At 39.7% G+C, this 144179-nt stretch overlaps 3 protein-coding genes across 3 annotated transcripts; all 3 read right to left on the bottom strand.

Moving 5' to 3' along the window:
- Positions 1-11321: 11321 nt before the first annotated feature.
- Positions 11322-13379, bottom strand: LOC104596232 (gibberellin 20 oxidase 1-D-like). The gene is made up of 3 exons (XM_010257307.3): positions 12618-13379; positions 12172-12493; positions 11322-12058 (listed from the first exon to the last, which is right to left on the bottom strand). The coding sequence occupies exons 1-3, from the start codon at positions 13160-13162 to the stop codon at positions 11780-11782; spliced, it is 1146 nt and encodes a 381-aa protein (XP_010255609.1). The 5' UTR covers positions 13163-13379; the 3' UTR covers positions 11322-11779.
- A 19796-nt stretch (positions 13380-33175) lies between these two features.
- On the bottom strand, positions 33176-113285 carry LOC104596231 (phosphoglucomutase, chloroplastic-like). The gene is made up of 22 exons (XM_010257305.3): positions 112902-113285; positions 112709-112774; positions 112564-112608; positions 112334-112426; positions 112164-112216; positions 83428-83479; positions 83269-83337; positions 82674-82742; positions 67905-68027; positions 67760-67812; positions 62372-62450; positions 62221-62285; positions 62078-62145; positions 41309-41427; positions 41140-41214; positions 40836-40951; positions 34301-34442; positions 34027-34108; positions 33896-33942; positions 33683-33760; positions 33485-33590; positions 33176-33418 (listed from the first exon to the last, which is right to left on the bottom strand). The coding sequence occupies exons 1-22, from the start codon at positions 113133-113135 to the stop codon at positions 33351-33353; spliced, it is 1902 nt and encodes a 633-aa protein (XP_010255607.1). The 5' UTR covers positions 113136-113285; the 3' UTR covers positions 33176-33350.
- On the bottom strand, positions 109962-111066 carry LOC104596230 (uncharacterized). The gene is made up of 2 exons (XM_010257304.3): positions 110477-111066; positions 109962-110150 (listed from the first exon to the last, which is right to left on the bottom strand). The coding sequence occupies exons 1-2, from the start codon at positions 110814-110816 to the stop codon at positions 110113-110115; spliced, it is 378 nt and encodes a 125-aa protein (XP_010255606.1). The 5' UTR covers positions 110817-111066; the 3' UTR covers positions 109962-110112.
- Positions 113286-144179: the final 30894 nt, after the last annotated feature.

The raw sequence follows: 144179 nt of genomic DNA, 5'->3' as shown, positions 1-144179 counted from the left end.
CATTCTGATTTACGTGTGTTGATCATCAATGTCAAAACGAAATCTTTGTTGATTCGTATAAGAATGCAATCACTCGAACAGTCGAACTCTGAACCTTTTAGGGTTCATAATTTGAAACAAACTCTCAAACCCATTATCATTCAATATTTGCTTAGAGATGGATTAATAATCGATTTTATAAGCAATTATCATTCAATGTTTGCTTTAGAGTCTTCAAAGCATTTAGAAGCCTTAAAATGACTATCTCTGAAGCATTTTCAATGACTACGAAGGTGATGAAAGATAGTTTCGCCACTGCTGGTTTTGTTTTGAGTTGAGACTTGAGATCCCATCTATGAGGAATTAATCCACTATTCGAACTCTGTAATGATTCAACAAAATGGGGTCCACTAAGCCTGTGTGTGTTAAATAAGGATGACAAAATGGGCAACTTGGGTGATGATCGATCCGATAGCTTGGTTCTTCTGACACTACAACTTGCAATTTGTAGTATCGAGTGCTTTAATTCTGGAGACTGGTTCTATGGATTGTTGCGAGTTGGTAGCTAGGTGACAAGCCATCCACATGCCTACTTTGTGAAGATTGTTCAACTTCAACCATAAAAGTTGCAAAAACATCCAAAAGATCTGTTATCTGAAACATGTTGAGTTGAGACAAACCAATTTTTTAGAAATATCTGTTCTGCAAAACCACACCCCCCCCCCCCCCCCCCCCCCTCAGCCAAACCAGTTGCAGAAAAGAGATGCAACGTTATAATAATTTGAACTTTATAATAATTTAAAGAGATGCAACGTTAATTTATGTTTGTATCCAAACATCTGCCTTAGCTTGATCCTGCTGTAGTTGTAGCAGGAGGAAAAAAACAAAGGGAAATGCATGTTAGCAGCTCATGCAAAGATCAAACCTGCAGAGAGAGAGAGAGAGAGAGAGAGAGAGAGACATAAGATTGGTTTATGTACTAACTTTATATGGGGGAAGTAGGGCCAATTAATGGAGAGAGCACTCTAGCTCCTACTGATGCTTATAACCTATTGATTATTATATCAGCAATCTAGGCTTCTTGGCCTATCTTAGCTTCAGCTTTGGAGATAGTTCTGTGTTGATTAACAGTCTAATTAATTAGTAGTTAAAAAAATAGAGCTTATACCAAAAAAATGCTTAGGTTCTTTCTAAGATCATGAGAGACAAATGAACACATCTGAGCCTCTGCTATTGATTCAGAACCCATGCATGACATAACTTATTTTATAGGAATTTCTTCTTTAATAAGGAAAATTCTATATATCAGTGGGATCTACTCTTCCTGTTTATTAATAAATACCATCAAGCCTGAACTGAATATCATCCCAAGGCCATCTCTGCCCCCAATAGAAATGAAGAGTTTCACAAAGGTATGAATTGGCAGCAGAGGGTAGCTACTAGCTAGCTACCCATGTTAATGTAATTGCCAAAAGAAAAGACAAGCGCATGATAACATTTATACGTGGCCTTCCAAATATTGTTTAGTTATACTTTGCCACGTCAGCCCTTAGGATGTACATAATTAATTACATACCCATATATACATTTCAGATTTATCTATTTATCATTTAATTTATCTGTCATGGTTGTCATAATAGCAATAGTTTAATGAAATTAAAGAAGATCTGACACAACTCAGTTTGGTGGTGCTCTTTGTCGTAATCAGGCCCATTTGCGTAAAGCAAGAGTTAATCTTGTCGTTAGTTGTTAAAGAAGGCCACAAGTGATTAATCAATAATTGCAAAATAACTGATCTATGGTTAATGTTAATTATTTTTAAATACAAGTGGTGCAATTATTACTCTGTTAAGGGCTTGTTTGGGAAGACTAAACTGAAGATTCAGCTAAGCTGGTTTTGAAGTTGTGCTGTCTAAATAATCTTAAAGAGGAAGAAGCGGACAACCTGCAGTCAACTAATTATAGAACATCCATGTGGGATCCGCCTTAACAAATTAGTATTGGTTCGTTTATGTTTATTGAGTAAACGTTTATTGAGAGTGCCACATAAATGCCCCATCAGCAAATGCCTCATTAATTGCATTTATGTGTATCGAAGTTTATAAAAGAAAAATATGGTTTCTGTACGCCTCTCCCATTTCAGGAAGCTTCTTTATTTTAGAGCTTCCTGAAACAAGTAGATATTTATTGACATTTTACTGATGTGGTGCTTAATGGCCCTATGTATCATAAACGCCCTCATTAAATGTATTTCTCGATTTTACAATCATACAAATACAAAATATTTACTGAATAAACATAAACGGACTCAAACACCCTCTTAATCAGAAACCCCTACGTTTTGGCCCTCTCCCAAACGGCAACGGGCAGTAAGGCGACTACCCCATTAACTAACTAGTGTTTAGAAATGCACTATGCGCTAAATAATTTAAATGAAAGAATCAAGATTGAATTACAAGATGGTTAAATTAAGCAAAACACTGAGATTAGCTTTAATAATTAAATACCACTAGACTAGACTAGAGCAGTGGTTAACATTAATAGGATTAGGGACTTAATTAGGGCCATTAGTTAAATAATTAATTAATCAATTACAGTGTATAATGAAAATGAAAAGCATATATAGGGTTCGAAGTTTGAGCAATGAATGCTATTGTTTGTTGTTTCTTCTGTTTTATCCTGTTGTACGCAGTACATACATGCATAATAAATACCCGATTACACGATCTTTGTTTGCTACCTTGTTGTGTTCCATCTCCTCTTCATCTTGCATATTTCAATTGGTCACATCAGGGGCACGACTTCCACAAGTACCAAACAACCTTTGTCCTTTTCAACAACTGATAATCGAAACAAACAACGTTTGTAGGAGTGTGAGATGAACGTGGACGGGACAAGCTAGCCCCTTGACAGCCACAGCCACAGGGGGTGGGGGGACCAGGGCCCAGGGGAGAGGAACGGGTCCCACCATCACCCACTGACCCACCCTTTATCTGGTGATTGAAGTTGCAGCCTATCACTGCCTCCTCTTTCTGACATTTTTGATACGCACTTGATTTCCGAATATTTTATACCCCTCGAATCCGGAAGCCATGCACGACAATGGAGTTCCAGTAATTTCATTTTTTTTATATATAATATATTTTTTTTAAATTAATGAGTAATGTTTTTTATTGATTAATTGTACGATTATATCTTGATCAGGACACGTGGCACATCTAGAATGGTCGATCAAATCATGGAATGGGACCCACCATGAACCATTTTTTTTTTTGTCCTTGGCCCAATCACTAATAATTGATAATTCCACCCAAAATGCAAATTAAGTTTAATTAGCAGCCTGTGGTAGATTGATGTCTTTTTTTTTTTGACGCCACCAGCATGTGCTGAGGGTCTGAGCCTTTCTTTGGTTTTTGTTATCGTTTTGCTACTTCAATGCAGCTGGTTTGGGTGAGGCCGTGAGGCCTTGATTCTCTGTTGATCAATTTGTATTATCTCCTCTTACTCTTATTTGATTTGTGTTTCTTTTACCTCTTTGTTCTGTCTTCTTTTGTCTGTTTCACTATTTTGGTTTTTCTATGATTCTAATTTGTTTTTTGTTGTCGGTTTTAATCAGTATTTTATCCTTCACGATTATGTATTTTAATCAATCTTCCCTACTCTCTAGCGAACCGGTTTCAAAAAGAAAAAGAAAAGACTATGTTCCTTCCTCCATCATCAATTGGGTTTTCTCATTTTAAGATCTTTAAGCTTAAGTCGAGAAAGAACAAACTGATAGTGACTCGGTTAGTAAGTTCTCTGCTTAATTGTAGTAGAGACTTGGGATCAAATGCACCAGCGTTAGAAGGGGGGTGTTATGGCTTTGGGAGACAAGCTACACTTGTGTTGTGTAATTCATGACTTTTTATTAAAGCATTACACTTACCTTCATGCTTTTTATTTTCAATTACATAATTATATGACTAAATCTAACATATTAAGAAGAAAGAAAATAAGAGATTTTCCTTTAAAATTAAAGAATAAATGTTAGGAAAAAATATTAAAATTTCAAATAATTAAAATTAAAAGAGTCTAGATTAGATGCATTTGATGTCTATCTAACCAATAATAACAAACCCACATCAATCATCAAGTGTATATGCCCCGCAGCATTGAAATAGCATTGTAAAATGATGATTGTTGCATTCTTGTTTGGCTTTTAATTCAGCCTTGTATTTAGTTTCTATAAGCAGTGAAATCATGATTTTCAATTGTATACTTCTCTAATTTGTACACTCCCATTTGGAGTTTAGGTAAGATATATTCTTTTTAAGTTCTATAATGAAACATTATTACTATTCTTGTCCTTCATATCATTTTTATATTTTTGTTGCAACCAATCTTTCTGCAATCAATCAATACTTCATGTACTATCTCTGTTAGTTGATAAGCATTTCACAAGTCATTTGAACTGATCATATCAAAAGATGAGTGGTGAAGAACAGAGGATAGAATAAGAGAAAAAAAAAGGGAAAAATCAAGGGGTGCAACTTTGGGTTGATGGGTAGGTGGGGGAACGTTAGGTTAAGGGTCAATCCAGGTCAAACCCTACTCCGGCTCAAACTAGTCAAACCCAAGGTCTAGCTTAAATTTACCAAGCACAAGTTCAACTCGAGTTTAACCAAATAGAACTTGGGCAGGTTAGTTGTATCATGTTAGATATCAGGCATACTTTTTTTTTTAATTTATAAAATATCAACTAAAAGGGGCTTTATTGTGTGTATTGTCTATGTTCTTTTTAAACCACTTTTTCATCTGGGTCAGTGGTTCAATCATCCTGTTCAAATGGATGGCCTATTTTTATTTGAAAAAATTAAAAATTAAAATAAGGGTCAAAAACCGTTGTCCAGTTCAATGGGTCAATTATTTGACCGCCTAAGTCAGTGGGTCACTGACCAAGTCAATCATTCTTGGCCCAAGAGTGATTTTAGGGTGAAATAGAACCGATTGCCTGGACAGTTTCCAAGTCATCCAGTACGGTCCAGTTTTCAAAACCTTGATTTTCTAAAGGTTTGAAATCAATACTTTTTTATTATTTAAATCATAGTTAACAAAAGAAAAATAATATGAAAGGAAATTAGATACAATCGAGGTTTTCAAAACACAAATAACTACGAAAACTGAATTTTACTACAAACCACGAACTACAATAGAAAACATGTTCACAACTTTGATTGATTGATTAAAAGAGTGGCCTAGAAAAGAAAATTTGAGAGAATTCCTTTTCTTTTATTTCCTTTTATTTTGAGTCTTTCAATGGGATAGAACTTTTCTTCCTTGAAAACTAAAGTTATTTAAGAGATTTTATTTTTCTTATAACTATATTCGGTTTTTTGTTCTTGCAAACTTACATTAGGAGTTGCATGAAAACCATTATATGAAAGATTATTTAATATTAACACTCCTATATATGTAGACATTCTCATTAATAAATGAATTTTGCTAGAAAAAAGTTTATTAATTTCCTCTAAATTGGTTGGAATGTATATTATACTAATCTAATTAGTTTCATGAATACATGATGACAGATAGGGCTGTCAACGGATCAGGTTTGGGTTGGAATCAGCTAGAACTGGAACTGACCCCACATGAAATGTTGAGGATCAAGACCTGACAGGGTCTGTAATTTTTGGACCCAGAATCAAATCGATCGATTGTTAGGACAATTGGATAATGACCTAACAGACCCGATTATAATAAATAAAAAATAAGTATTTATGTTTATATGTATATTAAATATTCTATATATATTATATGTATAGTATATATAATTTATTTATTTAATATATTATAATATATATATATATATTTAATCGGATCGGGTCTAAATTGATTCGAGGCTAGGTGAAACTAATTCCGAACCGATAATAATGAAAACCCTATATTAGAACCTGGAACCAGTTAATAAGAAATAATAGATCACAAATAACATTTGGGTTGCATCAAATCATATATATATACAATATACAAACATACATACATTAAATTATCGGTACCTAAATTATTTCTTACTATTTCGATCCATGCCCTTTTTTTGTCTATCCTACCCCTTCCTACCCCTTCAACTAAAGTGGTTGGAGAAGAAATAAATGAAAGGATTTGAATAATTTTTCTTACGTAGTTCAATCCACCTTAAAATTTTTAGTCCCACTATATAAGATACGATGAATCTTAACCGTTGACTGATGTCAAATCCACGGATAAGATGCAATTTATAAAAGGCTGTAAGAATTTTGTAAGCAATCCCAATAAGCTGTCCACTGGCATTTCAAATTTCCATGTCTGACGAAGAGACGTTTTTCTTTCTAGCTCTATCACCATCGTTGTGAGTTGTGACTGATGAGACGTCATTAAAAACCGTAAGAAGGTCCAAGTATCTAACTAAGCAGGATATTAGTAGTGTCTCCACAATTTTCCTAGTGTTGGAGCTTTAGGCTCCAAGAAAAACTGTTCCTTATCACATCTGTCTGAATGGTGTAGATATAGGTCATATTGGAGAAAATCCGATTTGTTTTATCACATTAATTTTACAGTACTTATAGCCACACATCAAGAACATCTTCTGTACAAAGATATGCAGTTTTGTAATTTCATGGCCAACAAAGCATGCAAAGATTGCTCCAACACCCCACCAATATGATCTGACACTCACATATCACAAGATTGGGCCCATCATAAAAGTGGGACCTGCCATATATGAGATGTGCTGTCGGTCATATTGGTAGAGTGGAATGTTGGAACTCAGATTTAATCCTTGTAAAACCATACTCACACTGTATTCATAACCAATTTCAATGGTATATTGAAAGTATATATATTTATATGTTTTATTCATGGGAAGATATTCTCAATACACAATTGCAAATGACTTTGAGTATAATGTAAGCACCATTTTGCGAGGACTGAATCCAATCTCATTTTGTTAGCGAGAGATCCGGACGCACATGCATGGATGGGATCTAAAAGCATAATAAACGGTCACGTAACTTCCACATGGGACAAAACACAACGTTTTGGGGGGCATACAATCATGGGTTATGGTTAATCTATACTGTGATTGCCCAGCCGTTAAAAGTATGTAGATGGTGGTGAAGAGTCCGGATCTCCTGCCCACTAGAACTCTGTCCACGTCTACCCACATAACATCACAATCACACATGGAGAACATTTTATCCTCCTACATAATATTATACATGAGGAGATGTCCCCAATGCACAGGGATAGTGTGTTGTGGATAGGCGTAGGCAGAGTTCTTGTGGCAAAAAATCCAGAATTGGTGGTGAAACCCTATATGACAACCCAAGGATATTTCTTCTTTAATAATAAGGCTTCTTATATATAAGAATCAATAAATTAATAAAAATAGACTTTCTTGACATAAATTGTAAAGAGTAAGGGGGAAGGAAAAAGACTTTCTTGAGGCCAAATTGCCCGTAATTTAAAAATACCTTCGTTTTTGGTATAAACTATTATCGATATAAAAAATAAATTGATGGAGTTTAACACCGGTGGGTTTAAAATGAGTGAACCTTTAGAACTTTTTAAAGTGTGATAATCGATGTAAAACTCAGTGGAGTTTTACACCGATCCATATTTATATTAAAAACAAACACAGCCTAAAGCACTCTTTACACCATTTTGAGAAGAGAGTGGAACAATGTGAGGAACGAGAGAGGACAATTTGGTCCATAAAAATGAATTTTTTATCCCACATACTGCTTTTGCAATGTGTCTAGACCTGTCTGATTTTGTGTAAAGATCAAACTTTATCAACACAGGGACATAAATTTATCTCACAGATCTGACGCTTCAGATCATTCTGCGATTTTTTAATGGGCTATTTACAATAGACAGTAACCAAACCCCAACCCCGGGCCTAGAGGCCCTAGACCCCTCAACCCGGATGAAGGTAGGATTCGATCCCAGGTCTTAGCTACAAGTCTATAACCAGCTAAAAACTTACCAGCAGGATAGTTGGCGTGTTGTTATTATTGATTGGGTTCAAACACGCACAGTATTATAGTATGGTAATATAATAGGATGAATAGCACTCCATAACAAGCAAAACGTTGTTGCCTGGTATGGGTAATGGGCCCTGGTTTTTACCCACGATGGGTGCACAGGCCAATGGTACATGACTCTTTCCAATCCATGATGGCCCACGACCGACGCACTCGTGCACATATGACATTTGCATAATAGACTATGGGTGAATAAGAAAATCTTATAGGGGTGTTTGGTTGCATGCAGTTACGGATGTGAGAAGAGTTTGTGGGTAGAAGATCCAGAGTGTTATAAAACGGGTTGCTTTATTCATCCATCTGTCGCCCCAATAGTAGTGTCAATGGGCCAGATCTGGTCAGGGTCTAAGAAGACCTGGTCCCGATCTGATAACTGATTGTGTATGACCAGTATCAAACCAGACCCTAAACGATCTATATCCAGGACTATTTAATCTGACTGATAAGAATTTTAATTTACAGCTATACATTTTAGGCAGTTACAATTGGTTGTAATAATATGATAATATTACAAATGTATTATGAGAAAAATAGGTATTAAATTGGAGATATCTCTATTATATGCCAATATACATGTGCATAATTGCAAATTAAATTATATATAGTAGTTCTAAATAACTAAAACCAATGGGATTTAATTAATTTATACTATTACAAAGCAAATAATTATTTTGGTTTTAGTGTATATCATAAAAGCTAAATTTGATTATATAAGGCCATCTTAATTATATATTTATCTTTTACTTGCACAAGTGCACAGCACAATCCGTTGACATCCCCTAGGCGCGCCAAGGCCCTAAATTAGAAGTGCAGAAGATATATTGACAGGTTTTATTGGCTAATATTTTCTAAATCAGCTCACTAAGGGGGTGTTCAGCCATTTGTCAGCCAATATGAATGGTTTTTTGTTTTAAAATAAAAATAATTGCCACGTCAGCAACTGTTTTTGTTTTAAATAACAAAACCATTCACATCAAGTCATAAACCAATTTTCTATCCATAGTTTGGACTGAATTGGCTTTCTATTTTCTAAATCCCATCGACACAACTTGATGACTGAGGGTCTAGTCGAGACCCATCCTTAATTAGACCAAGTGATGGAACCGAGGGTGTTCCAAATCCTTGGATTACGCTGCTCCTCATACTCCCTGTGTGGCGTAAAATTCAAGAATACATGAGATGATCGAACCCTTAAGCTAAGTAGTCCACCTGGCAATGTATTGCTATATGGAGATTGGAGAACCACTGAATGTAGTAGTCTTGTTCTTAAAAATGTGAGAAAGAGAGAAAGAGAAAAGTGAACCAATAAGATGCGTTCCCACATGAAGCGGGCATTTGGAAGGGAGTGAGAGAGAGAGAAACAGGGAGGTTGTCATTGTCCGTTGTGGTGGCGGCTCGCACCTTACGGAGACTTGGTCTTGAATGCTTAAACACTATTTGGGACTGAGACCGGAACTGCTCCTCACATCTGACGCCCCATATGTGCCTCACATGCACATTCTATCATGCATTAGAAATATTTTCTGTACTCATTAATTATTATTATTCAGGGGAGATATTTCTAATGCAGGGTGAATATATGTGAGGTGCCCATTTGTGAAGTGCAGATCCCATCTCCTTGGGATTTGGGAGAGAATATATCGGATTTGCACCTCACACTAATTTCACAGGCACCTCTCACCATTTATTGGGAATATCTTCCGTATTTATGTATTATTATTTACGGGAAATGTTCTTGATGTATGATGGGATGTGCCTTTGCAACTTTGCAGGCTTGTAAGCAAGAAAGAGAGAAATGAATGAATGAATGTTGCCACAAAAGTCGGGACAGTATCTTACATATTCCTTCACCTTCTCTGTGATCACAACACTGCGGATCCATCCAAATTAAGTTCCATAATGCAATGAACCACGAATCCAAATAAGTACATTTCAAAGTAGAGATAGAAATTTTATATATATCCAAGCATCTATCCTTTCTAATTTATTAAACTCCCTAACACTCCCCACTTGCCCACTTTTAGTTTTAACTCACTTGTCTCTTACTCTTTTTCCCTCTTGGTAGGCCTTCTCAAGTTAGCCCATCCCATTCCGACTCCAACTCCAACTCTCCAAGTAAGGACTTTCGCAGGGGCACCTTGGTCAATATCCATCGGAACCCCACAAAGCTTCAGGGTTACTTATGTCAGCAAATCGAAGGAACCCTGACCTATTGACCCACCTCTATATATCTTTTTAGTCTTTTTCTTCTACGTATTTATGTACGTGGGTTATATATATATATATACCGGAGACTGTACTGCGAGTTTTTCTGGCATTTCCATTAATGTATGTTTTCATAAGGATCGTTAGATTTTACTTTCATTAGAAATTAAATTTAATGGGCTTTGATTGATCAATTATATGAAAAATACATCCGCACCCATGTCTTGAAACATAGTTTTTCTCTTATTAAAATCAATTTTCAACTTATTTCACATTGAAAAATTATAAAATTTGTTTTGAGTTTTTAAATAGGAGTTTATTTACACTCTTTAGAAACAAAAAAGAGAGTATGGATGCTTGTTATTGCGCAATGCACTCCCGTGTGGCGCTTTAGAAACACACTTTGCTCGCATATCACGAAGGGCGACTTTGACTTTTGGTGCGAGGCTAACCATTGATGTTTTCAAGGGTCACAATTGGTGTGATAAATAGGCACTATTCAAAATTAACAATTAATTACCTTTTTAACTTGTGATTGTTCAACGAGTCTTTTCTGAACCTGCACCTTCCAATGTTTCACAATTCTTCTGAAATTATTTAAAGAATTTGAATCAAGCAAATGTATACACAAATTTTTCGAAAATCACTATTGTCTCTCTGTTCAACTTGCTAGTGTCTCACTATAGGTTTTTTTGGAGAATCTTCAACTTTGTTGGTTGAAGACTCTCGCCCAAGACTCTGATATATCCTAGGAGCGGATTTACTTGTAACCCAATTTCAGAGACCCTAATTTCCCAATATTCACACCACACGCACGTGTTTTCTCATGGTTCAACGGTCCGCTCCGGTCGGGTCGAGGTTCCATATTTTAAAATGGGTGCATGCTTGCTCTTTGCCATGCATGCAGTTGTTATGTACTTCTGTCGTTGTAAATTAACTCGTCGTCATCATGCAACCACTGTCGAGAAGTTCCCAATGGACGACGTATATCATAGCTCAAAGTCAAAGTCAAAACTATAGGAACCGTTGAGAGAGAGAGAAACAGAGAGGGAGAGAGAGAGGGGGGTCCAACCAAAATACCAAAATCCAAATGGCTTGAAACAGTACTCCATCAACAGTCAACCACTTATTCCAAAAAAGGGTTCCATTTCCGTTTTCGTTTTCGTTTTACATGAAGTTCATTCCGTTATTTAATTCCTTCAACAATCAAGCAAAGTGCTCTGTTTTGTTTTACATGAAGTCCTCTAGCTAGCTGGCCATTTAATTTGTTGATGGTCTTTCCCATTTCAATGCTTTCTCGTAGAACTAAATAAAATTGAAAAATGAGCTGATGACCTTGTTTAAAATTTAATTTAATCGTTCTTTCTTGCTTAATTTTCTTCTGTTTTTCCCTCCCTTGCTTTCACCGGCAACTCCTAGCTCCCGCCCAGAGACTTGGCTTTCTGTTTGATTTTCTCTTGCCGCCGATCCTCCTAACAACAATTCCTGGTCCCCCGGCCCGGAAGGTCGGGACGATGAGAAGAGAAGAAGGTCGGCTATATTATATCTCTTCGTTTGTTTTCTTGTCGAAGCCAATTGGAGAAGGTGTCAAGGGTCTTCATGTCCGACCTGTAGTGTTTCTGAGTAAACTCGAGCAGCGACGACCATGTGAAATCTGGGTACATCCTTGGATGCTCCGAGTCTACCAGTCCTCTCGGCGGGCACACAACCTTGTCCACCTGTGGACACAGAAAGAAAGCAAGAGATTTCCTTGGTGTTTTGCTGTTCACGACTGCTCTGTGCAAGCAACTCTTATATTGTCCATTGGAAAGAGCCTGAAACGAAACAACAACAACCACCACCCGGCAACGCCATTAATTCAAAATCGCTCCTTGAGCACAGAGAAATATGAATCTATATCTAGGAAACTATCTGATATGATAATTACCATGAACGTATCTCCGATGTTGACGACGAAAGCTTCAGAATTGGGACTGATAGAGCGCCATTGGCCGTCGACGAACACTTGAAGGCCGCCGACCTGGTCCTGATGAAGGATGGTTAAAGAGGTTGGGTCACAGTGAGGCCCCGTTCCAAGTGTGAGAAGGGGTTTCTGGCACGGTGGGTAGTAGTTAAGTCTCATGATAGAATCATTTCCTTCAAAGAAATCCCTGTAATGGGTTGGGCCTACTCCGAGGCTCATCCCGAGGAGCTCCATGATCCTAACTGAGAGAGTGCTCATTGCTTCACAGTACTCTTGGTACGCCCTCCTATAACATAGACATACGATACGACAGCACAAGAAAACATTTAAAAAAAACAGTAAAAGTTAAGTTTTAAGAAATGAAGTAAAACAAGAGATTTTGAATCAAACAGATGATATTGGCTTCGTACCCGAAATCCCTGAAACCTTCACCCAGGACGTTCAGGAAATATTCTTCCACGGTAGTGTTTGATTGTACGTCAGCCATGTAGCTAAAGGAGAGGGTCTCTTTCCAGGGGAGTTTGGAAGAGAACCTGCCAGTGAAGCTACTAGCGTATCCACAGCTCTCACCGGGCTTCCTCTGAGCCCTCTGCTTCTGGTGGAGCGGCATACCAAAGAACAAATCCATATAGCGATGAGCGTCGGCGATGAGTCGTGCTTCCACTCCATGATTTACAACCACAAAGAATCCATGCTTCTTACAGGCCTCTCCGACCAGCCTCGACGCTTCCAAGGCTGCAACTGGATCCCCGGAAAGGACCTTGCCTAAGTTGATGAGCGGAACCCGGAGTTCTGGAGCCTCGGCACTGGGCTTCTCATCGTCCGGCCACACAAATTGTGTGGGTATGTTGGGTTGGTATTGAAGCACCGAGGCATCGAAAACCAGAGATTGTTGCTCGTCTTTTTTATCCTCTCGACCATCGAGAGATACGATTGCAGTGCAATCAACTGTCATTGCGTTTGGTGTGTTTCTATTATGAGATTTGAAACAGAACTCTGAAAACAATCTGGTAGAAGATTGATGATCTCACAGAGATAATAAGAGAGAAATAGAGACACACACGTAGACAGACAGAGAGAAAGAGCGAGTCTTTTGATTGGAAAGGAAGAAGAAGGGAAGAAGTAAGCGAGTCTTACTCTCCCTGGCTTCTCTCTGCTATTTGCCTATTGATTCTCTATGTATTCCATTCTACCACATATATATAATGCAAGTTAATCTATATGCTTATAATAAGGCCGAGTTTAAAGTATTCTCATTACTTCTTAATAATTTAAGGGCAATCAAAAGCCTTTTTTTTCTCCTCAATTTAATTTGTAGATAATATACAATAATCCTTGGACTGTTGGAGATGAAACTCTTTTAACTGCATCATCCCCTGAGCAACTTTGTTAGAGTTACAGCAGAGATGGGAGTGGGGTAATGGAATGTGTTTATGCTGCAGCAAATCCGGACTCAAATTTGTAACAGGAACAAACCTACCAGAACAAACAGCATGTGTCCCAGTGAAAAAGGATTCATGGAGTGGTAGGGGTTTAATCACCTTAATCTGTTTGGTAAAGATCAGATAGCTTACAGTATTTGCACCAAAGCCAAGAATTATGCTACTGCAATTGTGTTGTTCTACTTGGCCCTGAGTAGAATTAATGGACCGGACTTGCTTCATAACCTTGTTTAAATCACTGGGCAACGTGGGTTTGAAATTCAAATCCAGGTCCATATATAATAGCTCTCTCCTAAGCATGACATAGAATTGTTGAATATCAAGTGAGTGAAAGTTCAGTAGTAATTCTTCAGTTATTGTTCGGGTCATGGGCGCAATTGGGCCAGAACCGGCCAAGTTGGCGTATTGCCAACCCAAGTTGAAGTGGAAGGCCCACAGACTTTAACCAAAGTTTAAAGTTTTCCTCCCAGAAGGAGCCAAAATGGTGGAAATGATGGAGTTGAATAGGAACACACACAGACACATCCTCCTTGTGTAACAAAAGTATCTCTCTAGGTGGAATTTGGACTTTGGACGGTAATTGACAAAAGTTGTTACTTCCCTTTCTTGTTTGGTGAATCTCTCTCTTGCCAAAAGCTTCTCTTCCTTTTTTCTATTTCTATAAATGTTTTGCCCAAGGAAAAAGTGAATGATTTAACAAGGTCTAGGCCTCTAGTCTAGGCCATTTTCTTGGCACACTTAGTAGAAGTCTATAACATTGAGAATGGGGGCAACGTGGGCAGGGCATCTGAGATAGGCAGCTTTTGGGCCTTAATGGACTTAAGACTGAATCCAAAAACATATGTTTTGGAAAAAAATCAATCACTTGATATGAACTAGAATTTGGGCCTTTGCCCATGATGGGCTAAACCGATTTGTGCTTGGCTTTGTAGGCCCCTGCTGGGGTTGGATCTCTTTTCAAATGGTCCATGTACAGCTGCTCTGCTCTACTAGAACATGGCCTCTTATACGGTTAACAACTAACCATTAATAAATAATGCTTAGGCTCTGTTATTTGCAGTGTAAATCTGAACAAAATTTTGCATCAGGTTCAGTTTTGCATCCATTTGCTTGTAATGATGATTTGCACTCCTACCTGGTGCAAAATTTGTACGTTTTACTCATTTGCATTCACAAGCAGTGCATATTTTGCATCTTAAAAATAGATGCAAAATTTGCATCACCTTTCTCTTACCTCAATTCTCTCTCATATAAAGTGAGTGGACACCATAGCATCTTGTTTCCTACCTCACCCTCAAACAATTAACCCTCCTACCTCCATTCTCTTCCCTATAAATTGGGCACCAAGGTTCAAAGTATCACAACATATTAATGTGTATTATATGATATATATCAATTTTCAAGCTCAAAGATACATGCAATACTTTAGATTTAAGTGGTTTTAAAAGGTTTATATAGTAAATTATAATCTTACCATACCAATCTGCAAAATGTCAGAGGTAAAGAGTTAGAAACACTGATAGATCGATTAGATTACATGCTTGATACTCAAATTTTGAGTATCGATACTTTGAACCTTGGTGGGAACACTAGCTACATCCTTTTATTTTTTATTTTACTTCTTATAAACAAATAAGATAAAGTCAAATCTAAAGCAAAAGTAAACCAAAATGTACACTCGGCGTATTTACACTCCCATGCATTTACACCAATGCAATGAAATTTACACTACAAACAAACTGAGTTGTTAGGCTCCATTTGGGGAGAGTGCAAATACAAATATGTAGGGGCCATGAAAATGACAGCATTTGTTTCACTCTTCCCAAACGGAGGCTTAATGTCAGAAAAATAGGATGCAAAAGGTGATAGAATTAATAATACCAAGAATAGAGGTCATTATCTTCAAATCTCTTAATAAATAATAGTGAACTTCCATAGGCCCTAACGAACACAATTTTGTCCAAGTCAAGGCATCTTTACTTTGCCTACCAAAACAAGATATATATACTTACTACAACCATGCACTTGTTTTTTACTAGGAATGATGAATTAAATATATACTTAGTAACTGAATTTAAAAGATGGTTGAATAATTTTTAAGATATTTTTAGGTAATTCTAAGTACATCTAGGGGGCGTTATTTTCTGAGATTTCGAGAGGGGGGAAAGTTGGTCAATGGGATTTTGGTTCCCATTGACCAAGAACCCCATGTTCTTTTTTCAGATTTATGTGGGGGGACCAGGAAAAGTTTATTTTCCTACATATCATTTACCCGGGTAAGTGATACCCATCCCCTTTCCCACCTAGAGGGAAAATTGTCAACATTTGAATAGGACAAAAATGCCCCTTTTAATAATGGAATGTTATGGCTAAGTGGTCATTGCATTATTTACCTGCGAAATAAAAGAGCATGGGAAAATGCACTTACCCAGGTAAATATTTCCTAGCAAAAACTTACCCAAGTAGTTGTATTTACTCAAGTAAATAACTTACCGAAAAATGAACGAAACCTTAGGGTTTATCAAATGATGGCTTTTATCACGATGGAATGAACGTTTGAGAATTAGATATTTTATTGTAATTCTGCACTTGTTTTCTTCTAAAGACTGTTTTAGGATTTTTATGGTCTTAATGGAGATTCTCAAAAACATTTTTTGTAGGATCAAGCCATTTGCCTTTGAGTTATTGATGTAATAAAACTCAAAATTTCTATACACCTTGCTTATGAGTTCCAACTAACAAGATGATTTGTGCAATCCTGAGTTATGGTTTCTCCATTGCATTTTATCTCTTTCTGTTCACACACTATAATTTGTAAGTGGTTTAACTTTTGTTCTTAAGGCTGTGTTTGGTTGCAATGCAAATAGATTTACACTGATGCAAAACTATGGCAGTGCAAACGATTTGAGTGTAAATTCTGACCTATTTTTGTTTCAAATTTTAGCTTATTTTGTTTGATTGCAGTATAAAAAAAGACACAAAGCAAAATAAAGTAAAACCCAAAACAACATTAAACGAGAATTTGTATTTTTTTTCATTTACACTCCTATGCATTTGTACTAGTGCAAATAAAATTGCAGAGCAACCAAACACAGCCTAAGAAACTTGTTCTTTAGCCAAATTAAATATGACAAATGTAATTGATAAATTGTTAAGTTGAAGCAATTTGCTTCCCTTTAAAAACTAAGTTGAAGTAAACTTCATCTTTTCAAGAAGGATGATTTTTCTCTAAATGATGAATGATATTTAATTTGTATTGGGGGTTTCAATGTCAAATCCCTTCCGGAAATTCGAATTCACTCCGGATAGAGCACTCTCCACATCAACCCCACAGTATATTGCAGCTGCACATTGGGAACATCTCCTATACTTTTATGTTATCATTCATGGGGTTCAGGTGGAGAGTATATCCAAATTCCCCTTCCGGTATCATGAACTATTAAATGAAGATAATTCTTCATTCTGTGCTAAGCCATTAACATTAATCAAGTAAGATATAATACTACTAAATGAAGATAGCTAGCTGCTCCTATTTTCTGCTCTGCAACTCTGTAAGAGATTCAACTTATAGACACACACACAACTTAGTGAATATATATATATATATATATATATATATATATATATATATATATATATATATATATATACTGTAACATGTCTATGCAATTATATAAGATTAGTTGTACTTTTATGCATGGTACGAAGAATTTCAATGTATAGACAAAGATGTTTCAAGAGCTACATTCTATGGTTCTAATATTTGAGGCCATTTTTTGGGAAAAAAAAAAGAAAAGGAAAATGAAGGAAAAGAAAAAGCTTATGCAACTTGCTCCACACAGCCACCATTGCTTTAGTTTGAGGTCAGTACCAGGAGTCCTGCTTCACAGCTTCAATCCATCAAAAGTTCATAACAGGACTAATGTTCCTTCAATGAGAGTTTATGAGAAAAAGTACCTACAGACAAAAAAGAGCCAAAGGAGATCAAAAGAAAATATGCTTTGCAGCTTTATTGCATTGGTGGTGTAAGAAAGTTTTACACCCAGGAGCACAAGGACTACGATACAAATTTGCATTTAGGTTTGCATCAATTCGGTGGGACCCCTTAAACCATGGGTGATTATATTATCAATCATACCACACCATGACGCCGGTTTGTAGTATTAGGTTTTCGCCATCCCCTCTGCTCCAGACCAGACATGTGTGATCTTCGATTCGGTGTTAGTTGATCATCATCATCTTCTTTCTTTCTTTTTCGTTTACATTCTAAAGTCCAAGGGATCCTTAGCAAGGAAAACTCACAGAGACAAAAATCCCAATGCCACTAGTGATCAAGATGAGATCGATCAACTTGACAACTGTACAATTGGTAAACAATTGCATTGACGGGTCCCAACAAGGCAACAAATATTTGGATCCGACAACTGTCAAAGAAGCACAGCCTCAAGGAATTATTCACTTCTTTAACGTAGCTTGGATTTGCCAATCCCTTAATATAGCTATGATATTCTGTGTTTAGTGATGCAGCATTGTTTTCCCCCCTTCCGTTTTAATAGATCATAGTCCAAATTCTGCAGTTTTAATATTTTATTTTGAACCACCCAAACAAAGGAATTCTTATGCCGACAAACCATATATAGATGGTGGGCCCAAAGTTGAGCGATATGGACCGGCACAGGTGGGCCCGGTGACCTTCAAAAGTTTTGGGCCTTTTGGCTGTATCTGTCCATGGATTCGGTTGGCCATCTACAGAATTTTACAGGCCGGTTGAAATCCGAAGATGAAAATATGAGCTTGTCGTTTTGTTTGGAGGCAATTTATTTTGAGTCTTTTGCATTCCATGAACTAGAAAAAGCATTTAGGTCCTGTTTGGTTTATAGGAATAAGGGTCTGAAATCAGAATCAGAATGGTCAATTTCAATTCCAACTGTCTGGTTGGGTAGAATTGGAATCCAATTCTCATTTCTGTTGGAATAATATTCCTCTATTTGAGGGAATGGCTTTTGGGAATGAAATCCCATTCCTACTGATTCTAATTTCTATTTTCATTCTTGTCTGAATCATACAGACTATTCCGATTCTAATTCTAAAAGATTCTGATTTTAATTCCAACAGCAAACCAAACGGACCCTTGGATTCTAATTTTATGTGGGTTGAATATATTACTGAAAATTTAGTGATCATCAGGCGTTGGACCTTGTCCATATCTGATATCTGAGGAGGTAAATTCATTTATGGCAGCCCTGCCCCATATTTTCTTGCCCGTCTTGCCCCAAGTTGGGATCTGATTCGATGAGTGATGCCCATCAACCCACCCATCTCACTTATGGTTTTGAGTTTTTTACTATTTCTACTTGAGGTAAGGAGGAATTCTGGGCTGGATTAGCTTTGGGCCTAGACCAATCCTTTTTCTGCCCATGTACTAAGGAGGAAGTATGAGATGGAGATGATTGTGAATGGGACCCTTGATTATATTGGGGCTATCATGGGAGAAGTATTTTGATAGTGCTAATTATATAAGAGAGAGAGAGATGTGTATACATAAAAGTAGTCAACAATCTAACAAATGATGGCTCTGGGTCTTGTCTGATAGAGAAATGAAATGGACTTCTTTCTTTTAGATCTCCATTAATGATCACTCAAACTCAAAGTAGAGCATGAGAAAGAAATTGTGGTCCTAATTAACCTGCAATGGGAAAAGGAATTAGGCTCTTGGATATGACTCGACCGAACCCCACCTCATGATCACATAGTGCGTGTGCCTTGGTGTGGTCAGTGGTGTTAACCTGGTCTAGTTCCCCACTTTCCACAGCTTGGTCCAGTTTCCTCAGATGGATTCAATTCCTTAAAAACTTCTTTTTCTTTATCTTTAATTTGGAGCTTATTAACTGCAAATCGATCAGTTTGACAGTGGTAAGTCTGATTATCTTGCGTGCCCAAAGTTGGGACCCCTGAAAGATAAGACAACCCCAACCATTCATGTGCCAATGGTCTGTTGTTATTTGTTAGTTTGAGTACTGGCCATGCCAGGCCAACTTTCTCTACAACAATCCAAACAACTAACATTTCATTCTTTATTTGTTTGCAGTAGTACAAATCTGAATTACATACAACTTTGCACTCAATTCAGATTTACGTTCGTTTGTGATTATGATCTGCACTTTTTATCTCACTCACATCCTCATCTTCTTGACATTGATGCAAAATTTGCACCACCTTCCACCTATCTTAATGGATAATATAAAATGGTTACCATATCATTTTACTTCTCATATCACACTTATGGAATGAACATTTAAAAACCTTCTTCCTATATTCGCACTCTCATATAAATTGTAGACCACATCATCTATTTTCCATTTTACTCCCAAGGCAAAATAGATCAAAATTTACACTCAGCCCATTTGCACAATTGCACTCCCATATATACATATAGATTCACACCAGTATATACAAAAGTAAACAAAGCGTTTAAGTTGTTTGATTATATAAGAGACAAGAAATAAATCGGTTGTTGTGTCAAGAAAGGTTTTCCGTTGAAAAAGGTTTTCCGTTGGTTGTGTCAAGAAAGAAAACTAGGTGCTACGTACCACATAATAGTCCAAAAGGCAAAAGTTATATATATGTATATACATTGTTTGGTAATAGCTACTTTAGTTTGATGTTTGAAGCATGTCGCTTGATAGGTCCAATTTGTCAACTGGCTAGTCCATAACCTCGTTGAGCTCGGCTGGACCTACACCGGACAACTTGGTTCCGTCACCACTCAAGAGCCGACCCATCCTAGCAGGCCTAAATTTTGTTCAGCTAGGCCATTATGTTGGAGTTGAACTCATCATCATCCTCAGTTTGCATATATCTTCCAGGTGAACTCCTACCAGCTTATAAACCTAGATGTATTGCCCAGGCGGCTATAAGCCCTTTAAAGCACCAGAAAACAAAACCCTAGAGGCCCTAGACCCGAATGGGCTGGAGACAAAATCATGCATAGGGGGTTTATCTCTAATGAACATGCCAAGGTTTCATGCACATGGGGTCTATATATGAGATTCACACAACTTATGCGTACGAAACTTTGGTATGCTCACTCATGATAGGTTGCCCAGCCTACTGTGTATGATTTTGTCTCCAGCCAATCTGAACGGTTTGACTATAATGTCTCAATTCAATGTATACACCAAAATGCATGTTTGGATTTGTTGATTTGTGCTTTAAAGAGTTAGTAACATGATGATGATCTCAAGATGTATATAAAAGTATAATTTTAGAATGTTATTTGTCGCCATTATAGGATAGTAGCAATTGTGTATATTTGATAGATACAAACTGAGAAAGAATTTTAGGCCCCGGTCACTCTTCAGTAAGTTATTTATCTAGGTAAATGCACTTACCCAGCTATCTAGGTAAATGCACTTACCAAGAAAGGCTTATCAAGGTAAGTGCATTTTATCCATGTTCTTTTATTTCCCAAGTAAAGAAGGCAATGACCATTTTAGCCATAAAAATTCATTATTAAAAGGGGCATTTTTGTCGCACTCAAGTATTACCAACTTTCCTCCCAGGTGGGAAAGTTATTTATCCACCTAGGGTGGGATGAGTATTATTTACTTAGGTAAGTGATACACAGGAAAATAAACTTTTTCTAGACCCCACATAAATCTGAAAAAAGAACATAAAATTCTTGGTCAATGAGATCTAACTCTCCCTCCTTTTAAAATGGAGAAAAAGGATGCCCCTTGCTATACATAAATTGCTCCTCTTCACTTATTCATATAATGGAGAGGTACTTGCATAGTCATGCGCGAATCCAACTAAAATGATGATTGTCATAATATTTGGTGATTATTAGAAGATTTAGATATGGTTGTTGACTGATTGGGTCGACTATACCCGATAAACTCTTAACCATTTGGTAATTAAAACAATAGAAATGAAAAAAAAAAAGATTATTATTTACTTATACTACATCTAAGGTTTACCTAATAACTTTTCCCCCCCTTGACCACGGAATCAATGAGTTAGTAAAGGAAACAAGGTAATTAGGACAAATATGTATTTTACTAAATTGTCCTTGACAATGAAATACTAATTTTGTCTACAAAATGCACATATTAAAATTGATAAAATCATTCTCATTTATAAACATTAAATACAATTTTATTATCTCAATTTTTTATTTTATTTTATATGAACCTATTTAACCTTTTACTCCCACTTCAATGTTATAGTTAATTTAAAAGAAAAAATGTCCCTTTAGGAATCATAAATGAGGGTATTTTTTTCCATATAAGCAGATTTTGTCATTAAAACTGATAAGGAGAAATATAATAATTAACTGATAACATATTAGCACATTTTGATAAAAGAGTTGTGGAGCAAAAATATTCTTCATGGAATCCCATTCCCATACAAACTCTATTTGTTTGCAGTGCAAACCAAAACTGGACACAGATTTTTTACCCGATTCACATTTGCATCCATTTGTTTGTGAATTGTGATTATGATTTACACTTTTAATTTTTATCCCATACTCATAATTGGTAATGCAAATTTTGCATTCGAAATACAATTTTTATCCCACTTCAGAATGGGTATCACATCATTCTTATACTTCCACTTCACTCTTCCCAAATGAACAACCTTATTTCTCCACTACTAAATCTTTTGAATACAGTTTATCATTTAAGTTCAGTTTGGAAGGAGTACAAATACAAATATAAATATGTAGAGTGTGAAATCTTGTATTTTATATTATTTTCTATGTATTTGTAACACTCCTACTAAATTGAACCTTAGAGAATTCATCTGTTTGGAAAGATTTTCCGCTGGTTGTCTCAAAAAATCTAGGTGCTACCATATATATAATAGTCCAAAAGCTACTTCTTTTTGGCAATATAGCTAGATTGTTTCAAGCATGCATGTGGCTCAGTTGGTCCAATTTGTCAATTGTCTAGTCCATAATCTCGTTGAGCTCAGCTGGACCTACATTAATTGGACACCTTGGTTTCGCCACCACTCAAGAGCTGGCCAACCTAGGCGTAAATTTTGTTCAGGTAGGCCATTATTTTGGAGTTTAGTTCATCATTATCAGTTGTTTAGATTTATTCTATGTACGGGTGTTAATTAATGCATCAATTTTGGGTTGGACCCGTTCAAATCAAAATTACTTTAGACGGATTGGAGAGATCTATAGGATATATTGAATTAGATTAGTCTAGACTTAATGATCCAAAATATTTATTAGATTGGATTGGAGTTGGTTCATCTGTAATGATTAATAAATTTATATTGGATTGAGTCGAATTGAACCAATATCTGTCTATTGATAGAAGATAAAAATACAGGTATCAATAGATTAAGTTTGAATTAGAATCAACTTAAATCAAAACCAATTTGAACAGACTAATTGGACAGTCCAAACATTAAATTGGACTGGTCCATAATATCCATCGGACTGGATTGGATATCTGATCCAATTTATAATAGATTCATATTGAACTGGATCGAATTGGACTAAATCCGGTCCAATTAACACGTCTACTTGCTGAACTCCACCAACTTATTTGCCTCCATTATTGAGGTGGATAACTATGCAAAGGGTAAACGAGAGATCACAACGTAGAACTAGATGTCTGGTAACCAATGATGTGACCATGAATCGTGACCATTAGGCCTTTAAACGCATAGGAAAAGAAAAAGAAAGAAAACAGAAACAAAAAAAAAAAACGGGAGCAATTTAACAGGATTCATGTGGCCGACCCTGTATAGTTGGAGTAAGGCTTGGGATGATGACGATGACGATGACCCTCGTTACACATCAATGTATAGACCCAAACACTTGGCTGATTTGTTAAAGTGAGAAGGCAGATGATTTGATGCAACATCAATATCAACAATAAATGAGAAAGAAAAAATAAAAAGCTTTGAATTGTCTAAAAATATATTCTTATATGGATGTTATTTGCCTCCACGCAATAAATTAAATTCTTCCATAGAAATTTTGGACCAAACGTATTGTAGCAATTAATTTTAACTCTAAGAGAGACAAATTGAGAAAAAAATTGGGAAATGTTCCGGATCTACCTCTGACGAGATTTTTCAAAAATCACTAATTTCTCATAAATCAGAGAAATTGCTTGTTTGGTACCATCGTTGCCATGTCAGCCAATTTCTCATAAATTGGATATAAGTTTATTTGGTAGTGATTGTCTTTGTGTTTATGGAAACTATCTCCTCTATGATATCCATGTCAAATGTCACATAAGGTTTTAAAAACCAATCTGGAATAGGAACCGCTCCTGGCCACCAGTTTTCGGGATAGTTCGTTCCAACTAAAAAATTAAAAAATATTATTAAAATAAAAAAACCAAAAATCATGGAACGGGTTAATGGTTCGACCGCCTGAGTTAGCGGGTCACTAGTTAAATCAACAATTTTTGGTCAAGGACCGGGTTGAGGGTGAAATGGAATCGGTTGCTTGGATGGTTTCCAGGCCGAATAGTCCAACCGTCTGGATCAATGGCGGTTCGAAACCATGCCATCCAAAAATAATCTAAATCAGCTTAAAATGAGAAATCATCATTTCCTCTTTAAAACTCAATTTTAATAATTGATTTCTGATTGATTTGCTCATTTCTCGGAAATTGACCAACCAAATTAACAATAAAAATAATCAGCAATTTTGAAATCACTTATGTGGATCTGATGTGGCAATGATTTCTGAGATATCAGCATCGATCCCAAACATGCGTCTACATCTGCGCCCCACAACGTCCCACAGCACATCCTTGTCATGTATTAGGAACATCTCCTGGTGATAGTATCAGAACCAATGATGTCATCATTGAGAGATGTTTCCAATACATGGCGGAGATGTGCTGTGGGACATTGTGGGATGCCCCTTATGGGGCCCAAATCTGAACTCCCCAAACACCACCTTGATGTACACCAATTTCCTATATTTATAGATATAAGATACTAGAGAATTACTTGAAGTATTAGAAGTGATGTAGGTATCGATCCATCACTATCTGATCAGTTCTTAACCAAGGATCAAAATATGATATACACTAATAATACTCTTAACATTTTTTTATTTTTCTAACAACCTGAGAAGGATGCCTTCCACTATCCCAAACTTTCAGAAAACCCCAAATTACTATATATTTTGGCGTATCCATGAGTCTTGACTCATGAGCACAGATACAGATAGGGGGCATATCGTATCACTATTTTGATAATTAAACAATAAAAGAAAAAAGAAAAGGGCAGATTATTTATATCTCACCCAGGTTTCCTTCAAATACTTATACCACCTCTCAGGTTTACCTAATAACCCCCTTTTCACCATGAAATTTCAAGGAAATTTGTTAAAGAAATAACAAAATTAAGATAGAAATAGATATTTTATCAAAATGTACTTAAAAATGAAATATTAGTTTTGTCTCCAAAATATAAACACCAAATTCGGTTTTACCATCTCATTTTTTAATTTAATTTTATTCTATCCTAAAGCATTTTTTTTCAACCTTTTATTCATAAAATATACACAAAGGTGCTAAAAATAGATAAAATGGATTTAAAAAAAATAAAATAAATGTCACGTGAGCACAGCTGCACATTTTGTCACTAAAACTGACAAAAAGTAAATAGATAAACGCAAAGGGTGGTCTTAATAATCAAAACTTCAGGAGAGTCCCCAAGGTTCAAAATATTAATACATCCCAATACGCCAGAAGGGGTGTAACTCTGAACTTTGTGTTTATTTTTAGTTTTTTCCCCAAAATTTTAGAGGGGGGCATTTTAATTTTATGTTATTTAATTGTTAAAAAATATTATCTTAAAATGCCTTAAAATAGATTATTAATTAGCAAATGATAAGATTTGATATACCTGCAGATACGGGGCATATCCTATCAAAATTTATATAAGTAGTTTATGTCAAAGAAAATCATGTAAAAAACTGAGAGAATTTTTGCTAATATGTATATTTTTTTTGTAAAATAAAACCTAGCTAATATGTATATTGATCAACTAAAAATCCATAAAACCTAGCTACATTTTTAGGTAAAAATCTCTAAACAGATTCAATCTGGATAACAAAGACAGGTTTTGTTGGTAGGTAGAATGAAAATGGAACTGGGTTTTATAATTAGGAAATCCAGATTACAATTAAACACCAACTCTAGTTATTGGCAGTATTCTCATATGATAAGAAGCGCGATCATCTCACATCTTTTCAGAATTATGCCTTTTTCAGGTGGGATGGGATGCGTCCCATTTATGATTTATCAAAAAAGTGAGGATGCATTCAAATCAACTACTAAAAGCAAAAAAAGAAAAAAGCTTTTCAGTCACAAAGGGATAATAATAGATGATTGTGACTTGCAAAAGGCAATAAGATGACAATACGTTATTCTCTGCACTTCAAATTAAGAGGCAATTAATCAATTAATCACTTTACTTGTTAGTAATAATAATAAAAAAATAAAAAAAAAAACTGAGTCCATCTGATATCGTGTACATAAAAAGTAGAGCACACAAGTAAGTTAATGCATGCATGCTACCTTATCTCTTGACATTGATAGACCCAATAAGTTTGGATGTCATCCGTCAAAAATTTAGAAAAGTTGTCACAGAGAGAAGTAGTATGTATTTTGTGGTTGTCTGATAGGTGACCAACTTTTAAGCAGGAAGACGTTATTGGCTGGAAAATAAGGTATTTTCTTCTTTTTCTTTGCAATAATCGAGCAGCATATATAGGTTTGTTTTTTGCAACTCCAATATGTGTTAATACATAAAAATTGCATATCAGTCAATATGCACCAATTGGACCTTGGCCTTAAACCACTCGTAAAGCATTTGGTATCTGATACTCACAAGCATGGTTTCCTTATAATCGTTAATTTTGTTTGATGAACCATTGAACAAGGTGGTTAATCATTCGAACTGTTCGAATGATTTTGACTATTTTTTTTTATTTTTTTTTGTTAGAACGGGCTGAACATTTTGTTCGAATGGTCGGACCGTCTGATCTGGCAATCAGACCCCTGACCGGTTCGGTCACTGGGTCGGTTTTAAAAATTATGCTCACAAATTGTTCTTATAGTGTATTGAGAACGTCTTCCCGTAAATGATAAAGGAGATATTTTCAATGTATAGTTATAATGTTTTGTGGGTAAAAATGTGGAAACAGCTCGTGGGTAACAGATCCGAGCCCCGGCTTCATTTAAAATATCTGAAATTAGAGTATTATTTATCCTTTTGAGAGCCTAAATCACCCCCAGCCCACAGATTTTTACCCATTAAATCTAACTTTGTCCATAAGGTAAGAAGCTTCCCTATACATAAAAAGAAGATGGGTTATGAACAAGGAGTAATAGCTGCAGCCCAAACGTGGTGCCTGGGAGTCTGGTGGGGGTTGGTCTTTTCTAACTTTATGAGACAATGGGGGGCAATGGTAATCTCGGTTGATCTCGTTTTTGTGTTGATTGGTTGGATGGAAGTCGTCTCAGTTGTGTTTTCTGTGAGAAAGAAAAGAGCATGAGCAAAAATTATTAGATAGATAGTAACATCACAGCCCATTCTTTCTGTTTTGGGAGGATTGTATCTGTATGGTAGTGGTAGCTCCAAAACGACAAGAACAATATGACTCAAGTTCATATATCTTAGGCCGATTGGTGCTGTTCAGTGATGTCAGTTTGGTGAAGAGTAGGGACTCACCAAATGCCAGTGGGGAATATGCTTTTGGCAATTCTTTCATCAAGTAGGGATCATCATCCTGTGGTTTGTCATCCGACCTCTAGTTCTGCCACTATTTCTAATTTTCTACTTGGAGGGAGTATGGATGTTTTAATTCTTCAACTACACATTCGTTTGATGTTAATTAAGGCCGTATTTGGGATGATTTCGAAGAATTAATTCTGATGAATTTTGTGATTCTAAGAATCATTATTAAACTTTTATATACTGTGCTCTCTATATTATTCCTTCACCTCTTTACATGGGGCATTTTTCAGCTGGATCAGGGGTTCATCGCTTCAACCATCCAGTTCATTTGAATTAAAAAAAAAAAAAACCCTGAAGAAACACAAGGTCCTGCATCATCTTTAGAAGCTGTTTTACATAAATATACGCTTAAGAACTCGTTGCCAGTTCCCAATTCTGATGGTCTCTGACTGTCTGTCTCGTTCAATCTCTCTAAAAAAGTATTTTGAGTTGCTTAAGAAACAGAGCTAAGAGAAAACTGAAAACCTTATCTACCTTGCATCAGCAGTTTAGGCTATATTTGATGAAAATTCTACTCTAAAGAAATCGCTATTTGAACTGAGTTTTGATCCAAAAGGATTCGTTTTTGAAGCTAAAGAATCAATTCCTAGAATGATTTGAGTAGACAGTTATATCCTGCCGTGATCCAATTTCTTTTTCATAGATTAACCAAACACAACTTGAGTTGGGCTTGGGCCCGAATTAGGCCGAGCTAAGCTTAGTTGAACTTGGATGAGTTGGTCAGATTCGTAAGAATTTATATAGTCATCTTTTATTGGGCTTTATAGCCTTATTTAAGAGTAGTATGCACATTTATAAATGTACAAATACATACTTTGTACACATACATATTGTGTGTATAATTAGAAAAAAATATATTTTATATAAGGGTTTGACTATGATGCCGGAAAGACATTATTTCGGAAAAACTTACAACCAATCAACCCGCATCATAAAAGTACTAACCAATCACATAAGTTTTAATCAAAATTCACAGGGGGTTGTGATTGGTCAAAACCTCTCTGGTATCATATCTTTCAGGCATCATAGATTTTTCCTTTACATAAATATAATAAATACATGCATGTATGTTTTGTTTAGATGGGCTCGGCTTGGGTTGTGCTGGGTGTAGTGTTTTCAAAACCAGACCAGACCAGACAGGTCAGACTGGAAAAACCAGGACCACTTCTGTTTCACCCCCAAAACCGCTTTTTGGCCAAAAACTGTTGATTTGTTTAGAAAATCGCTGACTTGGAAGATCAAACCATCAAATTGTTTTGGTTTTTGGCTGTTTTTGTTTTTATTTTTTATTTTTTATTTTTTGTCAGAACAGGCTCTCCATTCGCACTGGATGATTAAACTGCTTGATCCGAGAACTGGTCCCCAACCCAAGTTTAAATCAGGCCCGAATATTCCAGTTCAAGCCCAGCCCATAACCTGAAAGCTCAGGACCAATCTATGAAAAAACATGAATTGGATTAAGTCAAGCTCGGGTTAGGCCAACCCAAGTTGCAACCCCACCTAAGAATCTAACACTTGAAAAAATATTTTGAAAGGTAACCGCATACAAATATGAATTACAAAGGCCCCCCTGTACTATGGGGTCTGTGACAAAGACCCCCTGTACTTTGTTTTGCAACAAAGACCCCCCTGTACTATGACCATGAGACAAAGACCCCCCTTGACCGTTAAGTCAGATAACAGAATGCATTAAATTACCAAAATACCTCACTAAATTTTTTCTATTTTCTTTTTTTGCCTTTTTTCTCTTAAAACTTATTTAACCTATTGTCTTGCCTTTCTTCTCTTCTTTTCCCTTCCCTCACCATCCTCTCTTTGGCCACGTGGAGAACTAAAGGATGTATACGACCCTTCAGTTCAACACCTCATAACTCGGAAAACTACGCCTCCTCTATCTCTTATTCTCTCTCCTCAGAAAAACAGAGGAAGACACGGAAAGAGTGAATGACTGCGCCTCCTCTATGAGGTTGGTGTTGGTCTGTAAGGGTAATTAATGTTTTGTCAATTTTGCATTCGTGAGTTGTGATTTTAGTATGCAAATAGCTAAAAATAAATAAAAAAATATGGTACATGGTACCAAACCAACCATTAATTCTATAAGCATTTAGAAGTGAAACAGATGCAAAGATGGTTTTAAGCACCTCTGATTCGTTTCTAGTTTGAGCTTGTTAACCAGATATTTCATCAACAATCGAACTGTCATTCTCCGATCTCTGTAGAAGACAAGATTAATTTACGGGGGAAGGGATGAATGTTGTTGATTAGACGATAAGCTCTAAACTCATTCATATGGAAGAAAGGATTTAATAATGGTTTAACTTGTTGTGTGCTGTTGCTAACACTACTGCCGCCACCGCTGCCGCTGGGTGGTAATAGATCGAGCTCCACCAATCTGACGATTGGAGTGGTTGGTTCCATCTGATTATACTTAAACTCGGTTTTTCCTGTCCCATAATCACCGATTCTTAGCTGAAGCCAACCTTCGTCCTTCTGATCTTGTTGGAAATCCTTGGAGCTGGAACCGGCTTCGTTGAGGCTACTGGTTTTGGAGTCGTCTTCGGCCATTTGACCGACCACCATTTGAAGTAAGGACAGGTAATATCGGAAGGTTAAGGAAGATGAACAGTGTTTTTCCCTCTAATTGTTATAAGGATAGTATGGGGATTAAAAGATATTGTAATAGTCTTTTTGGACGAAAGAGGGTCTTTGTCGCAACACAAAGTATAAGGGGTCTTTGTCACAGACCCCATAGTACGGGGGGGTCTTTATAATTTACCCAAATTAAAATTTACAATGAGGAAAACACGAATAAAATGGCAAGGTGCAGGATGTTCAAACTAGGATTGAACAACTAACCTATCGAGAGCTTCTCCCAGTTGATGGATAGTTGAGGTCATCATTGGAGTCAAAAAATCCAACAACCATTTTTTAGGTGTATTGAGGGTGGTGGTGTGGGAGGGGAGGGGTTTAAGTAAAGGTTCATGCCCCTCCAAGGGTTGTATCAGGTCAGCCACCGGTTTAGAGTGTAGCTGGGCCTTAAACCCCTCTGAACCGGTTTTAAAAAAATAAATAAATAAAACTAAAAAAAGTGTAACGACACAGGCCGACGAGGGCATATCAGCCCATGTCGATATATGAATTGGACGCAATTATTTTCAATTCAAATGATTTGTTCATATATTATACGGACTTGACGACGTGATGATATGTAAAGGCCAAAAACCATGTTGGTCCCAGTTATCTATGGTCTTGGGAGGGTAAACAACACCTAATTAAGATGTGAATCTGACAATTATTTTCAATTTGGATGATTTGTTTATATATTACAATGGGCCGAAATGTGGATTTGACCCTATCTCATATGCTCCATATCTACATTCATAGATAATATGTAAAGGTCAATAACCAAAATGTGGGGTCTTGGGAGGGGTGGAATATATATGACCTTAACCTTTGGCCTTTCTTTGCACAAGTGGTTTCTCTCTAGGGGTGGTCATGAGTCAAGTTTTTCATAAGTTATTTGAGTTCAATTTGCGAAAAACTAGATTCAGCTTGATCTAAACCAATCTTCAAGTTCAATAAAGCTTGGCTTGTGAGGCTTGCGAGCCAAATCAACCCTTTACATATATATATATATTTATATATATATATATAATATTTTTGTTTTATATATATAATAATAATAACTAGTTTTTGTAATTCTTATTTTTTATATGTATAATTTTTATTTTTATAAAACATTGTCTCATAGTCAAGCTCGAGCCTCATATTTTATTGGCGAGCCGATCTCGCCTTGCTTGATATTCGGCTCAGCTCAAATCCACCCCTACTCTCAGACTTCATTCTCATGCTTGCTAGCCTGAGATTTTACCATTCATTATACCAAGTAATTGTTCTTATACATGCCTACATGGATAATTATGTAAAATTTATAATAATAAATGCATTTTATATTTATAAATCAGATTCTGATATGATCCAAGATCCCAAGATCTGTTCAAATGCAAATGAAATTTGGAATTAGGTTTTTACATAAAGCAAAGTCTATGATGCGCAAAAAAAAAAAAATCTAATGATAATACACCTTGTGAAAAATAAATCAATAAAAAAGTAAATAGACCATGTGACATTTAATGTAACTGGTTGAAATTTTAATTTAAAATGCAGCAAATATTCAAAATGCACCATAGTTAGATTCAATAGATAATATGATCATATTGAGATACAGATGAATCCCATCTAAATCCGACCCGATTACAGCATCTCTTATTACTTCCTATACAAATTTTATCAACTTAAAAAATAATTACAAGCATAGAGAACATGGGGAAAGATACAACCAGGGCTGTAAATCGGAGAGGGGCGTATCTGAATCTGGTCTAAAAAGAGTTGCAGGCTGATTTGTGTTGCTTCCAAGAGATGAACAAACTTGTATCAGCAGGTAAGATAAAATCTCACAGGTTCGAAGAGCTGTCTGAGATGGTGCAATCGAGCAGAGATATCCTTTTTTGCCGTGATCACATGGTCTACATAGGGTGTCAATGGAATGGTTTTGAATTGGACCCCATCCAAACTAAATCAATTTGGACGGATTGGACAGACCAACAAGACATTGAATTAGACCAGCTGGACAGTTCAACAAGACATTGAATTAGACCTGTCCAGACTTCATGATTCAAAGTATTTATTGAATTGGATTGGACCTGGTCCATCCGTAATGAATTTAAATTGGACTGGGTTGAATTGAGCCAATATCTGGTCCATGGATAGAAGATAGGAATATAGGTGTCAATGGACCAGGTTTGGTTTAAAATTAATTTAAATTAAAACAAATTTGAATAAATCGTATGGTCCAGACATTGAATTGGACTGTCCAAAATGGTTTTATATATTCATTGGATTGGATTAGACCTGGTCCATTTGTAATGGACTGGATCGGATTGGACCAAATTCAGTCCAATTGACACCATCTAAAAGAGGGCCTACATTGAGCCCCCTATCCAAGGAGAAATTAATTTCACCCCCATAAATCATCCAAATCAAAATTTCACCTAGATCATCAATACAATTAAAATACCACTTTCTCCTCTTCCAGATTCATTATCCAGATGCACTGGTGAAGGCTACACCTCATTAGATAAGACCTAAAAGTTGACCAGTATAACAAAATATAGAAAAGGATTTACATGATACCAGAAAATGTTATAGCCAACCAAAAGAGGTGACCTCAGGTGGTGTTCATCAAAATTCACGGGGTGATTTGATTGGTCAAAGCTCTGCCAGTATCATAGATTTTTCCTATAGAAAATAAGATCTACCTTATCTGGAAGTATTTTAATTTGTTCTTTCTATCATTTAGAGTTTCTCCATCTTCTCACCAAAGAGAGTTGTATATGGACCATTTCTGGGAGACAGAACTACCATATTTTCAATAAAGCATGGTTTTCAAAACCGGACTGGACCGGATGGTCAGACCGGAAAAACCGGGAACCAGTCACCTGACCGGTTCCGTTTTCCCCAAAAACCAGATTTCCCCCAAAACCATTGATTTTGGTCAGTGAACCGCTGAACCAGGCGGTTAACCATTTAAACCGTTCAAAGGATTTTGACCATTTTTTATTTTTCTGTCAAAACGGGCTGAGCGTTTGGTTCAGATGGTCAGACCGTTCGACCCGGTAACCAGACCCCTGACCGGTTCGGTCACTGAATCGGTTTTAAAAACCTTGCAATAAAGTACATTTTTAGGTTTTCTTTCCCCTTTTTCATATAGCTTACTTTCAAGCAAAGCCAGATGTGCTGCATCAAAATGGAACAAAAGAATATACCAAGAAAGCTAGATAAAAATAAAATGCCCGACTTTAACATAAGCATTAGTGACACGAATTACATGAGGTAACAGTGGCAGGCAATGCTTTATGTGATAACTGTAGGCTTCTCCCTTCCAGTGAACTCCTTCAGCTTCGAAATCGACAATGCCAGATCTGGATAATCACCAAACAATTAATGGAAAATCACACATAAGATCATAGAAATGACAAGTAACCAACCTATCAGTGGTTTCAGTGCTGTTTGAGCATCCATGTTGTGCTTTGATACATCTGGCTCAAACTGTTCAACATAAATTCGAACAGTTGCACCTGCAGAACCAGTTCCCTGCACAGAGAAAACATATTACCATTTCTGCCCTTTCAAGTACTCTGGCAGAACAATCAAATTACATAATCAAAGACAAAACTGGCACGTACCGATAAACGAAATATGATCCTTGATCCATCTGTAAAAACAAACCGAATGCCTTGCTTGGTTACTATACTTCCATCCACCTGAAAAGAAAAATGCAAATGTTATATAATTAACCTGTCCACGGCATGGGTACATACAAGATTCAACAATTCCTCTCCTTGCATATAATAAAATATGAGTGAAAGTGACGACTGTTGCCTAGTTGTTGAACTTACAGGATCTGTATACTCAAAGTCATCCGCAAATTGAAGGATGTAGCTTCCTATCACAAAGGAAAATGACTAAATTCATTTAATATCTTAAAGATGACAAGGTCCAAAGGATCTTTGTATGGATTTGGACTTACCATACTTTTCACCTGCCTTACTCCTAGATACCAAATCTCTAAGATACTCTATCATCTTATTGGCCCCTTCAGATTCACATTCCTGAATAGTAAGTTAGGACCAGATACAAAAATTTATTAGAATCTTACTTTTCTTCCCAATAATAAGGTAGGAAGACGACAGTCAATTTATTCAGGTACAAGTTTCTGCAAACCACTAACACAAACTGGTGCAGCATATGGCAAGAGTTCTACAACTATATATATGTCAGAATATGTTGGTAGTAATCTTCACCTCATAGTCATATCTAGAAAAGAAGTTCCTTCCATAAGTTGCCCAATGCTCCTTAACAATATCAGAAACAGAAACCAGTTTCTCTCCAACTTTCTTGTCCTTATTACGGTATGCAAGGATTGAAAGCCAAGCTAATATAGCCCTGCAAATTGGAAAAAGGGAAGAAAAATCCATGCATACAAAATCAGCCTAATGTTAACTTTGAATCTTCTCAGTTGTATATGTACAGAGCATGCACACAAGCATACATAAATACATACATCTATATACACATGCATACATAAATACATGCATGTGTGTGTGTGTGTGAATAGTTCTATCAGTTCTGGAAATAACATTTCCTTAATATTTGTGTAAAATTGTAATGGGTGAAAAACACCTTCTTCAAAAAGTCTATGTCAATCTCAGCATGTTTTGGTGGCTCAATGGTAAGATAAAGATGGGGTAGATGGATTGGAGGCGTTCAAGTTTATGGGAAATCTAAAACATGTAAAGTCCACCTAGAAATTTTAGAACAAGACCACCTTTGGGATCATTGGGTAAATGAAACTTCAAATGCTTGAACAAATCAAAGAGATAGATGGAATTGAGGATAACAGAAATTTGGTTCAAGAGGAAATGGTTAGAATGAAAAGGTTGAAGGGGGGAGCTTGAGGAGCCATCTAGAAAGGAAGAAATTTCTTCGGGGGCAGAAATTAAGGTACAAATAGATTAAAGAAAGGGATGGAAAATTGCAATTCTAAGTACTTTCACTCATTGGACAATGGGAGGAAGGAAAATGAAATTGAGGAAGTGACTGGAGCAGGCCCAACTCGAGCCCAACCCGACCCAAACCCAGCCCAAATTTTTGCATGGGTTGGGCCTGGCCCAGAAAACTTGGATGGGCTTGGGCTGAGACTTTGGGTAGCACAAGCCCAACCTGAGCCTGACCCAACCCATACCCAGGTTCAACTCAACCCAAGCCTACCCAAATACATGCATACGTGCATTTTACTTATATAAAAATATTTATTTTCTTTTTTTATGCTAAAGTATTTTCTAATTATATATATACACACACACACACATGTATAAAATATGCATATGTACATTTGTAAATGAATTATGTACATATTTTAAACCATTTCTACTCCTAAATTGGGCATAAAGCCCAATAAAAGATGGCTATATAAAATGTATTCATAAATTCTTTCAAACTCGACCAACCCTGACCAAGCGCCCAAGTTGTATTGGGTTATGCTTGGGTAGGGAACTATGGACCACAGGGTGGAACCTGTAGTTCTCACTGAACTACATGGCTAAGATACCCACATGGTTGAAAGGTAGGACCAGGCAATCTAAAAGAACTCCCACAGGATAGAGACCTTCCAACACTTGGTTGATATAGTGATATACTAAGGAATTGGCAGCAGCTGGCCTCTTTTACTGCTATGAGAATAGTGAAGGCACCATTGTGGTGCCCACCACAAGACAGCTGGATCAAAAAGAACTATGATGGATATAGCTTGGGAAATCCTGGTCTATCTGGAGTAGGGAGAATATTTAGAAACTCAAAGGGGAATGAACATATTGGCAATTCACAGTATACACTGGCATCGTGGGGATTGGGGACTCTACAATGGCTAAAATTTTGGCTCTGTTACAGGGACTTTGGTTGGCAAAATGAGTGAACTTTAAAAATATCCTAATAGATGGAGATTCAAAAGTGGTTACAATTGGATGAAGAATGATTTAGAGGGAGCATGGAAATAAGAAAGCTGGATGCTGAAGTGACAAGTCTATATATATGACACCCCCTTCCCTGTCAGCTGACAACATGGTTATTAGTTTTTCCAAGTTAGGGGCAGATCGAAATGAATTTGCAATTTGGAGACCACGATTAAGGACTTTGTAATTTGTCACTGTAGGAAGGCTAGCCAAGGCCTAGTTCTCTTAGTAGGTGCAATTTATGATGTATAATTGACTGATACTACCATTAATAAATGAACTTTAACAGTTACCAATCAAAAAAAAGGGAAAAAACCTATTCATAGGTTATACAGAAAGCCTATATGGCTATACATAGCACAACAATTTTGTATCTTCAATCCCTTATTTTGAAGTGGTCATTAGCGGGTGCTTTACCGAGCAAAGGCTTCCTGTTATGGGCCCGCGCGTAGGATCTCGTCACGGGGCGGTCCACGGGGAAAACTCCTAGCCTTCCCTTGCCCTTCCCTTTGCGTGCTGACCCTATTGTGGCGAACTAGGGGGTGATTTGTCCAAGAGATCACCCTAACTCTCCTAAGCTCTTCTCTTGATCGAAAATTCAATACCTTTTCATTAATTCGTGGCTCCTTAAATAGAAGATTACAGAAGGAAATTCCTAATTAAACTCAAACTCCAACTTGAAATCAAACTCCTAATTACCTACTCCTAATGGTAACACAACTCCTATTTAAGATAAGATAAGATAAGACAAGATAAGATAAGATGGAGTAGCTGGTGGCGAGTTGGCGAGAAGAGATAAGTGTGGACCCACCTTGATGAGCTGTCGTGTGGGTCCCACTCTACTGCTGCTGCCGGGTGGCGTGCGCGCCTCGCAGTGCTGCTGCCGTGTGGCGCGTGCCGCTGTCGTGCAGTGCGTGCTATGCGCTGTCGGGCGGTGCGTTCTGCGTGCTGCCAGGCGATACGTGCTGTTGTGCGGCGCTACCGAACGGTGCGTGCTGCTGCGCGGCCTGCTGTGCGTTCCGCTGCCTGTGACTGCGCCGCAATGTGCCGTCAGGCAGTGTGTCCATAACATCACACCCCTCCTAGATAACGAGCTTGTCCTCAAGCTCGAGAGCTGGGTAGGCACTGTGAAGGTCGGTCCAGGGAATCTAGGTGGCCTCCGCTAAGGGTAGTCCTTCCCATTCTACGAGAACCTCGAAGGTACTCTGATTGATGTGTGACCGGACAAGAGCTCAAGGGTGGAGGATGGGTCTGCCATCCTTTAGAGGGGGTAGAGAAGGCACGTGCTCAAGGGGAGTCCCTGTAAAAGGCTTCAGTAGGGACACATGGAAGACGTCATGGATTCTGCTATGCTCTAGTAGCTCGAGTTGGTAGGCAACCTTCCCGACCTGCCGGAGAACCTTGAAGGGCCCGTAAAATCTGGGGGCCAGCTTGGGGGGGCCTCACCGCTTGAGGGAGAGCTGGCGGTACGGTTGGAGCTTCAACCAAACGAACTGACCTGGCTCGAAGGTGACTTCGCGGCGGTGCTGATCGTAGGTTTGCTTCTTACGCGCCTGCACCTGCTGCAAGTGTAGGGAGACTTCGGCCAGGAGGGCGTCGCGGTCTTGGAGACTGCGATCTACTTCTTCCAACCGTGTGGAACCTGGTTCGTAAGATAAGAGACGGGGAGGGTCTCGGCCATGATGGCCACATGATCGGACAGGGGGAAGGCCCTTGGGTTCTGAGAACACGTATGGAAAATCGGACAGAAGTTTCTCCATCTCGGCATTAATGGTCGCCATGGAGAGTATGTACTTGTGGTCTTTTTGCTCTCATCTTGGTCCCTTTCCAGGTGACTTGTTTTCCATGTAGGTTAAACGTCATGGTCAAGGCACTGAAGTCCCATAGGATAGGGCCGAGGGTGATGAGCCACTTGATTCCTAATACTATATCAAACTCGTCTAGGGGCAATACAAACAGGTCAGCGAGGAATGGTTCAGAATCCACCTGTATTTGGATGTTTCGGATAGATCCTTGGGCTGGGAACTCTCTCCCCATTTGCTACGGCTACCTGAAGCCGTGGTCTGTCTTCCACCGGTAGTTTCAGTTGGAGTGCCGCTTGCTTGCTGATGAAATTATGTGTGCTCCCTGAGTCCACCAGAACCCGTACCTGTTTTCCTGCTACTTGGGCCTGCAGCTGCATGGCTTGAGAGTTTTGAATTCCGGTGATGGCGTGAAGGGAGGAGATCTTGGGTTCTAGAGTTGTCTGCTCCTCTTCTGCCTCCAATTCGTCTACCAGGAGGCAGAACAACCGCTTGCAGCGGTGGCCGGCAGAGTACAATTCGTCACAATTGAAGCATTGGCCCTTGGCTCGGCGTTCTGCCATCTCCGCTTTGGATAGGCGTCTGATGGGAGGTGCCGTCGTGCTGCTCCCTATGCTGGTTGTAGATCGGGGAGGGTTACTGGTGAAAGGCCGTGGTTCCCTGTTGGCTGCCAGGGAAGGTCCTCCTCCAGCAGGCTTCGGGTTTGTCCAAGCCGTTGCTGGGCGTCCCATGCTGGACGGCCCTCTGCTAATCTGCAGTTTGCGCTCGAAGGCGCGGGCTAAATTCATTGTTGTGACCAGGTTAGGCGGGCTCTGCATCTCTACGTCAACTCGCAGAGGTTCGGATAGGCCAGCTGTGAACATATCCACCTGCTGGTCTGGGCGTACTAAAGAGGCTCTGGCGAGAAGGGTCTGAAATTGCCGCTGATATTCTGCTACGGTCCCTGTCTGCTTGAGGTTAATGAGTTCCCCCAAGGGGTTGCTTGTTAATGGGGGTCCGAATCGAAGGAGGCAGTACGACTTGAACTGCTCCCAACTAAGACCCGGTTCTTCCTGTTCTACTCGGTAGAACCAGAGCTGCGCTTCTTCGGTGAGGTGAAATGCGGCCAGGCTGACCTTGTCCTTCTCCTCTGTGCGCTGATTACGGAAGAACTGCTCGTAGCGGTACAGCCATCCCAGTGGGTCACCGCTGCCACTGTAGGAGGGGAACTCCAGACGACTGTATTTGGGTATGACCGCTGCAGCTGGGGTGGTGTCTTGTCGTTCATCGGAGCCTTCGGCCCGTTCTGGGTGGCGGCTGTGGTTGGTGGCCACCTCTTCAGGACTCCTTTCTCTGGTGGTGAAGTATAACTCTAGTAGGCGCCGAAGTTCCCTGACATCCTCCTTGACCTCTCTTACTTCTGCGTGATTTTCCACGAGTCGGTGTTCAAGTTCGTGGACCTTGGATGATAACTGCTCCATGTCGCCCATGACGCTAGGCACTGATACCAAAATGTTATGGGCCCGCGCGTAGGATCTCGTCACGGGGTGGTCCACGGGGAAAACTCCTAGCCTTCCCTTGCCCTTCCCTTTGCGTGCTGACCCTATTGTGGCAAACTAGGCGGTGATTTGTCCAAGAGATCACCCTAACTCTCCTAAGCTCTTCTCTTGATCGAAAATTCAATGCCTTTTCATTAATTCGTGGCTCCTTAAATAGGAGATTACAGAAGGAAATTCCTAAATAAACTCAAACTCCAACTTGAAATCAAACTCCTAATTACCTACTCCTAATGGTAACACAACTCCTATTTAAGATAAGATAAGATAAGACAAGATAAGATAAGATGGAGTAGCTGGCGGCGAGTTGGCGAGAAGAGATAAGTGTGGACCCACCCTGATGAGCTGTCATGTGGGTCCCGCTCTACTGCTGCTGCTGGTCGGCGTGCGCGCCTCACAGTTCTGCTGCCGTGTGGCGCGTGCCGCTGTCGTGCGGTGTGTGCTGCGCGCTGTCGGGCAGTGCGTGCTGCGCACGGCCTGCTGTGCATGCCGCTGCCTATGACTGTGCCGCAATGTGCCGTCAGGCGGTGTGTCCATAACACTTCCACCCTGGAGGAACTCTCCTCCCATCGAAGACACCCAAGTCAGTGATTCAATAATGCTTCTAGCAAGAGCAAAAGCGTCCACCCTGGAGGAACTCTCCTCCTTCAACCAAACTCCATCTCTCAAATCATGTTAGAGAAGAAAACCTTCAAGCTTCTTGAAAATGAAAATGCAGTTATTTCTCTATTCGAGAGGGACCTGCTGAAACAAGGATTCAATGGGTGTTTCAATTTCATGTTATCCTAACTGGTTAATCAAATTTAAAAAAAATTTGTTCAGATGCCACCAATGTTATCATGAAATGAGCATTTATATCTTAGCTTTGCCATTAGTATGATCCAAGAAGCCTAAATTTGTGCACTTAAGCACTATTTGAGCAATTTATGGACAATTTATCATATTACAGGTCCATTACAGGATTCTTTGTTTAAGGGTATTTTGGTGGTTCATATTTGCTTGGTGTAATGGAAAAACCTCACGATGACAAGCATGAGAAAGTGGGTTTGAGACTTAGAAAAGCACTTCATGGGAAAAATGCCAATGGTTAGGTTGGAACCCAGTCTACCCCTTCCAAGACCCCAGATAGTTGGGACCAACATGGGTAATGGCCTTATTTATATATTTTCACTCAAGTTATTTTAGATGAATGGTTGAGATTTATTCCCTAGGTCATAAGATGTTCAGCTTTAATTTTCTCACAAATAGTTAGGAAGTATTATATACTCCAATGAAAGCTTTGCCTTCTAGCTTGGGCCCTTATGAGAACTCCTGCACTACTTGGTTTAGCATCAGAGAAGAGGTTTTCCTTTGTTTCATACCAAGACACATAGCTTTGACAGTGGTCAAAATATTCCTATTTCAAAATTCCAACTTCATGGTGAAAGGGAGATTTACCCACTGCTTCAGATTTCTACTATATTCATCAGAAAAAAAAATGTTCATATTTACCATATGCCATCCTTCTCACGGATGTGATCAGAACCTGTGCCAAAACTTTCTTCCCCACAAATAGACAATGTTCCCGCATCCATTAGATTCCCAAAAAATTTCCAACCAGTAGGTACCTGAAACCAAATAGATTCACCTAGGATGTAGTTGGTCAAAGGAATGGAAAAAGGGAAAATAATCTAATTTATTATTTTGTTTGTCAGCATGTAATGTTACCATGCAAGCCCTCATGCGATGAGCAAAACTATTCCAGAAAATAATTGAAAAGGAAATGTATACTAAATTAGGACAACATTAGCTGCACCTCAAAGAAAGGAAGATTCAACTTCTCAGAAACACGATCAAGAGCACCACTAGTTGGCATAGACCGAGCTAGACCCTAAAAGAAGCAAAGGTAGAAGTTCATAAATACTAAGGTTCATTTTGTAATGAAAAAGAAAGTGTACTTAGAAAAAAAGCACAAGGCCACCTACCTTGGGACCATTCTTAAAATAAGGGATTGCTGCCTGTGAATTGGCTGCAATAATTGCAACCGAGTCTGAGGGAGTAACAAAGAAGCTTCTTCCAAGAATCATATTTCTGTCACCATCCCCTAAACAAAAATAAGATTTACCAAGAGCAAAAGCCATATTGTTCATTGCAATTGAAACTTCAACCTTCTAATTCTACCTAGAAAATTTTGGGAAGAAGGTAAATGTGAAAAATAATGATGTTGACTACAAGAAATACAAAGATCATTGATGGGAAATACCAATAATAACCTTTACATATATAACAATTAGCTTGAAGGATCTGAAGAACAAAAATCGCATCAAATTAATGAATTAGAGTATAGATTACTTGAACTTGTACCAAGTATTTAAATAAACTGAACTTACATTAAACAGAAACTATTTCCATCAGAATCATCACTACGTAGAAAACCACATGGAAATATTGATTGTGTTACTGAAATCATGTAATTCCTATGTTGTCAATTATTGAAGCTAGGACTTTTTTCCTTAATTTACCTTTTACAGATTATCGTTGATAACTACCACAAGCCAGTTAATAATTGGTAAAGAGGTTGGCATCAATAATATAAGTTGGTAAAAATGCAATGAAGTCTATTCCACATTTACCTTTTAGCACGCAACAAGTATATCAAGAGCTAACTTCAATCAGGAAGTTTTTCCAGGTATTTACCAAAAAACGGAAGTTTTTCCAGACAACCACACTTATTTCTTCCATGCAGAGGAACCCTGTGGATGACCCAAACTGGCAGTTCGATAGGAGACCCTCCAAATTGGTGATCTGTTCACTACCCCAGTCTATATCATAGTTATACCCTTCGGTTGATCTTCCAACCTCTAGTCTAGTCTAGTGAATAACCATTGAACTCATCTCATCAGTATTCACTAGGTGGGTGTTTGGCACCATAGCGTTTCACAAGTGTTCCATTTCATGAGTTTGACACATCAGAAAAAAATGGAAGCGCTATTTAAACATGTTTAGTGAGCCATTATTTGAAAAAAAAAAACATCGCTTCAATGGTGAGATTTGTGATTTGTGAAAAGAGGCATTTCTTGAATCATCAAATTTGCACTTCTTGAATTGCCTTGGTGGTCTTGAATCGCCTTGGTGATCTTTTATCACCAAAGTGATGTGGCACGTTGAAATTTGAAAGATCGGACATCTTTTTTGAGATGTCACACAGTTGTCATTATGAATATATTAATAAGTCAAAACACTTTAAATGCCCAGTCAGCATGCATCTCCACCAAACATGATTTTTTTGTCTTTTTTCAAAAAGAAAAGGAGAAATGAAATGCTTATGAATCGGGAATGCCTGTGAAAGAAATGGCTGTGAAACACATTGGTACCAAACACCCGCTAGGCCATCCTGATGGTAACAAGATTAGTAATGATAAAATCTGATGTCTCAACACTTTAGACATCAACTAAGTGACCACCTAGGCATTCTGGAGAACTATTGCCTAGGCACGGTTAAGCAGGAAGCATAGATATAAACATCTTAGTGGGGGAAACAAGTGATTATTGCCCTTTAATATATTGATATGAGTGCATGCAACCCATCTTGGGTTGTTGTGAGTGTACTTTACAATGAACCAAGGACGTTATTCAAAAAACTTGGCATATCTTTGAAAATTAGGTGTAAGTTTCTATAGTGAGAATGGGCCGAATGGGCCTTAGTGTTCTTTATTTCTTTTAAGTAGTATTTAAAAGTAATGTTTTTTAGTTATGTGCCTTATGGGCCTTCTTTTATTTTCTTTAATTATTCCTTTAGTGCTGTCTGCCCCATTAAGGACATCCAAGTAATTGTACCCAGACTTAGAATTATTAATAAAAGTGATGAAAGGGGGCTAGAGAGAGGCTCGAATTCTTCTTTTCTCTCTTCCCTTCTTTTCTTCTTCCACAACCTATTGCTGAAACTTCTTTCTTCTTCTTTCTCTTTCTCTCTTTTCTTCTTGCATTATCTAAATTATTGTAGGTGTAATTTTCAACTTGGTATTAGAGCGGGTTCTCACTTTCAACTTTTTTCTCCTTTCTTTGCCCATACATAGTGTGTATGGAGAACTGATTGGTTGATTAATCGCTACTTATGCAGTCCAGTTAAGAAGGTTTTTGGAGAGTTTTGTGGAGGTTTTTCATCCATAGTTGAAACCTTGGGCAGGTTTTTGGAGATTTTTCCCAAAAACCCTAGATAACTGGAGAAACCTTGTTACAGGTCATAGAGACAGTTTGAACCAAGTGCCTAGGGATCAGAGGCAAGCCTTTTGATTTCAATTAGGGGCGGTCTTGGTTGGATTGAATTCTAGAACCTATGGAAGGGGCGGTTGAAGTTTCTCTCTTTCTCCACATCCCGCAAGACCCTGAGAAACCCTAATTTTGGGGGTTGAAAGGTTGTTCTTTGCTTAGAACAGTAAATCTAGCTTTGTAAAGCCCTAATTTGATTTTCGTTTGCATCTGTTTACTCAATGGAGCAAACTGGAGGAGATAGATTCCGGGTTTGGACATGGGGGGTCAGTGGAAAATCTTTTTGGGGCAATGACTACTGTAAAGCTAGATGGGACCAATTATTTAGCTTGGTCTCAATCTATTAAGATACACACGTGTAGTAGAGGAAAATGGGGTTATATTAAGATACACATGTGTAGCTTGGACTACTGTAGCAACAGTAGAAACATGGTATCAGAGCGTGACAACTTCAGTTCGTGACCTGTTTCAGTTCGTGACAACTTCAGTTCGTGCTTCAGTTCTCTCCTTTTTCTTCTCTGGGCTGTCAATGGAGAAAAGTGGTTCGTCCCAGGCCTGAAACATCACAGCTCTTCTTTTTCTGGTGCACAGAACCTCCTTTCCTAAGAAAACAACTTCAGCAGTGAATGGTTGGCTGAAGCTCTCAAACGAAGGTTGGTTATCTCTCCTCTGTGTGCTGTTGGTATTTCTGGGTTGAAAAATCTTCAAGAACTTGAGAGGACTGATCAGAACCTAGAGAACTAGGTTGGTTGTTGCCCTGGTTCTTGGAAAAATTCCAAGAACAGGCTGTGTTTACAGTGACCAAATGGTGTAAGGGCTGCTACTGTAGGTGGCTGAATGGTGCAAGGTGTAATGCAATGGTACTAGTTGAGTTTTTGTTGGTCTTGTGGTGCCCTCTTAAAAGCATTAAAGCAGGTCTGTATTGTGTGTGACAGCTATGGCTGTGTGGTGGTGCTTGTGATGCACAAACTCTGTTGAGTAGTTGTAAGAGAGTTTGCATGTGGTTAGTAAGTGCTGAATTAATGTCGGTGTAGTCTGTGTTTTTTTTTTGTGAAATCAGTAGTGGTGTGGATAAGAACAAAGGCGTGTGTATCTATCATTGTGTTTAGGGACTGCTGTAGGTTCTGGAACATCAAACTCTTGACAGCAGCACTTAGTTGGTGATTGGGAATTCAGATTAGAGGCAGCATTGAAAGAGTATCATGGCAGCAATGGGAGATGGCTGTAGTGATCAGAAACCTAGTGTGGTGGTTTCCTCTGACTATTTAGGTGTACAGATGACCTCAATTAAACTGAATGGTGAGAACTATGTTCCATGGGCCATGTCGGTGGAAGTTTTTCTCAAGGCAAAGAGAAAAGTGAAGCATGTGAAAGAAGATAAACCACCGGCTGACTCTCCAGGGTTTGATGATTGGGAACAGGAGGATGCTCAAATCATGACATGGCTATGGAACAGTATGGAACCCAAAATAAGTGCCAACTTCATGTTCTTAGATACAACTAAGGACATATGGGAACATGCCAAGAAGCTGTATTCTGGGCAAGATAATACTACAAGGGTATATCAGCTCTATCAGGAGTACTTTGGTCTGCAACAAGGAAATAAAACCCTAGAAGAATACTATGCCAGTATGAAGAACCTCAGAAATGAGCTCAATGTCTATCATCCTCTCACTCCAGATGTTAAGGTTCAGCAACAACAGAGGGAACAACTAGATGTCACAAGGTTCTTAGTGGGGTTGAAATCAGAGTATGAACCAGTTAGGGCCCAAATATTGGGGGGCTCTACCCTTCCTACACTTGAGGAAGTGTTTGCTCGGCTTCGCAGGATTTCTTTGGGACAGACAGAGAATCCCACACAGTCTAATAAATCAGCTTTTGTGACAGACAGAAGAGGTGGACGTGGTACGAAAGGGGGAGGACATGCCTCCCGAGGAGGTCGTGGTGGTTCCATATTTGGCCGTGGTGGTGGTCGTGACTCAGGGGGGGGCCGTGGCAAAGAAAAAGGCAGCTCTACAAGGAAGTGTGCCCACTGTGGCAGGGAAGGACATTTCGTAAATTTCTGTTATGATCTTCATGGTCGCCCTCCCTCTAAATGGGCCAATCATGCTGTTGCTGGTGGGGTTGATGTCAGTGATAATCAACAGGCAGACCTAACTCCTTCCACATCTACATCTGTTTCCGGAAGGGAGATGGTGAGTGTACCGCGTGATGAGTATGAGCGGTTCCTTCAGTCCATTTCATAGCACACTACTGCTACTTTTGCCCACTCAGGTATAGCTTGCCTGTCATCTAAAACCTCTCCTTGGATTATTGACTCTAGAGCCTCTGATCACATGACCGGGACTCCAGGTGTGTTCTCTTCTCTCTCTGAAACTTCCACATCTCAAACTGTTACCCTTGCCAATGGTTCCTCCTCTCTCATCTGTGGTGTTGGCAATGTTGACATGGCTTGTCTTTCTTTATCATCTGTTCTATATGTCCCTAAGTTTCCATTCAATCTTATGTCTGTTAGTAAATTAACCAAGACTCTTAACTGTTCTGTTACTTTTTTCCCTTCCTCTTGTGTTTTTCAGGATCTTAGGACGGGGAAGAAGATTGGTGGGGGGCATGAAGCTGGTGGATTGTATTATCTTGACGGTGGTGGATCGTCAGTTGCACTTCAGACTTCACTCACTCCTCTACAGTGGCATTGTTGACTGGGACATCCTTCTCTCAAGGCACTCAAGATACTAGTTCCGTCTTTGAGTCATTTGTCAGTGTTACAGTGTGAGTGGTGTCAGTTTGGGAAACATCATCGTGTTTCCTTCAGTCCTAGAGTTGAAAGTCGTATGTTGAGTACTTTTGCTTTGGTTCATTGAGATGTTTGGGACCCAATCAAAATAGAGTCTTATAATGGTTACAAGTATTTTGTCACTTTTATTGATGATTGTTCAAGAATGACATCGATTTATTTAATGAAAGAAAGGAGTGAATTATTTTCCATTTTTCAAAAATTCCATGCTGAAATACGTACACAATTTGGTGTTCCAATCAAAGTTCTTCGTTTAGATAATGGTCGTGAATATTTTCTAACTTCCTTTCAACAGTATTTAGAACAGCATGGCATCATTCATCAAACTTCTTGTGCATCCACTCCTCAACAAAATGGGGTGGCTGAACGGAAGAACCGTCATCTCCTTGAAACAGCTCGATCTATTTTTCATCATATGAGTGTTCCTAAACGGTTTTGGAGTGATGCTGTACTTACTGCGTGTTTCCTCATTAATCGGATGCCCTCCTTTATTCTTCATGGTCGGTCTCCCTTCTCTATCTTGTTCCCCACCTTGTCTCCCTTTCCATTAACACCTCGTATCTTTGGCTGTGTGTGCTTTGTTCACAATCTGAGTCCTGGAATAGACAAGTTGGATGCACGCTCCATTAAGTGTGTCTTTCTTGGCTACTCTCGGACTCAAAAAGGGTACAAGTGTTACAATCCCATTACTCGGAAGTGCTATGTCTGTCCTGATGTCACCTTTTTTGAGTCTATTCCCTTCTTCTCAGGAACTGAAGCATCTTCGTCTCCACCTTTACTTCCTCTTCCTCTTCCGGTCAGTGATCCCGTTCCAGGTGTTCCTGTTGGAGTTGACTCGACACCTCATCCAGTGCAGATCCCTACTGAACGACCACCAATTCGGCAAGTGTATACACGTCGAACGACACCGGCCCCTCCTCCAGCTTCTACCTTGTTCGCGGATCCTGTCGTTGCTCCTGTTACTGAACCCTCAGGACTTGACCTACCCATTGCCTTATGGAAAGGTAAACGTAGTTCTACTCTCCATCCCATTTCCAATTTTGTTTCAATATCTAGCCTTTCCACCTCTCATCGCCAGTTTGTTTCACTATTGTCATCTATTTCCATACCTAACAATGTCCAAGAGGCTCTTAGTTCACCTGGGTGGAGGCAGGCAATGGAGGAGGAACTCTCTGCTCTTCAGCATATTCACACGTGGGAGCTCACTACTCTTCCTCTTGGTAAGCATGTTGTGGGTTGTAAATGGGTGTATACTGTTAAATACTTGCCAGATGGTAGTGTGGAGCGTCTGAAAGCCAGACTTGTTGCTAAAGGGTATTCACAGTTGTATGGAGTGGACTATATGGAGACCTTCTCTCCAGTGGCTAAGATTAGCTCTGTCCGTGTGTTAATTTCCCTGGCAGTTATGTATGATTGGCCCTTATTTCAACTTGACATAAAAAATGCCTTCCTTCATGGTGACCTTATAGAGGAGGTATATATGGAGCAACCACCTGGGTTTGTTGCTCAGGGGGAGGCTGGTAAGGTGTGCAGACTGAAAAAGGCAATTTATGGGTTGAAACAATTGCCTCGTGCTTGGTTCGGGAAGTTTAGTGAAGTGGTGAAGAATTTTGGAATGAAACAATGCCAGGTTGATCACTTAGTGTTTAGCTATGACTCAAAAGCAGGAAAGATTGTATTAGTGGTCTATGTGGATGATATTGTCATAACTGGCAGTGACAAATTGGGGATCGACAAACTCAAGGTCTTTCTGCAAAATCATTTTCAAAAAAAAGACCTTGGGACATTGAAGTATTTCTTGGGTATAGAAGTTGCTAGATCAAGACAAGGTGTAAACCTGTGCCAAAGAAAATATGTTCTCGATCTATTGGACGAAATAGGACTGTTAGGTGCAAAACCGGCTGAGACTCCTATGGAACCAAATGTTAAGTTGAGCAGTGATACAGGGGAAATATTTGATGATCCTGGAAGGTATAGACGACTAGTGGGGAAGCTGAACTATTTGACTATCACGAGACCAGACATCTCCTTTGCAGTCAATGTGGTGAGCCAATTTATGTAGAACCCTCGTATATCTCACTGGGATGCAGTTCTTAGAATTGTAAGATATTTGAAGGGAGCTCCGGGCCGTGGGCTATTGTATAAACCAGGAGGAAAACTTGAAGTAGTTGGGTACACGGATGCAGATTGGGCGGGCTCTGTGTCTGATAGAAGATCTACTACAGGTTACTGCACATTTCTTGGAGGAAATCTTGTGACGTGGAAGAGTAAAAAGCAGACGGTTGTGGCTAGAAGCAGTGCTGAAGCCGAGTATAGAGCCATGGCACACACTACATGTAAATTAGTGTGGTTGAGGAATCTCCTACAAGAAATCGGGTTCCACATGGATAAACCTATGAAGTTGTACTGTGACAATCAAGCTGCGCTCCATATCTCATCCAACCTTTTTTTTCATGAGAGAACAAAGCACATAGAGATTGATTGCCACTTTGTGAGGGAGAAGGTTCTTACTGGAGAGATAAGCACAGAACATGTAAGCTCAGGTGATCAGTGGGCAAATTTGTTTACAAAAGCCTTAAGCTCAGGGAGAGTGAACTATATATGTAACAAGTTGGGATTATATGACATATATTCTCCAGCTTGAGGGGGAGTGTTAGAGTTAGCCGAATAAGGGTAGATTAGTCAACTCACCTTGGTTAAGTTATGAGCTTATGTGGCAGTCTTATTAGAGGTTCTCTGTCCCATACTTAAGTAGGGGTAGTCTTTGTACATTTAATTAGAAGCCTAATCACTATTAAGAAGTCAACTGATAGGGTTTAGCTATCAGGTTCGACAGTTCTTTCATCTTCTTCTCTTCTTCTTCTTCTTCTCCTTCTCTTTCTTCTTCTCCTTACTGGTTCGGACTACTGTAGCAACAGTAGAAACAGTCCACTATTTGGCTATAGATACAACCATCAAAAGTCGTACAATGGTCATTTTAGCTATAGGAGCAAAGGTCTCCTCATAGTCTATCCCATATTCCTGTTTATAGCCTTGTGCAACCAACCTAGCCTTGTATCTATCTAGGCTTCCATTAGATTTCAGTTTCATAGAGTAGACCCATCGACTTCCTATGAGAGATGTCTCAGGTGGAGCTTTGACCATGTCCCAGGTGTCATTCTCAAGAAGGGCTCGAATTTCAGAATCCATGGCATCTTTCTAGTGTGGTTCTGCTATAGCCTGCTGGTAAGATCTAGGAATGTTTATGGTAGATAAAACAACAAAAAAGGAGCTATGGTCTAGTGAAAAACCATAACGGTCAGGTGGGCGAGAAATTCTAGAGGAACGACGTAAAGTGGGTGTAGTGGGTTCAAGGGGAAGATTAGGTCCACTTACTAAGGCAGATGGAGTGACTGGATCAGCAACTAGTGGTGGAGTAGAGGGGGGCATTGAGATTGAAGAAGGCCATTGCTTCCTGAAGTAGGTCTGAAGTTGTTGTGGTGGTAGCAATGGTATATCTGAGGTACCTGTAGAGTCAAAACTGTGAAACAAGGAAATGAAAGGAGCTAGGAATTTTACAATATGTTCAGAAAAGGACACACTCTCAAGAAAAACTACATTATGAGAGATTCTAATACGACAGACCGAAGGATCATAGCAAAGGAACCCTTTATGTTCAGAATTGTACCCCATAAAGGCACACAAAGCAGCTTGTGTAGTTAACTTTGTGCGTTCATGAGGTGGAAGGACAAAACAAGCATAACCAAAAACCTTGAGCATAGATAGGTCTAGGGGTTTGTGAAAGAAAGATTGAAAAGGAGAAGAATTATTCAAAACAGATGATGGAAGACGATTTATGAGATACACAACAATGCTGGCCGCCTCTACCCAAAACCAAGAGGGTACATGGGAATCTTGTAGAAGTGTTATAACTACACTCAAGATATGCCCATTCTTCCTTTCTGCTACCCTGTTTTGTTGTGGGGTGATTGGACAAGATTTTTGGGTTTGAATTCCATGTTGTTTTAAATAAATTTGGAAATCCCCATCAACATACTCTCCCCTGAATCCGATTGTAGAACACATATCTGGGCATCAAATTGGGTAGTAACATAGGTAAGAAAGTGTTTAAATACAGTGTACACTTCAGATTTCTTTCGAAGAAAATAAACCCAAGTGAAACGGGTGCAATCATCAATAAAGATTACAAAGTACTTACATAAAGAGGAACAATAGCATGCTCAGAGTGAGAAGGAAAAGGTAAAATATGACTCTTACATAAACCACAAGTAATGCAATCTTTATTCACATTCTTAAAGGAAACAGTAGAAACAGGTAAACTACCATAAGCACATAACTTGTCAAGTTTCTTAGAAAACGAATGGCCAAGGTGTTTATGCCATAAATGCCAATCATTATTACAATTAAAAGATTCAAAGCCAGAAGTAGTAGAAAGAAAACATGAACTAGAAACAGGTCCCGTCTTATTCTTCTCAAACTCCAAAGCAAATAGTCTTCCCAGTCTACGCCCCTTCCCCTTCACCTCTCTAGTTTGTCGGTCCTGTATCAAACAACCATCAGAAATGAAAGAGGCAGTGCTACCTTCCTCTACAAAAGTTGACCAACAAAAGTCAAATTGGTGGTGAGCTTAGGTACAAATAGAGTTTTGGATAAATGAAACGGAGATGACTTAGAAGTGATAAATACAAATCATCACAGCCAAGTATATCCAATTTTTCACCATTTGCACTGATAATATGTTTATTGGGAGGATGGGTTTGGGATACTGACCGAGTGTGGCCCCTCTCATATGGTTAGAGGCTCCCAAGTCAATATACCAGAGGTGGTTTGGTGAAGGAAAATAGGTCGGTGACTTACCAGATAGACTAATAGCAAAGAAGGTTGAGGAGATGACCAGGACATGAGCTGTCGAATCCGTTTTTCAAACATGCCAATGGAGGTGTCGTTTTGGCTAGTTATAGAAGTAATAAAGGAGGCATCTGAACCATCTACAACAGTTTGATAGGCCTTGTAGCTTCCTTTCTTCTGATTTGATCCACTACCTTTCTGAGGCTGGATAGGACATTCAGTAATAATATGGCTGACCTACTTGCAATATGTGCATGTATTCTTTTTCTTACAATGGGAGACAACGTGCCCAAACTCCTTACATTCATAACACTGTACCTTAGAGAAGTCCTTCCCTTTTGGTTTAGCTGCCGAGAAGACATCATCAATGTTGGAATCTTTTCTCTTATCCAGTGTAGTCTGTTTAGCAAATCTGGTTTCCGCTCTCACAATTTCCCCAAGGATAGTATCTAAGTTAGGAAGTGTTCCTTGATTCAGGATATTAGATCTGACAAATTCAAACTCAGGCCTTAGAGGCATTAGGAAATGCATAATCTTCCTCTTGTCAAAGTGTCCCTTCATGTACTTCACACAACAGTCTGACGGGTCCTTTCCCATGTGAACTAACTCATATTCTGTCCAAAGGTTGATGAACCCTGCATAATATTCCTAGACCTTTCTGTCCCCTTGATAGTACGAGAAGATGTCAACCTCTATCTGATACTGTTTAGAGGTGTTTGATTGCTGATAAACCTTCTCGAGATACTGGTATATCTCATAGGCTGTCCTATACCCTCTCATAGGGATAGCAATATCAGTTTCGATTGAACCTAAGATCCATGATGCAATTTTTGCATTGTTGATCTTCCACTGATTAAGGCCCTTAATATCAAAATCATCAGGTTTAGATACAAAGCCATCCAGATATCCCCAAAGACCCTTAGCTTCGACATGGAATTGAAAGTTAAACTTTCATAATGCGTAGTTTGTGCCATTGAATTTAATAGGAAGAACTTCCATTCTTTCTGATGCCATTGGGAGACAAAAGGCAACAACACACACTTCCAGAAAACCAATAAAATTTGAATCAGAGGATGAAGAAGAAAGTACCTTTCAGCTGATGTCCAAAAAAGGTAACTGCAATGTTCTAGCGAATTGAAGTGTGGATCGAAACCCATCAAAATCAAAACTGATCCAAATCAAACCAAAGGGATTCGGTAGATCTGCTCTGAGCGACACCAGATCTAAGATTTCAAGCTGATTTGATGCCTCTACAAGAAGATCTAAGAAGAAAGATGAATTTGATGGCACAACAGTCCAGGAAGATGATCTGTAAAGTTCAGATCTCGCCGATTTAGGAAGAGGATTAAAAGACACTCAAGAACCTCCCAAATACTGTTAGAGAGTTCTTAAACCAGTAGTAACAGAGATGATCACAAAGATACTGTGTGTAGATCAGGTCGTGACTTGCTCTGATACCATGTCATAGTCAAGTCGAAAGTTCAGAAAGAAAGAGAGAGAAACAAGAAATTGGTGGGTGTGACACACAGTGTTAGTTGATACCCTAAAAGTGTTAGACAGTTTTGTATGCCTTTAGCTTCAATCAAAATGATGTACTTTATGAGTTTATTGTAAATGAATAAAAGTGCATATTTGATTCATGTTCCCTTGGTATGTTTCTGTGTAATACCCTTAAACTGGACACTTAATGAGACTCGTGTTAGTTTAGAATGTTCACAGCCAGTGGGTCGGTCTGGGGAGATCTATCCTGATAAGGCTGACACTGTGGTGCCACCAAGTCGGTTGGGGTGGCCTGTCTCAACTGCCAGGGTGAGACCCTAGGCACATACAGTGTAGGATTAATTGAATCTTTGAACTGGACCAGATTTCCAGTATTGCCCTGGACCTTGGAGATTGATGGGCAAAACTAAAAAGTTACACCCGACCCCTAGACTCGATTATGACACTGCACTAGGTGTCGGATCGGGCTGTCTTTGATGTACCAATCAGTGAGATCCTTAGCGGGGGTCAAAACCTGGGTATGTTGGGACAGTCTGAGTGGGTGATCATAGTGACAGGATCAGCCCCTTTGTCGGACAAAGGTAATGATCGGGGATGCACTCTCACTGATGGAAACCAAGACTGCCGGTAGCCGATTTCAATCGTTGAGGTTTGTTTTGCAAAGTATATTTTATATGAGATATAAAAGTATATATATTATGGTTTCCAAAATGTTTGCAAGAAGGTTTTAATTCCCGGGATCCATAGAAGTAGAGAGTGCAGCACTGTTCCTTGCAGCCGAGGGAGAGGTCCTCTCTTGTCGTGCAGTGTATGATCATTATGGGCTGAGAGGTTAAGTGTAAGACCATTGAGGGTAATACCTGATGGGCTAATCTTGCATCTGCCCACAGTCCCTGGGTGTTACAAGGTGGCTTGGCCCAGGGACCACTTAGGGTAAGTGTTGGGCCCATAGAGCCCATTTGATGGGTTTTAGGGGGTGCACTGTCCATAACAGTGTATTCGGCCAGGCCTTGTAACAAAGGCTGGGCCGAACCCATGTGACTGATGTGTAGATCAATGCTTGGGTCCCACGCCATACAAGGAAGCCCAACTGGGCAGCAGTTAGGAAGGTTAACTGAGCACATAAGCTTAATGGGCCTAAAGCCCATTTCGAACTGGGCTATTTAATTAGTTAATTATGGGGCGAATTCTGAGATGGATTAGCAGATAGGATAGGGTCTTGACCCTATCCACTCAGAGAGTCCAGATCTGAATGTGATTCAGATCTAGAAACCTCCTAATGAGATTAGGAGAAAGCTAATCTAATCTGCAGATAAGATAAGGGTTTATCCTTATCACCTAAAGAGAGGGCTGATCCAAATATGATTTGGATAAGCAGCTCCTAATTGGATTAGGAGCTGATCCTTTGGGTTTACAAAAGAAGGAAGGGGCAGCAGCCTTTAGAAGAATGAGATATTCACATCCTCTTTAGTGCTGAAAAACACAGAAGAAAGAATTAAGCAACCCTGCAGAATTCTTTCTTGCCGCCTCTTTGTTCTTGCCGCCCTGTTTGCTAGTTAGATCTCCAGTTGTGGGAGAAGTCAAGATTCGATCTTGACATCAATTCTTTGAGAAAGAATTGATAGGAAGCTGTGCTCACGTGCCATCCTACTGTTTCTTGTGAAGGACAGAGTTCTTAGAGAAGAACACTGCTGATTCTGCTCCATCCTACACTACGCCATCTTCAGTGGGAGTAGTCTTTGGATCCTTCCTTGGGCGTGAACACCTTCATTGGGAGATATTATTTCTCCGTATCAAGTATAATCCTCTCCTACACCTTTTGGTTCAGATTTGGTTCAGTTTATGGTTCAAGATTGATTATTGAAAATATGATTTTCTAAATAGGGAATGCGATTCCCAGTTGAAGGGAGAGAAATTTTTGAAACTCGCCCCCTTATTCCGCAAGATTTGGGCGTCCATACGATGGATCTCTCATCCCTTCAGTGGTATCAAAAACCAGGTTCAAATCTTGAACCAATTTGTTTCAGATCTGAACTTGCGCAAATGGGCAGAAGGCGTTCTACCCGATTTGCGCAGATATGGGTTTTGGGAAATTTGTTCCCAAAATTAATGGGCGAATAATCTGAAATTAATTTTATATAAATCTGATTATTATTTAGAACTGTTCTTTATGATTTTCTTGATTTATGGGCTGTTCGTACAAGAGGAGATCGGAATCTTGATTTGCGCAGGGAACCTGCGATTTTGCAGATTTTGGATTGATTTATTACATTTGGTCTGTAAAATAATTTTTTTTTTTTTATTTTTAGACTGAATGTATAGGTATTCGGTCTGATGTAACTATTAATAGAAATTAGGATTTCTATTTATTTTATTTTTGGATCGAAGATGGCGGCGCAGAAAAGGAGATTTCACAGAGAAAGATATTTCGCAGATGGGAGAATTACAATTTGCGATTTGCAGTTTATGAAACTGCAAACTGTGATCTAACCTCTGTTTTGCAGGATGGATTGTGCGAACAGCCCTGTTTGACTGATTCTTGATTTTTCTTTTATCAGTATTTAATTTCAGATTATTTTCTTGAATTAAAGATTTAATTGAAGATCAAACCCTAGACCCATTCGAACAAAGATTGGTTCAAATTGTTTGGACCGAATCTAGGGTTTAATCAAGGCTGAAAGTCAGCCCTAGTTTTCCCACTAATGGGCCTGAGGATTGATGTTTAATTAAATGGTTAATTCGGCCCAACCTATAAAGGCCCAGTTTTAATTAGTTAAAACTGCTAAAAGCCCACTTAACTCTTAAAGCTATATGGGTCGAACCAATCAACCCTAATTCGGCCCATATACCTAGATAATATTAATGATTAATATTATGGATTCAAAATGGGCTTCAAATGGGCTTTACAGATGATTAATTGATTGGATCAATTTATCCCTGCATGTGATGTATGGATGTGTGATGTGCTACGTACATGGGCCATAAGTGCTTGGCCCATGCTCAATCGACAGTGGCTCTTGCGCACACCATGGCTGAATGCACATCATTGCCATGGTGTCCCTTTTGGTCATTGGATGACCTCCCTCAGTGGTGGGCCCCACACCTCATCAAGAGGTTACGTGCGGAACCCTAGCCGATTTAGGCCCACCGAAATCTGGGTTTATGAAAGTCAGTGGGAGCCACGTTGGTTTGACCTAGATCAAACTAGGGCGTAATTAACTGTTCCCTCCAGCTAATATGAGTGCATGTGATGGGGAGATTCATATGATGAACTCTCTAAAGGCCTTCCATTATTAGCATGAGGATGGGTCCTTCAGTAATGAGGAAACACACCAGAAAATGGGCTATCCATTTACTGTTGGGCTTGTCTGAGTGTTTCATAAGATGATAGGGGCGTCATAGACCGCTGTGGGAGGGGCTTCACCAGAAAATGGGAACTCTCTCACGGTACCTTGGCGTTCACGAATATGATGGGTGAGCACTCACTGGTCAGAAAGGTTTACCTGAAAACGACTCTAAACCTTGTCTAACAGAGGCCAAAGGGAAAACTCATGATGAGTGGATATGATCCTTCACAGAAAGGTGGTGGGGTTATGCAGCTGAAACAGTTGGCTCCATGCACCCTATGTGATTTACCACATTTCCAGAGACAACCTGTAGTCTCCGTCACTGAGAAAGGAGGGAAATCTCAGAGATGAATAAATGGAAATAGAACGTAGATTAAAATCCATATCTATGAAATGAACATGAATCAAATATGGTTGTGGACTGATGTTTGCTCTTTTATCAGAAAATGGCAAACGGACAATTTGCAAAATTACTTGATGACAACAAGTTAAAGGGCCCAAACTATGCCGACTGGTACAGGAACCTTATGCTGGTCCTAACTTCTGAAAAGTTAGATAAAGTGGCAAAGAATCCTGCCCCGGAGCGTTTGGGTGATAGGGCTTCTAAGGCCCGAAGGAGAGACTATCACGATTGGGAGGAGAAAAACTCCCTTGCCCGGTGTTACATCATTGCCTCCTTGGACAACCCAATACAGAGGCAGTTTGATCAGATCGAACTTGCCAAGGACATATTGGACAGTCTCAGACGATGTATGAAGAGCAGAATCGTTCTACTCGACAAAAGGTCTTGAAACAGTTCATGACCGCACAAATGTCCAAGGGCCAACAAGTTCACGACCATTTTCTTCGGATGATGAGATATATCAACGAACTGGAGGCTCTTGGATCTAGGTTGGACCTTGCGACCCAGATAGATGCTATCCTTAATTCTTTGCCTCCTTCCTTTAATCCGTTCATCATGAACTATAACATGAACAAGCTGAATGTCAGCTTGCAAGAGCTCAGCAATATGTTGCAAAGAGCTGAAGAACTGATTAAAAAGGATGAGCCTGTGGCTATGCTTGTTGAAGCTAGCAAGACAGGCAAGAGAAAGAGGAAGGCAAAGAAGCCTCAGAAGAAAGCCACTAAGGGCAAGAAGCAGAAGAAAGATAAAGCATCAGATGCCTATCACTTCTGCAAGAAGACCGGCCACTGGAAAAGGAACTATCCTGCCTACCTGGAATCCAAGAAAGGTAATTTCGAAACTTGTGTTATAGAAACCAATTTATTGGTAGCTTCTGCGTCCTAGTGTATTGACTCCGGGGCTTCAACTCATGCGTGTAACTCACTACAGGGGTTCAAGGTAAGTAGAAGGCTGAGTGAAGAAGAAGTCACACTCTACTTGGGGACTACTGCAACTGTTGCAGCGGCGGCCATAGGAACCGTGGAGTTACTTTTTAGAGAAGGAACAATTGTACTGAAAGATTGTCTTTATGTACAAAAATTAAGGAGAAATTTGATTTCTGTCTCAAAACTGTGTGCAGATGGTTATTCTGTCTTCTTTAGTAATACAATTACTATTAAAAGAAATAACAGATTCATCGCATACGGGGAACTGGAGAACGGTCTCTATGTTCTACAGCCTTCTCTAGAAACTAACATAACCGAAACTACGTCGGCTGAAATCCCCAAGAAGAGAGCCCGTGATACAGTTAATCCCACGTGCCTGTGGCATTACCGACTTGGCCACATCGGTGTTGACCGAATCACAAGGTTGGTAAAGGATGGTCCTTTGGATTTTCTAACTGTAGAAGATCTTCCCACCTGTGAGCCTTGCCTACAAGGCAAGATGACAAAACGACCATTTAACGGTAAGCCTGAAAGATGTACAGGCACACTTGACCTAATACATACTGATGTATGTGGTCCCCTGAGTGTTAGGACACGGAATCAACACGTGTATTTCATCACCTTAACAGATGATTTTGCACGATATGGTTACGTGTACCTAATGAGACACAAGTCTGAATCTTTTGAAAAGTTCAAAGAGTTCAGACAAGAGGTCGAGAAACAGTTAGGGAGAGAAATTAAAGACCTTCGATCAGATCGAGGTGGCGAGTATCTCTCTGACGAATTCAGGGACTACTTAAAGGACAATGGGATAGTATCACAATTAGCTCCTCCTGCTACACCACAACTCAACGGTGTTTCAGAGAGGAGGAATAGGACCTTATTGGATATGGTCCGGTCGCTTCTCATACACTCAGAGTTACCCACATCCTTTTGGGGTTACGCATTAGAGACTGCGATTTACGTGCTGAATCGGGTTCCAACCAAATCGGTTCCGAATACTCCATATGAACTTTGGACCGGAAAGAAACCAAGTGTCAAACACTTGAAGATTTGGGGTTGTCCAACGCACGTTAAAAGAACGAATGCAGACAGGTTGGAATCCAAGACCAGTCGTTGCCTATTTGTAGGCTACCCAAAAGGCTCTGTAGGTTACCTATTCTATGACCCAAGTGAGCAGAAAGTGTTCTACAGTCGAAATGCACAATTCTTGGAAACCGATTACATCCTGGACACCCATCGTCAGGAAGTTGTTCTTGATGAGGAGAGCTTAGGAGCAGTGGGAGATGTCCCACAAGTTCAAGGTAGTGACCAACCTAGAAGATCCACTCGGGTATCCAGGCCACCAGTCCGTTATGGTTATGACCAGGATAGTTACCTGGTGGAAACCTTGACTAGTGAGGAGGATCCCGTGACTTACGCGGAAGCTATGTTGGACATAGATTCCCAGAAGTGGGTGGAGGCCATGAGAGCAGAGATGGACTCAATGGAAACCAATGGAGTCTGGACTCTAGTAGATCCGCCCTCCGGGGTAAAAGCAATCGGTTGCAAATGGATTTACAAGAGGAAGAAGGACCCCGATGGTAGGGTTGAGACCTTCAAAGCTCGTCTGGTGGCGAAAGGGTACACTCAGAAAGAGGGCATCGATTATGAGGAAACCTTTTCGCCTGTGGCCATGCTTAAATCCATTAGGATCCTGCTAGCTGTAGCAGCATACCATGATTATGAGATTTGGCAGATGGATATCAAAACTGCATTCCTGAATGGAGATCTTACTGAAGATATCTATATGCAGCAGCCACAAGGCTTCATTGCTATAGGTCAGGAAAACATGGTATGTAAACTTAACAGATCCATTTATGGACTTAAGCAAGTTTCTAGAAGTTGGAACATTCATTTTGACTCTGTTGTCAAATCGTTTGATTTCGAGCAGAATCCGGATGAACCCTGTGTCTATAGGAAGTACAGTGGAGATAAGGTTACTTTCTTGGTTCTGTATGTAGATGACATTCTACTCATTGGGAATGATGTAGGAATGTTGACTACGGTGAAAGTATGGCTTTCATAGCAATTCTCCATGAAAGATCTTGGAGAAGCCTCCTATATACTGGGTCTTCGACTTTATAGAGATAGATCGAAGCGGATAATAGGATTATCCCAATCTGCTTATATTAACAAAATAGTCAAAAGATATAGCATGGAAAACTCCAAGAAAGGAAATGTTCCTTTCAGGCACAGAGTCACTCTCTCCAAGAAGATGTCTCCCAAGACTTCTGAGGAGATTGATGGCATGAAAGACGTTCCCTATGCCTTTGCCGTAGGGAGCATCATGTATGTCATGCTATGCACTCGTCCTGACATTGCTCAGGCAGTGAGTGTAGTAAGTAGATTTCAAGCCAATCCAGGGTAGGAGCACTGAACTGCTGTGATAGAAAGTCTAGTATTCGACAGTAGCTCACTACAGATCCAAGGGTATACAGATGCCGATTTCTAGTCGGATCCAGATGATAGAAAGTCTACATCTGGATATGTTTTCACGATAGGATCGTGTGCTGTTTGCTGGAAAAGCAGCAAACAGGGGTCCATTGCAGACTCCACGACTGAGGCCGAGTACATTGCCGCAAGTGAGGCTGCCAAAGAAGCCGTGTGGATGAAGAAGTTCGTTCACGAGTTGGGAGTAGTTCCGTCCAGCACATCACCCATCCCATTGTTGTGTGACAACAATGGAGCCATTGCTCAGGCTAAGGAGCCACGAGCCCACTCGAAGTCGAAGCACATCGAGAGGAAGTACCACGTACTGCGGGAGATTGTTGGTAGAGGGGATGTCCTGATTCAGAAGGTAGCGTCAGCGAAAAATGTAGCAGACCCATTGATGAAGCCACTATCACAGAAAGTGTTTGAGAAACACGTGAAAAGCATGGGACTCCGGCTTGTACCTGATTGGACCTAAGTGCAAGTGGGAGGATCTACACATAGAAAGTGTGTGCAGATGACATTGTTGTAGCAAGTGATACGCCAAAGAGATGCAACAGCTTAAATCTTTCTTGGGCAATGAGTTTGAGATTAAAGAATTGGAGGATCTTCAATACTTGTACAAATTTAAGTTACAAGATCCAATAAAGATATCTTTATTTCACAAAGTATATCTTAGGTCTCCTTAAGGAGATGAGGAACTTGTGACCCAAGCATGTTGAAACTCCTATTATGCAAAATCGTCATTTGGGGAACTAAAATGGATAACTACTTGTAGATGCAAATAGATATCATCACCTAGTTGAGAAATTGTTTCACTCACTCAAGACTAGAGCCAGATATTGCATATGTAGTCAATATTGTGAAGGGATGAGAGATCCATCATATGGATGGCCGAACCCTATAGGAAGGTTAGGCAAAATTTCAAAAATTTCTCTCTCCCATCTGGGAATTGCATTCCCTATTTTAGAAAACTGAATTTTCAATGATCAATCTTGAATCAAACCGGACCAGATCAAACACTGCCCGGCAAGAGAGGACCTCTCCCTTGGCTGCAAGGAACAGTGCTGCACTCTCTACTCACATGGATCCAGGGAATTAAAACCTTTTGCAAACATTTTGAAACCATAATATATATGTATATCTCTATATAAATATATTTTGCAAAAACAAATTTCAACAGTTGATATCAACTGCCGGCAGTTTAGGTTTCCATCAGAGAGAGTGCATCCCTGATCATTCACTTTGTCCGACAAAGGGGTTGATCCTATCACTATGATCACCCACTTAGATGAATTCTCGGACTGTCCCAACATACCCAGGTTTTGACCCCCTCACTATGATCCTTTGTCCGACAAAGGATCTTACTGATTGGCATATCAAAGATAGCCCGATCCGACACCTAGTGCAGTACCATAATCGAGTCTAGGGGTCAGGTGTAACATTCCAGTTTTTCCCATATATCTCTAAGGTCCAGGGCAGTACTGGAATTTTGGTTCGGTTTAGGGTTTCTAGAAAACCCACACTACATGTACCTCAAGTCTCACCCTGGTAGCTGAGACAAGCCACCCCAACCAACTTGGCAGTACATCAGTGTCATCCTTGACAGGATAAATCTCCTCAAATTTATCCAACGGCTGTGAAGATTCTAAACTAACACGAGTCTCATAAGTGTCTAGTTTAAGGGTATTGCACAAAAACACACCACAATGACATGAATCGATTATGTATTTTATTCATTTACAATAAATGTCAAAAGATACATCAATTTGATTTGAGCTAAGGGCATAACTATCTAACATATTGTTAGTCAATTCATGCATGCCCCTAGGACTATATGCATGGAAGCAACAAATAGAATCCTAAGTTACTTGAAATCATCACCAAGGTCTGTGACCCAAGCACCCTAGAATAAACACCTTCAAAACTCCCAACACTATAATGAAATCATATCTTAAAACATAACATACATATAGCCCTATACATTTCACCACCTAGCCACCTCCCATCCACCCGTGCAATATTCAAAGAGCAACTATATGAAGGACCCAAAGGAAATACAGATTATGTCCTAACCTAAAGAAAATCTGGATAAAAAAATATTATTAGCACTTGCATACTAATGCAACCCAATTGACAAATCAAAGTCATCAACACAAAGACACATGTCACCTCTTTTAGGTCATGCTACATACCATCACTAGCGGCTCCAAAATCAGGTCCATTCTTGGCATACATGACATCAACCAAATCCTTGGCATACCTGTTTCAAAAAACATGGAAAAAATCAAGCTGCAATACTGAAGCATCCATTTCAAAAAATAGTTGGTTCTCTTACGTAAGATTAGGATCCGGATGGCCATGGCCAAAATCTTCTAATGGCACTCCATTAGCAATTGAATCCTATATTTTGTACAGCAATGGTCAATAATTTCATCAATGGCTTTAGTTTAATTACTTCAAATATATTTGGGAAGGTGTTAGCATACTGGATTGGCTCCTAGCCCATCCACAAAGATAGGTTTTGCATAGGCACCAGTAACTGCATGCATTGCATCAAATATAAACCTGAAAAAATGATCCAAATGAATATATAATCTAGAATATAATATGAATGACATCCATTACAACACATTGAAAAATCCTACAAATTTGACTTGGAAATGATATTAAACAGTGTGTACAACAATAATTGGGAAGTTGTATATATATAGGACAGTGCAATACTCTTTTAGAACTCTATTGTTTCTAACTCATACTATTGAATATTTGAATTCCTTTGAAGAAATAGGCTGCATCACCACCAGGTGAAGTTAGAAATGAGCAAGTGTTAGCTGGGGCATCTTCTAAAAGCAAAGTTTGCCCTTCTAAACAAGTGTGGGCAAAGAATATGGCCCTGAAAATTAACCATACATGAGGAGGTATACATCACTACGAAAGGAGAAAGTTAAGGAGGTAAGAAGCTACCACTACACATGAATGCCAATTCCACCCCAGATTCAGTGAACCTGTCAGAAAGGGAACTAAAATACCATAGACTGCATCTAATCTAAACCAAAGTAGAAGCCAGATGAGTTGCAAGCATAGGAATGATAACATTAGAAATTAATACACTTGTAGGAATTCAAGGCAGATAAGACTGAGATGATCTTGGCTGTGTGCAAAAAAAGCAACTACATCAGTGGACTGAATTTAGTGCAAACAATTAACTCTAAAAGAACAAGGGTAAGACTAGAAAAGATGGCATATCTCACAAAACAAGAAAAAGATTTCTAACAACTCATGAGCTCAAAAGAGATATGGCCCTACACAGTGGCTTGAGGGACCATATTTCTGGTAGTTATCCCCAACGTTTCATGTAGGATTTCCTTGAGTTGGGAAATATTCCATTGTGCACCATGTAAGAGGAAATAACAAAAGCTCTCCCTGTGTTAAGTCCTTAAGTTTGCTGGATTAGGAGCAGGTTATTAAGATACTCCCAGACACAGCTTAAAAAAATAATAATAAAGAAGAAAAAGGGCTTTCTTATAAGCCCAGTCAGTCCTATTGGTGGGCTGAAACATTTTAGTAAAGAAAGGGGCCTACAGTCTAGTTTAGTGAATAACAGGCCCCAAGTTAATTGGTCTTGTTTGTAATGCAATAAGCATTTTATGAGCCTGCAGTAAAGCCCATTTAATGGAACAACAGGCCCTAAAAGATTAATCTATATTAATTAATTTCTTGTCAGGTGTCCCACTTATTTATAAGGAGATGCCACTTGTCCTATTCTAACAAGAGAGTTATTTTCCCTCCTTTAACCACTTGAAGTGGAGGTGGAGGGGGGGGACACATATCACCCTAGGGGAGAGAGTTATTTTCCCTCCTCTAACCACTTTAAGTGGGGGCGCACATGTCACCCTAGGGGAGAGTTATTTTCCCTCCTTTAACTACTTTAAGTGGGGGGACACATGTCATCCTAGGGGAGAGAGTTTTCTTCTCCCTCCTTAACCCACTTTAAGTGGGGGGACACTTGTCACCTTAGGAAGGAAGAGTTTTATTTTCCCTCCTTAACCCATTTTAAGTGGGGTGACACTTGGCACTCTAAGAAGAGAGGAGTGGGGAATACTTAATCACCTCCCTCCTCTATATAAACCCCTCTCTTACACGGAGAAGGGGCTAATGCCACTTTGTTGGCTAATTCTACTCAATTGATAGAATTTACATCAACAAGAGACAAACTAAAGGAGAAAGAAGAGAAGGTTGTGGTGTGGAAGAAAAGGGAAAAGAGGAGAAAGAAGAAGGTAGGGATTGCAGTATTCCCCCTCCATCTCTTCATTATGATTCTCCTACAACTTCCTTTATTAGACTTATGTCTTTCCTTATACTCCTTTCACACTTTCCTTCTTTGTTATTATTTTCCTTTTTTTTTCTTCTCCTTGTTTCATTTTAATCATATGTGAGGGAGACAACCATCTATAGCCTTGTTCATGAAACTTGGCTGATTATGGTTCCTCACAACCTATGAACCTATGTGTGAGGGGGAAAACCATCTACAACCTTGTTCATGAAACTTGGTTGATTAGGGTTTCTCACACCATGATAATGCACATAACCACAATTTAAAGGCCATCTGTAACCTTATTGATGAAATATGACTATTTATGATACCTATTTACTTGTTATGTATAAAAAATTTGTTTATTTATTTGTTGGTGTTTCTCTCAACAAAGAGGGAATATATATACTAGAATTTTCAAAAGGAAAATTCTGTATAAAAATGTTACTTGGTTTAGTCTATTCATTTGTACTTCTGAATCAAAATCAAAGGGTTTTCTCTGCCCCTAGCAAAGATGTAATTAAGGGTGTTAGACAGTTGTATGCCCTTAGCTCCAATCAGAATGATGTACATTATGAATTTATTGTAAATGAATAAAGTACATATTTGATTCATGTTCCTGTGGTGTGTTTCTGTGTAATACCCTTAAACTGGACACTTATGAGACTCGTGTTAGTTTAGAATGTTCACAGCCGTTGGATAAGTCTGGGGAGATTTATCCTGCCAAGGCTGACACTGGTGTGCTGCCAAATGTTGGGGTGGCCTGTCTCAACTGCCAGGGTGAGACCCAAGGCACATGCAATGTAGGATTAACTGAATCTTTGAACCGGACCAGATTTTCAGTATTGCTCTGGACCTTGGAGATTGATGGGCAAAACTGAAAAGTTACACCTGACCCCTAGACTCGATTATGATACTGCACTAGGTGTCGGATTGGGCTGTCTTTGATATGCCAATCAGTGAGATCCTTAGCAGGGGTCAAAACCTGGGTATGTTGGGACAGTCCGAGAATTCATTTGAGTGGGTGATCATAGTGATAGGATCAGCCCCTTTGTCGGACAAAGGTAATGATCGGGGATGCACTCTCTCTGATGGAAACCAAGACTGCCGGCAGCCGATTTCAATCGTTGAGATTTGTTTTGCAAAATATATTTTATATGAGATATAAAAGTATATATATATTATGGTTTCCAAACGTTTGCAAAAAGGTTTTAATTCCCGGGATCAATGTGATTAGAGAGTGCAGCACTGTTCCTTGCAGCCGAGGGAGAGGTCCTCTCTTGTTGGGCAGTGTTTGATCGTTGTGGGCTGAGAGGTTAAGTGTAAGACCATTGAGGGTAATGCCTGATGGGCTAATCTTGCATCTGCCCACAGTCCCTGGGTGTTACAAGGTGGCTTGGCCCAGGGACCACTTAGGGTAAGTGTTGGGCACATAGAGCCCATGTGATGGGTTTCAGGGGGTGCACTATCCATAACAGTGTATTCGGCCAGGCCTTGTAACAAAGGCTGGGCTGAACCCATGTGGTTGATGTGTAGATCAATGTTTGGGTCCCACGCCATACAATGAAGCCCAACTAGGCAGCAGTTTGGAAGGCTAAGTGAGCACATAACCTTATTGGGCCAAAAGCCCATTTCGAACTGGGCTGATTTGATCAGTTAAATAAGGGGCAAATTCTGGGATTGGATTAGCAGATAGGATAGGGTAAGACCCTATCCACTCAGAGAGTCCAGATCTAAATGTGATTCAGATATGGAAACCTCCTAATGAGATTAGGAGAAGGTTGATCTAATCTGCAGATAAGATAAGGGTTTACCCTTATCACTTAAAGGGAATTCTGATCCAAATATGATTTGGATCAACAACTCCTAAGGGGATTAGGAGCTGATCCCTTTAAAGTTATAAAAGGAGGAGGGAGCAGCAGCCTTTAGTAGATATACATTCACATCCTCTTCAGAGCTGAAATCACAGAAGGAAGAATTCAGCAACCCTGCGAAATTCTTTCTTGCCGCCTCCTTCCTGCCGCCGCCTCACCTGCCAGTTCGATCTCTAGTTAAGTGGGAGAAATCAAGCTCTGCTCACGTGCCGTCCTGCTAATTCTTGCGAAGGATTAGGTTCTTGGGAAGAACACTACTGATTCTGCTCCATCCTGCACTACGCCATCTTCAGTGGGAGCAATCTTTGGATCATTCCTTGGGCGTGAACACCTTCGTTGGGAGATATTATTTCTCCGTATCAGGTATATCCCTCTCCTACTATTTTGTTCAGATCTGGTTCGGTTTATGGTTCAAGATTGATCATTGAAAAATATAATTTTTCTAAAATAAGGAATACGATTCCCAGTAGGATGGAGAAAAATTTTTGAAATTCGCCCATTCTATTCCGCAAGATTCGGGCATCCATACGATGGATTTCTCATCCCTTCAAAGGAAACATCTACATGATTTCCAGAATGGGGACTTACTCAAATAACAAAACAACCCAATTATTAGTTTAATTGGGTAAATTATGTTATGTGAGAAATTATACTAAAAAAATTTCCACTAACACCCTAGAAGAGGATTGGACAACTTTGACATTATGTGAAGTTCAACAAGCTCTAAAACTCTTGAAGAAAAGTTAACTGATTATGATTTTTTTTTGCCTCGTGCAACAACTTGATTCCTACTGCACAAAACTAGTGAACTAGGTCATGATGCTTACAATAAAAATCTATCTAAAGGTGTTATGCATAACATCAGTGTTTTAAAAGGCATAGGAGGCATACGCTTGGAGGTGTGCCTCCAGGCGAGGCACCCCCAACACCTTGAGGCGTATGCCAGAGGTGTTGACACCTCTGAGGCGTACACCTCAGGTGCAAGAGGCGTATACCTCATACGTTTTTTTCATGAGGTGTGCTAGAGGCATATGCCTCATGCGCACTTCATGTAGAAAGACAAAAAAAAGTAAGAAAAAAAAAGGAAAGGAATGGAAAGAAAAAGGAAAGGAGAAAAAAGAAAGAAAGAGAAAATCTCAACTAGTGTTATACATCTTCATTTTTCTTAATATAAAATATTTTTATTAAAAATAAAGAAAAATGAGATTTTTCATCCTCTTCTTCCTCCTCTCCCCCCTCCTCTTAAGGAGGCTTACACCTCTTACATTCTGAACTACGCTTCACGCCTCTAGGTAGTGGAACGCCTCGTGTCACGCCTCCACATTACATTGCATAATATGTAGAGGTATAAAGAAACTGGTTTAATTCATTTGCCCCCAATGTAAAAGTGTGAATAATGACTGCACTAAATGACCATGTAATGTATAATAACAGAAGAAATAAATAACATAATGTAAGCTCTAAATCACAAGATCTAATCAGAAGAAAAATGAAGAGCATAGGAAGACAGCCTCAAAAAATTTGTTGGGAAAAAAGAAGTACCTCTCCCTGTAATACATATTTCTAAAATGTCCAGATAATTAGAAAATAAACAAAATAAGAAAACCAAAGTGATAACTACAAGCTTCCTGAACTATTTAAGAATGTGAAATAGTTTTACCATAAGATTTTAAGATGCAAAATGCTACCTGAAATCTGATCGACAGAGAAGACCTCTAATAAGCTGAAAATCAAACACATTCTGCACATGGCGAATTACATACAACTACTAAGAAAAATGAAACAGGAGGAGGCATTTAGTTATTGGAAAGAAATGTGGTTCTCATGAAATACCTCCATTAGTTCCAAATAGTCAGAAACTGGGTCGATTACTTCCACACTGAAGTTTCCATACGCTGTAACCCCTAAACAACATAGATCAACATCTGGAATTTCTGCCATTTTAATTTCAGAAATCTGCATATGGAAATTGACAATTAAAATTTAACAGGAAAAGATGTTGAATTATAAAGGTGAAAAGACAAGGCAAAAAGGCAATAGTGTTCACTGAAAGTGGAGTGGTATGCCATTAATTGAAACATGAAATCTAATATACCAATTTGATGCAGAATATAGTGTGCCAGGGTAAAAGAAAAAACAAGTAAATCAAGGCTAATTAACTTGGTTTACCGAGGTCAAGAGGCAACCATAGTAGCATAGCACCCAGAAGAAACTGGAATTCCATGTTCAGCTTTTGGAAGTAGTCACTAGTTAATCAGGTTAAAGTCATTTTAGCCATTCAATCAAAAATGTCATCCACCCAAAACAAGCTAGAGAAATATTTAGAACACCAACCAAATATAAGCCAAAAGGGACAGCTTTATTAGATACATCTGCTTCAGGTTGAAAACCAATTGACTGAACTCCTTTCCGTCCCATATCATCTAGGTTACCTAAATTTAAAGCCTAAATGATCAATTTGATTAGAAAACCCGCTTTCAACCCCAAACTATTTTAGTCAGTAACAATGCTTGGGATGTTATTGTAGTGGGGAAAAATACTAATCTCCTTGAGGCAGAGATGAGGACCTAAAATCTACTGCATATAATCAAAACTTTGTCAGAATTCTATCCCAGGTATTGGAGCTCCCCACAATAAACTGTTCTTGTCACTCATTCCCTTTGCTAAAGAATCTGCAATGTTATAGTTTAATAGAAGAATTGCATGTAAGAAAATTTTTAGCAACCAAGGCAAGAGTTTTATATTAATAAAAATTTTTAAGAGATTAAAGGGAAAAGAACAAGAGGCAGAGCCTTTTTCATTTTTGTAGAGAAGATGGGCCGAATGGCCCATAGATTGTTTATTCTTTCTTGTTTTTTTTTTTTTTATGTTTCTTTTCTGTAATGGGCCTTATTCTGGGCCCATCCTGTCAATATTAAGTTCTTTGTAAATTCTTGCCCAACTAAGGGCCTCCTTGTAATTATTCAAATATATCTAAATAAAATAGTGTTAGGGTGCTGAGAGAGGGTAAGTTTGAAACTCTCTTCTCAGACCCTCATTGCTAAACTCTCAGCTCTCCTCTCTTCAGTTTTCTCATGGTATCAGAGCATACCTGAACTTCAATATCCTAGGGCTGGAAGCTTAACTCGTGTTGCCTGATTCTTGGAGGTCATTGGAAGTGCCCAAGACTCGAATCTCTTGGAGAAGTTGTTCGGTGGCCAGGAAGAATCAGAGAAAAGAAAAAAGGGGAAGGGGAACAGCTCAGTTCTGGTTTGAAACTCGAAACTGTAAGTTGTGCTCAGATTTCTGGGTTCAGTTTTCTTCTGGTTGTTCCGTATTGCTTTCGAATGTGTTTGGACTGTTGAAGTGTACGAAAACTCTGGTTGTTCTGTACTACCTTCGGCTGCCATTGAATCTGGTTTAACCCATTTCACTCCTTCTTGGACTGTTAAAACTTCCGAAACATCCTTGTAACAAGGCTGTGGAATGTTACTTATACTTGATTGTTTTGGGGGGGCTATACGAACTGTTCTTGAGGCCTGTTTTTTCTTTTTGACAGTGGGGTTGTCTCTATTGCCCACACTGTGTTTGTAAAAAGGGCTATTTCAGCAATATCAAGTGGTATTTACCTTGAAGTCCAGATTTGAAAAGGTACTTCGGCTGAGTGCCTAGAAGTTTTTGTTTACTTCTTGAAGGCTGAACTCAGTGTGTTGCCTTCTTGTGGTCGGCTGAACTCAGTGTGTTGCCTTCTTGTGGTCGGCTGAACTCTGTTATTGCTTGTCCTTATTCAGTATATTTGTAGAAGTCATCTGAAATCATATTTGGAGTGTTTACATGATGTACTCCTCAGAGTTTGAAAACAAAAGTGGTGCTGAATATGGACTGGTTCAAGGGATTCCAAGTGATTCCTTATTGACTGTGACCACAGTTAAACTAGATGGAACTAATTATCTGGCATGGTCACAATCAATAAAGATTCATGTATGTAGTAGAGGAAAGTGGGGGTTCATTTCCGGGAGTAAGAAGGCTCCCCCAGAAGATGATCCATCCTACGAGAAGTGGATGCAAGAAAATTACAGTGTCATTGGGTGGCTTGTGAACTCAACGCAGCCACAAATTAGTCAACACTACCTATGGATGAATTCAGCAAAAGAAATTTGGGACAGTGTTGCAGAAACCTATTCCCAAAAACTCAATGTGGCCTGGGCATATAAATTGAGAAGTGATGTAAAGAATTTAACGCAAGGGGAGAAACCTCTTACTGTATATTTCTCAACCCTGAAGTCCCTATGGCAAGAGATTGACCTAATAGAAGCTGTAACTTGGGACACCACCAATGATGCAGAGACCTACAAAAAATTGGTTGAAAGGAACAGGGTATTTGAGTTCTTAACTGGACTAAACCCAGAATATGATATCACAAAACAAAATATTCTTTCCAAGGAGTGTGTCTCTTTGTCACAAGCTTATGCATTGGTGAGTAGGGAAGAGAGTAGAAGGGCTGTCCAGGTTCAAGGGGCTGATATTAATGATCACTTTGCTAATATGGGGATTAAACCTAAAGGGAATGTTGGAACTTCTGGTGGCACAGGAAAGAAAGAAGTTATATGTGAGTACTGCAAGAAGCTGAAGCACACCAAAGACAAGTGCTGGAAGTTACATCCTAATCTTGTTCCCATTCGGTTTCAGAAAAAACATGATAGTAAAAGATCAGGAAATGCAAATGTTGCTGCCGGGCCAGATAGTGAAGAGATGTCTGATTCTGCACAGTTGGCAGCCATGAGAGTAGAATATGAAAAGTTTGGGAAGATGATCAGTCAGCTGAGTGATGTAACCTCTCCTTCCAACCCTTCAGGAAATTCTACTGCTTCAGCATTTGCTCATTCAGGTATAAGGGCTTCTGCCAATCATGCTACCACTTCAGGTAATCTCAAGATCCCTTGGATTATTGACTTAGGTGCTTCTGACCATATGACCAATCTGTCTACCTTGTTTGTTTCATATGACTTACTTCCTGGACATGATAAAATCACTTTAGCTGATGGTTCACTTGCCCCTATCTCTGGTAAGGGAACCATCAAGGCTACGGATTCCTTGTTCCTACCTTCTGCTCTCCATGTACCTAAACTAAATACAAATCTGTTGTCTGTGAGTAGTTTAACCAAGTCACTAAACTGTTGTGTATTGTGTAACCTTTTTTCCTTCCTACTGTGTTTTTCAGGATCTAGAGTCTCAGAAGGTGATTGGGAGTGGCCATGAGGCGAACGGAATATACCTGCTTGATACTCCGGGACAATGCACTGATCATCTTGGGAATGTTGCTCTCGAATTTGTCTCTTCAGAGTCTGTTAGTCGGATTATGTTGTGTCATTGTCGTTTTGGTCATCTATCTTTTCCTGCCTTGAGTCATCTATTCCCTGAACTGTTTAAGGGAATTAGTTTGTCCAGTCTTCATTGTGAGTCTTGTGAATTGTCAAAGCATTGTAGAAACAGTTTTCCTTTGAGCAATAAAAGATCTTCTGTTCCTTTTAATATTGTGCATTCTGATGTGTGGGGACCTTACCACTTACCCTCCATGGGTGGCTACAAATATTTTATCTTGTTTATTGATGATTTTTCTCGGTTCACTTGGATATTCCTGATGAAATCCCGTGATGATGTTCCAAGACTTGTAAAACAATTCCATGAATTTGTTCTAACCCAATTTGATACCAGGATTAAAATCTTCAGATCGGACAATGCAAAAGAATACTTTGAGAAAAACCTATCCTGCTATCTTTCTGACATGGGGGTTATTCACCAAAGCTCATGTGCTAGGACCACAGAACAGAATGGGGTTGCTGAGTGGAAAAATAGGCATATTGTTGAAGTTGCAAGAAGTATCTTATTTGCCTCACATGTTCCTACCAGGTTTTGGGGTGATGTTGTTCTTACTGCTACCTACCTTATAAACTGTATGCCATCCAGGGTTTTGGGGTTTAAGTCTCCCTTCACTCTTCTTCATCCGGACAAGGACCTTTTTCCTGTTCCTATTCGTGTCTTTGGCTGCACCTGTTATGTTCATGTTCCAAGTGTCCAAAGGCATAAATTTGAACCCAAAGCTCAAAAGTGTATCTTCCTTGGTTATTCCCCCACACAGAAGGGTTATTGTTGTTTTGATCCAAAGTCTGGCAATCGGTATGTCTCAATGGATGTCACCTTTGATGAGCTTTCCCCCTTTTATGGTTTCTCTCCAGAAGGACATTGTCCAGGGGGAGGATTTGTCACAGGTGTTTGCTCTTCCTCTTCCTGTCCCTATTGAGTCTCTTGATGTGTCTGCCTCTCCTTCAAATGCATCAAGGGTGGATCAGTCGTTCCATTCTCCTTGTCCCAGTACTCTACCTCCTCGTCCTATCCTCAATCCCAAGGTGTATCAAAGGCAAAGATCCAGAAATGTGCAGGTTGTTTCTCCTACAACACATGAGCCTCATACACTTCCAGTCACAGAAGAGACAACAGGTACTATTTCAGCACCTTTGGATTCATCCTTCCCTGACCTTGATATTCCCATAGCTGTTAGAAAAGGAAAACGGAAGTGCACTGCATAGTGCATTTCAAAGCACCTTTCTTACAGTTTGCTTTCACCTTCATACTTTGTTTATCTCTCTTCTGTTGCTTCTCACCCTATTCCCAGGTCCGTGTTAGAAGCTCTTAAGATTCCAAAATGGAGGGATGCTATGAGATCTGAAATCGATGCCTTACACAAGAATGACACATGGGAAATGGTGGATTTGCCTGAAGAGAAGGATCCAGTTGGTTGCAAGTGGGTCTTTACTATCAAATACCGAGCTAATGGCACCATTGAAAGTTACAAGGCCAGGCTGGTTGCAAAAGTCTATACACAGACATATGGGATTGATTATTTAGAGACCTTTGCACCTGTTGCCAAGATGACATCTGTGAGGGTTCTTCTATCTTTAGCTGCTCACTTTGACTGGCCCCTTTACCAATTGGATGTGAAGAATGCATTTCTGAGTGGTGAATTACATGAGGAGGTTTACATGTCTCTTCCTCCAGGGATGTATAGAACTGATATGAAAGGGAAGGTATGCAGGCTGAAGAAATCTCTTTATGGACTAAAACAGTCCCCTAGAGCATGGTTTGAGAGATTTAGAACAGCACTTGTTAACTTTGGTTATGTGCAGACACAGTCCGATCATACTCTTTTTGTGAAGAGGAGTGGACCTCTGGCAGTATACCTCATTGTGTATGTAGATGATATTGTAGTGACTAGTAATGATGTTTCAGGAATTCATGATCTAAAATCCTTTCTCCATACAAAGTTTGAGATTAAAGATTTGGGGGAATTGAGATACTTTCTTGGCATAGAAGTGGCTCAATCCAAGGATGGGATTCTTATCCCCCAAAGGAAGTATGTTCTTGACTTGCTCTCTGAAACTGGAAAGATGGGTGCTAGACCAGTTCCTACTCCTATTGATATGAGTCATAAACTCTCAGCCTCAGAAGGGACATTGTTAGAAGACAAAGGAATCTTTCAGAGACTTCTTGGGAAACTTTTGTACCTATGCATGACTCGGCCAGATATTGCATATGCAGTCAGTTGCATTAGCCAATTCATGCATGCTCCCCGAGACACTCATATGGCAGCTGCAGAGAGAATCCTATGTTATTTGAAGGGCTCCACAGGAAAGGGTATTCTGTTTGCCAAGCATGGTCATATGAAACTTGAAGCCTACACCGATGCTGACTGGGCCGGGAACATTGATGACAGAAGATCTACTTCTGGGTATTGCAGCTTGGTAGCTGGTAATCTTGTTTCTTGGAGAAGCAAGAAACAATTGGTTATTGCTCGGTCTTCTGCTGAAGCAGAATACAGGGCCATGGCACATGGAGTTTCTGAATTATTATGGGTCAAATCTTTGATGGAAGAACTTTGAGTTGAATATGACAAGCCAATGATGTTGTACTGTGATAATCAGGCTGCCATCAACATTGCTCACAACCCAGTGCAACATGATAGAACCAAGCATATTGAAGTTAATCGACACTTCATTAGGGAAAGGGTCTCTTCGGGTGAAGTGTGTCTTCCTTTCATCACATCTGAAGGACAGTTGGCAGATTTTCTCACCAAAGGCATTCCCAAGGCAAAACTTCAGCATGATACCAGCAAGCTTGGCATGATTGGCATCTATGCTCAGCTTGAGGGGGAGTGTAGAGAAGATGGGCCGAATGGCCCATAGGTTGTTTATTCTTTCTTGTTTTTTTTTTATGTTTCTTTTCTGTAATGGGCCTTATTTTGGGCCCATCCTGTCAATATTAAGTTCTTTGTAAATTCTTGCCTAACTAAGGGCCTCCTTGTAATTATTCAAATATATCTAAATAAAATAGTGTTAGGGTGCTGAGAGAGGGTAAGTTCGAAACTCTCTTCTCAAACCCTCATTGCCGAACTCTCAGCTCTCCTCTCTTCAGTTTTCTTCAATTTTAATGTGAGAGAGAGACTATAGAAGAAGAAGAAGAAGAGAGAGAGAGAGAGAGAGAGAGAGAAATTCTTTACCCTTCCCTTCCTTTATTTTTCTCTTCTTAAATCCTTGGATCTTTTATGTTTAATTAAACCTTAGTGTGCAATTTGTGGGATGATAAAGATGCAATACTCATCTTCATAGAATGTCCTCTCACAAAACAAGTATGGCTAATAATTGAGCCTTATGTATGTATATTTGGGAATTTGTTAACCCCCATGTTGTGTAGCCTGTTCCAAATTTAGCAAAAACAAATAATATATAGTATATAATAGAACGTATTGACACATATGGAAATAATATGTAGTTGTAGTAATGATATTACAAGAAGGAACTCACCTTGTAATTTTTGTGACCTAGAACTGATGAGGGGCATTATAGTTCAACACTCTAGAGGGCATGAGATTGATGACATAAGCAGCAGGAAGTACAACATCCATCCAAAATCATTTTTGGTACATTCATGTGTAACATCATCCCTCGTGCTACCTCAAGTAGGTGTTTGTTCTTTCATTTTGTAACACCCATTTTGTTGCAGCATTCTTACACATGAACTCCAATGAATGGATCCATGAGAAGCAAAGAACTCGTTAAGCTCACCATGGAAATATTCCTTTGCATTATCTAATTGAAAATTTTTTATTTCAACATGGAAGTGTGTAAACACCACCCTCTGGAAATCTCTCACAATCTTTGGAACTCCGTCTTTGCTATGCATGGGAAATACCCATGTTTAGGAGAAGAAATCATCAATCAATGTGATGAAGTACTTATGCCGGCTCTCCGAAGTTATAGTAGTAGGTCCCCACACATTAGAATACACAATATGGATAGGGAAACTTGATCTTTTATTACTTGAATGAAATATTGTTCTACATTGTTTGCTCAACTAACATGTTTGACATTGGAAATTTGACACTAAACATGACTTGAATAAAAAAGGAAAAAATACTTCACTATTTCAAAAGACACATGACCTAACCAATTATGCCACAAAAAAATTTGACTCCTATTTGACTGACTATTCGACTCTAAGGATGACACCAAGAAACCAGCCTTGTTATCAAGAGTGTAGAGACCATCCACTAAGCTTCCTTTACCAATCGTCCTCCCAGAAGTTAAATCCTAAAAAACACATGAACCAAGAAAAAAGGTTACACTACAGTTTCAAGAGCTTGTGATACTATTAATGGAAAGTAGGTTGATGGGAAGTTAAGGGACATGCAACACACAAGGTTCAAAGTATCGGAAACGTCAAGTGTATCGGGAAAGAAATTTTAAGAGACGTATCGAGATATGCATGCGTATCGGAGAAAAACTAAGATACGCATAGATACACCTGGAAACACTATAAATACTTTAATAAATCATAAAAATACATCAACAACACTAAATATAAGACCTCAATGAGGTGTATATACATTAAATTAATATATTTTAATAGTTTTATGAAGAAATATAATGTGGTTAATTATAATTTCATTAAAAACCGTATGCTTAACTATAATTTATAAATTATAATTCTTAAGTTTTAATGTTTTATGGGATGGAAAAAGCCCAACTCTCCTATCCAACCATAAAATATGGATTGGCACAACTTCTAAGTGAAAATATAATTAATAATAATATATTATTTAAATAATAATTATTTATTATTTATTTTCAAAAAATATAAAAAAATAAATAAACATTGTATAATATATTCAAAAAATAGTTATTAAAGAAGAAATTTCAATTTCTTTGTGGATATTATAGATCATCCATAGAATTATAATATATTCAATCATTGTGATCAAATGATATAATATAATTATTTATTTATTTATTTATTCTATAAATATAAAAATAAAAAAATAATTATTAAAGAAGAAATTTCAATTGGTGTTTGGATATGCTAGGTCATCCATAGAATTATAATATGTTAAATTGTTGTGATCAAATGATAAAATATAATTAATTATTCTTTATTTTTTAATTCTAAAAATATAAAAAATAAAAAAATATTAAAAAAGAAATTTCAATTGCTCTATGGATATGATAGATAAATCCATAGATATAAAACATGTTTAGTCTTTATAGGCTGAGAAAAAAATTACATTTTCAAATTTTTTGTTAATTTATATTTTCCCCAAATATCTTCATGAAATTTCCATAAATATACTGATAACACAAAAAAATTATGATTTGGAATGTAAGAAATGTAGATTAACATAAATTCATATATTCAATAAAAAAATAAATTATAATATATTATAAAAAATTTGAAAAAATTTACCTATTTTTACCATATTTTTTTCAAAATTTGAAAAATCTTTAAAAAGTATTAACGATTCACACTTGTTTCTTGCAAATTTTTTCAAATCTAGCACTCTAGGAATGAGGTTTGGAGTTTTAGAGTCATTTAGGGGGTGAAAGAAAACTTATTTCAGGGAAAAGAAGCTTACTTTTCCCCTTTATATTTATTCAGTTTTTGGCCGTATCTTTTTTGTCGATACGCAACCGATACGCCCCAATACACCTCCAATACGCTCCGACACGCCCCCGATATAGGTCCGATACGCATGAAAGAAGATGATACACATGATTTCTATGCGTATCCTGTATCTATTTTTAAAAGATACGATATTATACACCCCGTATCGGGCGTATCGTATCGAAATTTTAAACCTTGACAACACATTATTCAGGTTAAGTCCATGAGGAAGGGATATTGATCCCTAGCCTGCAATGGAGGAGAATGATCCATCTGCAAGCGTCACCTTCTCCCTTCCTGACAAAAGGCTATAAGACTAAAAAAGATTTGGCTTACTAGTCATGTGGTTAGAGGCCCCTAAGTCAATGATCCAAGGGGAATCAGTGGCAATGGAGACATGGAAGGCAAAGGCTGCATTACTTGATGTAGACGCAAATAAAGTAAAAGGGGTACCAATAACTGAACTGCCCATCTGAAACAAGGCCCTACCATATGATTCCAGATGACTACGAAAGGAATTCATGATACCTTCCTTGGGGTCAGAACCAGTGAAGTGCTCCCAAGCAGTACTAGTTGACACCCCAGCAAACTAAGTATCTTGGGTTACCACATTTGCTACATTAGGCTTCTTCTGACCTTGCACTTTACCCTATTCTTGGTTCTTTACAGCCCACTTTGGCTTCCCATAAAGCTCCCAACATGTGTCACGTGTATGTCTTGAATGTTGGCAATGAGTACAGAACTTGTCCTTATCATCAACTTTCTTGGAGTCACTTTTCTTTCCCATATTGTTACCACCTATTGCAGCTAATGCCACCTATTGCTCCCCCTCAATTGTAACCATCACACTCTGCCTACTTTCCTCAGACTAAACAAGGGCATACACCTCTTGAACTGAAAGCAACTCTTTACTTCCTAAAATCTTTACTCTAAGAGGTTCATATGCGGGGTTTAGTCCCAACAAGAAGGCAAAAACCCGCTGCTGAGAAACCAACTTCTTATAGGCTTTAGCATCATCATCATGTTTCCATTCTACAGCCTGATAGTGGTCCAACTCCTTCCATACTGAAGTAAGGGTTGAATAATAGGCTGACAAACTACGGTTCCTCTGTTTACTGGTTGAGGATTCAGCTTGTAACTAGTAAATCTTGGCATACTGCCTTTGCTCAGAATAGGTGGTTTTGACCTGCTTCCACATTTCACTAGCAGTTTCTGCCCACATAAAGTTCTTCTCATCAGGTCCCATGGCTGCAAGAAGCCAGGACATCACCGTACTGTTCTCTTGGTCCCACCTATCATGTTCAGCTATCCCACTCTTGGGTTCTTTCACTCTTCCATTTATGTAACCAGCTTTTCCCCCTACTGATACATAAAGTTTTACACCTTTAGCCCACTCCAATTTGTTCAAGCCGTTTAAAGGAATAATTGGCATAGGAAACATCATATTTTCAACTCCCATACCAGCTGTACTACGAGTTGATGCAACCCCGAATGAGGCAGAATCATCATTTGCCATTGAGAGAAACAAGGTCTACAAGACAAAACCCGAACCATAGGTGCGCAAATCTACTGGCAGCAACTAAACAGTCGAGAAACAGTCGAGAAATAAAGAAAAACGCTGCTGAAATCCACTGGCAGCAATTAAACAGTCCAGAAATTTAAATTTCAGTCACCATTGGACTATGCACTACACACACCAACCAATCACAGCACATACCTGTGACAAAGGGGATCACACACCCCTGTACAGCACCTGTACAAAGGTGCAAATCCAAAGACCAAGTCTTCACAGCATTGGCTGAAAGAAAAAGAGCCTTCACAGCATCGGCCCCCTCCTACTAGGGTTACCTTGGTGCTATGACCAAAGAAGAACCCAGAAGAAACAACAACAGGTGGTTCTGACCAGTCCGATAAGGGTTTCTTGCCTTCACTGTCCAAGAAATCAGAAAACTGGGTGGAATGAATGTGATTCAGAGGAGAAAAAGACTCCTATCGCCCATAATTGTGCTCTGACACCATGTTTTCTTTCTAGAAGAGAGAGGAGAGAGAGGGGAGGAGAAAAGAGAGAAGAGAAGAGGAGAGGAAGAAAAGTGTTTAAGAGTCAAAAGGTTGGGCTGGCAGTGCCCAACTTCTTATTTATAATAACATGAAGTAAATAAAAGAAAAGAAAATTACAATCATACCCCTGGTGGCACACCCTAATAATAAAATAGTTAAACAAAGAAAAGAACATGCTGACAGCACCCTAGACTGACAACACTCTAGCAATAGAAACAAAAAGCAACTCCAACAACAAAAATCAATTTGATAGTGAAGGATGTTGATATTGCTATGTTTGGAAAGTGGTTTTGGAGATATGAAGAGAATCAAGGTAACCTATGGAAAAGGGTGGTAGTGGCTAAATATGGTTACAAAAATAGAGAATCAAGGTAACCTATGGAGGAGGGTGGTAGTGGCTAAATATGGTTACAAAAATTCTGGTTGGGAACTGGGAGAGTTAAATCAATACTATAGGTATCCTGTTTGGAAAGGCATTGGGAAAGCTTATGACCTTTCCTCGAAAGGAATAAGGTTCAAGATTGGGGATGGACTCTAGGTGAAATTTTGGAAGGACATCTGGTGCGAAAACAGACCCTTGAAGAACTCTTATCCTGCTTTGTTTGAGTGAGCAGTGGACAAAGAGGCTTATGTGGCAGATTATATGGAAGTACAGAATGGAAGTGTTGTATGGGCCCCTAATTTTAGAAGAAATTTGAATGACTGGAAGTGGAGCCACTGGTGGAATTGTTGCATAAATTGTATAGCACTCATGTGGACAATAGGAGAGAAGATAGAAGAACTTGGGAATGGGAGAAATCTGGAGAATTCAGTCAAAACTTTTTACAACCACATCTCTAGATCGGAGGAAGAATCCATCCCTTCTAGTATTGTTTGGCAAATTGCCCACAAAGGTAGCTTTCTTTGTGTGGACTGCCTATGTCATCAGAAATTTAACTAGGGGAAATTTGGTGAGGAAGGGCATATTTCCAGATTCCACCATATGTGTTTTATGACAGGAGCATAATGAATCAGTCAACCATCTGTTATACACTACAGATTCTCTTCCAAGGTATGGTATATGTTTGAGGTGTAAAGTTGCTACCCAGAATCATTGGTGGATTTTGTGAAGGGCCGGAGGGTTGAAACCTGAATGTCTCAGTAAGAAGGGAAAATTGGTGTGGAACATGATTCTTCAGTAGATATTTGGTGCATATGACAAGAGAGAAATGCAAGGATTTATAAGAATAAACTCTTAAGATAATTATTTTCATATTAAAATAGTTACCAACTTGAAAGCTTAAGATAAAAGTTTGATGAATAATTTATGAACATATAGGCTTGTAGCTATAGCTTTGTTAGAAAATATTCATGTGTTCCAAAATGTTGATTATGAAATGTTTCTTCATGGGGATCATTACAGAATGTGATTCTTATGTATATATACCTCATTTAAGACTTACATTTAGTGCTATTGATATATTTGTATGATTTATTTGAGTATAGCACTTACATGCATATCTTGATTTTTCATCGATATCCATGCGTACAAAGTGTATCCTGATATGTCTCTTAAAATTGTCTTTATGGTACACCTTGTGTTTCCAATACTTTGTACCTTGGTTACATGTTGATGGTGCCCAATCTATTACTTACTTAAATGGACAATATACTTAGACAAAAAGAAGTATTCACTAAGTAATAATGAAAAGAGAACCATAACCAAACTACGCTTGCCACCTAAGGTAAGGTAATATGATAGTAAAAGCTTCCGAAGAAGGATTCTTCTGAATACCAACCAAATTGCAATAAATAATTCTAAAATGCACCAGTGACTGATTGCCTGCATCTTATTTCAAAATGGATCAGATGTTGCCATGCCATGTATCATCTGAAATAATTACAATAGAAGCTCCCCTTCTTTGGCTAACTCAATTCCATGACTTAAACAATCAAAAACATGTCCTTACACAGAAAGGCAACCATTGGTGCACAACCACTACTTCCCAAAATACTGGATCAGCTTTTCCATCGAGTGTATAAGATTTATGTAATACACAGCACCTGGTACTTTGTATTCATTACTAAGCCCAACAAACATGTAAATGTCATTAGAATATCACTTTCAAGAGTTCTAACAAATCCTTTCTGGCCAATCTGATCCTGTTTTGGAGTTTGAAAAGGGAAACTCAATGTTCAAGGAAAAACACCATAGTTTGTCTTATATTGATGCATGAAGAAACTCTCAAATTTCTGTATCTAGCTTTATAGGAAAGGTCACATCTCATGCCTTTCCTCGGGTTGCATGAAACTCTTATTTGCTGGTTTAATAAAATTTCATTCATTTATCAAAAAAGGACAAGTATAAACCAATTAAAGGCAGTAGAATCAAATCCTTAGGATTCAACTGGTCCAGAAGAAGTAAGAAAGTTCAGTGATGATATTTCCTTTTATTCAACTCGAGATACATAGATCACTAATCCCACTAGTGCAACACTTCTGCATTTGATTATGCCCTTCATAATGGGGTTGGATGGCTACACAAATCCCATTTCATCCTCTCTAGAGCTATATCTTGTACTAAAAAATCAGTTATCAATCTTCTCATTGATCCACAGTACTGTTTTTCACCTTTCCATTGTTTTTCACCTTTCCATTGTTTTTCACAAATACAACTAATCAATTCAACAAAAGAGAAAAGATGCACATGTGGTGTGCACATATACAAAATGTACTAAAGAAGCTCCATCCTCAGACAAAAGCTACAGATGTTTCCATACAAAAAGACCCTTCTCACAATTCCCATCATGAGATCATCACTACAGGGTTTTGCTCCCAGGAATCCATCTCTACTAAATTTGAAAAGAGTTCACATTATACCTGATTTCATTAAAGAAATGCACTATTCTCCACAGACCAGCAGCTGCTTGTGGTGACCATCTGATTGCAGTCACAGAATCCCCATGGAATAATAATAAATTAAGCTGCATGTTTTTTGCTATCCTTGAGCCAATAAAGAGTTATCACCTCTTCCTTGTCACTTTAGGACTTCCAATTTGCATCAAATTACTCTTTTCAGTGCACTTAATATAAATGAATCATAATTTTTGAAAATGATATGGAAAAAGCTTCTTTCTTGCCTATGGCCAACCTGACACAACCCTCTTGCTTCATATGGGCTCAGGACCAGCAATGCTGAGCAAAATTCAACATTAGTAGCAAAGAAGAAGACCTTTTTAACTGTTTTCATTAAATATATTTTCAGTTTTGCAATTAAGTCACTTATATAGGTTAGCGCAGAGAAAGGCATCTTACACTCTATGCTGATAAAGAAAGACATACACATCATACACCTACAACTGAGAAACATGTGTAACTTGTAGGCTTAAACTAACAGTTATAACATGTATGATGACTAATGAGACCAGAACAAAATAATGTTTTACTTATCATGGAGAAAAAAAAATATTTTATTTAGTTCTACCAAACATAGGAAAATAAAGATTATCTTGAAGGATTTACAAGAAATACCAAAGAAACAGATATATACAGAAAGATGCTGTAAAAAAAAAAAAAAAAAAACCAGATGCATACAGAAAGAGTGTTTCCATATATCTTGTTAGTAATGGACTCTGGTGCAGGCTGCCCACTGTTATAATTGAACTGAAAACACACAAAATAAGGAATTAATGGCCTAAGTCAAAAACATTGTTAATGACTCCATGAGATCAAATTGGCATTTGCAAAGATGATAGAAATTAGAGAATTATTATATACAAATGCATTTTATTCTTATCAGATTTGTTCATAGGCCAGGCTCAGGCTTAGCTTTTGCCAAATTTTGATTGGACCCAGTATGAAGCCCGGCCCATGAACAGGTCTAATTCTTATATACAAATAACTGAAGAATTTATTTGCATGAGTGGTTGTCACCAGAAATTACAAATATAATAGAAATTAGAGAATTCCATATTGACGTAATGGAATTTTCTGCAGTAGAGCATAAAAAGATTCACTATGCTGTTTAGCAGTTTAGGTAAATGGAAAACAGTTGAATGTGGTGCTTTTAGGCATCTTTTATCCAAAATAGGATAGTAATGACTAGAATATTTTCATTGAACAGTGTATGAAAGAAAAAATCATTGGAACCTTTCGTACTTAACAGCATGAATATTCACAAGAAGTTCACCTTGACACCCCAATCATATTCAGGTCCACCAGGATTGTGGCTTGCACTCATTATAAAACCACCATTGGCCTGTCAAATTATATGGACAAAAAGGAAAGGAGTCAATCTTGATAGAAGTATGAACAGAACCAAAAATGGAGAGAAAAAAAAATTCCTTGCCTTCCTTTTCCGAATTACAGCCGAAACAGCTGGTGTTGACATTATACCCTCTCTGCAATAAGAACATTTTCTCATCCCAGTCTATAAAACAATAAAGTGATCTACAGTCTCATTGACCATGATTAGTTAATGAAGTGATCTACAGTCACATTCCAATGATCATAACTTGATGAATAAAACATCCATTTTAAATGGTTATAGTAGAAATCTGCTGAATTAAAAAATATGAAAGAAAAGTAGTTTCTTGAAAAGAGAAGGAACAGAAAAGGAGAAGAAGAGAAGAAGAGAAGTTGAAAAGAAAAGAGAGCAATAATCTGGCCGCCCCCTTCACTTATTATTTATACTAAAAATAATAGAACAGTACAAAGACAACTATGCCCTTATAGGGCGGCAAAACATAAAATAGCATATATAACACTCAAAAACATAATAAAATTTGGACTCACATAACTACTGTGGTCCCCACCTCCTATCTAAAAACTAACATAAAACATCTACTCAGAAAAACATCATAAAACTGATTAATCTTCAACAGTTATTTTCTCATCGAACAAATATCTTCAAGATCTATAACCACTATTGCTACCTTCTTTAAAAATTCCAGTTTATTTGTCAATTATGCTTTAGATATTGGAATCCTATTTTTACTACAAATGGATCTTTCTTACAGGGATTAAGTCCTTGAATGCACCAGTCTAAATTTACATTGACCTCACTCCTATAAAACCTGTTATTATAAAAAGACCCAAACTGGATTCAACTCAGTCAAATTCAAGTTCAGATCCAAATCTAAATTCAAATCCGAAAACCTTAAGTGGATTATGGAAGCTAAATCCATCAAGGGTTCTATAAGTTTTCACAAATAGAATCTATATCAATCATAAATGAGAATAAATGTTTGAATATAACTCTCTCTCCTAAAGAAGGCAGATTAGCATCACTACCTTCTTCAGTAAAGTAAACAGAATTCAATCAACAACAAATCAAAGGTAAGGAGAGGATTCCATTACTAGGGCTATAAAGACAGCCTCCTATAAAGAGGGCTGGCCATTTTAGAAGACGGTGGCAAGAAAGGAGATCATTTGGAAGAAAATAATGTCTACAACTCATCATGGAAGTTCAATATTCAACCATAAGATTGCATTTATATTTTATCAAATAGTGGCCTAGCATACAGCAAACAGTACAAAAGTGGATCCTATCCTGTAATGGTAATCAACTCAACAACAAAGCCTTGTCCCTACTATGTGGGGTCAGCTAAATAAAACCCATTTTGCCATTCCATCTGTTCAGTGTCATATCTAATGTTAAATTATGGGCCCTAAATTTTTTTCACTACTTCAAAGTTCAACCTAGGTCTGCTTTGCCTTCCCCTGGCTCTTCTAGCCTACGTCCATGGGTGAAGAAGGAGCAGAAATTCACTATAAAATCAAAGAATGGTGAAGAGCACAGAGCTATGCACACACAACCTCACTCACAGAAAACCCTAAACCCAAAATCCCTTCAGGTCAAACCCATAAGCTGAATATGGATAGGGTCCAAACTTCCGCAGGGCTCCACCCCAGCACCCCTTGGTCGTGGTTAGTGGTGGGCTACAGGCCCTACGCTTCCACCACAAACCACTATGAAATTTGTTAGGCACCACTTCGAGGGTGTGCTACCTCCTGATAAAAATGAGAGAGAGAGAGAGAGAGATGGCTCAAATGATTCTTCTACCTTCTTATTCTTCTTGACCCCTTTTATACTGTACAGAGTATTACACCAAGATCAAGATCAAGACTCAGTAGTTACATCTTTGTAGTTACAGCTTTGTTGCAACTGAATTTGCTGATGTGGCTCCTTTCTTATTCTTTCTAGAATATACTTGTTGTATTCTGGGCTCCTAACAAGTCCTCCTGCGGGAAGCACCTCGTCCTCGAGGTGTAGTTGGAGATGCCTCTGTTTGAGAAATGCACAGGACTCCCAAGTGGCATCATGAACTGGTAGTCCTGTCCATTATACTAGGGCCTGTTGCTGAATTTGCTTCCCCATCTTGATCCAACAATAGTCCAGGATGTTCTGAGACTGTAGTTGTAGTAAACCTGTGTCATCAAATTCTGGCAGAATGGCGGAGCTCTTGTGTTGTTTCCCACACATTGGAAGATCTATTCTGTATGCCACTGGCCCAACTCGTTCCGTAATCTCGAACGGCCCATAAAACCTAGGTGATAGTTTGTGCCACCCTTTCCGAGCCAGAGAGGTTTGTCTATATGGGTGTAACTTGAGATAGACGGACTCCCAAACCTGGAAATTCACTGCTGTGTTTTTTATCATAATTGGCTTTCATCCATGATTGTGCTTGCATGAGGTTGGCTTTGAGACTTTTGATGATATTATCTCTTTCAGATAGTTGCTGGTCTACCGCCTCCACTACTGTTGAGCCAGGTTCATAGGGTAATATTGATGGTGGGTCACGTCCATACAAGGCTTTAAAAGGAGTCATGCCTGCTGCAATATTGAATGTAGAGTTGTACCAAAATTCTGCCCATGGCAGCCACTAAGCCCATGTCTTTGGGTTTTCTCCCGCAAAGCATTAGATAGGTCTCAATGCTACGATTAAGTACCTCTGTCTGCCCATCGGTTTGTGGATGGTAGCTAGTGGATCTATGGAGCAAGGTGCCTTGTAGCCGAAAGTATTCACGCCAAAAATTGCTGAGAAAGGTCGGATCCCAGTCTGTAAATAATAGCTATGGGGATGGGGGTGCCATGTAATCTTGTGATCTCTTTGACAAATGCTGCTGCTACTGTGGTGGTTGTGTATGGATGTACTAGGGGCACCGTGAAGATATACCTTGATGTACATTAGTCCTTGTTGTACAGTATCGTACTCTTATTATTTTATTTGTTCTTTTTATCTCAGCCCAGTAAGGGCATTCTTGTAACTATACATATCTTTTATCTCATTAATATAAAAGAGACTCTTTGGGGTGGGGATCAACCATTCTTGACACCCTTAATTCTGTTTTCTCTTTGCTCTCAATTCAGTTCACATGGTATCAGAGCAGGTTGCCCTTTGATCTTCTTTCTCTCTGATCCACCTTGCTTTCTTGATCGATTGAGAGCTTGCTGATGCATCTCAGCCGATAGGCCCTGGACTGTTTTGATCTTTCCAGGAACCGTTTTCTGCTCTCTGCGCATCTAAAAAGAGAGATTTCATTGGATCTCTCTCGTTTGACATCCGTTTGCAGCAAGATTTAAAAGGAGTTATCGCTTAGCCCTTCTCAACATTCTCTGAAAGTTTCACAGAGATCCGTGAAGTTTTGAGAAAGATCTGGACTTCTCTTCTAGGTGGCTGCGTCCAGACTTTCCTTTTCTAGACTGTGTTCAGTTTTCTTCTTCTATTGGATCTTAGACAATCTCCGATGAAAGTAAGGGGTTTCTTTCTCAGTTTTTGACTCACTTGGATTAGATTACAGCTTACATCACTCGTTTTGATCAATTTTTTACTTCAGTCTACTTCCTTTAAACTTCAGCCAAACCCTATTTTGTGTTATTTTATTGCTGTAATGGCTTCAAACCGAGGGGATATCATTCCTGTGACTATGGGATGTGGAAGATCCATTTTGACTTTTATGTTGAAGGGAAAGGTTTAGAAGGATATCTGAATGGAACGGTCACTAAACCAACTGAGACCGAGGCCAAGGCTTTACAACAATGGAAGTTGGATGATGGTAAGTTTGTTTCTTGGATTCTGAGTTCTGTTGATTATCATATATCTGTACCTATGAGGAGAATGAAAACAGCATATTGGATGTACTTGTGTCTGGAAAAAGTTTATCAACAATCCAACGTATCTAAACAGTACCAGATAAAATGAGAAATATTTTCTTATAGCCAAAGAGATAGGAGGATACATGAATATTATTTAGGTTTTCTTGATTTATGGGCTAAATATGAGATTGTTCACATTGAACCCTCGGATCCAGTAGAGTGTGTGAAATATCTCCAGAAGCACTTTGAGAAGAGAAAGGTGACTCAGTTAATGAGACTTAGACCTGAATATGAGATAATCAAGTCCAACATACTGAGTAGGGGAACACTTCCGGATATAGATTTTGTTTTAGGGGAACTTCTGAGGGAAGAGACTAGACTTCTCACTACAGCCGGGTTTGATGGGAAAAAGACTGAAGTTGGGGCTGAAAACAGCCTTTGTTACTCATGGAGGTAAGAAGCCAACCTCCAAGGATTTCTCCATAACTCAGTGCTATGAGTGTAAGGGTTTTGAACACATTGCATCTCACTGTAAAAAGAAGAATGTGTGCACCTACTGCAAGCAACATGATCACATCATTCCAGACTGTCCAGTCCGACCAGCTAAGGGTTCTTAGAAAAAGCCTCAGCCCCGGGCTTATCAGGCAACAGATGGACAAGCATCTGGCACTGTATCTTCAGTAAAAGGTGATTCAACAGGTATCATGGATGAAGAAAAGGTTTGGCAATTGGTATCTTCTACTATTTCCTCTGCTTTCTCTACTATTGGCTTGTCTAGTAAGTTCTCTGCATATTGCTCTTCTCCTTCACATGCTTAGATCATAGATTCAGGTGCCACCAATCATATGACAGGAGCCTACCTCAATCACCCAAATCCTTCCACTAAAACTCACCATAAACATATTATTACTGCCAATGGTGAAAAGTTAGACATCATCAGTAGCAATGATTTGTCCCTCAAACTATCACCAACTAGATCCTTCCCTCTCTCCAAAACCCTCTTAGTACCCAACCTTACTACTAATCTGATTTTTGTTGGCCAACTTGTTGATGAAGGAAATGTTCTCACCTTTTCTCATAATGGTTGCTTGATACAGGACTGGTACACTGGGAAGGTGAAAGGGAAGGGGCATAGGCTGAGCCGTCTGTTTGCACTGGAGTTCGAGAAATCTCAATCAGGAGCATCCTCAGCTTTACTTAGCTCTTCTTTGTCTGATTCTCTATTGAGTTATAGAAATAATGTTTGGGATTTATGGCATAAACGGTTGGGTCATCCATATTCCCAAAAATTAAAGTTTTTGTTTGACTGGTTTAATTAAGAATAAAATTCCTCCTATTCATACTTTTGATGTTTCTTGCACTACATGTTGTTTGAGTAGAAGTCATGTTTTACCATTTCTTCATACATCTAAACATGCCACTAAACCTTTTGAGATAATACATAGTGATGTTCGGTCTGCTTCTATTACTTCACGATTGGGATACAGATATTTTGTATTGTTTATAGATGATTGTACTAGATATACTTGGATTTATTTTCTGCGGCACAAATCAGAAGTCTTTGGCACATTTAAACTGTTTCATACTATGGTGCAAAATCAATTCAAGTGCAATGTGACTATCCTCCGCTCAAATTCAGGGGGAGAATATAGAGATGGAGACTTTCAAGCCTACTTGAGTTATGGAATTCAGTCTCGGAGCAGCTGCCCAGACACTCCACAACAGAATGGTGTGGCTAAACAAAAGAATGGACACATTCTTAGTGTTGTGCAGACATTACTACAAGAATCCCAGGCTCCATCTTCGTTTGGGGTAGAAGCAGCCAGTACAATCGTGTATTTGATCAATTTTCTTCCCTCCTTTGTTCTAGGCAACACTTCTCCCTTCCAAAAACTATTTGGTCATCCCCCAGATTTCTCTAGTCTTCATGTTTTTGGTTGTCTTTGTTTTGTACATCTTCTTGTTTGTGAACGATCTAAACTAACTGCTCAGTCTACTATGTGTGCCTTTGTAGGATATAGTCCTAACCACAAAGGATTTTTGTGCTATGATCCTGCTATTCGTCGTATTCGGATTTCCCAAAATGTTATGTTTCTTGAACATATCTCTTTCTTTGTTGGGATTGCTAGATTGCCTGCTCCTTCCATCTCTGTTTTGCAGGACTTTGATTCAGACAACACTACTACTTCCTCCACTGAGAGAGATTTTCTCGTCTTTACCCACAAGCGACTACGTGTCCCGGTTCAGAGCATCCCTCCCTGATACCCCCTGTAAGTGATACCTTGACCCAAGATCCTCCTATTTCAGATAGTAGTTCGGTTACTCCACTTCATCGTTCTACCCGTATTTCTCAACCCCCTGACCGCTATGGTTTTCCTTCAAACCATAGTTCCTTTTCTGATGTACTTTCTTCCATAGATATCCCTAGATCTTATCAGCAAGCCATTAGAAGTTCTCAGTGGAAAGAAGCCATGGATGCCGAAATTCAAGCCCTCCATGAGAATGATACTTGGGATCTTGTGCCAGCTCCTCCAGATGCTTCTATTGTTAGAAGTCATTGGGTCTATACGATCAAACTGAAGTCAAATGGTTCCCTTGATCGATATAAGCCCAGTTAGTTGCCCAAGGATACAGTCAGGAATATGGGATTGATTATGAAGAAACATTTGCCCCAGTGCTAAGATCACCATAGTTCGGACACTTATGGCCATATCTGTTGTTCATTCCTTGACTATTTACCAACTAGATGTGAAGAATGCTTTTCTTCATGGTGAACTGAAGGAGACAATCTACATGAAACCTCCACCTGGATATTGCAGTGATCCTTCACATGTCTGTCGCCTAAAGAAGTCTATATATGGTCTAAAGCAAGCACCCGGGGCTTGGTTTGAGCGCTTCCGGGATGTTGTTGCAGCTGGGTATAATCAAAGTTCCTCTCACTACTCTCTCTTTGTTAAGAAAAGACCCCAGGGTATCACTATCCTCTTATTGTATGTTGATGACATGCTTCTAACTGGGGATGGTCATGATGGGATTTGTGAGCTGAAGTCCTTACTTCATAACTCATTTCACATGAAGGACCTGGGTCCTCTTACTTGGGTGTGGAGGTCCATCGTAGCAGTCGAGGGTATTTCATTTGTCAACAAAAATACGCCTCTGATCTTGTCAAATTAGCTGGAATTATTGATGAGAAACATGTTGATACTCCCCTAGAGCTGAATGTCAAACTATCTAAATCCGAAAGCCTCCTCCTTCCTGATGCTACTTTGTACCATCAACTTGTTGGCTCTCTGATCTATCTCACTATGACCAGGGCTGATATTCCACATGCTGTTCAGGTCGTCAGTCAGTTTGTCTCAGCCCCACGGCAACCTCATATGATTGTTGTTCGCCACATCATCCGTTATGTTCGAGACAACCTCTCAGGGACTGTTTTTCTCTTCCTCATCATCCATACAGTTGAGGATTTATGCTGATGCTGATTGGGCTAGTTGTCCTGACACTCGCCGATCCACTACTGGGTGGTGTGTCTTCATGGGTGACTTTCTCATTTCCTAGAAGTGCAAGAAATAGCAAATTGTCTCCAAGTCTTCTACTGAAGTCGAGTATAGAGCTATGTCTTCTGCATGTAGCGAGATTGTTTGGCTAAAGTCTCTTTCCATGGATCTTGGTACTCCTCTTCCTACTCCTATCCCTCTGTATGCCGACAACATCAATGCTATCAAGATCACATCTAATCCTGTCTTTCATGAAAGGACTAAACATATCAAGGTTAATTGTCACTTTATTAGAGACCTTCTTGTTGCAGGGTCCATATCTCTTCCTCATGTAGCTTCTTACATGCAGATTGCCAACATCTTCACCAAGGCCATGACTAAAAGTCGACATCTTGTTCTTATGGGCAAACTGATGCTAATGTCTACGCATCAGTTTGAGGGGGAGTGTGAAGATATACCTTGATGTACATTATTAGAATAACCCTTGTTGTACAATATCGTACTCTTATTATTTTATTTGTTCTTTTTATCTTTCAGCCCTATAAGGGCATTCTTGTAACTGTACATATCTTTTATCTCATTAATATAAAAGAACTCTTTGGGGTGGGGGTCGACCATTCTTGACACCCTTAATTCTGTTTTCTCTTTGCTCTCAATTCGGTTTATAGGCACAAAATGTCCACACTTGGAGAGTCTATCAATGACCACTAGGATGACCATATACCCCTTACACTTGGGTAAACCTAAAATGAAGTCCATCATGACTTCTTCCCATACCATGTTGGGGATCTTGAGTGGTTGTAGTAGGCCACTGGGTTTTGAGCCTCATATTTTTTCTGCTGACATGTGGGGCAAGCTGCCACATAGTTATGAATTGCTCATTTCATCCCTACCCAAAAGTAGTAAGTTGCAATTCTACAATAAGTGCGTAGGATGCCTGAATGGCAACCTTGTGGTGAGTCATGAAAGAGCTATAATAGCTGCTGTAGATGCTTTGACTGGGCTGAAATCACCAACCTTCCTTTGTAGAAGAGGTTAGAACCCACCACCTTGTCGCTTGGAACCGAATTTGGGTCCTAGGCCCATTTGTTATGTAAGGCCCGCAACTTAGGATCTGAGAGGACTTCTTGTTTGAGAAAATCCACCAATGGATAGACTGGTTTAGATACTGTTATCTGGCTGAACTCATGGATTCGTGATAACGCATCTGCCACTTTGTTGGTTGGGCCTGCCTTGTACTCAATGGTTTCACTCAGACAATGTTGTTGAGTATTTTGAACGATCCTTAAATCTGTTCATGGAGGACGCAAGTATTTTGCATCAATCATCTCGTGCTAGTACCCCTCAACAAAATGGGGTTGATGATCGCAAGAATAGACACTTATATTGGAGACTGCTCAAGCCCTATTGTTTCAGCACAAGGTTCCCAAGAACTATTGGTCTCAACTAGTCCTTACTGCATCATATTTGATAAATCAAATGCCATCTCAGGTGTTGGGTATGAAAACTCCATTTTCTGTCCTTTGTCCTAACCTCCCAGATTTTCCTCTTCCTCCTAGAGTCTTTGGTTGTGTGTGCTTCATCCATGTCAAGGATCTTAAGAAGACAAAGTTGAACCCTAGGGCTATAAGGGGTGTCTTCTTAGGATACTCTCCCACACAAAAAGGTTACAAGTGCTGTAATCCAGTTACCAAGAAAAAGTATGTCGCCAAGGATGTGGTGTTTTTCAAGTCTCAACCTTATTTGTAGTCCTCCAGGAATCCTCTTCAGGGGGAGACTACTAGGATGGAAGAGAATCCTTCCTCTCCTTCCTTCTTTGTGCCACTTTCAACTTCGGGTCTTCCATCTTCTCCTCCCGATCCTCCTAGTTCTGGTTGTCTAGGTGAATCTAATGAGATTCCTGTTGAACTTGTTACAACTCCAGATGTCAAGGATGGGACTGATACCATTAATAGACAAAAGAGAGAAATGAGAATTGTTTACAGGAAAAGGAAGAGATATCCTCCAACTTGTGGCAGCAACCAACCAAACTTAGATCAATCTGTCTCAAAGGATCCAAGTAACCCTATTATTGATGCCATCACTCCTACTTCTGACTTGGATCTTCCAAATGCTTTTCGTAAGCCTGTCCGTTCCTGTGAAGATATATCTTGATGTACATTATTAGCATAGTCCTTGTTGTACAGTATCATAGTTCTTATTATTTTATTTGTTCTTTTTATCTTTCACCCCTGTAAGGGCATTCTTGTAAATGTACATACTTTTTATCACTTTAATATAAAAGAGGTTCTTTGGGGTGGGGGTCGACTATTCTTGACACCCCTAGATCTGTTTTCTTCTAGATCTGAATTCAGTTCACATGGTATCAGAGCAGGTTGCTCTTTGATCTTCCTTCTCTCTAATCCATCTTGCCTTCGTTATCTACTCAAAACCTACAGTTCTGCCGAGTGGTCCTTGATAACTCTGCATTTTGATGCCTTAAGGGCATCATTTCAGGGGTATTTTCAGCCTTAGAATAGTCAAAGTATACCTTTTTCCCAGTTAAATTCATTGTTGTGACCTCTGAGGGTCTCTGTGCAAATTTTAGGGAAAACTGGGAAGTTTTCATGGCTAAAATGCAGATTTTTGGAAGCTGGTGTGAAGTCCAGCTGAGAGAGGGGGTGTTTTTGTGAAAAACTGAAAGCAAGAGGGTGCCTCCTAGCTACTAAACCTAGTTTGGCACCCCTCCTACTATATTAGCATGCTCCCCACGCCTTAGCAAACCCTAGAGTGCCTTTTAACCCATTCTTTTCACTCTTAACAAACCCTAGCCACTCCTAACTGCTAAATCCTCACCTTCCATCCCTTCTAATCTCCACCACCCATTCTAGGGCACTCTCTTTTTAGGATTCTAACCCTAGGAGCCGCCTAACTTCTAATCTTCACCATCCAGCCTTTAGCCATTAAATCACAGCCTTACATAATATTGGATGCCTTCTCCTTTTCTTTTCAGCCTTAGGATCACCCTAGAACCATCCTAACCCTTCATTCTAAACCCTAGGGCACCCATATTTTTGCTAAAACCCAGCTGCCGCCCCCCTCTTTCTCTCTAATTCCAGTTATATCCACCCTTCTCTATAAAATGGACCCAGAGGCCCTAGAGAAGGGGTTGGTCAATTCACCCAGGTAAGAAGGAATGTTGATCTTGAGAAGTTCAAGGGTAGAAGAAGAGGAGGACGCCCAGGCAAGAGGAGGGGTTCCAACTTGCAATTCGCCAACACCACTACTATTTACTTTTATTAGATTTAATTTGTGTTTTAATTCTCTTCTGTAGATCTGAAATTCGGCCAAGTAAGACGGAAGGCCTAGCTCGAGAAGTTCAAGGGTGAAAGGAGAAATCCGGAAACTGCTACCTCTGACCGGATTCTAAGACATTTTTATTTTGTTTCTTTATTTATTTGTTTCTGTTATTTATTTATTTTTTGTGCACTTGTTATTCTCAGTACTGTTCGTATTTGGTTTTAATGAATTCCATTTTTCTAATTAATTAATTTTATATTTCTTCAACTCCCCTTTGTGTTATCTTGTCCGGATCTAAGAAAATATTAATTTTTCCCTCTCTTCCCTATGGAGACGACCGATTCTCACCCATTTACTACGTTAGTAGTTGTTTGAGAATCGGTAAAATTCTATAAATGTTTAAACTGGTGTTCTGGAGTGTTTAACAACGCGCTTCCGGACACACCAATTTTTTGGCGCCGTTGCCAGGGAAGCAACGGAGAAATTTTTTTTTTTTTTTGCTTTATCCGGATCTATTTCATTATTTTTTCTTTTTCGTTTCATTATTTTATTTTATTTATTATGCATGATTTTCTTTTGTTTATTTTATTTTTTTCAGTTTAATATTTAGAATAGTAATTTTTTTGTTAGAATTTATTTTAGTAGTTGTTAATCTTTTTAGCATAATTATTTCCTTTATTTTCTGTTTGTTATAATTATTTATTGCCTTATTTAATTTCCTTTTAATTAGTGCTTTAATTGAATAATCAATTGTTAAAAAAAGGAAATTATCCAAATTTTCAAATTTTGAATTTAAATTTCAAATTCAAATTTAAATTTGAATTTCAAATTTCGAAATTTAAATTTAAATTTTCGAATTTCAAAATAAATAGATAAATAAATATAAAAAAATCAAAAAAAAAATAATTTAGTTTTTGCATTTCCAACATTTAGGGTTTCATATTCTAGAGCATGCATCATATAGGTTTATTTAATTGATTATCATAGCTAGTTGTGAATGTGTTCGGTTTTCCTTTTTATTATTTTAATTGCTTCTCTTTCTTAGTTTATTTTATTCTTTTCTGTTATATTGCTAAATTGCATTTTAGAGATAATTGTTCATGCATTGTAGTTAGTTGCATTTGCTTTGTTTATTTTATCTTCCAGTTAATCTACTTAAGGGCAATTCCATTTAAATAAGATAAGGTGGGGATTTCATCACCCTTCCTTGGCCCAAAAATCACCACCCTTCACGTGTAGTTCACCCTAACCCTAATTTAAACTTTGGATAGCAAGATCCTTTAGGGAAGCCTCACATTTGGTTCAAAGGTGTGCTGAATTTTTCGAAAGCTTGTAATTACTTTCCATAACCGGCGGTTAGTGTCTAAGGAAAGAGGTTAAACGGCTACGCCAAAGCGGGTTTTGTGGCTACTTAATTAGGTCCTTGTGAGAGCAAGGGGAGCCTCCCACATCCCCACCTCTTACCTGGCTAACCAAAGGAAGTGGTGTAATTCCAAGTGAACCTAAAAGGATTCACATTGGTTGAACCACTAGTTTAGGAAACCCTAGGTCAGCCCTAGGTCGTGTGGTTGATTTGCTTGCATTTTTTAAAAATTTAAAAACTCAAATTTCAATTTAAATTTCAGGAATTTAAATTTCAAAATCTAAATTTGAATTTAAATTTCAAAAACTTAAATTTCAAATTTCAAAAAAAAAAACAAAAAATAAAAATAATAAAAAATAATAAAAATTTAAAAATTCAAATTTCAATTTAAATTTCAGGAATTTATGTTTCTAAATCTAAATTTGAATTTAAATTTCAAAAATTTAAATAAAAAATAAAAAATAAATAAATAAATAAATTATTAAATTTGAGTTTAAATTTCAGGAATTTAAATTTCAAAAATTGAATTTGAATTTAAATTTCAAATTTCAAAAAAAAGAAAAAAATAAGAAAAAGAGGGGGTTAAAACAAAATAAGAGAAAATGAATTCAATGGCCGAAGTGTATGGAATGAAAAACTATTCCAACCTGAGCCACAGATAGATTGGTCTTATTTGAATATTGTCGAAACCGTTTAGAAATTGCAAAATACTCCCAAGTTTGCCCCTAGCAGGATAAGAAGAGAAAGATTGAGAAATTAGACAAAAATTCTTCAAATTGTTAGAGACATTGGACTACCCTGAACAGTGCTTGCAAAAGAAAAAAAAAAGAAAGAGAAAAAAAAAAAGAATAAAAGGTCAATGGACACCCTAGACTTAGTAACTGGGTCTCTTCACCTAAGTCAAGTGTTGAGATTCGCGTCAAACGGAAAAAGGAATGCCAAAGACAATCACCTAACACTTAGTAACCGAGTCTCTTCACCTAAGGCAAAGTGTCAAGATTCGCGTAAAACAATGGAAGGTAACAAAAAATAAGTATGCATATCAAGTTCAGGGGTAGAAATCTGTTGTTAGAAATGATAAGAAGAAAATACATGTCTGATTTTAAAAATCAATCTCAGCTTATCAAAACAGTCTGCAAATGGAAGGGTAAATAAGATTTTTAAGCCAAGTTTCTGTAATATTCAAATTAAGGCAGTTTTATCCCTTAAGCCCAATACCGATCTATATAGAGTTTGAGAATGCTAGAATCAAGATGCTTGACAAATTCTATCAGGGAGGATCTTGAGATGGGAAGGATCTCTATGATCAGTGTAATTTTAAGGCCACATTACTAAGGGTCTAGCAATGGTTAAGTTGGGGGGGGGCGATAACTCTGCATTTTGATGCCTTAAGGGCATCATTTCAGGGGTATTTTCGGCCTTAGAATAGTCAAAGCATGCCCTTTTCCCGGTTAAATTCATTGTTGTGACCTCTGAGGGTCTTTGTGAAAATTTTAGGGAAAACTAGGAAGTTTTCATGGCTAAAATGCAGATTTTGGGAAGCTGGTGTGAAGTCCAGCTGAGAGGGGGTGTTTTTGTGAAAAACTGAAAGCAAGAGGGCGCCTCCTAGCTGCTAAACCCAGTTTGGCGCCCCTCCTACTATATTAGCATGCTCCCCATGCCTTAGCAAACCCTAGGGTGCATTTTAACCCATTCTTTTCACTCTTAACAAACCCTAGCCGCCCCTAACTACTAAATCCTCACCTTCCATCTCTTCTAATCTCCACCATCCATTCTAGGGCACTCTCTTTTTAGCATTCTAACCCTAGGGGCCACCTAACTTCTAATCTTCACCATTCAGCCTTTAGCCATTAAATCTCAGCCTTACATAATATTGGGTGCCTTCTCCTTTTCTTCTCAGCCTTAGGATCACCCTAGAATCATCCTAACCCTTCATTCTAAACCCTAGGGCACCCATATTTTTGCTAAAACCCAACTGCCGCCCCCCTCTTTCTCTCTAATTCCAGTTATATCTACCCTTCTTTATAAAAAGGACCCCAGGGGCCCTGAAGAAGGGGCTGGTCAATTCACCCAAGTAAGAAGGAAGGCTGATCTTGAGAAATTCAAGGGTAGAGGAAGAAGAGGACGCCCAAGCAAGAGGAGTTCCTACTTGCAGTTCGCCAACACCACTATTGCCACCTCTGGATTTGAATCCCAACCATTTTTTCTTCAATTTTAGAATTACTTTTCGTTCTTAATTTCAATTTATTTTTCCTTCATGCAAATTTACTTGTATTAGATTTAATTTGTGTTTTAATTCTCTTCTGCAGATCTGAAATTTGGCTAGGTAAGACAGAAGGCCTAGCTCGAGAAGTTCGAGGGTGGAAGGAGAGATCCGAAAACTGCTACCTCTGATCGGATTCTCAAACATTTTTATTTTGTTTCTTTATTTATTTATTTTTTATGCACTTGTTATTCTCAGCACTGTTCGAATTTGGTTTCAATGAATTCCATTTTTTAATTAATTAATTTTATACTTCTACAACTCCCCTTTGTGTTATCTTGTCTGGATCTAAGAAAATATTAATTTTTCCCTCGCTTCCCTGTAAAGACGCCCGTTCTCACCCATTTACTACGTTAGTAGTTGTTTGAGAATCGGTAAAATTCTATAAATGTTTAAACTAGTGTTCCGGAGTGTTTAACGACGCGCTTCCGGACACACCAATCTTGGACTGTTTTGATCTATCCAGGAACTTCTCTTCTGTTTTTTGCGCACCCAAAAAGAGATTTTATTGGATCTCTCTCGTTTGACCTCCGTTTGCAGCAAGAATTGAAAGGAGTTGTCGCCTAGCCCTTCTCAACATATTCTGAAATTTTACGAAGATCCATGAAGTTTTGAGAGAGATCTAGACTCTTCTTCTTGGTGGCTACGCCCAGACTTTCCTTTTCTGGACTGTGTGTTCAGCTTTTCTTAGTTTTGGATCTTGAACAATCTCCAGTGAAAGTAAGGGATTTCTATCTCAGGTTTTTGACTCTCTTGGATTGATTACAGCCTATTTCGCTTGTCTTTGGATCAAGTTTTACTTTTGATTAGTTTTTTTAAACTTCAGCCGAACCCTATTTGTGCTATTGTCTTAGTGTAATGGCTTCAAACAGAGGTGATATCATCCCTGTAAAAATGAATGGACAGAACTATGGGATGCGGAAGTTCCACTTCGACTTTTATGTTGAGGGAAAGGGTTTAGAGGGATATCTGAATGGAACGGTCACAAACCAGCTAAGACCGAGGCCAAAGCTTTACAACAATGAAAGTTGGACAATGGTAAACTTGTTTCTTGGATTCTGAGTTCTATTGACTATCATATATCTGTACCCATGAGGAGAATGAAAACAACATATAAGATGTACATGTATCTAGACAAAGTTTATCAACAGTCCAACATATCTAAGCAATATCAGATAGAATCAAAAATATTCTCGTACAGCCAAGGAGATAGGAGGATACAGGAGTACTATTCTGGTTTTCTTGATTTATGGGCTGAATATGAGATTGTTCACATTGAACCCTCGGATCCAGTGGAGTGTGTGAAATATCTTCAAAAGCACTTTGAGAAGAGAAAGGTGACTCGGTTCTTGATGAGGCTTAGACCTGAATATGAGATAATCAAGTCCAACATTCTGAGTATGAGATAATCAAGTCCAACATCATGGGGGTAAGAAGCCAACCTCCAAGGACCTTTCCATAACCCAGTGTTATGAATGTAAGGGTTTTGGACATATTGCATCTCACTGTAAGAAGAAGAATGTGTGTACCTATTGCAAGCAACATGGTTACATCAATCCAGAATGTCTAGTCCGACCAGCTAAGGGCTCTCAAAAAAAGACTCAGCCCCGGGCCTATCAAGCAACAGATGAACCAGCAATAGGCACTGTATCTACCAAGGGTGAGTCTTCAGTGAAAGGTGAACAGGTGTCATGGAAGAAGAAAGGGTTCGGCAACTGGTATCTTCTGCTATTTCCTCTGCTTTCTCTGCTATTGACTTGTCTGGTAAGTTCTCTACATATTATTCTTCCCCTTCACATGCTTGGATTATAGATTCAGGTGCCACCGACCATATGATAGGAGCCAACCTCAACCACCCAATCCCTTTCACTAAAACTCACCATAAACATATTATTACTGTTAATGGTGAAAAGTTAGACACCATTGGAAGTAATTATCTGTCCCTTCAACTGTTACCAACCAGATCCTTTCCTCTCTCCAAAAACCTCTTAGTACCCAACCTTACTATTAATCTGATTTCTGTTGGTCAACTTGTTGATGAAGGAAATGTTCTCACCTTTTCTCATGATGGTTGCTTGATACAGGACTGGTACACTGGGAAGGTGAAAGGGAAGGGGCGTAGGCTGGGCCGTCTGTATGCGCTGGAGTTTGAGAAGTTTCAATCGGGGGCATCCTCAGCTTTACTAAGTTCTTCTTTGTCTGATTCTATGTTGAGTTATAGAAATAATGTTTGGGATTTATGGCATAAATGATTGGGTCATAAATATTCCCAAAAATTAAAATTTTTGTTCGACTCTGGTTTGATTAAGAATAAAATTCCCCCTGTTGATACTTTTGATGTTTCTTACACTGTGTTTGTTTGCTGGATTACAGCAGTCGAAGAAGAGGGAGAGGAAGAAGAAGAGAAGAAGATCTAAGAGAGGCGGCTTAAACTCTTCAGCCGACCCAACAAGTTTATATAGATGATTATAAAATAATATTACATGAACAGACTAAAATGCCCCTGATTAGTGATGGGACACCTAGACAAATAAAACAATTAAAACATTAAATAGGTTTAGGCCCAATAACTAAGAACATAAGACACAAATAAGACCAACTTAAACACTAATAACAACCGAACCAACACTCCCCCTCAAGCTAAGCATAGATGTCAATCATGTTTAGCTTGCCACGTAAGTCTGAGAACTTCGTTGAAGTTAGTCCTTTAGTTAACACGTCTGCAATCTGCATCTCGGAAGGAGTATAAGGAATGCAGAGTTCTCATGAGACAATTCTTTCTCTAACGAAGTGCCGGTTAATCTCAATGTGCTTCGTCCTATCATGTTGCACTGGATTATTTGCAATGTTGATGGCAGCCTTGTTGTCACAGTACAGCCTAAGAGGACACTCGACCTTTACCCCAAGCTCACCAAGAAGGGTTCTAAGCCACAGTAGTTCTGCAACACCATGAGCCATAGCTCGATATTCAGCCTCTGCACTCGATCTGGCAACCACATTCTGATTTTTACTTCGCCATGTAACCAGATTTCCTCCAACAAACGTGCAATACCCTGAAGTAGACTTCATGTCCCCAATAGAGCCAGCCCAATCTGCATCAGTATACGCTTCAATTTCAATTTTGTTGCATTTTTTGAACATAATTCCTTTTCCTACATGTACAACATAAGCAATATCCGGTCGAGTGAGAGATAGATATATCATCTTGCCTACCAGTTTTTGGTATTTTTCTCTATCAAGGTAGTCCTCTTCAACTAATTCCTGTAGACCATGGTTCTGCTCTATTGGAGTATCTGCTGGTCTACACCCCATCATACCTGTCTCCCCTAGTAGGTCAAGGACATACTTCCGCTGACCCAAGTCTTTGATCTCAAACTCAGAAGCCAAGAACTCCTTTAATCTTTTTATCTCTTCCAGATCATCCCCTGTAATCACCATATCATCCACATAGATGATTAACACCGTAAGTCGGCTATTTTGTTTCCTTATGAACAAAGTATGATCTGCACCACTTTGAGTGTATTCCACTCTCTTCATGGCCCCACAAAGTCTCTCAAACCAAGCCCGAGAAAACTGCTTAAGGCCATATAATGCTTTCCTCAGTTTACATACTTTCCCATCAAAGCCATAACCTAGTGGAGGATCCATAAATACTTCTTCACGTAGATCACCATTTAAAAAAGCATTTTTTACATCCAACTGATGTAGCTCCCATGAGAACACCCACTTTCATTAGGGTTTTCATTTCTTCATTCATAGCTTCTTTCCATCTTGGATCAGACACTACTTCTGAGTACCTAGTAGGAACATGCACTGAGGAGAGAGCAGACACAAAGGAATAATAATGAGGAGATAAACATGAGTAAGAGACAAATTCAGCAATGGGGTGTCGGATAGTACAAGAGCGGGTAGACTTACGAAGAGCAATAGGGAATTCCAAATCAGAAGTATGAGTGATAGGATTATTTGAAGTTGCTGAGGCAGATTGGTCCAAGTCCGATTGATTGCTGCCATGAGTTGGAGGGTCTTTTTTCCTTCTGCTATAGGTGATTCTTATATCTTTCTGTTGCTTACTGGTGTCTCCAGTTACATCTGCAGCATCAAGAGTGGTAACAGGAGTAATGGGAGCCTCACTAGGTTCACCCGGGATGCTACAACTAGGAGGATCAGGAGGAGAGGATGGAAGGCCTGAGGCAGAGAGAGGCACAAAACAGGAGGGGGAAGGAGAATCCAAAGAAGAATCCTCTTCCATCCCACTAGTCTCCCCCTGAAGAGGATTCTGGGAAGACTGAAAATAGGAGTGAGACTCAAAAAATACCACATCTTTTGTGACATACTTCTTGGTGATGGGATCATAACACTTGTAACCTTTCTAGGTAGGAGAGTACCCTAGAAAGATTCCTTTCGTAGCCCTAGGATCCAACTTGGACTTCTTCGGATCCTTAACATGTATAAAGCACACACAACCAAAGACTCTAGGTGGAAGAGGAAAATCTGGAAGATTAGGGTAAAGGACAGAGAAAGGAGTTTTCATACCCAACACCTTGGATGGCATCCGATTTATCAGATATGATGCGGTAAGGACAGCTTGAGACCAGTAGTGCTTGGGCACCTTATGCTGAAATAATAAAGCTCGAGCGGTCTCCAATAAGTGTCTATTTTTGCGCTCAGCAACCCCATTCTTTTGAGGGGTACTAGCATAAGATGACTGATGTATCATGCCAGTATCCTCCATGAATAGGTTCAAGGACCTTTCAAAATATTCTACAGCATTGTCTGAACGAAATTGCTTAATCTTCTTGTCAAATTGAGTCTCAATCATTTTACAAAATGCCATGGTTATCCGTGGCACTTCATCACATCCTTTTAACAAGTAGATCCATGTGCATCGTGAATAGTGATCAATAAAACTGATAAAGTAACGAAAGCCATCCATAGAAACAAGAGGTGAAGAGCCCCAAACATTAGAATGGACCAAATCAAAAGGAGCTTGAATTTCATTACTAGAAATTGGATAAAGGGTTCTACATTGTTTTGACAACTGACACACTTCACAAACTAAACTTTGATTCGAAATACCCTTAAATAATTCAGGAAACAGCCCTTGCAATGATGAAAAAGGTAAATGACCTAGCCTAGCATGCCACAAGTGTAACCTAGCTATTGACTCCTCATTATTTTGACTACTGGTTGCAGATGATTGTAAGGCCAAACTTATGTCTGCATCAAAATAGTAGAGACCTCCACACTCATGACTGCTCCCAATCGTTCTTTTCGTCAATCTATCCTAAAAGACACAATGAGTAGGAAAGAAAGTTACACTACAGTTTAAATTCTTTGTAAGCTTCGAAACAGATAAGAGGTTGGAAGTAAGATTGGGGAACATGTAGAACAGATTTAAGACAGAGGTTCTTGCTTAGGTCAACTCCCCCTTTCCCCGAGATGGTGGAGAGGGAACCATCAGCAACCCTCATCTTATCTTGGCCAGACATCAATTGGTAAGAAGAAAATAAAGAGGACATGTGTGTCATGTGGTCAGTGGCACCAAAATCAATAATCCAAGAAGTAGAGTCAATAGAGCTAGTTGTACTATAAGCAGAGACAATACCTGATTTGGCAAGAGAGGTGGAAGCAAGAGAATTAGTCCTTAGACGGGTTAAGGCCCGGCTAAGGACCTCTACCTCATCAGCAGTGAAACCCAAGGATTCGGATGTGGGGAAACTAGCAGTCTGTCCCATGGGAGAAGATGCAACTGTAGATGTGTTCTTCGAGCTACCACCACTGTGACTAGTAACATGATTCCCACTTGTTGTTTGATTCTTCTGGGGCTTCCCATCTTTTCTTAAAGCAGCTGGTTTCAGATGAGGGTAAAGAACCCAACAAGTCTCTTTTACATGTCTTTCACCACCACAATGAGAGCACTTAAGATGCCTCTTGTCTGAATGCTTGCTCCCCTTTTGATTTGAAGAAATTAGGGCTGAATGTTCAACAGACTCTTCGGCTGCCTATGTTTGAGTGTCAACTTGTATCTCTTTCCTCCTAACCTCTTCATTCCTTACTAGATAATAGACATGATGTAAATCTGGCAGTTCATCCCTTCCCAAAATTTGAGACCTTATGCTCTCAAACATTGGGTCTAAGCCAGCCAAGAACTTAAAGGCTCTACCCTCCTCAATTTGTTTATCATGCCTCTCCTTGTCTTTTGCATTCTCCCAATCAAGAATAAGATGGTGATCGAGTTCTTCCCATAATCCTTCTACGGTTGCAAAATATGTTGCAACTGTCATGTCTCCTTGTCTCAATGCAGCAATGTCTTGGTTCAGCCTATAAATTCTGGCATTCTTCTTTCTCTGTCCATAAGTTTTAGAGACTTTCTCCCAAATCTTAGCAGCAGTCGGAAAGTGTTGAACAGTCCTGGCCACTTTTGAAGTCATCGAAGCAAGCAGCCAGGACATAACAGTAGCATTTTCCCTACGCCATACTGCATACTCCGCACTACCCACTGCAGGTTCCTTCTTCTGTCCCTCTAGATAACCCGTAAGATCTCGGGAAGTAATGAAGAGCATGGCTGAAATAGACCATTCTCTGAAATTATATTCATCTAACAATACACTGGTGATCTGCAAGCTGTGCAGATTTGGATTTTCCAGATTAGGAGACCTCCCACCAGGTCTATTATCCCTAGAAGACACTTCCCCCAATATTGAAGACATCTCCTTCCTCTTACAGTGATCACAATTGAAAAACTCAGTGCAAAGAGCACAATTTCAGACTTACCGAAGTTGTAGGCCTGAAAACCCCTTGTAACAGAACTGAAACCAAGAACACTCCACTTCTGTACAGTGCAGAACTCTTCTGGACTGGACTGGACTTTGATTTCTGTTGTACTAGACTGTGACCAACTGTACGAACCGAACTAAAACTGTTGAAGTCATCCCTTCCACCTAAATCTGTTCCACACAGATCTCTCTTAGCAGCCGAATGGCTACTACCTACTGTAAGGTGTCTAGTAGGGCATCGATTTCTGGAACAAACTCCCCTTGGGCCCTACAACCAAGGGAAACCCTAGATATAGACCTTGTTGTACTCTATGGTCAGCCCTAGGGTTTCTTCACAGCGACCAAGACAGAAGAGAGAAAGGAAAAGAAAGAAAAAAGAGAAGGGCCAAAAGGTGACGGCTGTAATCAGACAAACGAACCTGGCTCTGATACCATGTTTGCTGGATTACAGCAGTCGAAGAAGAGGGAGAGGAAGAAGAAGAGAAGAAGATCTGAAAGAGGCGGGTTAAACTCTTCAGCCAACCCAACAAGTTTATATAGATGATTATAAAATAATATTACATGAACGGACTAGAATGCCCCTGATTAGTGATGGGACACCTAGACAAATAAAACAATTAAAACATTAAACAGGTTTAGGCCCAATAACTAAGAACATAAGACACAAATAAAACCACTTAAACACTAATAACAGCCGAACCAACAATGTTGTTTGAGTAAAAGTCATGTTTTACCATTTCTTAATAAATCTGAACATGCCACTAAACCTTTTGAGATAATACATAGTGATGTTTGGTCTGCTTCTATTACTTCATGATTGGGGTACAGATATTTCGTATTATTTAAAGATGATTGTACCAAATATACTTGGATTTATTTTCTACGACACAAATCAGAAGTTTTTGGTGCATTTAAATTGTTTCATACTATGGTGCAAAATCGATTCAAGTGCAATGTGACTATCCTCCGCTCAAATTTAGGGGAAGAATATAGAGATGGGGAATTCTTGGCATATTTGAGGAGTCATGGAATTCAATCTCAACGCAACTGCCTAGAAACTCCACAACAGAATGGTGTAGCTGAACGGAAGAACGGACACATTCTCAGTGTTGTGTGGACATTACTACAGGAGTCTCATACTCCAACTTCATTTGGGGTAGAAGCAGCCAGTACAACCGTGTATTTGATCAACTTCATTTTGGGTATCCCCCAGATTTCTCAAGCCTTCATGTTTTTGGATGTCTTTGTTTTGTTTATCTTCCTGTTCGTGAACAATCTAAATTAGCTGCTCAGTCTGCTATGTGTGCCTTTGTGGGATATAGTCCTGACCACAAAGGATTTTTGTGTTATGATTCTGCTATTCATCGTATTCGGATTTCTCGGAATGTTGTGTTTCTTGATCATATCTCCTTCTTTGCTGGGATTGCTAGATTGTCTGCTCCTTCCATCTCTATTTTGCAGGACTTTGATTCAAATGACACTACTACTTCCTCAACCGAGAGGCATCTTCTTGTCTTCACCTGCAAGCGGCTACGTATCCCAGCCCCTGCGCCTACAACCCCCCTTCCACCCGGTTCAGAGCATTCATCTCAGATATCCTCTATAAGTGATACCTTGACCCAAGATCCTCCTATTTCAGATAGTAGTTCAGTTATTCTACTTCATTGTTCTACCCATATCTCTCGACCTCCTAATTGCTATGGTTTTCCTTCAAACCATAGTTCCTTTTCTGTTGTACTTTCTTCCACAAATATCCCTAGATCTTATCAGAAAGCCATTAGAAGTTCTCAGTGGAAAGAAGCTATGGATGCCGAAATTCAAGCCCTCCATGAGAATGACACTTGGGATCTTGTGCCAGCTCCTCCAGGTGTTTCTATTGTTGGAAGTCGTTGGGTCTATACAATCAAACTGAAATCAGATGGCTCTCTTGATCGATATAAGGCCCGGTTAGTTTCCCAAGGATACAGTCAAGAATATGGAATTGATTATGAATAAACATTTGCCCCGGTCGCTAAGGTCACCACAGTTCGGACTCTTATAGCCATTTCTATTGTTTATTCCTGGACTATTTATCAATTAGATGTGAAGAATGTGTTCCTTCATGGCGAATTAAAGGAGATAGTCTACATGAAACCTCCACCTGGATATTGCAGTGATCCTTCATGTGTTTGTCACCTGAAGAAGTCTTTATATGGCCTGAAGCAAGCACCCAAGGCTTGGTTTGAGTGCTTCCGGGATGTTGTTGTTGTAGCGGGTATAATCAGAGTTCCTCTGACTACTCCCTCTATGTTAAGAGAAGACCCCAGGGTATTACTATTCTTCTATTATATGTTGATAACATGCTCCTAACGGGGGATGACCATGACGGCATTTGTGAGCTGAAGTCCTTACTGAAGAAAACTGAAGAGAAGAGAGCTTGAGAGTTCGGCAATGAGGGTCTGAGAATGAGAGTTTCGAACCTAACACTCTCTCAGCACCCCAACACTATTTTATTAAGATAGATTTGAATAATTACAAGGAGGCCCTTAGTTGGGCAAAAATTTACAAAGAACATAATATAGACAGGATGGGCCCAGAATAAGGCCCATTACAGAAAAACATAAATAACAAGAAAGAATAAACAGCCTATAGGCCATTCGGCCCATCTTCTCTACACTTCCCCTCAAGCTGAGCATAGATGTCAATCATGCCAAGCTTGCTGATATCAAGCTGAAGTTTTGCCTTGGGAATGCCTTTGGTGAGAAAATCTGCCAACTATCCTTCAAATGTGATGAAAGGAAGACACACTTCACCCGAAGAGACCCTTTCCCTAATGAAGTGTCGATCAACTTCAATATGCTTAGTTCTATCATGTTGCACTAGGTTGTGAGCAATGTTGATGGCAGCCTGATTATCACAGTACAACATCATTGGCTTGTCATATTCAACCCCAAGTTCTTCCATCAATGATTTTAGCCATAATAATTTAGAAACTCCATGTGTCATGGCCCTGTATTCTGCTTCAGCGGAAGACCGAGCAACAACCAATTGTTTCTTGCTTCTCCAAGAAACAACATTAGCAGCCACCAAGCTGCAATACCCAAAAGTAGATCTTTTGTCATCAATGTTTCCGGCCCAGTCAGCATCGGTGTAGGCTTCAAGTTTCATAAGACCACGCTTGGCAAACAGAATACCCTTTCCTGGGGAACCCTTCAAATAACATAGGATTCTCTCTGCTGTTGCCATATGAGTGTCTCGGGGAGCATGCATGAATTGGCTAATGCAACTGACTGCATATGCAATATCTGGCCGAGTCATGCATAGATACAAAAATTTCCCAAGAAGTCTCTAATAGATTCCTTTGTCTTCTAACAATGTCTCATCTGAGGCTGAGAGTTTATGACTCATATCAATAGGAGTAGCAACTGGTCTAGCACCCATCTTTCCAGTTTTAGAGAGCAAGTCAAGAACATACTTCCTTTGGGAGATAAGAATCCCATCCTTGGATCGAGCCACTTCTATGCCAAGAAAGTATCTTAATTCCCCCAAATCTTTAATCTCAAACTCTGTATGGAGAAAAGATTTTAGATCATGAATTCCTGAAACATCATTACCAGTCACTACAATATCATTTACATACACAATGAGGTATACTGCCAGAGGTCCACTCCTCTTCACAAAAAGAGTATGATCGGACTGTGTCTGCACATAACCAAAGTTAACAAGTGTTGTTCTAAATCTCTCAAACCATGCTCTAGGGGACTGTTTTAGACCACAAAGAGATTTCTTCAGCCTGCATACCATCCCTTTCATATCAATTCCATACATCCCTGGAGGAAGACACATATAAACCTCCTCATGTAATTCACCATTCAGAAATGCATTCTTCACATCCAATTGATAAAGGGGCCAGTCAAAGTGAGCAGCTAAAAAAAGAAGAACCCTCACAGATGTCATCTTGGCAATAGGTGCAAAGGTCTCCAAATAATCAATCCCATATGTCTGTGTATAGCCTTTTGCAACCAGCCTGGCTTTGTACCTTTTAATGGTGCCATCAGCTCGGTATTTGATAGTAAAGACCCACTTGCAACCGACTGGATCCTTCCCTTCAGGAGAATCCACCACTTCCCATGTGTCATTCTTGTGTAGGGCATTGATTTCAGATCTCATAGCATCCCTCCATTATGGAATCTTAAGAGCTTCTGACACAAACCTGGGAATAGGGTTAGAAGCAACAGAAAAGAGATAGGCAAAGTATGAAGGTGAAAGCAATCTGTCAGAAAGGTGCTTGGAAATGCAGTGTGCAGTGCACTTCCGTTTTCCTTTCCTAACAGCAATGGGAATATCAAGGTCAGGGAAGGATGACTCCAAATGTGCTGAAACAGTACCTATTGTATCTTCTGTGACTAGAAGTGTATGAGGCTCATGTATTGTAGGAGAAACAACCTACACATTTCTGGATCTTTGCCTTTGATACACCTTGGGATTGAGGATAGGACGAGGAGGTAGAGTACTGGGACAGGGAGAATGGAACGACTGATCCACCCTTGATACATTTGACGGTGAAGCAGACACATCAAGAGACTCAACAGGGACAGGAAGAGGAATAGCAAACACTTCTAACAAATCCTCCCCCTGTGGACAATGTCCTTCTGGAGAGGAACCATAAAAGGGGGAAAGCTCATCAAAGGTGACATCCATTGAGACATACCGAGTGTCAGTCTTTGGATCAAAACAACAATAACCCTTCTATGTGGGGGAATAACCAAGGAAGATACACTTTTGAGCTTTGGGTTCAAATTTATGCCTTTGGACACTTGGAACATGTACATAACAGGTGCAGCCAAAGACACGAATAGGAACAGGAAAAGGGTCCTTGTCCGGATGAAGAAGAGTGAAGGGAGACTTAAACCACAAAACCCTAGATGGCATACGGTTTATAAGGTAGGTAGCAGTAAGAACAGCATCACCCCAAAACCTTGTAGGAACATGTGAGGCAAATAAGATACTTCTTGCAACTTCAACAATATGCCTATTTTTCCTCTCAACAACTCCATTCTATTCTGGGGTCCTAGCACATGAGCTTTGATGAATAACCCCCATGTCAGAGAGATATCAGGATAGGTTCTTCTCAAAGTATTCTTTTGCATTGTCAGATCTGAAGGTTTTAATTCTGGTATCAAATTGGAACAAGTCTAGGTTCTTCATCACGGGATTTCTTACAAGTCTTGGATAGGTTCTTCTCAAATTATTCTTTTGCATTGTCAGATCTGAAGGTTTTAATACTAGTATCAAATTGGAACAAGTCTTGGAACTTCATCACAGGATAGGTTCTTCTCAAAGTATTCATAGAATTTTCTTACAAGTCTTGGAACTTCATCACGGGATTTCATCAGGAATATCCAAGTGAACCGAGAAAAATCATCAATAAACAAGATAAAATATTTGTAGCCACCCATTGAGGGTAAGTGGTAAGGTCCCCACACATCAGAGTGCACAATATTAAAAAGAAAAGAAGATCTTTTATTGCTCAAAGGATAATTGTTTCTACAATGCTTTGATAACTCACAAGACTCACAATGAAGACTGGACAAACTAATTCCCTTAAACAGTTCAGGGAATAAATGACTCAAGGCAGAAAAAGACAGATGACCAAAACGACGATGACACAACATAATCTGATTGACTGACTCTGAAGAAACAGATCCGAGAGCAACATTCCCAAGATGATCAGTGCATTGTCCCGGCGTATCAAGCAGGTATATTCCGTTCGCCTCATGGCCACTCCCAATCACCTTCTGAGACTCCAGATCCTGAAAAACACAGTAGGAAGGAGAAAATGTTACACAACAGTTTAGTGACTTGGTTAAACTACTTACAGACAACAAATTTGTATTTAGCTTAGGTACATGAAGGGCAGAAGGTAGGAACAAGGAATTCGTAGCCTTGATGGTTCCCTTACAAGAGATAGGGGCAAGTGAACCATCAGCTAAAGTGATTTTATCACGTCCAGGAAGTAAGTCATATGAAACAATCAAGGTAGAAAGATTGGTCATATGGTCAGAAGCACCTGAGTCAATCATCCAAGGGATCTTGAGATTATCTAAAGTGGTAGCATGATTGGCAGAAGCCCTTATACCTGAATGAGTAAATGCAGAAGAAGTAGAATTTCCTGAAGAGTTGGAAGGAGAAGTCACATCACCCAGCTGACTATTCATCTTCCCAAACTTTTCATATTCTGCTCCCATGGCTGCCAACTGTGCAGAAGCAGACATCTCTTCATCTGGCCCGGCAGCTACATTTGCACTTCCTGATCTTTTACTATCATGTTTTTTCTGAAACCCAATGGGAACAAGATTAGGATGTAATTTCCAGCACTTGTCTTTGGTATGCTTCGGCTTCTTGCAGTACTCACATATAACTTCTTTCTTTCCTGTGCCACCAGAAGTTCCAGCATTCCCTTTAGGTTTAATCCCCATATTCACAAAGCGATCACTAATATCAGCCCCTTGAACTTGGACAACCCTTCTTCTCTCTTCACTACTCACCAATACATAAGCTTGTGACAATGAGACACACTCCTTGAAAAGAATATTTTGTTTTGTGATATCATATTCTAGATTTAGTCCAGTTAAGAACTCAAACACCCTGTTCCTTTCAACCAATTTTCTGTAGGTCTCTGCATCATTGGTGGTGTCCCAAGTTACAACTTCTATTAGGTCAATCTCTTGCCATAGACTTCAGGGTTGAGAAATATACAACTAGAGGTTTCTCCCCTTGCCTTAAATTCTTTACATCACTTCTCAATTTATATGCTCGGGCTACATTGAGTTTTTGGGAATAGGTTTTGCAACACTATCCCAAATTTCCTTTTGTTGAATTCATCCATAGGTAGTGTTGCCTAATTTGTAGCTGCATTGAGTTCACAAGCCACCCAATGACAGTGTAATTTTCTTGCATCCACTTCTCGTAGGAAGGATCATCTTCTGGGGGAGCCTTCTTACTCCTGGAAATGAACCCCCACTTTCTTCTACTGCATACATAAATCTTTACTGATTGTGACCATGCCAGATAATTAGTTCCATCTAGTTTAACTGTGGTCATAGTCAATAAGGAATACTTGGAATCCCCTGAATCAGTCCATATTCAGCACCACTCTTGTTTTCAAACTCTGAGGAATACATCATGGGAAGATAGAATTTTAGAAAACACCTATTCTCTTTGAGAAGTTTCCAGTCAAGTATTGGACTTTGCTAGTTGAGTAATTCCAATGGTTAGAGGCATGAGAATTTCACCTATAGCAGTTCAGAAATTTCTGCCAAGAAGGTCAAGGGATTCCCCTTCAACAGTTGAGTAATACCAGCCCTTACCACATATACATTCCCAAACTTATCTGAAACCATATTTGCGTTGATTTATACCACCATTACCAATATTGCCCAACATTATTAACCAGCCTTCCTCTGCACCTGCATCAGGGCATCCTCTTATTTGAGAGAGGAGGGAGATTAAGGAACAACATCAGGATGATCCCTTTTCTCGACCTAATTCCCAAACGGAAGATGGCTTTTCATTTGATGGGTTTCTTCATTGTACTATCGAAATTGCAACAACGTATCACCCAACCCAAAACAGACCGCAGGTAATGAATCGAAACACAGTAAGAAATAGAAGTACTGATACTTCATTTGTAGTCTTGAATAAAAAAGCCGATTACTAAAAAATAATTAAAAAACCAAACATATTCCCCAGTAACTAAAGAATGAGAATAAAAAAGTAGATATGACCAACCAGGGAATTTAAAGCAAATTTAACGAGCTACTGACCTGCCAACTAGAATTTTCCCAACACCATTCCCTGCGGCAATTTTGATGATTATCTGCATTTCAAATCCGAAGTCATTGAAGAAGCATAAAGAGAGAAGCTAGACCAAAGATGGCGAATGGAGGAAACGGGAATTAAAAAAAAAAAAAAAACAAAACAAAACAAAACAGACCTGTGCAGCTTCTCGGTTAAAGTATCGACCATCACCTCCCAATACCAGTAATCCATTCTTGAAATCCTCCGGTGGCAAGGAATTAAACAACGCCTAATCGCCCGACCCATAGAAACAATTAAAAAAATTAAAAATAAAATCAAGACAGAAGTTATTTAAAACCGAAAGTGGAATTGTCAAACCGCGAAAAAGGTGTAATAAAGAGAAAATGATTATATCGACAGTAAAACCTGGATCCAGTTTGCAAGGTAATTCTCTTGCATGAAAACTTTCACCTGTAAATAAACAGAAAATCCTTCGCTTAACTAGCGAGCCAGAGAAAAATAAAACTTAAAACAACAAAACAAACTAATAATAGAAAACAGAAAAATAAACCTTCTTCCTCAGACCGCTCGTTCCAGTCTTTTGCCCTTCAATCGGCCTAGTGGGCACCGAAGTGACCTAAGTAAATGCAGAAACGCAAATGTCAGATACGGCCCAGACCAGAATGAAAGAAGAACAAGCGGGTGAGTACGCAAAGCGGCAAACAACTGAACAAGTGAGAGAGCAGAAAGGGAAAGAGAAAGACCTTGATGCCTTCAGGCTCTGCCACTGCAGTAGAAAATGATGAAGATGCTCTGACGACAGATGGAGATGATGGTCTGCGAGTAACTTTTAACGTGACGAGGCTCGAAAGCGAAGGTGAAGCGGGGGAGAGGAGAGAAGAAGATGTGGAGGTATTAGCGAGAGCAGCATTGGCTGTCATCGTAGCTGTTGAAGCCGACGATGACATGTTGAGCGAGGAACTCAGAGCAAACGCCATGGAAGCTCTCCCCTTCTCTGCAAGTATCGGAGAAAAGACGATACTAACAACCAACCATCTGCAAGTACAACTGTACAAGTGAATGAAGTGAGTACCAGAAGCGAAAATCTATGATGATAGAAGGAAATGATACCGGAAACCCCGTATGAATTTTGATGATTACCATTTACCACCTGTCCTGTTTCCACTATTTTTATTATACCACTTGATTGGCTATAAGTTTTTCCGGTATCATAGTCAAACTCGTGTCAAAAAGATCCGTAATCAAAGATAAGTAAGCCGTTAGAGAAATTCCGATGGCTGACACCTGCCGGGAAGAATAGTTATTATCTCCAATATTGCTAACTCATCGAACCGGATCGGATATTGTTTGATCCATATACAATTCGTTTGCATCCGAATTCAAATCGGATCTTTATCAAATTTTATAGCAATAAATTGAAAAAAAAAATTAAAATATCTTTAAGATTTAGGAAATTAACTAATTCTACCCTTATTATTTATATATTATCTTCAATACCCTTAAGTTTTTTGAGAATTGTCATCGTTGATAAATATTAATGGAAAAAAGTAAAATATCAAATTTACCCTCTATTATTTCTCAAATTTTCAAAATAAAACCTGCTTCCAACCTTCATATGCCACCGTATTCACCACTTTTTGCCTTAAACACTCCACCTTTACCCTCATCAACTCCTTTAGCTTGTACAAGTTCTGCTCCCGACACTCAGAACCTAAAAAAGATGAGTAAGTCATCTTGTCATAACCAATTATGTAAGTAGGACCCAACGCATTTGCAGGGGTGGTAATAGCTAGAGCTTTTTTTTTCTTTAATTTTTGCTGGTGCTCTCATCTGACTATTCTCCAAACGTCTGAAATTGCTCAAAAAAGTACTGTCTCTTGCACCAGATATACAATGGAAGATTCAAAGAGTTACAGTAAGTTGGTAATTGAAATTTTTTCAATAATAGGAAGAGAAAACAGTCTACACTTGATTGTAAATATTCTAAGAACTCGGAGCTTCTTTCCACTTCCTATGATCTTTGTTTCTCGAAGAATTGGACACGTAAGGACGAAGTGTCACTTCTAAGTGTTAGTCTTAGAGAAAACAATCAATATGGTTGCAGCTACTTATGACTCATTCACTCCAAAAATAGGGTCCACAAACCACCATAATCCCACATCCTCCAGCTTGGTTGGCACCAACTCCTTCTCCCGCACAATCTCATCCCACATTGGACCCTTACCCGTCATCATCTCCTCCAAGCTCAGTCTGCCCTCCTCCAAGTCTTCGCATTCCTCCACTTTGAACTACTCCCCCAACACCCTCCACAAATGCTTCCACTTGAACACATCTCCATTACTACAATTGAAAGTTTCGTTCTTTGTGTAAGGATCTGACGATGCCCATATCTGATGCTCCGCATTCATATCCACATCTGATGCATCTCTCCCAAGCAACTCTTGTACTGGGAACCTCAACGGCATACCCTCATGGTTACAAATGGTTGTATAGACGCAGAGCATCCCAATTACGTTCATCAAGCTATAAGGAGAGAACCCAAAGATATGCCCAGGACGGTGGATCAACCACGTCAGTCCTTCCTTCTTCTACCCCTCTTCCAAGAAGATTTCCTCCAGAGTATGGTAGAAATTGGGGACATTTAACCTAGGAAGATCCTCGTGGAAGAGGGGATCGTGGGATTCAATCTTACCAAAGGACACAAAGGGGCTGACATAGTGCTTGAGGCCGAGCATCCAATTATGTTCATCAAGCTATAAGGAGAGAACCCAAAGATATGCCCAAGACGGTGGACCGACCACGTCAGTCCTTCCTTCTTCTACACCTCTTCCAAAAAGATTTCCTCCAGAGTATAGTAGAAATTGGGGACGTTTAACCTGGGGAGATCCTCGTGAAAGAGGGGATCGTGGGGTTTAATCTTACCAAAGGACACGAAGGGGCTGGCATAGTGCTTGAGGCCGATCTAGAGGTAGATATGTTGGAACTTCGTATTTGTTCAATTACCAACGGATTGAATTGGATTACTCATAACCGGATGAAAATCAGACAAATGGTATAGTTTGCAGTCTTTTGACTGTACTGTCTCTGATTCATTTACATTTACTAGTTGGTAATACGTACAAATGCACGTGTAAAAGGAAAGGAGACAGCATAGAGAAAAAGAAATGAAATTAAAATTTTATGATGGTCCGTGAGGCCAAAACAAATATTTTTATTTAAAATTAAAGATTCCTCGGGTGTCGAACATTTTTTGAGAATAAGTTCCCTCCTCACGAATCGGGTCATAACACACATAAAGGCCTAGACGCTACACGACCACACCTCGCTTGTTATATTTCAACCAAGACAAGTTAAGATGGGAATAAAGCTCAATTTGGAAGGAGTATAAGATTATAAATACAAATATGTAGAGTTTTGTATTATTTTATATATATTTATATTTTACAACATTAGGGTAATTTAGTCCTCCAATGATATGATGGCATGTGACATTACATAATAGTAGAGTGGTATCTCGACATCATATAAGCAAAACCTCAAGAGCACTTCAGACACTTTACAACTACCTTGATAACCATGGCACCACTCTCGTAAGCAGAATTGCAAATAACCAGGCAAGACCTCAAGTCGGCGTAAGAGACGATCTGTTTCCATCGATCTGACCCAACTCCGATTAGTGACCTGCCTAACGTGTCGAGCGACCACCCCTTAAGCGGGCTATCACCTTTGAATTCCCCAGGATCACGATGCCATATTGAAAGAGCCGGTAATCACCCCGCCGCTTCGAGCGGAATTGAATAAACATTACCCAATTACGCGGAGTCCACCTCCAAGCGTGAAACCACCTTTGAACCAAACAGGCTAGAGATCCCGAATGCATTTCGGTAGGCTCACGTCAGCTCGCCTATATAAGAGCCTCACCTCCAACCTCACAAGGTATGTACGATTTAGCTTTCACAATTGTCTAGCTCTCTTGCTTTCTTGCAAATAACTACCAGCTTGCTAAGTTAAGCATCGGAGTGCCCACCTTAGGTAAAGCTATCTGAATATTCTAATAACCATTTTCTTGTAGTTTGACCAAATGACCTACTCAATCTGACATTCGAGCTATTTGCCTTCAAGGAACACCAAATCGCACATCATCAGTACATATGTACTCTTTCCAAAGTAAGAATAAGTATTGATTGGTCAAATCTCTTATAAATATCTATATCAGTTTATTGGCTATCAGCCAAGGATAACAACAGAAGACTCAACCAACTTTCTTGTGCTTATCTGGCATGTAAATCTAAAATTACAGTTCGGTTCAATTCTAGACAAAACGGGCACGTAAACTTTCTATTTCCAAAGTAATGCATTTCGTTTAGCTTGCAAAAAAAAGTTTATTGGCTATCAGATCATCAACATGTCCTATGTAGACGTGGACAATCATGATTGGCTCAATATCCTCTCGGAGATAATTCAGGGTCTAAACTCTAAAAAAGAGGGGTTCATTCAACCACTTGATAAGGATTTTTGGGCTCAAATTGGTTCCGTTAATTAAAACCTTTTGATTCTTTCCTACGACGTATTCAGTTGGTATGCTGGATAATTTGTCCCAATGTAGATGCCATTTCAAATCCTGTTACCATTGTGTTTGAAAGAAAAAAAGTTATATATAAATACTGGTTAATGATGTGATGTTATTGTTCACTCAAAAAGTAACGGCCCCTATGGGAGATTCAGGGGTTGATTAATACCCAAAAGAAAATTCTATATAATTAAAATGCAATTGTTCCTAACTTCCTATCAGATCTCTCTCTTTCTATCTTCATCCAAGTCTTTCAAAATTTTTGTAGTTTTTCGAACTAAAGAAATTAAAAAAAAATAAAACGTAGGGCTGCTTATATTCACCCACAACCAACGAAGTTTCCTTTCTTTTAGGAAACTGAATGTGATCATTATAAAACACGGGCATCTTTTACCACCAGCCCCTACTTCACATGGATCTCTTTTAGTAAGGAAAAATCAGAAAGTTGAAGTTCTTACACTATGTGGTTGGTTTGCTAGAAGATAAAATAGTAATAGAGAGGTTTTTCTTTTTTTTTTTGAGTGTTAGTAAATCCCCCATAGGGGTCGTTACTCTTTTGAGTAACACAGCATCCACAGGATTCACATCCGCATTTTCGCTGAGACAAACCAGCCAGCGTACCAATTGAGCCAGCCACTCAATTGATAGTTGAGAGTTGAGGAATAGTTCTTAACAATTTTTGTGAAACTCCTTTGACTTTTCCCTCAACTTTCTATCTTTGAAGGAAGCTCTTAACAAATTTTGTAAAATTCTTTAAGACTCATATTCCTCAGCTTCCTATTTCTCTCTTATCTTCTATCTACCCAAACACAGTTACAAAAGCCTTAGGAAATTTTACAAATTTTGTATTAGAACTATCCTCAACTTTCGATTTCACTCTAATTTTCTATCAAACCGAACTCATGATCACAATGATAAAATCTATATCTATACTATCTATAAAAGAGCGAATGCCCTTTTTTTTGGAATTTTCATTGAACATTTTCTATCCCTCTTATCTAAGCATATAGTGGGCACAAAGAGGGTATATATGTCTTTTACTCTCACTTCAGGAACTGTCCACTTATTACCATTCAAAAACTGCTCACTTATAACCATTCAGAAACTGCCACGTGCAAATGCGCGTACATGTTTACTAATTAATACAAAGTTCAAAATGGGTCTGGATGTAGTAGGCACGTTGGGTAAGCACAATGAGTGAGCACGTAATAACTCTGTGACACATGTCCCAGTTAATGTACCTTTCATTCAGACGTTTTTGTTCCATTAGACAAAAATTATCGATTATTTTATTATGTTTGTCAAAATAATTAAAAATAAAAAATAATGAAAATGGAAAACCTAAACCTGTTGGGAGTTGGGATTCATTTACGTTTTCCTTTTTTATTGTTTTTATTTTTAATTATATTGACAAAGATGATAAAATAATGGATATTTTCTGTCTAACGAAACAAAAACATCTGAATGAAAGGCACATTAACTGGGACATGTGTCACACATTTATGACGTGTTTGATGAAGGGTGATTTGGCCCGACCTCCTAACTAGGTGACACGTGTACGTGACAGCATATACAACAGCTCGGCATAGGCGGACCGGCACATGGACATGACTTGACACAGGTGATAGCTCAGCAAGTATCAACTCGCCACAGAGCGAGCTCGAGTACACCCATGCCCCGAGCTGCACTCCAAGTTAAGTTCATCCCAGTTTGCGAACTAGAACAACAAGTTCGCTCTAGGCCCAAGCAAGTGGGCCACCTCGAAGACAACTCGCCTCAGGCAGAATCGCCTCAGCACGTCACCAGTAGCTTGTCATAGGGTAGCTCGCTACGGGGCGGCTCAGCATTTATGGGAAGTTTCTCATCTGACAAAGCCGTACCTGCCAGACTGCTCCCACGTCCCTCGTCTAACAGCGCAATGCCTACCAGTTCAGAAGGCTGCGCCCTTGTCTCCCACCTAGCGGCGTCGTGCCTGCAGGTTGTCTCCCGGCTGGCGGAACCATACCATGCAACGGTCACTGTAGCCCGCCTGCTCTCGGCCCTGACAGTAACGGCCAGCCACTCTGAGGTACGACCTGATAGCGGATCGCCATAGTAGGGATTAGGGATCAAACCCACCGAACCTGTCAGACGCTAGTATATAAGCACTCTGACCCCTCAGAGGCAAAGGTATCGCATATTCACCACTCTTTAGCTCTCATCTTCTTGCGTACTCATTCTCTTTCTCAACTTGCTACCGAGTTCTAACTTAAGCATCGGAGAGTCCCCGCCGGGTGTTCAACCCTGGGTCCCTTCGTCCTTCTTGCAGGTATCTCTTGCCCGTCGCTAGCTAGAAGCCTCGTCACTTCCAGCTAGGAGTGGTCGGATTGCGCATCATCAATTGGCGTCGTCTGTGGAAATCGTTTCAAAAGGCTTCTCTACCAAATTTTCACCAGCATCTATGGCGTCTTCTAGCAACGCCGGGCTTAACAACGGAACAAACACCTCTCGGGGGCACCTCCAAGCTCCCATTGTACGTATTGGACAGTTTACTATACCCCTCAACACCTTCGGAGTTCCCACGCTGGACCTACCCTAGGTCGCCGAAGCTGTGAACTCCCCACTCCCTTCTGCAGTGAACACCACCTTCGCTGAACCCACCGTGGTCCCCCCCTTGGTGGGGCAGAGCCAGCTTGGTGACTTAGTGCAGTGCATACGAGTCATGCAAGCCCAAATGCAGCAAGTCCAGCAACTTCAGCATTGCCAACAACAAGTCTTGTGTCACTTCTACCAGTAGCAATTCCAGTGCTGCAACAGAGCCAGCAGCCAGCCCAACTGTGGTGCCCCATAACACCGTTGAACTAGTAGCCATTCGATCGCCACCGAAATAGCCGACCTCCCCGCAGGGGGGAGACCTCCCAGGCCTCATCCCACAGTAGGAGAGGACCAACAGCCCCCGCCGCCTCGCGGCAACAAGGCAGGTCAGGGAGCACTCACCCTACCAAGGCCGGCCTATCCCAGCATGTGCAACCGGAAGCCTCGTTGACGGTCAATCGGTTCGAAGTCCTGGCAGCATACTCCGGACGAGGTCCATCAGCTCGTGGAAGCCAGTTCCAATCAGAATCCCACCAGGCCAAGGCCCGACCCAGCAGCCCGAGCAGCCCGAAGGTGAGACGGGAGCGGACCCGGGAGTCACAAAGGCCACGCCCCTCTTGTCAATACCATCTCCCCTCTCTCTTGACCTCCTAATGGACCCCATGCTAAAAGGCTTTAAAATTCCCTCTCTAGACAAGTACGATGGGTCATTCGATCCGAATGACCGTGTGAACTCCTTTCAATCCCAGATGCACCTCGCCGGAGCTAGTGAAGTCTGCATGTGCGTCGCCTTCTCCATGACCTTCAGAGGAGTAGCGCGCACATGGTATAGAAATCTCCCGTTCGGGACAATCCGGAGCTGGGCGCAATTCGTGCAAGCATTCACCTCGCATTTCATCACTAGTAAGAAGTGTTCAAGGTCGCAGGAAAGCCTTATCAGCATCATCCAGAAAGAGGGAGAGTCCATCCGGAGCTACATCAAGCGCTTCAACGACACCTGCCTATTGATCCCGAAGTTGGACCCCACGGTGTGACTCGCCGCGGCCAAAAGAGGAGTCACTCACCGGGAGTTGAAGTGGCATGTGGTAGCGAACAAGCCTAAGGACATCACCGCCTTCCTCAAGCTCGCCGACTAGTTCATCGAGACTGAAGAAGAAATGAACCAGAAGGCCGGAGCCCCAGCGGAGAAGAGGAGGAGAGACGACGATAAGGCACACCATGGAAATAGTAAGAGGAAGAAGAGCAAGTCCCCGGCCAGGGGAGACAAGTCAAGTTGTCACCCCTGAGCTCCTCTAGTTGAGAGGACGAACTACACCCCTCTGAACGTGAGGTGAGGGGAAATCTTAATGACAATTAAAGATGCACCATTTGTAAGGTGGCCACCCCGGGTGAAGGGAGACCCCACCACCAAGAATAAGAATGTATATTTCCATTTCCATAAAGACCACGGTCATAGTACCGAAAACTGTAAAAGTCTCCGCGACGAGATTGAGGAACTCATCCGTCGTGGATACTTAAAGAATTTTGTACAAAAAAAGTAATAAAAGACAGGTAGATTGGTAGGGGGAGCAGAGGAGAGACGCCCCCGAGTCCAGTTACAGGCGAGCCAAGGAGCAAGAACCGCCCGAAGAAAGACCAGTCTGCAGGGTGATAAACACAATTACCGGCAGATCCATCGTTGCGGGCTGCACCTTGGCGGCAGGGAGGATCTCAGTCCACGAACTAGAGCATGAAGAATGGAACCTGCCGAAGCGCCCACGGCCTGTAGACCCCATATCTTTCATCGAGGACGATGCACGAGGAGTCCAATACCCCCATGACGACGTGCTGGTCATAAGGATGAAGATCAATGACTTCGAGGTCAGACGTGTCTTGGTGGATTCAGGAAGCTCGACCAACATCTTGTTCAGAAGCACCTTTGACAAGTTACAGCTATAGGAGAATGACCTCCAGCCCGCGAGCACCCCTCTAGTGGGCTTCAGTGGAGAGGAAGTTAGGCCCCTCGGCCGAATCTCATTGCCTGTAGAGATCGGGACATGGCCCAGTGTCGCAGGATTCGAGCACACCTTTCTGGTAGTAGCCGTGCCTTCCCCGTACAACACCCTTATAGGAAGTTCCATCACCCACACGCTTCGCATCGTGGTATCCACCTACTACCTGACAATGAAGTTCCCCACGGACTTCGGCATAGGAGTAACCTGAGGTGATCAACTCGAATCCCGAAGGTGTTACGTGGCGGGCCTCAAAGGGAAAGCCAAGCTGACGGAAGGTGTTGAGCTCGAACAGCCCGTGGAATACCCTGAAGAACGAGCCATGCCGACCGAGGAAACGGTCTTCATCCCGACTTCAAAGGAAGACCCGACCAGGACCCTCTAGATCGGAGCAACAGTAGTGGAACCCCTTCGAACTCGGCTGGTAAGTTTCCTATTCCAAAATTTAGACATATTTGCACGGTCCGTGGCAGAAATGCCCAGCATAGACTCGAAAATAATTACTTACAAGCTAAATACTAATCCCCTAGTCAGGCCCGTTAGGCAAAAGAAATGCAACCTCGCCCCGGAGCGTTGGAAGATAGTCGACGAGGAGGTCAGAAAACTTCTCGCAGCCGATTTCATCAGGGAGGCCCATTACCCGAGCTGGGTGGCTAACCCCGTTCTAATTAAAAAGGCCAACAGTAAATGGCGCATGTGCGTCAACTACACCGACCTAAATCGGGCTTGCCCAAAGGACTGTTTTCCATTCCCCAAAATCGACCGTCTGGTGGACACGACCTCAGGGCATGAGTTGCTGAGTTTCCTAGATGCGTACTCGGGCTACAACCAGATCAAGATGAACCCTGTCGACAAAGAGAAAACGACTTTCATTACCGAACTAGGCCTGTACACCTATAAGGTCATGGCCCTTCAGGCTAAAGAATGCCGGGGCGACCTACCAGAGACTTGTAAATCGAATTTTTGAGCCACTGATTGGCGACAAAGTTGAATGTTATGTAGACGACATGGTCGTCAAGACCCGAATTTTGAACTATTTAATAAGTGACCTACAATGCATATTTGAAATCTTTCACAAGTATAATATGAAACTAAACCCGAACAAGTGTCTTCGGTGTCACCTCGGGAAAATTCCTGGGCTACATAGTTAGCCGACGTGGCATCGAAGCCAACCCTGAAAAAATAAAGGCCATCCTGGATATGACCCCACCTCGCAAATTGAAGGAGGTTCTGAGGCTGAATGGTCGTATAACTGCCCTGAGCCGCTTCATGTCTAAGTCGGCAGATCACTGCCTACCTTTCTTCAAGGCCATTAAGAAGAGTAAAGACTTCGAGTGGACTAAGGAATGCCAGTTCGCCTTTGACGAACTAAAAAATTACCTGACCAGCATCCCGGTTTTAACCCGGCCAGAGGAGGGTGATGTTTTAAAGCTGTACCTCTCAGCAAGCAACGAGGTAATCAGCTCGGTACTAACAAAAGAAGTAGATCGGGTCCAACGACCTATCTACTACGTGAGCAAAGTTTTGTAGGATGCCGAGACTAGGTACCCAGAGATCGAGAAACTGGCATATGCACTGATCACAACAGCTCGGAAACTTCGGCCGTACTTCCAAGCCCACACGATCGTTGTCCTTACCAATCATCCTCTAAGGCAAGTACTGCTCAAGCCCGAGGTATCTGCGAGGCTGGCGAAGTGGGCTATAGAGCTCAACGAATATGATATTCGGTACGAACCCCGAACGACAATTAAGGGCCAAGCCCTAGCCAACTTCGTGGTAGAATGCACTTTCAACACCACAACGCCCGAACTGATGGAAATCAAGTACGTGAAGGAAGCCTCCACCAGTGCGGAACCAGCCCCATTTAGAACAAAGTCAACTTGGGACGAAGAGCCTTGGATCCTCCACATAGATGATTCGTCGAATCAGCAAGGAAGCGGCGTCGGAGTCATCCTATATGGACCAGGCAGAGCGAAGCTGGAGTAAGCGCTCCACTTTGAGTTTGCGACATCCAACAACGAAGCGGAATACAAAGCACTGATAGCCTGATTCATGCTAGCAAACGAAGTACAAGCGAAGCACCTCTTCATCTACAGTGACTTGCAGCTCGTGGTTAACCAGGTAACCGATGATTACAAAGCTCGCGACCCCACCATGGCCGCCTACCTTGCCAAGGCCAGGGAGGTTCTATGCGACTTCCAATCGTACTTCATCAGGCAAATTCCATGATCCGAGAATGCTGAGGCCGATGCATTATCCCGATTAGCCAGCACAAGTAGCAATTCCATGAGGACCGTGTTTATAGAGAACCTGCCTCGACCTATCATTCTCGGGGGGGGGGGGGGGGCAAAGGAGGTAGCTCCTGATACGCAGGCGGAGCTGATCTGGATTGACCCACTCACGAGCTACCTACTGCACGGGACCCTCCCTGCAGATCGCAATGCAGCCAGAAGGGTAGAGCGACAGGTAGCCAAGTACGTCATTATAGACGGACGACTATACAGAAGAACCTACACGCTCCCCTACTTGCGTTGTTTACGACCCTCAGAGGCCGAGCTCATTCTCCGCGACACTCATGAAGGGTTGTGCGGCGGACACTTGGGGGGCAGGGCCCTCGCCTAGAAAGCATTGCAGCAAGGATACTACTGGCCAACGATGAAAGTAGATGAACTCGATCTCGTCAAGAAATGTGATAAATGCCAGAGGCATGCCAATATCCATCACCAACCCGCTGCCGACCTGAAGTACCTCACCAGCCCATGGCCCTTCGCATAGTGGGGAATCGACATTCTTGGACCATTCCCACCAGCGACAAGATAGAGAAAATTCCTAGTGGTAGCAGTGGATTACTTCACAAAATGAGTAGAGGCGGAACCCCTAGTGACAATCACAACTTGAACGGTACAAAATTTTTTCTGGAAGAATGTAGTATGCCGTTTCAGACTACCTCGAGTGCTCATCTCAGATAATGGCAATCAGTTCAAAGATATCAAGTTTCAAGACTGGTGTCCCGAGATGGGGATACAGCAGAACTTCACCTCGATAGCACACCCTTAAGCAAACGGGCAAGCAGAAGTCACAAACAGAGCTATACTCCGTGGACTGAAGGCCCACTTAACCCGAGCTAAAGGGTTATGGGTGGACGATTTGCTTAGCGTACTACGGGCTTACCGAACTACTACCAAGACTGCCACGGGTGAAACCCCCTTTAACCTCACCTACGGCACGGAGGCGGTAATCCCGGCCGAAATCAAAGTACCCACGTTACGCTTAGAAGTGTACGACAAAGAGGCCAATGATGACGAGCTCCACACCAACCTTGACCTAATAGAAGAGGTACGGGACCTCGTGTATATCCGGACCGCATCATACCAGCAAAAGGTGGCTTGGTACTATAACAACCGGGTCAGGAAGCGGCACTTCCGTGTAGGCGACCTGGTCCTTTGGAAAGTAATGGTACCTGAGCCCGGAGCGGGTAAGCTGGGGTCGAACTGGGAAGGTCCCTACCGGGTAAAACAAATACTCGGGGAAGACACGTTCGAGCTTGAAACGTTGGAAGGAAAGCAGGTACCCCGAGCCTGGAACATTAGCAATCTAAGGCAGTACTACCTGTGACCGTCGGCCCAGAGTGGACACCGAGTCACTCCACCTGGGCGAACTAAGTCCTAGTCCCCTCTACGGCATGGGCGAACTAAGTCCTAGTCGCCTCTACGGCATGGGCGAATTAAGTCCCAGTCACCTTTACGGCATGGGCAAAATAAGTCCCAGTCGCCTCTACGGCATGGGCGAATTGAGTCCCAGTCGCCTCTATGGCATGGGCAAAAAGAGTGGACTCTGAGTCACTCCGAGAGCCTAAGGGCCAAGATGCCAAACTAATAAGGACATCGGCACCAACTAAGTCACAGTCGCCTCTACGGCATGGGCAAAGCTTAGGAGTGGACTCCGAGTCACTCCCCAATCCTAAGGGCTACGAAACTGAACTAACGGAGGCTCCAAACAATGTGTAGGACCTCACCCCTTCGCCTACTAGAGTCAAAAGTATAGACAACTCGGGCATCAACCCTACGATGCCTACATCACCTCGGCAATGATCACGGTTCGGGTCCATCAGAGGACCTACGTTCAAACAGACGAATTCTATGCGGACAGCTTGAGGCAAGAAACTTAGAAAAAATCTTACTAAGGTTACCCTCACCCACTACCAAGCTCAGTAGCTTGATAGTTCAAGGTAACTCGCATAATTCGGGTCGACTCCCACTTCAGTTACCCTCGCTTGTTGCCAGCTCGGTAGCTCGACAGCTTGGGTAACCTAAATACGTATGGCTTGGACAAGGCAGAAAAGACTCACCGAAGAAGATGAGCTGAAAAGAGCGACAAGCAAGGCAAAGGCGTGATCTTAGAGCCGAAAGCAAGGCTGGTTGGTATAAAAAATGAGGTATGGGGCCCTCCTATTTATAGCCAGTGTGCCCGAAAAACAACGGCCCCGATTAAGGCAATCCAATGGCTCACAGTAAAACCGATTGCACGTCCTTCGAGACCGAAGGTAGTTTAGCTCATTTTTTGGCACCCGCAGGATCTATAAATCGCATGACGTCCGCGCGTGCACCTCGCACGGTCTGACAAGGAAGTTTGAATTATGGGTCAAATCCACCCATCACTTCATGAACTCCCTGCGCTAGGGCATGATCCCTAGCTCGAGGAGTAGGGGGCAATTGATGAAGGTGATTTGGCCCGACCTCCTAACTAGGTGATACGTGTACGTGACTCAGTATATATGATAGCTCGGCATAGGCAGACCGTCATGTGGACATGACTCGACACAGGTGATAGCTCAGCAAGTATCAACTCGCCATAGAGCAAGCTCGAGTACACCGATGCCCCGAGTTGCACTCCGAGTTAAGTTCATCCCAGTTCGCGAACTAGAACAACAAGTTTGCTCCAGGCCCAAGCAAGTGGGCCACCTCGAAGACAACTCGCCTCAGGCATAATCGCCTCGGCACGCCACCAGTAGCTCATCACAAGGTAGCTCGCTACGGGGCGGCTCGACATTTACAGGAAGTTTCTCATCTGACAAAGTCGTACCTGCCAGACTACTCCCGCTTCCCTTGTCTAACGGTGCAGCGCCTACCAGTTCAGAAGGCTGCACCCTTGTCTCTCACCTGGCGGCGGCGTGCCTGCAGATTGTCTCCCGGCTGGTGGGACCGTACCATGCAACGGTTACTATAGCCCGCCTGCTCTCGGCCCTAACAGTAACAGCCAGCCACTCTGAGGTACAACCTGACAGCGGATCACCACAGTAGGGATTTGGGATCAACCCCACCGAACCTGTCAGACGCCAGTATATAAGCACTCCGACCCCTCAGAGGCAAAGATATTGCATATTCACCACTCTCTAGCTCTCATCTTCTTGCGTACTCATTCTCTTTCTTAGCTCACTATCGAGTTCTAACTTAAGCATCGGAGAGTCCCTGCCGGGTGTTCAACCCCGGGTCCCTTCGTTCTTCTTGCAGGTATCTCTTGCCCGTCGCCAACTAGAAGCCTCGTCACTTCCAGTTAGGAGTGGCTGGATTGCGCATCATCAGTGTTCACTCATTGTGCTTACCCAACATGCCTACTACATCCAGACCCGTTCAAAATACTGTATAAAAATTAAAACTTTTCAAATGGTTCATATTGCAACTCAGGCAGTTGAGCCAAACTAAATGAAGTTCCCTTAAAAAAGACATTACACTAGAAAACATTGTCTCTAGCTAGCAACTGACATTACACACTACTACTCAAGAATCACCTATGTCAAGGCACTTGAGGAAATACTCAATTTCTCAACCAAACAAGGAAATACTCAAGAATCATCTCGCATTTGGCGGGCAAATCATTGATTTGGACATTACACATAACTATCACCATAAAAGTCTTATCCCAACTATATAAATCCGTTTGGTTTAATATCATATTCATTGTTAAATTATAGACGCTTAAATCATTTCTTATTATGTCAAAAATCACTTTGAAAATCATCACCCTCCAAATTTGAAGAAATTCTCTATCAAGCATAAAGAATGACTGATTTCTCTACTGAGTTTGTGTGGAATCGTTCTACCAAATTCAATTTCATAGTGATTTACCAAATTGGCTAATGTGACAGGATTATAATGGGCCAAAAGAGTAACCACCTTTGGTAAAAGAAAAGGCTCCACATGTTCACCATCTCATCCTTAGTCATGTGAAAGTTTCAGCTTGGAAGTGTCGCCATCTGTTAAAATAAGCCCTTCTATGTAGACAGTTTTTTTTTTTTTACAATTAAACAAATTCAAATATTGAACGGCTAAAATTAGTTGGGCAAAAAAGACAACACAAGGTGGGGTATGGATTGATGTGGGCTAAGATTCTTTTCCTTTTGGTGGTTTATGCTAAGGTTTGTGAATTGTCCCCAGTAGGGCAGGCTGCTATACGCCAAGACCTGTGAGTAATGCTACTTCTCTGGTACTTAAACAGAAAAGGTGGACACTCATCAATCCAGAGACGATCATGTGCCATCATAGGGAATCTTCAGTCTTCATCTTTGCCAGGTTTTACCCTTTGTCTCCTCTAACTTGAGAAAAAAATGATTAATTAAAAATATAAATAAATTGGCAAGGGTTTCCTAATTCAAATTACGGGGGTATTCAACAATATGCTTGGTTTTGCTTTTGAAAAAAAAAAAAAATAACAGCAAAAATAACACATTGCGAAATACCCTTATGTTGTTTAATTATAATTCAAATCTAATTCAGTCCCCTAATTCAAATAAAAGCCTAGCCTTGCCCCGTATTAATTAAGTGGTCATTATTCAGCTAGTGGGAATATGATGCCACAACCACACATTGGTGGACCAGGGATTTAACACATGGAGCTAGGGGTGTCAATGGACTGATTTTGGATTGGACCTCGTCCAAACCAAAATTAATTTAGATGGACCAATAAGACATTGAATATATATATATATATAATTATATATATATATATATAATATAATTTGAACAGATTGAATGGCTCAAGCATTGAATTGGATCAGTCCAAAATTGCTCAAAATTTTCGTTGGATGGATTGAATCTGATCCATTTGTAGCGGATTTACATTGAACTGAATTGTATTGGACCAAATCCAGTCTAATTGACACTCCTCTATGAAGTAATCCAAAAATTAAATTTTCCAATTTAAAGAAAGATATTGGATTAGCCATCTTGTTCCCTCCACGTTGTAATGAAAAGACTCAGTGTATCAAGTCTGGCTGGCAAATGAGAACCAACTTAAAACTGATATTGCATTGCTTTTGGGGCAACATAATGTGCCAGGTTCATGGAGTTCGAAGATGATGCATTTAACCAATCGCTATATGGATCACATCAATTATCAGAAAGAAGTAATTGGGTATCTGCTAATCTCTTGGCTGCTATATTATTTGCTATATAATCAATCACGAGTGAGTACGTCAGTGTTACACTGTTATATATTCATAGGGTCTATACGACAGTATATATATGGAGCACTAGTGTGTTTACTTGTGATTGATTTCATGATAGTGATACACAATCAAGCGAGGAGCAGATCCGGTCTCAGAAATTAAAGACAGAGAAGGTCCAAGCCAAGAGTTTTTCATGACCCATCAATAGCTACGGGTTTAACCTCAGGGCAGGCAGACTGCCCTAAGGACTAAATTTGGCCAACCTGTTGGGTCTGAACCCAGTCCAGCATAGTACAACATAGATTTGATTCAGTTGAAAATAGATTTATTAAATGAATTTCAATTATAGTATGATACTATTTATAACCTTAATAAGGTTCATTAAATCATTTTCTTAAACTCCAAACTTTACCCCCGTGGAGGAGCCCCCATTCTTTATTAATAGGGTTATTTACTAGAACACCTCTATTGTTTAATTGATTTATCTAAACATATCCTATAGTTTTTATTTTATTAAAACACCCCTATAGTTTGCAACCTATTTACTTAATCGACCTTTCACTAAGAGGTGTTTATTTTTCCATCTGAAAATAGTAACATTATAACCTAAATTGAGTGGAAAATGTTCAAGGGCATGGTCATATGGCTGTTTATTCCAAAAGTACTCCTAATACTTTTTCATACAAAAAAAAAACAAAATTGACCAAATAGAGTCAAATAGAGTGGTTGCTCGTATCTTATTAGGGGAAAATGGTATTTTCATTTTTATTTTCTTTTTTATTGAATTTATTCAAATGGACATTAGGGTTAAAGCTGTCATTTTCCACTATCATCTAATGGAAGGTCGATTAAGTAAATCGATTGCAAACTATAGGTGTGTTTTAATAGAATATAAAATATAAGGTGGATTTTAGTAAATCCATGAAACTATAGGGGGTTTTTAGTAAATGACCATTATTAATATAAACAAATCCTATGGAAACATATAAAAACCTTACCTCTCTAAGAAGCCATACACATATTCATTAGCATAATAAACAATAAAAAACATATGATGCAACACCAAAAAGCTTAAGACAAATAAAGGGCAAACCACATCTTTGATCTCAAATTAAACGCTTAGATAGGCAAAGGGAATATCACCAGTTGGAAAACAATGATGACTCCATATGATTCAGAAGCTAAGGTTGCATTTGGCATTCCTTATTTTAAGGATTTATCTCATTTTTGTAGTTAAAAGCTTAGTGTTCATAGGGGCACTTTATCTACAAAAAGGAGATAAATCCTTAAAAATAAGAAATGCCAAATGCAGCCTAAGTTGGCAAGAGAGTCAGTCATTCGATTCCTTTCTCTATAGCAATGCTGAAAATGATAATCTAGGCATCTTAATAGTTCTTTGATTGCCACAAGTAGGGGTGTTCATTCGATTGGTTCAATTGGAAAATTGAACCTAACCGATATTTCTGTTAGGTCATTTTCATGAACCGAACCAAATTCAGTTGAATTGGTTAGATATAATATAAATGTATTTTATATTTATGTTAATAATTATTATTAAAATATATCAACATTTATAGTTAAAATAGATATCATATATTATTATTAATATAAACATTAATGTTAATATTAATATGAATATTTATAATTAGAATATGAATATATGTATTGTATTTTGGTTAATTTGGTTTTCAGTTCAGTTTGGTTGAATTTTTTTCTCAAACTGAACTGAAAATCGAAATTTCTAAAACCTTAAAACCGAACAAAACTGAAAACCGAAGTGGCTTATTCGGTTCGATTTGGTTTGGTTTTTGGTTTTTTGGTTTTATAATCGAATTTGAACACCCCTAGCCACAAGCCAATACCATAGAGACCAAGGGTAGTAGGATGGATTATTTTGAGCATTATGAATCAATACCTTAGGCCTGGTTCGTTTTTCACAATGTCACTTATTTGGGTAAGTTCACTTAGTCATGTTCTTTTGATTTCCAAGTAAGTTCAATAATGACTTTTTACCCATAAAAACCTAATATTAGAATGGACAAACTTGTCTCATTATATTTTGTAAACTCCCCCCAGGTGGAAAAGTTACTTAACCACCTAGGAGATGGATATATATACAGAGAAACTAACTTTACCACGGGGCACAAAGTTTACAGAAAAAAAAAAGCACTATAAAGTTGGTAAATGAAAAACTCTTCCTGTTAGGAGATTGAAATACGAAGCTTTTTCAACTTTCTACAATAGTAAAATAGAAGAAGACTAAATATAGTGCGCTTAAAAAAGGAAGATGTGGGGTGGATGGAGGATATAAAGGAAATGCAAGAGTTATTTGTGAAGTATTTTTCAGAATTATTCTCCTCTTCACAACTTGTTATGTCTCCTACAATTAGAGAACTACTACAACCACTTTTTTCTATCGAAGATAAGAGGCACTGACTAGAGTACCTTCAACAAGGGGATATATGACACTAAATTCCAAATTGGGAAGTTAAAGGCACCCAGACCTGATGGTATGTTTGCATCCTTTTTTTCCATAAATCTTGGTTGATTATTGGACATGATGTGGTTTCTTTTATTCAATCATTATTCCTTGGTGATGAGATGTTACTAAAAATTAATTTTACAAATATATTTTTTATTCCTAAGGTAAAATATATTTCTTAGGCCTATTACTCTATGTAATGTAATTTATAAAATTTTTTCAAAAATATTAATTAATAGACATAAAATGCTAATTGATAAATTAATTTCTCCATGGCAAGCAGCTTTTGTACCTAAACGTCAAATAATTGATAACGTTATAGTCGACCAAGAGGTTTTACATTATATGAAAAGGAAAAAAGGAAATCATGGTGTGTTTTCTCTAAAAACTGACATGGCTAAGGCATATGTTAGAATGGAGTGGAAATTTTTAATGGAGGTGATGGAGGCACATGGTGGAGGAGGCTAGTGAAGATATATATATTTCTACAACCTAATTTGTGGTGATTGCCAATGGAGAAGATTCTATATATTTCCCCAAAAACGTACAGGGCCTAATAATTAATCCAACACAATAACAGTCTTGGTGCACCCCAATGACACTATATTCAGCAATACAAGAATGGCTCGATATTCAGCAATAGTTTATGTATCCATACAAGAATGGCTCTATATTCAGCAATAGTTTCTGTATTCATGCATTAAAACAAGAGAAGCAAAGGTGAATGGTTACAATTATCACGACCAACCACCATTGGCAGCAAGCCCGGATTTTCCCTACATGCACCATCAACCCATTGTTGCAACGCTGAACCAGGAAAACCAGCTTCTTTAAATCAAAATATATAATATAACAACCAAAATAGAAAACCTATCTCACATATATAGGTCAACCCACACTGGGCCCAAATTGAACATTGGGCATCCAGGCCTGTCATTAGTTTTATACAACTGGGCCTATCTGTTCAAAAACTCAAGAAATTCCCTTGGCCAAGCCGGCCCAATTCTCAGCCTTATCAATGATAGAAGAGGACCAAGAGGTTAGTTCCGTCTTAAGGTTATTTGATGCAGCATTGTGGCATGTGCAAATGAGATACCGTGTAATCAACCTCATGGATCGGCCTAAGTGTTTATCAGGTGTTGATTAGTATGGTTAGGTTGCTTGAATAAACAGTCGAATGTAATTGAATTGTAACTCGTTGAAGACTGATTATCACTATTAAATATTTGAATCAATTTGAGTTTAGACCAACTCATTAAGATAATTGATTATGCAGAGACTGGGGGTATGGAAGAGCTTCTTTATTGGAGGCATCTAATAAAGAAAAGCCATTATGCATGTAAATACTTGAATCGAATTGTAATGGACAAAAGTAGCACTAAAATCAAATGTCAATAGGTTTTTATCATTGTTAGACCAGCTTAATATATAGGCCCATAAGCCCAGTATGGAGATGGACTAGATCTAACCTCTTTGCTAAGGCCTAGCTATCAAGCACTCAGGAATAGGGCTGTTTATAAGAAGGCCCAATCCGACTAAACCGATCAATCTGGACCGACCCAATCCGAGTCGGCCGGGTTATCTTCCACACGGGTCGGTTTCGGGTTGTAAAACATCATAAATCGATGGTTTGGGTTGGTTTCGGTTTTCTTGTGTGGAAACCGAAATCGACCCGAACCAAACCGACTAATTGACATTTTATGAAGTTTAAATTAATTAAGCCCCCATAATTAATTGTCCCTCTTCAAATCTATTACATTAGCTAGATTAATGATTGTAATTAACTATCCTAAAGTCTTCCTACAAAATTCACCCAAATCCCAATTAAGACAACTAAACTTCAAAATGAATATATAATCAAAGGGATAGGTTGGTGGTTTTGGAGATAAAACTTAATTACTGAAAAGATATATAACATATATACCTCTCTAATAGGCATTATTAATATATATGGGTTTTGCTCTTCTTCTCCTCTCCAAAGTCCAAACTGTGGTGCCACAGTCCCTACATATATATTGCAGTTGAGTTTCTATCGAGCATGGTTGAACTTAGAGCCGAAACCGACCCAACCCAACTCAAACCGAGTAGGTCGGTTTTGCTTAACACTGTATCGGTTTCGATTTCAAGTTCAGGTAACCCGACCAGGTCGAATCGATTGGAAAAACCTCAATAAACCGACCCGACCCGACCCGTAAACAGCCCTACTCAGAAACCTGATAGGTGATGACACTTTTTTCTTAATTTTTTGATTGATTCATTAACATGTGAACCAATAAAACCCATAAGCTTTTTCTGGTCCCAATTTTGGATGGATTTATATGGGCAGAATGATCTTGCCATTGGTTAAAACCGTGACCCAGTAGAACTTCTGGTTTTAGATTGCACCTGATTCTAACAAGATTAATCACAAGGATGATTGATGAGACGAGCAAGAGATTTCTGTTAGGATGGGGGGTCATGGGTTTGGTCTAAGGATAAGGTTTGCTGCTAGATTCATGGTGAGATTCCCATGAAATTGGGACCTTAAAAAAAGAGGGTTTTGTTCTGTAAGTTTCTAGATGACCCCATAAATCCCCCACAAGAAACTGAACCATCCATTGCCCTTGGCAGACCCTTCGGATTGTGCAAATCCAAATTGGTCCTATACGTCACGCTATATTGAGAATTTCAACAGCCTAATAAACAAGTAGACACTAAACTTTTAATGTATTTTCTGTAGCGCAAAATCTAGAAATACTGATTTGAATGATATAAAAAACTAAAGAAAAACAAAGATAAAGACAAGTAAATAGAGAAAACATACAGATTTATGTAGTTTGGCCGATAGACTACGTTCACGGGTGAAGGAGGAGAAAAAATCCACTATAAAAACAACAATGGAAAAGAGTACAAAGCTATTCACTCAGCACCTCACTCACAAAAAACCTAAACCCTAAATACATCCAAAGTCACTTGACTTCTCTCTCAAGCCAAACACTAGTATACAAGAGAAAATCCTAAAATATATTACTCTTTATATTCGGGTTAGACCCATAAGCTATAAATTGGGTATGCTAACTTCCACCACAAACCACTATAAATTTTGCCTTCGGGTTTTTTCTCAACTTAAGGCACAAACATAACATTTCCTTTAAAGATCATGATTATTTGGTTCATGTTGTAGTCTACTGGCCATTAAAAACAAGTGGAAAGGTTATTTACAATGCAAAAGACCAAAACTTCATTTGAAATTTCACAAAATTTGGCCTTTTTAGTGTTTCTACACGCTCATCTTTGGGTCTTTCGGTCTACGTGATACCAAACAAGAAAAGACCATTTTTTGGTCTTTTAAACTTCCTACAAACTGAAAGACGTACTGAAAAGACACACCATACACCACCTAAATAACCTGACTAGCAGAGCTATTTCCTGACCTCATAGTATATCAGCCACATGAGTAGCAAGAATACTTTTTCTTTACTCAATAGTAAGGGTGGAAACAAATCAAGCTTTTCACGAGCTATTCAAGTTCGGCTTGTGACAAACTTGATTTGGCTTGGTTTAAACCAAGTTTTGAGCCGAGCTCGAGCCCAATAAATAGGTTTGTTTGCTAAGAGCCAACTAGAGCCCAGTGAAGCTCAACTCATGATGCTCGCAAGCCTAATCGAGCCTAATATATATAATAAATAGATTTATTATATGTATCGTAATAAATAATTTTTTAATTATTATGCTTCTATATATAAAATAAAAAAAATTTATAAATATGTTTTTATTTTTTATATGTACAATAATAAATATTATATATAATATTTTTATTTTTTATATGTATGTTAATAAATAATTTTTATAATTCCTAATTTTTTATTTACAAAATAAAAAATAATTTTATATGTTTAAATTTTATGTTTTATAGGAAGCTTGGCTCATAGTCAAACTTGAGCCAATCCAAGCTCGAACTTGCGAGTTTTTGAGCCAAGCCAAAAGCTGAACTGCGAATAACCAGGCAAGACCTCAGGTTGGCGTAAGAGACGATCTACTTCCATCGATCTGACCCGACTCCGGTTAGCGACCTGCCTGACGTGCCAAGTGACCTCCCCTTAAGTGGGCTATCGCCTCCGAATTCCCTAGGATCACGACACCACGTTGAAACAACCGGTAATCACCCCGCCCGCTTTGGGCGGGGTTGAATAAAAATTACTCACTTACGCAGAGTCCACCTCTAGGTGGGAAACCACCTTCGAACCAGACAGGTTGGAGATCCCGAACGCATTTCGTGAGGCTCACGTCAACTCGCCTATATAGGGGCCTCACTTCCAACCTCACAAGGCATGCACGATTTAGCTTTCGCAATTATATAGCTCTCTTACTTTCTTGCAAACAACTACTACCTTGCTAACTTAAACATCGGAGTGCCCACCTTGGGTCAAGTTATCCGAACACTCTGATAACCACTTTCTTGCAGCTTGACCAAGTGACTACTTAGTCTGACATTCGAGCTATCTGTCTTGAGGGAGCACCAAATCGCACATCATCAATACATATTTGCATTTGTACTCTTTCCAAACTAAGCCTAAGTATTGATTGGTCAAATCTCTTATAAATATCTATGTCAGTTTATTGGCTATCAGCCAAGGATAACAACATTAATGAGAAGACTCAACCAAATTTCTTGTGCTTATCTGGCATGTAAATCTAAAATTACAGTTCAGTTCAAGTGCAGACAAAACGGGCACGTAAACTTTCTATTTCCAAAGCGATGCATTTCGTTTAGCTTGCAAAAAAAAAAAAAAAAAAGTTTATTGGCTATTAGATCATCAACATGCCCTATGTAGACATGGACAATCATGATTGGCTCAATATCCTCTCGGAGATAATCCAGGGTCTAGACTCTAAAGAGAGGGGTTCATTCAACCACTTGATTAGGATTTTTGGGCTCAAATTGGTTCCGTTAATTAAAACATGCCCTTTTGATGACGTATTTAGTTGGTATGCTGGATAATTTGTCCCAATGTAGATGCCATTTCGAATCTTGTTACCGTTGTGTTTGAAAGAAAAAGAGTTATGTATAAATACTGGTTAATGATGTGATGTTATATTGTTCACTCAAAAATGGGAGATTCAGGGGTTGATTAATACCCAAAAGAAAATTCTATATAATTAAAATGCAATTGTTCCTAACTTCCTATCATATCTCTCTCTTTTTATCTTCACCCAAGTCTTTCAAATTTTTTGTAGTTTTTCGAACTAGACAGAAATGCATTTTGGCGATGGCGAGATTTCTTCTCACCTTGCCCTCTTTTTTTTCAAAACCTCCGAGCTTTATCTTTTGCCAGTGTGCGAGATCTGTCCGATGCTGCCTGTAACTTGTCCTACCTCCAGGGCAACAATATAGAATTTGCGTATGTCTATAAAATGCATCTCTTTCTGGACAAGAGGGGCAAAAACGAAGTGGAGATTGGGAAAGAGACGTTAGTTGGGAGTTTCTCCTTTCTTCTTCTTCTTCTTCTTCATGGAAGCTTCGTACTGCGTATCACTCTTTGATTTGATACAGAGAGGAGAGAGCTCTGTACTGCGTTGTTTGTATGGTAGACAGTCAGTGTCTTGGTGGATCTAGACCGTTCTCTTCGATGGATACTGTGGAATGATGAATATTTTGTGCGAACGCAGCATCATTCGATGCGATGAGCGGCACTTTCCACACGAGATTTCTGATTACCTTTATTGCTTATATTTTTCGATTGTTTCTTCTTCTTCTTCTTTGATTGGGCAACTGTAACCGGTTGGAAAATTTGGGATTTTTGCCAATTTACCAGGTGTTAGACGAATGTTCATGAATTTCATGCATATGAGGAACAGATTAGAACTTCATTGCGAGAAAACCTAGTGTTTGTAGTGGGAGATCGAGAGGGGTTATGGAAGCTAGGGGTTTATGGTTCAGGTATCAACAAGGTGCGGGCTTTAGCGATGAGATTTAGGGTTTGAAGTGAAGAAAGTAGGGTTTTCTGTTGAGGAATTTAGGCAAAGTGGGTAATGTTGCTGGAGCAGACGGCGATGTTGGGGTTTCAGGATTGGGAGATGAATTGGAGTTTGGAACTCAGCAATTAAGGCAAAAAAATCCAGATTCTAATTTTAATCTATATATTGAGCAAATACAACTTAGAATTTTGTTAGTAATAGCTAATCTACAGTTGCCTAAGGTTAATAATGGTTGGTTTAGGGAAAATGTCTGAGTCTGATAATAGAGGGTTTAGAATTTTTGGTCAATAATAACTTTTTATTTAAAAAATTGTATAATTTAATAATTTTTATTTTTATTTGTCATTTATAAAGCTTCAATCGGTCCTAAATAATGATTAATTGACCATCAAAAGACATGTCAAAATTTTAGTGGACTTGAAGAGAAAATTCCTTCGAATCCAAAGGAACTGAATCCGATTTAACATAAACCTATTGGGAGTTGGGACTCATTTACGTTTTTGTTTTTTTTGTTTTTATTTTTAATTATTTTGACAAAGATTATAAAATAATGGATAATTTATCTAACGAAACAAAAACGTCTGAATGAAATATACATTAACTGAGATATGTATTACACATTTATTACGTACTCACTCATTATGCTTACCCAACATGCCTACTACATCCAGACCCATTCTAAATACTGTATATAAAAATTAAAACTTTTCAAATGGTTGATATTGCAACTCAGGCCAGTTGAGCCAAACTAATTTAAGTCCCCTTGAAAAAGACGTTACACCAGAAAACATTGCCTTTAGCTAGCAAGTGGCATTACACACTACTACTCAAGAATCACCTATGTCAAGGCACTTGAGTCAATACTCAATTTCTCAACCAATAAAGAAAACGCATCTCGCATTTGGCGGGCAAATCATTGATTTGGGCATTACACATAACTATCACCATAAAAGCCTTATCCCAATTATATGGATTCAATTATTTAAATCAGTTTGATTTAATATCATATTCATTGTTAAATTATAGACGCTTAAGTAATTTCTTATTATGTCAAAAATCACTTTTAAAATCATCACCGTCCCAATTTGAAGAAATTCTCTATCAAGCATAAACAATGACTGATTTCTCTACTGAGTTTGTGTGGAAACGTTCTACCAAATTCAATTTCACAGTGATTTACCAAATTGGCTAATGTGACAAGATTATAATGGGCCAAAAGAGTAACCACTTTTGGTAAAAGAAAAGGCTCATACATGTTCACCAACTAATCCTTAGTCAAGTGAAAGTTTCAGCTTGGAAGTGTCGCCATCTGATAAAATAAGCCCTTCTATGTAGACAGTTTTTTTTTTTTTTTACAATTAAACAAATTCAAATATTGAACGGCTAAAATTAGTTTGGTAAAAAAGACAACACAAGGTGGGGTATGGATTGATGTGGGCTAAGATTCTTTTTCTTTTGGTGGTTTATGCTAAGGTTTATGAATTGTCCCCAGTAGGGCAGGCTGCTATTCGCCAAGACCTGTGAGTTATGCTACTTCTCTGGTACTTAAACAGAAAAGGTGGACAATCATCAATCCAGTGTCGATTATGTGCCACCATAGGGAATCTTCCGTCTTCACTTTTGCCAGGTGTTACCCTTTGTCTCCTCCAACTTGAAGAAAAAACGATTAATTAAAAATATAAATAAATTGGCAAGGGTTTCTTAATTCAAATTACGGGAAACAGCAGCAAAAATAACACATTGCTAAGTGATATACAACCAAGCGAGGAGCAGATCCAGTGTCAGAAATTAAAGACAGAGAAGGTCCAAGCCAAGAGTTTTTCATGACCTATCAATAGCTACTGAGCTATGGGTTTAACCTCAGGGTAGGCAGACTGCCCTATTGTCACAGGTGACTCCTTCGCAGCGCCATCAAACACCTACAGTGAGCCATCAAAGTGCCAACTGCGTGCCTTTATGGTGTCAACATGTGTGTCATGGGTGGGCTTTGCTTGTATTTTGTAAGGGGGACCGCCAATGGCGTTATTGTAATTACTTAGTATGTTTTTCCATCATTTTGATGTTTTCTTTTGTCACTTCCCCAAAAGCTTAACGTACTCTTTGAGGGGAGGTAGGTAGTCGAGTGAGCTCATAAGCGTGTAAAGGTTAAGCACGAGATCCCCTCGACACTGTACTGTGTGCTTGTGCTTACCACTGATTGATGCAATATAAATAGCCTTTTGCTAATTCGTGTGCCATCTTGTTGCCTTTTTACTCGCCCATTTCGAGTGCTGCACGGGGCCCCAACGATTACCCCCATGACAGTTGGTATCAGAGCAGGAGCTCCTACACACACTCTAGACCTTGTCTTCGTCCCTACATCAACACAACGAAGAGCAATCGGGGCATTGCCGATGGCACACCGCATGGGCGGCTTCAAGCCCACGACTCTGATGATGCTCCACTTGACGAACCTACCAAGACACAAGCCCCAAAGGGGCGTACAACTAAGGCTAGCAAGCACGACAAATCAGTCGACCAACTAGCTACCGTGGACATGCGCCTCCTACGTTGCAAGGTGACAGTGGGAGAAACCCGAGATCGGGTTGATGAACTCCACCTCAACCTAGAGATGGTTGAGAATGCAGTGGTGGAACTAGAAGGACGTTTCAATGGCGCCTTCAAAGAAATGCACACCACCATACAGAATTCGGGAGCTAGGCCTTCCCAAAGCAGCCTACAAGGCTTGCTAGACAGATTTCAAGCGCAATTAGATGAGATGAGAGATGAGATGACTCTCCTAAAGAGGGCAGTGGCCAATGCACCTTGCACTCCCTCCACCCTAGCTTCCATGAACATCAAGATCCGAGAGCCAACACCTTACTCGGGTGCTCGGGATGCTAGGGAGCTTGACAACTTCTTGTGGCAATTGGAGCAATATTTCTTTGCCACTGGCATCATTGACAACCAAACTCAGGTACGTACAGCTGCTATGTATTTGACTGATATCGCAATGTTATGGTGGCATAGGTGTTGCCAAGACATTCAACGTGGAACCCACACCATCGACACGTGGGTTGGATTCAAGTGTGAGATCAAGCGGCAGTTCTACCCAGAAAATGTGGAGTACTTGGCGTGCCGAAGAATGAAGAATCTCAGACATCAAGAATCACTACATGACTATGTCAGAGAGTTTTCGGCCTTGATGTTGGAGATCACTGACATGTCAGACAAGGATCTTCTGTTCAATTTTATGGACGGTCTCAAGCCATGGGCCGAGCTCGAACTCCAGCGACGCGGGGTTGAGGACCTCGCCACCGCCATGGCCGTAGCTAAGTAGCTTGTTGATCTGAGAACACCTAAGGAAGATGTGCAAAGACCATCCAGCCCAGGTACCATGAATCTAAGTGGGGGAGATCCACAATCAACCCCTACAAAGGAGAAGCCAGTTCCCGCGGACAAGCCCTACAATTACCAACAAGGGAAGAAGCCACAAGGAGGTCCAAGCTATCAGGGCCACCAATCCACTAGGAGACCTCCTCCTGCGCCTTCTTACCTTTGCAACGGGAAGCATTGGACGAGTGACTGTCCAACCTGAAAGAAAATAACTGCCCTCATCGCCAAACTCAGCGATAGTGAAGAGAGCGATGAGGAGAAACCCACAACGGCGCCAAGAGTAGGCGCCCTCCAACTCATCAACGCCATGGTCAAGAAAGAGGCCACATCAAAGCGGCCCACCAAAGCCCACAAGGGGCTGAATTATGTAGACATCACCCTCGGTGGGAGGCCGACCCAAGCCTTGGTGGACACTGGGGCCACCCACAACTTCATTTCGCTTGCGGAGGCAAAGCGACTCGGCTTGACCACCACCAAACAAACTAGGTGGGTCAAGGCTGTCAACTCCGAGGCCAACGCAGTAGAGGGCACGGCCCGTGGAGTAGAACTCCGAGTTGGACCATGGAAAGGACCCATCAATCTATCTGTGGTTCCCTTGGATGATTTTTAGGTTGTTCTTGGAGTGCAGTTCCTTAAGCAGGCGGAAGTAGCATTTATGCCACACATCAATAGTTTGCTTATTCTGGACGAACACTCCCCTTGCATGGTTCCTGTCTCATCAACCTTGCAGATACTTGGGAAGCAGCTTTCAGCCTTGCAGATACTTGGGAAGCAGCTTTCAGCCTTGCAGTTGTACCAAGAAACTAGCAACCATGAAGACAGCACTGCGTCAACAAGGAAGAACCCCTGTCAAGTACCTCACATCGACACTGGAACTGGTTGGGAAGTCATCACCAGGAATAAGTCACCCCCAAGACAGTTCCATTTCTAGCGCCAACGCCAATGCCAGCGCCCAAGTCAACATCAACAGCAGCATCAGCTTCAACACCAACCACATCAATAGAAGTCGACTTCGCAGCAGAAGCCGCAAGCGCCCGCAATTGGTGGGCCCAACAGAAGAAGACCCAAGGCCGTGTCAAACCTTGGCCACATCTACTACCACAACCACCGGAGAGAGCGAGTGCCACCCAAGCCATCTAGGGACCACATTCACATCATCCCTAAGGCTAGTTCTCGTAGTAGCCCTGTGAGTTACCCTTGGGGAAAAATGCATGGGAATCCACACCTTAATAATCCAAAACACCATTTTGATCCTTACCTGGCCCAAACCTACCCCTTAGCCAAACTAAACCAGCCACTAACACACCTTGAGGCTGCCAGGAAAGGACTTAGCCATAGGAAACCCCAACAGAATGAGCCAACTCAACCATGCCACCAAAATATAAACCTCGGCCTTGGACGACCGCCGGTTCGGGGAGCAGCAGCAGAACCCTCCTTCCGCAACAGTGACTCTAAGGGACCAGCCGAAGCCGATCTCCGAGGACGTAGACCGAATTGAGTGGGGGAGAATGTCACAGGTGACTCCTTCGCCGCGTCATCAAGCACCTACAGTGAGCCATCAGAGTGCCAACCGTGTGCCTTCATGGTGTCAACATGTGTGTCATGGGTGGGCTTTGCTTGTATTTTGTAAGGGGGACCGCCAATGGCGTTATTGTAATTACTTAGTATGTTTTTCCATCCTTTTGATGTTTCCTTTTGTCACTCCCCCAAAAGCTTAACGTACTCTTTGAGGGGAGGTAGGTAGTCGAGTGAGCTCATAAGCGTGTAAAGGTTAAGCACGAGATCCCCTCGACACTGTACTGTGTGCTTGTGCTTACCACTGATTGATGCAATACAAATAGCCTTTTGCTAATTTGTGTGCCATCTTGTTGCCTTTTTGTGTGTGTTTGCTTTGTTTCGTAGGCTTACTCGCCCATTTCAAGTGCCGCACGGGGCCCCAACGATTACCCCCGTGACACTATGGCCTAAATTTGGCCAATCTTTTGGGTCTAAACCCAGTCCAACATAGATTTGATTCAGTTGAAAATAGATTTATTAAATGAATTTAAATTATAGTATGATACTATTTATAACCTTGATAAGATTCATTATATCATTTTTTTAAACCCCAAACTTTACCCCTTGTGGAGGAAACGCCATTCTTTATTAATAGGGTCATTTATTAGAACACCCCTATAGTTTTATGGATTTACTTAAACCTGTCCCATAATTTTTATTTTACTAAAACACCCCGATAGTTTGCTACCTATTTATTTAATCGACCTTTCAGTAAAAAGTGTTTGTTTTTCCATTTGAAAATAGTAACATTATAACCTAAATTGAGTGGAAAATGTTCAAGGTCATGGTCCCATGGCTGTTTATTCCAAAAGTACCCCTAATACTTTTTCATACAAAGAAACAAAGTTGACCAAATAGAGTCAAATAGAGTGGTATTTTCATTTTTATTTTCTTTTTTATTGAATTTATTCAAATGGACATTAGGGTTAAAGCTGTCATTTTCCACTATCATCTAATGGAAGGTCAATTAAGTAAATTGATTGCAAACTATATGGGTGTTTTAGTAAAACATAAACTGTAAGGTGGATTTTAGTAAATCCATGAAACTATAGGGGGTTTTTAGTAAATGACCCTTATTAATATAAACAAAAACTATGGAAACATATAAAAACCTTACCTCTCTCAGAAGCCATAAACATGTTCATTAGCATAATAAACACTAAAAACATATGATGCAACATCAAAAAGCTTAAGACAAATAAAGGGCAAACCACATCTTTGATCTCAAATTAAATGCTTAGATACGCAAAGGGAATATCACCAGTTGGAAAACAATGATGACTCCATATAATTCACAAGCTAAGGGTGCATTTGGCATTCCTTATTTTAAGGATTTATCTCATTTTTGTAGTTAAAAGCTTAGTGTTCATAGGGGCATTTTAGCTACAATATGAATCAATAGCCGAACTGAAAATCGAAATTTCTAAAATCTTATAACCGAACAAAACTGAAATCCGAATTAACTAAACCGAAGTGGCTTATTAAGGTTTTGGTTTTCGATTTTATAAGCGAATTTGAACACCCTTAGCCACAAGCCAATACCATAGAGACCAAGGGTAGTAGGATGGATTATTATGAACAATATGAATCAATACCTTAGGCCTTCTTCGTTTTTCACAATGTCACTTATTTGGGTAAGTTCACTTACCCATGTTCTTTTGATTTCCAAGCAAGGTCAATGATAGAGTGTATAATTTCCATATTATTTATACTTTCACTTCTTATTTTATTGGCAATTTGCACTTAATTGAAAGATTTAATTGTGTTTTATTTTAGAAAATTGGAAAATGGAGCTGAAAGGAGCTTGAAGTACAATCCTAGCATCGATTGGTGAATTTCCAACACTTTGGAAGGAGATTAGCACGATTTCAGCAGAAAACTTGAGCATGCAAGACGTGGGCACGCTCTATCAATCTCACACCTTGTGGAATTCAGCTAAATTGGAGGCATGAATTATTAGAATTTATTAGAGTTTATTTCATATTTTATTTCTGAAAAGAGTCAGAGTCCCATTTTAATTAGATTTCTTATTCCTATTTAGGGATGAGAATAGATTAGATTGGGGTGATC

This window comes from Nelumbo nucifera, chromosome 1 (genome assembly GCF_055504915.1).
Source record: "Nelumbo nucifera cultivar China Antique chromosome 1, China Antique-T2T, whole genome shotgun sequence".
Taxonomy (NCBI): domain Eukaryota; kingdom Viridiplantae; phylum Streptophyta; class Magnoliopsida; order Proteales; family Nelumbonaceae; genus Nelumbo; species Nelumbo nucifera.
Note: the sequence above shows the minus strand (reverse complement) of the source record. Positions and strands in the feature narration are given on the sequence as shown.

Coding starts and splice junctions, on each gene's coding strand:
- LOC104596232 (XM_010257307.3), bottom strand. CDS start 13,162: ATGACAGTTGATTGCACTGCAATCGTATCTCTCGATGGTCGAGAGGAT. Junction 12,494..12,617: donor GAAGGTTTCAGGGATTTCGG/GTACGAAGCCAA, acceptor TCTATGTTATAG/GAGGGCGTACCAAGAGTACT. Junction 12,059..12,171: donor ACATCGGAGATACGTTCATG/GTAATTATCATA, acceptor GTTTCGTTTCAG/GCTCTTTCCAATGGACAATA.
- LOC104596230 (XM_010257304.3), bottom strand. CDS start 110,816: ATGGGGATTAAACCTAAAGGGAATGCTGGAACTTCTGGTGGCACAGGA. Junction 110,151..110,476: donor TTCTGCATTTACTCATTCAG/GTATAAGGGCTT, acceptor TGTGTTTTTCAG/GATCTGGAGTCTCAGAAGGT.
- LOC104596231 (XM_010257305.3), bottom strand. CDS start 113,135: ATGGCGTTTGCTCTGAGTTCCTCGCTCAACATGTCATCGTCGGCTTCA. Junction 41,428..62,077: donor TTTTGGAGCCGCTAGTGATG/GTATGTAGCATG, acceptor ATTTTTGTTTAG/GGGATGGTGACAGAAATATG. Junction 33,761..33,895: donor ACTTTGAGTATACAGATCCT/GTAAGTTCAACA, acceptor TTTTCTTTTCAG/GTGGATGGAAGTATAGTAAC.